The sequence below is a fragment of the Sturnus vulgaris genome, chromosome 1 (genome assembly GCF_052056855.1).
Source record: "Sturnus vulgaris isolate bStuVul1 chromosome 1, bStuVul1.hap1, whole genome shotgun sequence".
Lineage (NCBI taxonomy): Eukaryota > Metazoa > Chordata > Aves > Passeriformes > Sturnidae > Sturnus > Sturnus vulgaris.
In genome coordinates this window covers 125,900,890-126,045,068 of record NC_142243.1, presented here as the reverse complement: position 1 = coordinate 126,045,068, position 144,179 = coordinate 125,900,890, and the positions used below count along the sequence as shown (strand labels likewise).

The window sequence follows — 144,179 nt, the reverse complement described above, 5'->3', positions numbered from 1 at the left end:
ATGAATACTAGAAAACAGTCGTACATTTTGCATTTCTTGGGTTATAAAGAGAAAATAATGAAAGAAATTTTATCTTTCAATGGAAACTGATGAAGCAATTGTACAGTGTGTTCAACTGGACTGCCTGGATCTGATTTAGAGTAGGGGTTTTTGGAACTGAGTCATGGTTTTTACAGCACTAAGCACAATAACAGCCTACTATAAATAAGTCATCAAGTTTGATCAAACTCTGAAAATAAATGAGATGCTGAGAAGTCTCAAAGTAGAAAGGGAAAAGCTTTTGCTAATATTATAAAAAGCTTTTTGAAAGTAACATTTTTACATCTGAAAACAGGAAGAGGCAAATAAATCCAAAATTTAGATAATCCAATATATAATTATAAATTGACTTGGTAAATTTAAGTAACACTTAGTGTATATGTTGGAAATGAATGCAAATGTTATGCATTTGTAGGGATGAGATTAAAAATACCATTTTATATAAAACCTTATTAATTACATCTTTGTGGCATAGATCCCAGAATATGCTATCAAGGTCAATGGAAAAACATATTTGAAAATATAAATAAATAATCTATTTTTAAGTACTTTCATTATTAACTTCCTTAATATTAAAGTCTTTCCAAAAATTTGATGAATGTCTTTATTTGCTATGAATTTTCTATAATATATGAGAAATTTGTGGCTGAATGAAAAGAGTACCCCATTGCCCTTAAGGAGACTGCATTGACAAGGGCACTGAATGAAGAAGTCTACTCACCAACAGTGATTAAGACTAAACAACAAACATCTGCTTCATTCAGCTGAGGAATTCAACTTTTCTTTTCCATCTGTTTTCTGAAACAGCATGGAAAAACGATTTTGTATGACCAGAGAACCAGAAATAGCAATGATCTTGTCTGGGTACCTTTGACAAAGCAATAAATTCCTTTAGAAGGGATTTTACACCAGAAAGTAGTCCCAAGTAATTGGTGGGATGCTAAAACACAAATATCAATGTAGAACCGTGAATATTTCTGATATTTTGTATGATATTTATACTGCCTTTGTTTCTCACAGAATCCACAGAATTGCAAAACACCTAAAAGTAAATTGTTTGTTTCCTGTTTCTAATACCTAAAGACCAGGAATACAGACTTAAATAAATCATCCTGAAAATATGAACTGACACAAACTCATCACAGAGGTTGCTAATTTTTTTTTGCTTCAATATATCTAATGTTATCTGAAAACAAAAGAATCCTTATGCAATTTATGAAGATTGCAATATATCACTTCTTAATTTCTAATTACTTCATATTCTACTGACTACACACTTCCTAACTGTTCCTAAATTCTTATATTCCAGTTCTTCTGAATCAACAGGGACACAGTCACCAAAAGTATACAGCAGAAAAAAGTTAGAAAAGCTAAATATTTATAGAATTGACTAGGCCTTGGAATTTTTTATTTTTATTTTAGAAACCCTAAGCAATCTTAATTTTGTTCCAGTGAGCTGACTCTTGCAGACTTACCCATGTATATCAAGAAATTATGACATCCTTGTGCCTTTTCTACACCGGTGATTTTGAACTTTTGTAATTCTTCCTCTTTCAACTCTCTATTCCCCTCCACCGATCCTTTACACCTTAAGGGCCACTCTGACCTCTCCTAACCACTGGGTCTTATTTGCTTCTCCTAAGTATTTATAATGGTGGTGCATCTCACAAAAAAGAAATGAAGCAATGCTTTAGAACACAGTGGTTTGAATTTTATGTATATTTTTTTCCAGCTGATCTAACCAAGAATAGTTCGTTCTGGAAAAATAATTTGGCTTTTTCAGAAAAAGTTAAACTGTTGTGTTACCAATTTCAAACACCCTTAAATACCAAATGTAATTACTGCATTATAAGATGAAAATAGCAAAAAGAAACAATCTGCCTGAACATCTGTAGTTTATAGTTACAACTGACCTATATATTGAATGAATATATATTAGGAATTATATATGTATATATAGGAGAAGCCTCTCCACCGAAAAATATTTAGGTCATATATGTTCAGTGTTGTGGTAGGGTTGTATATGCAGGTTTGACAGCTGGATGAAGGCAGAAGTGGAAAAACTATCAACATCTACTGTTTCTGATCTTTGCCCCACTTTCTTCAATTTTCCATTTCTTTCACCTGCTAGCAATTTGGCCACATAGTAATAACAAACTGTGCTTTACATATTATGGACTCCAGTACTTTTGTTTCCTCATATGCTTTTTATTCTCCTTCTTTCAATAATGTGAAGACACCTTCCCCTGTTCATAAAAAAAATCAGTCAAGACAATAAAACTTACCCTCACTGGAATTCAGAATTTGTTTAAAATATATTTTAACATATCTCACTCAAATGTGTTATAAAATTGCTTTTTAGGGTTAACATTCACATGAGGTAGGCTTCAATTCCACATTAACTTTGGTGATGTAATTAATTTTAACTTAACAGGGCTGTTTAGTACTTAGGGTATTCCTGCTGGCTTTTAGCTGCCACTCCAAAACCCTCACATTTCCCACAGAAGAAATTAAAAATCTGTCAGCTGTGTGTAGGTGTCCCGCTGCAGAGCAGTGTGATGGTGCAAGGCACTCCAGCACAGGATTCAGCTGGAGTTCAGCACGCTCCCACTGCAGGCTTTACCAGCTATCCGGAGTCCACTGCCTGCTTGGACTGTAACGCCGGCACCTGGAGTGGGAAGGCTCACCTTCACACTGAGTCCCACCTGCAGACCATTTAGATTTTCCATTTGGAAAGGGACGTGAATGCTTGATTGCTTTCATGAGATAGTTTCCTAAAAGGAGAAGTTGTTCACAGAAAAGAATACTCATATTCCTGGCATCAATCCAGAAATGAAAATGTCGAGTGTGTTGGAGTCTAAAGAACAATGTTTTCAGGAGACTCGAAAAGCAAAACTATTCTTTTTTTACCAGGACACCTTGCTCCATACCTACTGAAATCAAAGTTATGTTATTCTTTTATCATATTTAATACATGGACAGGTCATCCATGATGTATAAAGTAGACACTTATTTTAATTTTTGAGCAGTGGGAATGACTTGCAGGATGTAACAGACGATTTGCAACAATACATCGAAGATTGTAAAAGGGTGCAAGTGTTTATTTTAACACCATTGTGTTATCTGATTTTGTATAATGATTCAAAGACATTTTGCAACCTAAGACACATCCAGATTTCTTTATTTAGGGTTTCAAGAAGACACGAAATCTTTTCTAAGCAGTGAGGCAGGTCCTCCCTTTCCATGTTTAGTATTCTTCTCATACACTTGACCTTTTTGCTCAATTTCTTTGGTCATCTGACTTTTCATCTATTCAATGATTATTTCTAATATGTTGGCATTTGTTATACGTATATATGGTCACTGCATTTCATATATCATCACAGCTTTATTTACATTCACAGAAATCATTATTAAAATTAATAGTAGGAAATATATTTATATGTACGTATGTGACTATTTACATTATTGCAAAGATATGTGTAACACCCAAATATTTTGGATAAGATACGTTGGGAAAGGTGTGAAAAAGATTCATAGACATATGATTTTCTTTTTCCTTCTGTTTGTGTTTGGTAAAAAACTATGAGAAAAGGAAAAAGTGACTGGTCAGCGATACTGAATACTTTTTGGAAGTCAGAAATTATAGACTAAAAGTGAGATCCACCAAAGGATGCGTTAAAATTTCCAAAGGAAATTAAAACAGAAAGTAAAAAAATTAGCTGCCGTATTCATAACAAAGAGAATAAAAAAAACCCCAAACAAACAAAGGGGATTGCTCTGTCAGGAGAAGGGAATAGACATTAATGATAATCTGGGTAGAGTCCTGAACTAAATGAACACTTTACTCTGTTTCCAATCTGGGTGATAATGTAGAACAGGTGGACATAAGGAATAAGAAAAGATGCAGATAATGAATATGTCCTTCTATCTGAGTAGGAAAATCTTGACACACACATGTATCTGGAAGTGGATCATTTCCATTGAAGAATACTGAAAGACTTAGCACATGAAATTGCAACTTAAGAAGCAAGGAAGTTTAATAAATCTATCACATTCAGTACCTGTGACCAGAAATAGGAAATGGGATGCTTATTGGGAGGAGGAAGCAAAGGCATCTTGGATCTATAAAACCTGGAAAAGAACTAAAATTGTACATGGAACCAGGGAACACATGGAAGAATAGAATTAGAATCATACAGGTAAAAGATAAATGTGAATGAAATGAAAAATAGTGCGCCCAAGGTAAACTATGTCACATTAACTGGATTGTTTTCTTTGATAAACTGATTCTGGAAAGTGTGGAAGATACAATCTGTCATATAAACACAGAATGGTTTGGGTTGGAGGGGACCTTAAAGATCATTTTGTGCCATAGGGAGAAGCATCTTCTACTATAGACCAGGTTGCTCCAAGCCCCATCCAACCAGGTCTTGAATACTTCCAGGGATGGGGCATCCACAATTTCTCTGGGCAACTTGTTCCAGTGCCTCATCATCCTCACAGTAAAGAATTTAATTCTAATATCTCATCTAAACCTATCCTCTTTCAGTGGAAGGTTACAAATAGGTCACCCTGAAACCTTCTCTTCTCCAGGCTGAGCAATCCCATCTCTCTCAGCCTGATGTCACAGGAGAGGTGTGCCAGCCCTCTGATCATCTCTGTGGCCTCCTCTGGACTTGCTCCAGCAGGTCAATGTCCTTGTAGACTTCAGCAAAATAGTTTATATGGTGCAGTCCTCAGTCAAATATATTCAAAGAAAGCATGGCACATGAATGGCAGCAGAGAAGAATAGTTAGAATTACTATCAGACTAAAAAGTCTTGGCTTTTTCAGTCAAACAGTTTTATTGTGACAGTCAAATATAAATCTAGGTATACAAGTAGGGTAGATATTAGAGAAATAAAAAATAATATTAAGTCAAGAGCAAATCTGATGCATTTATACAAACAGTTTAATACATAATCCATATGGCAGAAAGAAAATAGATTGAATAACAGAGGTCTTAGTCACTATGTAAAATTATTTTTTTAAAACATTTTGTTCCCTAATTGTTGCAACTTCAAAGATATCACAAATAAAATAACTGAAGATAAAAACAAATTAATGTATAACATAATAATTTTTTATCAAAAAGCAGTCTTCTGGCTGAATATTCCCGTTAAAATTTTTAAAACATATCATTAATTAAAGGTAAAATATCTGTGAAAAGTTCATCTGGTATTTTCCAGGTTTGGATTTGGGAAAAAGAAAGAAAATTATAGAAAATTAAAAGGAAAAAAACCTAAGAGTTAATCAGAAGGCAGGCTTTGTTTATCAGACTAATGATCTTATATCAGGTTACTGCATGCATTTTTATTACACAAAATTACATCTTCTGAAATTAAAATTAATTAAATCTGATTAATTAAATTAAAATAATTCTTTAATAATAAATAGGGCTTCTATTGTTAATGTGACATTGCTTTTCTTCAGCATTATGACCAAGGCATTATCAGACCAAGTATTTGTTTCTTTAACTATTATATATTTTCCAATTTAGATGCAGTCACCTTTTCAGTGATAGAAAAAAAGAAAAAAAGAAGAGTTCATAAAATCTCTGGCAGAACACCACATTTGTATCATAACTGATACAGCAGGGTTTGCATGTACAGGCATACAAAAGGAAAGAGGTGAGGGGTACAACTGAAAGAGGTGCTGGTCTAATGGGGAGGCCAAGAGAGCTGGCTGATACAGGGCACTTGAAAAGTCACTTAATAGGAGTGGCTCTGTGTATGCAGAGCAACAGGGGTGTGTAACACTGCACTTGGCTGAAATATGTGACACCAAACTTGTCCCTGGAAGAGACTCTCAACTGTGCTGTTCTTCCAGCTCTTACAGGCAGCCAAGTCCCATAATAACAACACTCCTTGGTTATTTGATTTCAGTCATTCCAACACAAACCACTTCCAGAATCTAGTTCAGAAGTGGTCTTTACATTTATAAAGGAAATTTTTATCATAAAATTAAGTCATAATCTGCTAACAGATCTGCCTTTAAGATAGGACAAGACTCAATGTTACTGGCTGGTAACATTGCTTAGGATTGCTTTTGCCAGGCTTTTAAGTCCTTGATTGCCCCAGGATTTGGGATATCAGTGGGAATGAAAAGTATCAAGCAAGCATAAAGGTTGATCCCTGTTTTATCCAAGTTGCACAGATGAAGTTGAAGGAGCTCTCCAGGAGCAAACAAACTCCAGAAGACAGATAAGAAACATATCAGCCTATCTCTGAAGGAATTTATATAACAGAAATCTGTACAAGAGGCCAAGCAAACCCCATACTTCATTACAATTTTACTTTAAAATACGGAATAATATTTGGCTTATTTAGGCTGAAATTTGTACCTTCACAAGAACATGGTTCTAACACTTTTTACCCCAGATTAGTTCTCAGCTGAAAATCCACATCTGTAAACTTTGCCTCCAATGATCATCTGAGACATCCAGAATAGAAACGTGTCACTAAGATTTTCTAACTGAGTCAAACTTTGGATTGAATTTCTAGTTTGGTTACTCCTAGGGCAGAGGAAGATCTACAAAGGTGTATATTTGTTTCAGGGTTTTTTGTTTGTTTGTTTTTTCATTTATATTTATACGTTTTGATTTATCAGATATTATATACAGATTTTATTTTAGTAGAATTTTGGGAAAAACCCATTAAGAGAATCAATTTCCACTTAACAGTCCTGTCTGGTACCAAAAAAAAAGGAAGGAGAAAATAAAATTTCCCTACATTCACCTCAGTGTTTATTCATTCACAGCAGATCACAAAAAGAATATAACATTCAATATCACTAATATAAATTAATGCTGAAATGAAAAAGGTTTGTGCTCTTATAATTAAAGCAGGATAAAATAAAACTGTTAAGGCATTTACGATATCAGAGCAATGTCAGTACTATGATTTATCACTAGACAAAGCAGAGAAACAAGTTACAGGTATAAGCACTTCAGATATCCAGTACCACACCCAATATCCCCTCAGAAAAACTAAATCAGAGAAGTAAGAAAAGGCCCTGTTAAAATATCGTGGTTGGGTTTTATTAACATTCTGGAAAAAAACCTTAAATTTACTATGTTTGTAATATTTTTGGATAAGACATAGAGCAATGAGTAAAGCAATTAGAAGAAGTATTCAAGGAACAGAAAGAGAAATATCCACCAAAATTAAGAACAAATTAGTACTCTCATCAATTCCACCAATAAAGAAATTGAATAGAAGCCAGATATTTGAAGGAACCCTTCAGTAAGAATAAATTCACTGCCACATTCAACTGAAATTGCTTCAATGAAAGTTCCCAAACTGAAAAAATGGAAAAAGAATTGTGATTACCAGCCCAAGCTCTGTTTTTTGATGAGGTAATTATGAAAGAGGCGGAATCTATACTAGTCTATTTTTTGCAATAAAATTCTAAAAAATCAAGTTCAAATGTTAAGCTATTACTATTCAGCTTAGTCTTTACAGTATAAAAAACCCCTACTGACAAGAAGAGCAATAAGAACAGCAAATACTTTACATTCTCTTAAGTATTTGGAAGATTGAGCTCTTGATCAAAAATATCTAATTATTAGAGCAAGAGCACATAGTCAGAGAGATCAACACTGTTTACATTTAAATAAAGCAACAAAATGCCCCAAATAAATCTCCATTTAAATATAAGAAAATGTTCTTCCTAGCTGTTGGATTATAAACAGTATGAGTTCAGAGCATTCATCCTAAAAAGAGATGGTTTAATGGCATTAACACTTTTGTAAAGACAAGCAGCAATTTCATAATGGCTGAAATATTACATGCTGTTTTTCAACTAGAGTGAATCATTCCCCATGTATTTTAAGTTACAATAGACTCAACTTGATGAAGTATGTAATTTGAAATTCTTAAGTTTGTAATTTGAATGATTACTTTGTCTCACTGTAAGCTGCTTAGGCTTTTTCATTTATAAAGCTGAAACATTTGGCTACACAAACATGGCATCAACATAACTTGTCATACAATCCTTTGTTTTTTAATCATCTTCTACTGATAATCTAAATGATGATTAGTCTTGTCTCAGTGATTTCTTTGCTCTTCTAATACACATTTGTATTAATCCCTACTACATATTTTGATTTATTCTTAATTTTTTTTAGAACTAGACCATATTAAAATCCTTTTTAAAAACAAAATGATTAGAGAATAACATTTTAAATGTACATGAAATTGTGAAAAAGATTTTGGGAATGCCAGATGTTACACTTAGTGCAGAAAGGCACATTTAAAAATGAAGTGTGGCTTAATGCCATTAGTTGGAAGGACTGAAATTAAAATCTTTGAAGGCTGTAGAAGATTAATACAGAGAGAGAGTAAAGATTACTTTCTTACTGTACTGCACTATATATACTATATACATATATAATCCTCTTGTCTCAGCATGTACAGAAATTTGGCAATATTTTCTCACCATTCTGCTATCATAAAGTTCTCAGACTTTCTGGAAATTACTTAGGGATTTTTTTCTATCATTTGACATTATGAGGAGGGCCTGGCAAGGTTTTTCAGTGGCACTGTTTAATTGGCAGTAATGTATATCAGAAAATCTAACAGAGTGAGAGGTCCTGAGTCTCAAACAAATTTGAATATACAAGCTTGGTGAGAAGACAGTCAAATTGTGTCAAAGCTTGATGAAGAGCAGTCAGTGTGCAGCAGATAGTAGCACAGAGTATTCTATGTCACCCTAAAAAGACATTGAATATCCAGTACTTTAAATTAGGTCATTGTGCATGTGCTGGATACAAAACCTGCCACAAAATAGAGTTGAATCTTGCCTAATTTGGCCAGCACATCTTTGCTGCAATGGTCATCATGTGAATTGTATGGGGAAACACTTTTGACCAGACAAAAAGCTGTAGACCAGCTGACCCAAGGCACTCAGTCTCTATACAGATTTCTTTAGGGGCCATCTATCTGTAAAAGTGGCTTTAAACACTGAAGTTACACTCAGTACACTCAAGTTACAGTAATAATGACAATATTTAGGAGAATTCAAAGGGTGTGCAGGAGGACAGATGCATATGCAGAAAGCAGAGGTACACGGCAATAGTGAATGCAATACTTACAGTTCAGCAGTAGTCCTCTAGAAAATTAGCCTCCTTGGATTCTGGATTCAGCCAGGAATCAGCAGGTCAGCTCATCTTTAAGCTTTCAAATAATCTGGTAAAGATATGTACATAGCCACCTCCATGAAGTAATATTAGCAATCATCAGCAAAGGATGAAAAAACCCCAGCAAACTAACCCAAACCCAAATTAGTCTAAAATTGGTACAGCTGCAAAAGCAGAGAAAAAAATTATTTTGCTTTCTCATAAAACCGAGATAAGACTAAGCTTGAACTGTGGGCAAGAGAATGCAGAAAGTGAGCAATTTTACACTGGAACTGCACGGGATGATGCCAAGCCAGCAAGCTTTAAAGATGCTTTCAAAGAGCAGGACTGAAGTCAGTTCGTCTGTGACAGAAACAGATTTATACAGTCAATGACAGAAAAGATAAGATTACGAGCAAAGGTGGTGAGGAGACTGTTGTGGTCATTAGACAGTAGAAAGAGAAGGTCAGAGGATTTATTTTGAAAAGGAGGGTTCCAGAATAGACAGCAAAACACAAAAGTGAGGAGCACAGATATACTGCCAACTGAATGACCAGGAAATGAAGGATTAGAAGCAGTAGTTAAAAAGTGAAAGCAAGGAGTATTTAATTTCTGAATGGCTTTCCAAAAAAGCCGAGGCTTATTTAGGAAAGAAGACTGCAGCAAATCAGTGGGAAAACATGCAAAGAGGTCGAATAAGGGATTTTAAAGGACCTTCTTAAAAGTTGCTTTTCCTAAAAATTGACCAACCTTGACGGTACTTTCATTTTCAAGTCTTTTTTTGGTCTGATAATCCTTCACATTTTTCCCCACAGAAGTAATTGGATTGAAATTTGATTCTTATGCATACAAGCACAGGCACATACTGATATGGAGGTTCTTGGTAGTGGTTCCACCAGTGGACTGTGTTCTCAGATGGGTTTAAAATAAACATACATTCCTATATTTTCTCTACAAAATAAACAGTTGATTGGTGTGAAATTTCAAAAAGGGGACAGCTTTCATGTCTTTAACTTTCCCTACATATACTTTTTCTGTGTTTCCTCTACTTTCTGTTTTTCTTTAAATAAATAACATATTTTTGAATGTGTGTTCAGGCTGAGGTCTATATCTTTTAGTCATATCTGTCAGGTGTAGCTTTCTTTAAGACAAGCGTCTCCTACACAAATGAAGAATCTCGATAAGAAGTATAATTGGTGGGTTTTTTATTATTAGAAACTTAGAGGAATTTTCCAATCATTAATAACATTTTAAATGTAAATGCAGACCCACTAATTGTCTTTGATGTCACCAGAAGAGAGGTGAAAATGCCCTTGCAGCTGGTACAAAACCAGACTCACTGAGTGATATGGTGAGGAGGAATGGAATGAAGGAATGTTGGTGTAAGCAGTGTTGAGTAAGCAACCTTAGCAGAGCCAATGGCAGAAGAGCCAAAAAGCACCCAAAGACTTTACTCAAAAAGACAGAGACTTTGCAGAAGGTTCCTGTAAGGAGTTCTGTTCTGGAACATTATACCCTGTGCCAGATGCAAATTTACATATATGTGACAAGGGTTGCCATGGTTTTCATGGTACCTTTTACCCATACAAATCCACCTTCAATTCTGTCTTCCAATTAAGTGTAAGAAAACTGCTAGAACAAAAAAACAGGTGAGAAAGTGAAATAGAGGAACTTCCTCTTTCTCTGTGAAAATTTAAGGCATATTATATGCTTTTTAGCAAGGTGCCTCTTTGCTCCCCTGTCCTTCAAACAAGTCCATTCCTTAGATATTTTCCTGGTGGCTTTCTCCTCAAGCACCCTGTCCCAGTTCCAGCCAGGAGGACAGGGTTAATTATTGCAGTGTCCAGGAGGGGCATGACTAGGATCTGGAGCAATTCTATAACATCTCATGTCATTGCCAGGAGGGCAAGGAGGTGACAGGATCCCTTCAGTCTCGAGTAGACTGATGGAGGGAGCAGTCAGGTATTGTCAGGGGTGAGCACTCTTGTGCAAACTGTTCACTCCATGCACCCTCTGTCATTAATATTTCCATTCCCAAACCATGACACATGCTTCAATAGAGCATCAAGCTTTTCAGCCCGTTCCTTCTGCAAACCATGGCAGAACAATGCTATGATCTTTTCCAAGATTCAACTTTTTCAAGTTTCAAAGATCTTTACTTAGCAAGTGACTGACAACCTCTATTTAGTATCATGTCCTCTGAAGTATACTGGTCTAGAGAGCCTTCAGAATTTATGAGTCAAACCTGGAAATCATGAGACTTGAGATAATCTCCCAATAAATATATCATTAGTAGGGCGGTTACAGTCACTTTTGAAAAGGAAGAAAATAAATCAATCTATGCAGTTTCCTGCTATTTTTTCCACCACACTCTTAGCATTTAAATTACAGCCAACTAGCATAAAAGTCTAAATTTAAATTAGACTGTAGCACAGACACTGCTTTCATAAAATACAGAAACTAGCACAACAGCCCTCCTCCCCAAAACCAAAAACAAACCAAAAATATTCCATAAACAGAGATCAAATTAAAAATCAGAAGAACATAATCCAATGAGCTAACATAAATATGTATAACATACGTTTGAGGAATGCTATGGCCTTAAACTTTACATGATCGAATAATCATGTGGAATCTGGTGTCCACACTTACTAATGCACTGGCAATGCAGACAGTTCTTAAAGCAAGAATAAAGAATAGTTGCACATCTCTTAAATTCTAAGGAAGTCCAAAAATGGCCCTAGGATCTGTTCTAGGATACATGAGCAGAGATACTTGTATTTGAGGGTTTTGCACAGATGAATCTACTATTCCATAGACACTGGGCCAGGATTAACTTCGTGAGGCTGCCAATTGAAGCATTTTTCCCCCACGGAATCCTCCCAGGGCAATGACCTTAATATAACAAAACATGTAGGTAGACACTTAATTGTAATGTCAACAGAGCTACTCATGTACTTAAAGTTAACCATATGCTTAAGGGTTCTGCTGACCAAGCACAGTATCAGCTTACTACTATTACTCTTTAAAAGCAATGGCCAGAATCTCTGGTTATACCTACCCATGTACTGAGATTTTCTGGCTCCTGATCATTCAAATGGAAAGCTCAGGAAAGCCTGTATGACTAACCAAGTGCAGGTGATCTCCTGCAGTATAATAATTTTAATCATTCCATTCCATTAAGTTCTTCATAAAATCCTCTTCTTCCAGTTCAGTCATTGACACTTTGCATGTATAGGTAACACCTGAGGTCCTCTGAGAAGGCAAGAAAACTCAGCTGAATGAAACCTAAGTGGATACTAATTCATAGTTCATACTATTCTGAAGAAATTAAAATAATAAAGACAAAAATATTTACAAAATTTTTGTATCTCTTCTGCTATATTTCTTTGGGGATTTTTTATTATTGTAAAGAGGATGTTTTTGAAGTAGATACTTGTCCTCCAGATGTCCTAAAGCAGATGTCCTTCTGCTTTAACAGAAATTAAAAATTATTAGCAGACATGGCTGCAGTGGATGGACCAATCAATACAAATGCAAGTGACTGGAGTCATAGGAAAGACCATTGTATAAGACTACAAAGAAAGACTGCAACTTGAAATATCACAGGAAGACAAAAAATGAAACAAGTAAAAGAGAAAGATATATGCTGTCACAGAAACCGATCCTTTCACCTACCAGAGGTCCATTACATGTTTTGGACTATGTGACTTCATTGTCTATAGAAGACAAAGAAGTCATCTTACAAACATAAAGAATTTATAGAAACTAATCCAAGTGTGACATTTAAACATATCCCTTCACAAGACTTAGTGCCATTATCAATTACAAGAAGAAATTGAAGTGCTTCCAAAACTACTGCAAACAGGAACATACATTTGCCATGTTTTAGGAATATTACCAAGAAAATATTTACACACTGAATACCAATAACCCACAAGTTTGCAATATGTCTATCTAGTATAGCAGCATATAGAAGAAAACAGAGAGAAAATATAAGCAATAATTCCAGGATACATAAACAGTCTTCCTAACACAGGCACTACTGTCTTTGATGTAAGATTTTAAGGATTTAATTCTGTATAATAACAGATAAAGCAGAACACAGTAGGATTCTAAAAAGTCTATGCTAGTCTTATTCTGACTACTGGAACTGGAAGAAGAGAAAAAAATCTTAACATAGAACAAAGCACAATATTGAAGTGTGGAGATATTAATATACTGTTTATAACTGTTACTAAATGCATTTGTTCAACATGTTTTATTTGGTTTCTGCTTAAATTATATTGATTGTAATAAATATCATATTGTGCAATTCTTTTCTCTGTATCAGCACTAAATAATGTAAGAGATGCCATGAAATAGTCTAATCTTACATTATCTTTTTTTTATTTTCTAACTAAAAAAATAAGAGCAGACATAATTTCCTTTCAATATGCATATTTTATGCATTCATAGCAGGTATAATGGGGATTTTTTTTTAAACAAATGTTATTTCTTAAGGTGCATCAGGCAACTACATAAAAATACACTGCAGCACAAGAAGAACATTCACTTGTTCTTGGTATAAACTTTAGTAAAAGAAAACAATTTTCCATAGACAATATACCATCTGTCTCTAAACCATGTGAAAAGAAAAGCTTTTAAAATCCAGCCGCTGCTAATGTGACATGTTGAAACATTAATCACCCCCTAAGGCCAGTATAATTGTAGCTCCATGTTAATTACCTAACAATTAACAGCAGTAATTTCCAAGGGGCAATCAATGAATTAGCTTGTGATTTTCCCACAGACTTCAGTCCCATACTGCCAGCCTGAATGCATTTCAAACTCTGAACCGTGGTTCATCAATGACACTTCTGGTGTATGAAATAAAAATTCATTTGCACCCTCACTAATTAGGCTCGATTATATCCCTATGTGTATTACAAACTCTATTCACTTGCACAAAATCTCTGCCACAGGCATTTTTCTCCATTTAAAAATTCGTTTTCTATTAAATTAGAAGGTCACCTAGCAGGAAAATGTACTAATCAAGATTTTATCACTAACGAATTAAAGGGTTTTAATAAGCAAGTTTAATTAAGTTATCCTAAAAAGTGATAATGGCTATCTCTAACCTATCTGAATGTTTATGCAACTCTTGGTATCGTATATGCAAGGTATGTATGCACTCATGAACATTGGATAACATACCACATATGCACACAGAAATAATTACAAATGAAAATAGTGTCTTAAAATGTTCCCATGATCCTTTTACTTTATTTTTTATTACATTTCTGCAAAAAACTTTGTCTAAACTAGTATTTCTGTCTGGTCTTTCCTTTTCAATAATTTGACTCAGTGACATAATCCTGAGGTAAGCTCAAAGACATCTTGGTTGAATAGGATGTTATCACCTCCTACTGTCCATGCATAAACCTGCTCTTGGTATTCATCAGTGTTAATCTGCTGATTAATAACCGTTAATGTAAATAGACTGAGATGTCATTTTCATAATTTGCTATTGATATTAACTTTTATTCTTTATTTATTCTTTAAAGATTTAAATATTAAGCACTGGGTTTACATCAGGCAGTATTATGGCTTCCTTTTTACTATGTTTATGTTTTGTTAGCATGAAGAAGCGCAAATTTTGTAGCTAATCTGTTCAAGAAGACAGATTGGAAGGAATGAATACATGTATACTTTAGTTCATTAGACTTAATCAGAATTGCAGTAGTATCACCTTTGTTTGTGCAGAGAACAAAAATGTGAATACAATGCATTGAATTTGCATCTTTGGTTTCAGGAAAGATATTACAAATGTGACCTGTATTCCACAGGAGACAATGTGCTCATGCACAAAGTACTACCCCATTTTCTCTCCCAATTATCTTGCCTTTCACAGCCCTTCAGGAGAGGATGGTTTGCTAAACCAAAGGGAAACCACTCATCCTTGTGCTCCTTAAGTGGTACATTAAAGTATTGCAGTTCTGAACCAGTAGAAATTCAACATCTGGTCTATAACAAATATGAAATGGGTAGATAACACTTTCCATCCCAGCAGACATATTTTAGGCTGTGGACAGTCCTTCCTGGATTATCACCTTTTTTGGTAGTTGCGGCATGAGGCACCTGCAGGTCAGCAGAGATGAATGTGATGGGCAGCTCCGTGTTCCAGCTTGACAGTCTGACAGTTCTTCAGCTGCTTTCTCTTTCCCTCTTTTCCTGAGACACCATCGTTGTTAAGCTATTCCCAAAGGGGTAAGGGAAGCCCTCCTCCTGCTAAGCCTGGTAAGCAGGTTAACTCAAACTAAAATTTGGTTGAAAGTGATATTCCTCTAAATTCAAAGCAACTGAAAAAAAAATTGAGGATACCTGTCAAAAGTTTTTGTAAGTAGACTCACTCACAGTTTGCATCCATGTCTGTCAGAGCCTGTGGGAATCATTTTCACTGAGGAAGGGGAGGCACCTTTCATGCCTGTGGTGAAGACCCGGACTAGGAAAGATCTCACCTCCGTTACATCTTGCTCTCTGTTTGTGAGGGAGAAACTCAATACTGGGGACCACCAGGATGACTTGATTGCTCTTGTCCTCTGGCAGTGTGCAAAACTGTTTGGCCTGAGTCCTGGACTGGGCTCAACAGATCTGTGCAGAGGAGCTAGGTCAGAGTGTGTGCATGGGGGTCAGGCAGTATCAGCACAGTGGCAGCTGGAAGGCAGTGGGCACATACCCAGTGCAAGGCACATACCCTGCTACCCTGCAGTAAAATGAGGGATTTGCAGACATCTCTGCAAGAATCACAGAATGGCCTGGGTTGGAAGGGACCTTAGAGATCAGCTTGTTCCAACCCCCCTGCTTTGGGCAGGGACACCTTCCACCAAAACAGGCTGCTCCAAGCCCCATCCAACCTGGCCTTGACCTCTGCCAGAAATGGGGCATCCACAGTTTCTTTGGGCAACCAAAGTTCCAGTGCCTCATCACCCACACAGGAAATAATTTCTTCCTAAAATCTAATCTTAACCTAGCCACTTTCAGTTTTAAGCCATTGCCCCTGGTCCTATTTTATAAGACGTCCTTGTAAGACATCCCTCTACAAGAAAATCAGTCTGGGGCTGATCTTTCTCCATCCTCTCAGTCAGAGCATGCCCATCACAATGTTCAACACAATGTTGTTGGGGTTGTAACCCACAGTCCACTGTTTTAGTCTCCTTTATTGTTTTAGATGTCTGACAACTCTCACTTTGTTGTTTGGAGTGCTGACTGAAAAGACCATGGAGGTTTGTCATTCTCTCAGAGCCACTCCTTAAAAAAGCTGCTCTTCAGAAGTGAAATTGAGTGCCTGCTCTTCAGAAGGGAAATTGAAAAAAAAAACGAAAAAAACCTCATAAGTCAATAATCCTACCATGTACATCAAGGCTTCATCTGAAACATTCCTGATAGATGTTTTTCTAATATTCCTTCCTTTGGAAACAACAATGGAGATGGTGAAATTTTTCTCACCAGTCTACTCTAACATTCAGTTGTAACATTCACTAGAAAAAGTATTAAATTACCTTTTCTTTTCAGAAAAACACCCTTGATGTTTATATATGGCCCACTTCACTGGAAGATCCCTCAAATCCTCTCAATCTGCCTAAATAATTTCATGAAGAAATAGATGGATTCGCAGAGGACAATATGTTTCTAATCTACATCTTCTTCCTGGAAATATGAAACTGTTTTAATATTTAAATAGTAATTTTCTTGCTGCTACATTTGTAGTCATGTTTCCAAATTAAAAATCCTCATATTTTAGTGATGTGAAAGGTAAGACACATATTAAGGACTTACAACCTATAATTTTTAAAATACAATATTTACACCCATCCCTTTTTTGTGTCTGTAAGTATATGTGAATACTCATTTGCTTTAAGGCTTAAAATGAAAAAAAATATTTTCAAAGCTTTTTTTTTCCTTGTCACAAAATATAACAGACTGCCTTAGGCTGTATATATATTTGACTTTGTTGCTCATCTTTGAGCTGAAGTTCATCTGGCTGAGTAATGAAGCCCATTGAATCCATATTTCCATATTTCCAAGCAAGTCTTCTCACTGGCAGAGAGACTTCCCCAAAGTAACACACCTCAACAGGCAGTTGGGAACACTCTCCAGTTAACCTGACTACATATTGGTCACCTTCTCTCATTCTACAGTCTTCCTGAAGAGATATATAAGATTTTATTCCTGATTCTGAAAAAACTCCATGAAGTTCCAAGGAACCATACAAGGCTTACTTGATCATCTAATCCAGAGTTATGCTGTACAGAGTAGAAAGCAAGACTAAGCTTTTTTGGACAATGTACATACCAGTTTTAGATGTCCTAGGCTGCAGGCTTCTAATTTTTCCCTTTAGAAACTATTCTTTAATATAAAAGATTACTTTCATGTTCTTAACATATTGCCTTGCCTTAGTTTCACCATTTAGCATGTGAAAAAGCAGTTAATATATCACACCTCATATTCATAGATGTAAGTATGAGCTCTTCTCCAGATGATGCATGTGAGAGGCTGTCTAGAACAGAGGCTAGATAGTGTTAAAGGAATAAAGTAGGTATTTATTAAAAGGCCTTCAAAGGATACACCTTGGGCAGTACAAGAGCCTGGTCGAGGCTACACTCAAGGTGGACAATGGGTCAGGAGTTTTCACTCTTTTATAAGTTTTGGTCCATTTCCATATTGGGGTTAATTGTCCAATTACAGCTTCAGGTTATGAAGTCCCAGCCTCCCAGTTTGCTCTCCTCAATTCAGTGTTGTTCATACTTTTTGGGCCCGAAGCTGCAATGTTGTCCTTGTTTCTCAGGCTGGAAAAGGATTGTTTTGTCTAACTAAACTGTGAAGAGAACTTACTAACACTTTATATGAAGTTCAAAGTTACATACGAATGCAGTACAGAATCTGGAAAATATGAAAACTAAAACTTAAGGCATCACAGACAAGATGAGGCTGCAACTTTAAATCAGTTTCTAGTCATCATGTCAAAGAAATCAAAGGAAGCACACTATAAAAATGTCTTAATCTCTTCCTGGTGTGGTGTTGAGCTTTAAAAATAATATGCCTAAGACACACTTTTCCATTGAATTATCTAACAAATTTAGGTGACTCCTAAAACAAGGCGGCCAAGAAAATCCAATTAAATTAAACAAACCAGAATAAAAATTGCAATCACGTATTATAGCCATGAATTCTCTGAAGAGATAGAAGGCATATCACTTCTCCATCTCATGCCAGCAGAATGTTACCAAACAATTTTCTTCCACATAACACATTTTAAGTTTTGAGCTTTTAGAAAAAAATCCATCCCAAAGTAGGAAGGAATTATAAAACTAATTCCATTATCTTTATCACAATATAACATTTCCATTTTTACCATTCACCCTATAGTGCCACATTTAGGTGTTCACAACCATGAAAACTGACACTTGAAAGGTAAGGAGGTATATGAGCCAGCACAAAGTTCTAATATTTTTCCTCCCAGTTTATGAGAATTACGTGATGATTCTCAGTTCATTGGGAAACACGAGAATGTAGCAGAGACAGGTGAAGCCATATCCAGCTATCACACTCAGTATGAAAAAGGTAGGGGCTCTGGGGAAAGACAATCCTCTTTTGAGAGGCACTTGCTGGAAAAAACAGAACTGGAGTAGAGGACCAGTGGAGAATCCAAAAGTGATGCTAGCAGGCACTCAGATTGGAAGAGTGGTACTTTATGAGGGAAATTCTCTTAATTAACAGGAGATGGAAAACTGTTTATGCCTGCTGAGCATATACACCCACTTGCCTTGTGATCAATAAAATCAATATTTCCCAATCTGGGAACCAAGAGAGGCAAGAAGAGAGGCAGGAAAGAGGGGCGTGGGCTGAGAAAGAACCCCAAGAAGAGTGAACATAACCCTGCTTATGGCATATGAAGGTATAGTTGGGAAGAAAAGAGATGTAAGTGGTGCTGTAGAGAAAGAGCAAGAGTCAACAGTATTGAAAAACACAATTTCTGGCATTTTTCCTGCATAACAGTTGATTGATCTGTAGTAATAACAAAGGAAAGTAGATTAGGAAAGTACCCTTCCAGTTAAAAAAGACGAAACAGAAAGACAAAAATATAAAGCATTTCAAGGATGAACAAGCAGCAATGGTAAACAGAAAAATATCCAAATATTCTGAGATTTAAGCAAAAACAAAATTCAAACCCAGTTCTCTTCTTTTCATAGAAAAGATAAAAATTAAACAGTAGTAGGGAACTGACAAACAGGTATTGAGTTTCATGTAATTATTTCTAGAAAATATTTGATATTTTCTTGTCTGTTTCTAAGTTTGATTCAAGACAATAATTTAGCATTTCTGTCTTTAACCACGTCTTTATCAGTCACAACCATGAGACAAAATCATTCCTTTCATGTATTTGCCCCAGTAGAAACATTGATTAAACAATAAGGAAAACTTGGAGGGAACAAAGAAAATAAAAACAAAATTCCTTTATGAATTTCACACACCACTGAATTCCATAAACTGAAAACATATTTTCTGTCTTCTCGGTCATCTCTCTCCTCCCTCCTTGTTTGAAAGCAGTGAAATAAAAAAAAGATATTGTCTTTAAACTTCAAAAGATTTCTTTCTTCTGTTATCCTTAGAAACATTTTTCAGGTCACCAAAGAGTATTTAGCACTCAATGATTTCTCAATGAAAAAGTCAATTCTTCGTAAAGGAACACTTGTTTCCTATCAGTTTACTTACCTAGGTGAAAAAATAAAAGCGAGGAAAATCAGAACTTATGCAATAAAAATACTGTGCAGAGTCCAACAGGCATGAACCTACTGTATTTATCATTCGTGAATAGTGTACACTTTTTCAGAAGAAAATAAATCGCAAGAAATTTTTTTTCTCTTTCCCTGTTTTCCTTATCACAATTTGTAATTACATTCTATTTCAATTCATACAAAAATATCACTATTTCTAGTGCAAAATCGATTACTGATATTAATTTTAGTATCGATTTGTGTTCGTCTTCTTTGGTGACCTCATCAAAGAATGGTGATTTAATCAGCTCAGCAATCTGTTTCAGGTGGTTTAAATTCTTTATTTCTCTCTTTATTTTACACTTCTAAGAATTTATTTTGTTTCTGCTATTTTTACACAATTTCTGTGAAATTCAGAGACATTTCATTGAAGTCTAAGTCTAAAAGACTCAATTTATTAAAAGCATATCCAATGTTTTTCCTGAAATTTCACTTAGCATAGTTCTGTTATCAACAAGTCTTATTAACTTAAGCTTTATTGACTTCCTTAACCCTCAAATATATTTTCACTGTATGTGTACTGAAAATCACCCCTTCAAAGCTTCATGTTAATATCTCAACATCAGTAGATATATTTTCCAACTAATTCACATTTCCAGCAGTGATACATAAACTTACCTTGACTATGCTATTTTCATGTACAGCACACTAAAATATGGAGACATTGTCCACAATTACATTCCACAAATCAACATTTTACTGCCAAAGATTTTGTTGTTTGTTGATACAATTTCGAGTGGCCTTTGGACAGTTCTGTTTCTGTGCTTCTGGAGAGGCCTCAAGGCAAAAATCAAATTTAAAAAAAATCAGTGATTTCCAGTGTGCACATGTGCATTTTGAGCATAGATCCATGTGTGTCAAAAATTCTTCAATTCTCCTAGAGTAAAGGTGTGCAGGATCTGATTCTCCTACACTGAAACATTTTGGGATATTTAATATTTTTTTTCTCATTTCGTCTTGGGTCATAAGCCAGATTCTCCAAGTGTTTCATATGGAAAGCAAGTTCTGCAGCATAACATAAAAGAGATTTTAATGAGGCCACTTCCCAGGACTGTGGCAGACCTATATACAATTCTACATTATGTTTTTTGTGCAATATTCCAGCAACTGTTCCACATTACTTGGCTACTAGTTCTTGTTTATGTTTCCATCCATCTCCTATATCACAGAAAAAAAAAAGTATTAGGCATTATTTCAGTCTAAATTTTAGGTCTTCTCCCTGGGTGTTGATGATTGATGTTCTAGTCTTCACTTTAAATCAAGTAAAGGAAGGACTTGAATACTTTAGGTTTCAACTTCTGTCACACAGTCATTCTTTCTTCTTTCACCTTCCTGAAACCAATAAGTGGGAGGTTTTTGGTTCGTGTTTGTATTTAAATCCATAAGTATACACATATGAAAAAGTAAATATGCATGCATATGTTCCAGTTGAAAACTGGAACATTCCATTAAAATAGAAATGCAGTTAAGAGTTCTGATGAATCAAAAAAAAAAACAAACAAACAAACAAACAAAAAAAAAAAAAAACAACAAAAAAACCCCAAAAAACCACAACTGGAAACCCTTTATTTAATTTAAGTGGAAACACTGTTAATGAAAATTCTGGCAAAATTAAAGCTCTACAGGAGAGTGGCAGGTAGTGAGTATCTGCTATGGACAAGTGAGAAACAACCTTTAGGAGGAAGAAAGGTTGTTCAAAGAAAAAAAATCAGAAGGCTCAACTCAAACTCACAGTAGGTTTAATAAAATCTCAGCATTGTCAAATGGCCAGAAGGAATTCCAGCAAGGTAGGTTAAAGTTTCTTCTTGGATTATTGAAGCCATCCTGTACCAAGCAAAGTATAATCTCTCAAGCAGTTACTGCTTTTTATCCCTTTAGACTCCTCCTTAAAAACCTGCCTTTTTCCTGTATCCCTACAAATCACCACCCTCTGGGAGTGGTTATTCTGGTGGCCACCTGTAAATATATAGCCCGCAGTGGATAACCTGTGTACACCTGTAGTCACTGTTATTGCATCTTTCTCCTCTTCATAGTCTTTGCTCCGGGTTCGGTGAAGTCCTAGATTATGAAGTGTGTGGGAGGTAGATGTCTCTGTAATTTTCTGCCTCTGCAACAGAATAAAGCACCAATGCTTTTGTGGAGTTATAGGGGTTACCTGAATATACTTGCAATATGCAATTTGCAGTATCCAATTCGGCAGGCATCAATAGCTTGGCATATCTGCTGTGAAAACAAAGAGAAAATAAATCGGTCAGGCATGCATGTGCATTCCTGGGAAACTGAAGAGACATGCAGGAAAGAGTCACTGTTACTACCCCAGCTTCTACTGGGCTGGGACGAATGGTTTGAGCACTCCAGCATTCCCCATGTGCATTTCTCCTTCAACAGAGAAAAACTATATTGTTTATTTATTTGAAGCTCTGCACTCATCTTAGGTTTTCCCTCCTACTTATTTCCGATCTCTCTGACTACTAAATTCACTTCGCCTATTCTCACCTTTATCTTTGGATATACGTTTTCACACCTGGTACTCATTTTCATATGCTATTTTGAGGCTTCCCTGGTTATATAAACTGCTGAAGTCTCATCCACGTTGAGGTGTAAACACCTGCTACAAGTTCCTGAAGCCCATTCTGATGGAGACTTTTGGCTCACAGTCTCTCAGCTGTGCTCCCCCACACTTTTTAAGAGCGCCTTTGTTGTTACAAATCAAATCTATTTTTAAGTTAAGTTTACATTCCCACCACCTCCTCTATCACTGTTCATTTCTGTTACAGACACATCACAAACTGCTGGCTACTACGGTAAATGCAGATGATGGCTTGCCTGTAAATTAGATTTGTGTGTGTAAAACCGATGCTTGTTTACACACTGGAATGATGCCAAATACTAGCTCAGATGAAACAAAATATTTATGAATTGGATAAACTGGAAACTTACATCTTTATAAGGTGTTCAGAGTGGATTCAGGTATAATTTCCCTTGCTCTGCCCCGTTCTTCCTAAGGACTATTAGAAATACTGTATTTTTAAGAGATGCAACTCTTTAATTTATACTTAGTAATATTAAAGCAAAACTTTAAAACAATCCTTTTTGAAACAAGTGATCTTAACTAATGTAATTCACATAAATTTAATTACACCAATGTTTAAAACTAATTTAAATATTGCTTTAAGAGAAGTTGGTTTTTTGCTACCATAATAAAATAACTTGTTTTATACAAGATACAGAAGAATATAATTTGATCATTTCTTCTGTTAGCCTTTGTTACATAGATTTTTACATAATCATTACTCATAATGTTCTGACAGATAATGCTATTACTAGCGTTACAATCTTTGCTATTATTATAAAAAATCTGGCTTTGTGAAAATTTTAATTTATTAAAATGTAATGAAAGCACATCTAACATGAACCATAATTTATGAAAATTTTAGATGTGCTGCTTGACATTCATGTCATCAGGCTTCAAAAGTTTCACATCTGAAATGTGAAATTACACAGATTTATAAAGATCCCTTTTCAGCATGTTAGCTGGCACTATCTTCTGTAAAATGTATATATTTGGCTTTAAAGAGACAGGCGCATGTAATTTTAATGTCAGCACCAGCATCACCAAAAAGTGCCCTGGCAATCAGTGGAAAGGTTTAATAGGTTTCCTGTCTTGTTCTTAATTTGCTGAAATTACAAAATCAATACTTTCAGTTGTAGCTGCAGCTACCCGTTTTACTGCTTTAAGATAAAGTCTACAATAAAGTAACCTTCACTTTCAATTTGTAGCGCAGAACATCAGGGTGTTCTTGGCCACTAACTAGTCTTTCTTTTCTCAGCCCATATGAGACAGTCTAGGTGTGTGATGGTGCCCTTCAAAGGGGAAAGGTGCATTTTGTATTAAGTGTAGCTCTCATCAGTGACTTGATTTGGTTATTTTTTAACATCTCAGTCTAGTCTCTCAGAAAGTCACCTTTGCACAGGTTGTTCATTATTTCCCTGTTTCTCTGTGTTGATATTCTATACTACATAAATAAGTGATTGGTGTTGAAACGGCCTAATCTTTATTTTACTCCATAGTTTCCCTTTATGACAAAGGAGAGTATTTTTCTGCTGCGGCTAAAACAGGAACTTCTCCCTAGTTTGTCACATTTTTAATAGTGAACATGATCACTGCATATGCAAAAGGTCTCTGAAAGGACCAGATCAACACCACTGGAAAGGTCAAGCTCTTGCACAGAGCAAGAAGGAGAAAACCAATAAATAAATACCCTTCCATGGGCTTCCCTGCCATGCCTCCTGGCTCTTTAATGACAGAAGTGAAAAAACATACTTTTACATAATCATTCAGCCTTCCAACTCATTTCCAACATTTCCAGTGAGCATTCTGCACTCAAAAATTAAAATTTTAAGGTGACATTTTGACCCTCTTTTCCCTGTTACACAAGTAATTAAAAATGTTTTCAAATTTGGGATTTTTTTTTGTTTCTGTTTTTCTCTGATAAATCTTTTCCTGAAATACTTTCAGCATATAAGCTCTCTCCATCTGAGCAATATTCTGGAACTATGAGCACTAGAGAAGGGCCTTGGCTTGGTCCTCTTCTAGCGAAGCAATAAAAAGAATCTTAAGCTGCTGCTCACAAAAGAATGCAGCATAAGATGTCTCAGTGCTTTCCACTGATGCAAAATGTATTCATATCAAGGAAAAGGAGCTCTCAACACCTGCTACCCCAAATGTTAATGAATACACACACACACGCACACACACACACACACACACGTGCACATTATGCTTCTTTCTTCTCAGCCACAGCAATTTCAAGTTGGGAATTTTACTCATAAAACACATGATGGAGTAAGGATACTGTAAAATAGAAAGCACAGTTGATCACAGATGGAATATAGCTCATCACTTGAGGAAAACAGAGCCTCCAAATGCCACAGCTCCCTTGCTTCATGTTTTACATTTTTAACTAGCTGCTCAAGGTAAGAGCATGCTATTTATCTTGTGATGCACTCTCTGCAAATGAAAATTCAGAGTAGATCTAGAAACAATATTGCACCAAAGGAAACAAAAACATTTGTCTCTAAACAAGTCAAGAGAAATGCCAAATGATTCAATGAAGATCACTTGTGTCACTTATGTTTGTTTTGATTGGTCCTCCAGTGTTTACAGCACTCAACTCAGCAGGCTCAGAACCCCAAATCTATATTTAATTTAAAGCATTGCACCATCACTCAAATCTTTCAGCAGCCTCACTACAGTCTAAAGAACAAGGGCAGAGGGACCTGTTTACATGGAGCACTATTACATGCTCCAAAGGGATTGCAGAACAGTTTTAAACAAATTATATCAAGATATATAGGAAATTAAGATTTATTTTGTGTAACAATTTTCCAGTTCTTGTAGGATTTTTGCCTACATTAAATTCTGTCAATTTTCAGATGTTCTCAGCAAGAGATCATATTGCAGGACAAGATAAAATATTCCAAATGCAGATTTAAACTGCAAAATAAGATGAATCTTAGAAAACTTAATTGTTTATCAGACTTAATGCAATTATCAGAAAGCATAAAGTATTAAAGATAGCCACTGCTAGAACACTGAATGCTCTGTAAAAACTCACAGCAGTTTAGAAAATTAAGTAGAAATAAATTAATAATCAATGCATATTTGAGGGCCCAGTCCTTTCAGATGCAGAAACCGAAGTTTTACGAAGATAACTACCTGAAGGGGAAAAAAAAATCCAGGTCCCCATTTAAGCATACACAGGTAGTCTCAAAACATGACATATGTAGTCTTGAAACACGTCTGGCTTGTCAAAGGGAATGAGCCCTCAGCTTCTATTAACAGCAGGCAGGGTGGGATCCACTTTTGCTGTTTTGCAAGCCCAGCCCTGATGCAAATGGAGAGTTACTGATGCCGTATGCACAGTGTCAGAGCAGCAAACCTTCCCGCTGTAACCATGCTGGTAGCATGCATCGGCGCTGCATTACTGCAGGGGCTCTCAATCCTTGTCAGCCTGCTCGTGTAAAAGGCTCTAAATTTGGGGGTCTCTCCAGGGAAAGGAAGCAGAGATAGAAGAGAGTTTAGAAAACTAGGCATGTTTTATCTAGGTTCGCTGTCCAAATTTTCCCAACACGCTACGAGGTTTGCTGGGGAACTTGTTACCTTGTTTGAAAACATAGGAGTTTTTTTGCATTCACTCTACCTTATCATCTCCCTCTGCAGTGGCTGCCAGCCTAGAATTGCTGCCCCTGTCCCTAGCTGGGCCATTCCAGGTATGAAGTTTGATCAAAGCCTGTCATAAAAGTTGTCTGCAGATGCTACTCACTGTGAAGCATGTTTCCTCCTCAATGGCTCAGTCATTTGTAGGACCCTGGGCATGAGGACGTGCTGCTTTGCAGGCACATGCAGTTAATGAGCCCGTCCTGCTCTTCTCCAGCTAGGATCAGCAAGGCCAAATTTGCAGCAGCAAGCCCCAGTTGCCTCAGAGAGGAGGAGAAGGCAGTGTTTTGGGAGAGGGTATCCAGAGGTTTCAGCACTAGGCAGTCTCCAAGCTTCAGGAAAATGCAGAGAGGGAAGGAGAGCAGACTGAAATTAGCTTCAACCCTGGAAAAAGGAGACAGGCTCGTAATAGTTTTCTTCCTCTTACCAGAAACATTTGTCCTGCATCTGTGTTTCTTTCAACCCTGTTGTGCTTCTCAGCAGACAGGGTAATTTGACCCAGAGGATTTTGGCTATCTAAGCTATGCTTAATCATTTGGCCCCATTACATCACTACAAAACAGTTCAAGATAGAGGGCTCCTTTTAATAGATTTCTTGCTTCAGTTAACAAAAATTATTCAAACTTCAGTTTTAGCTGAGCTTATTAAAGCAGGACTGTGTTTAAGTTATAGTAATTGTCAATAAAGTCCTTTATAGCAGATTTAACTCAGCATATTTTAGACCTTGCCAATTTGAGACAGTTTCCATAAAAAAAGGAGAACAGCAATGTTACAGAGTGATAACTCAAAAATGGAAAAAAGGAATTATTTAGCATAAAAGGAATTATTTAGCATAGTAAAAGGAGGTATAACTAGGAGTAATGGGAGGAAATTAATAAAGGGAATATATCAGTAGGGGAAAAAGAAAAACCTGACTGTGAGTTAACCAATAGAAAAATCTCCCTGGAGAGCAAAGAGTAGCCCACTGCTAGCCAATTTTAAAATAACTGGCCAAAACACTACCAAGTAAATAAACAGGCTGGAAATAATTTTGCAACCATACAGACAGAAGACTACGTTACCATTCTGTTCCCTGCTTCTAAATTTTATGAAAGTGAGCAAGTAAATTGAGGTTTCTGATTGACAAATCTAATGAAATTCAGCATTCTGGCTGCTGAGATGTAATTGCACAGCTTTTATCTTTGCCAGCATCAGAAATTGAGGAAAAAAAAAAAACGAAAGGAAAAATGTTTGGTTTGTGTTTTGTGTCGTTTTTTTTTTCCTTTTAATTGAAATTTATTTTGTTGGTCTGAGTTGAGCTATCTAGTAAAAAATTGCTCCTTGACTGACAACAAAAATTATACTAGAAATGCTTCATAAGAAGAACTTAAATTGTAATTTTTTTTAATAAGTAATTTGTAACAGTAAAAAAAAGCAGAAAAGCCAAAATGCTCTTACAGAGATACCTCAAAATTATACCAAAATACGATAATTTCTAAAAAAATTCAAAATCAAAATTAACATCCTTCTGAACTCCTTGTTTTGGAAGACATTATATAATGCATTGTGATTATTGAAGATAAAGAATTGAGGCAACAGAAATATGTTTGTGGGGTTTAATATCATTTTATATATTTTTTAAAATACTGAAATATAAACTAACAGTTAAGACTAATAGCAAGGCATGAAACAAGATATCCCATGCCGATTAGACAGCAATACCTGTTCAATAAAAAAGATTAGACTGTTCCCTTGGTGTTGGGCTTTTTTGAATAGGATTAAACTTCTGAGTTATTCAATGTCCACAGTAAAATTTAGAAAATGTGTTAATTGAATGTGTGATTGAAATTAGAAAATATAAATCCTCTGAATAGTTTCTGTATATTTATGACTATCATATGTTTTGACAAAAAGAAATAAAATAATCAAAAGATTTGGTTTTAGCATCATTACATGTGAAAATATTAGAAAATTTAAAAAAATATTGTTAAAATGTGTGAACAGTTTATTTACTTCATTGAAATTTTAAAATATATTTTCTTTAAAGTGCTACATTTACTCACAAATTTATAGCAACATGTCATAAACCCTAGCATCTAATTATTTTTTAATCACATCTTCTGACACAGATGATTTCAGTTTTATTTACAGTGAAAACAGAAATCACATCAGCAACTCTGACAGACTTGGACCAAACCAATGTTAATCTGCACAGCTGTGGTTTTGTAGGATTATACATCTTTCAGTTTACTTTTGCTGTTGTTTGGACCTGCCACGAGCACATCATTAAATTAGTGGGGTTGGAATATATTTTTTCTTATTCCTATTATGTAAATTCAAGTGCTTATACTAAAACTTGTGCTCATCATATATTTGCCCTTTATTTTTAAGAATCAAAAGATGTATTTCTATATAAGGCAGAGAACTTCAAAAACAAATAACTACAGAACTCTTCTATAAACCAGAAATATGTATAATACATTGTATAAATGTGAATGTTATTATTTAGCAGTTTTAAATAGAATATTTAGCATGTAAAATTCTGTTTTACAGTGTGATTCATAATGCTGAAAGATTAAGACATTGATATAAGTGGGGCTTGGTTTATGATTTTTTAAATTAAAATCAAAGTATGGTGCCCATCAGTTCTGTTTAAACATGTAAAATAAAGAAATGGACTTTTAGGTCTTTCTGGGTGTTATTTCATTTAGTGTAGAACTTCAAAGTATTCTAATGTTAGCATGTAAATACACAGCTAAAATAAATAAATTGCAAAGGAAAAAAATCAACTTTAAGTAAGTTCATGCAATTTGAGATCAGTGGTTTTTTTTTGTTAGGCATAAAATAGAATTATTTCCTAACCTGATCCTCCCTAGCAATGTTGCCAATTTTCAAGTTATAAATAAGAAACTGGAGTAACAACAAATAGTTGTGATGCAACTAAAAGCTTATGACTGTATCATAAAAATATTTGTATCCTTGCCATTTTTATTTCTAAAATCTCTATTCAAATATGTTTGAGCATTTCAGGGCAAAATAATTAAAAATAGAAATAATATTGGGGTTTAAATTTAAGCACTCCTCAGAAAGTTGAAGGTACAATGGGAGCATAGCACCTTTTCTGTCTCCAGCTGCCAGGACATGCTAACAGGGGTAGTGTGTTCGTGCACATCCAAATAAACTTCAATAACCATTCACCCCCTCTGTTTATAGGTAACCAGTATTTTTGGAGATAGGGTATATTTTCATATAGACATACATGTACACAGCTATCACAACACCAAATTCAATTAGTTGCAAAAAAATTCGAAGGAAGAAAGGTTGCTGTATAAGCAGAACAACCTTTCCTTAAAAATAGGTAGTATTAGTGCATGTACTCTCTTAAGACATGCTTTAAATTAAATACTTTATTACTTCACTCATATCCACCTGGTAAACAGTGCAACAAGTCTCTGGAAGCTGATTTTTAAAAATATTTGATTATTTTTCTAGTATTTAAAATCTCTTCAGAACTGAGTTAGCTTACAACAAGAGCATAATAAAATTTGGCAAGGAAACTTTAGATAATATTGTATACATTTAATTTTAAATATCTATCTGGAGAGAGATAAAATTGTATCTTACAAATGTCCCATATTTTAATAATGTGCTTTAATTATGACAGAGTAATTTCAGAAAGTATTCTATAAGTTATCTTTCCTTCTGAATTTAAGGAAAAGCCAGTATTGTAATAGTACTCCATAACTCTTCCTTTCACTTCATTTTCTTAATTTTATTCTGCTCGCTTTCCTTTGCTTCTTCTTTCCCTGAAGTCTTTGTATTTTAACACACGTAGATAACAAGAAAATAATGTTTAGAGCCATGTTTTCTAATTCTTTTAATTTCCACTAATTAGATACTTGGGAAAAATCGTATTTTCACAAGTAACATCCCTCTGGAAAGTGACAAAACCTCAAAGCTCTTTCAGTAAGGTACTGTTTCAGCACCTTACCCCTGCCCAAGACGGTAGATAAGGGGATCTTTTACAAGACAGTTTAGTCACTCCATGCCATGTCAACTATTTGGAACAGAAAAACACTGAGGCTAAAAAGCAAAGCCTTAGGACTTTATCTCTTTTCTCCTTCTTAAGATCTGCTACTTATTAGCATTCTTTGATAGTATAGACTAAGTTTTACCCCAAAAACCAAAAAGGAATCACAAATGTTTGCCTCAGCTACAGTAGCTCTGTGCTGTGCAAAACAAGAATACACTCCAAATCTTATTTACCTATGACCATTTAGTTTCCTATCTGTACTTGTAAAAAACCATGATTTTCCCATTTGATTATGCTCTGGTTTAATCATATATGGGTGAAGTCTTTATTGCCGATGCAGAATTTTACAACTGAGCTTTTCCTTTTCTGTAGTGCTATAAGATTCAGAAGGCAAACCACGCGTTCTTTCTAACAAAACAGCATAATAGGGATGGAGGGGAGAAGCAATTTGGAGTCTATAGGAAGGTTACCATAAAATTTACATTTTCCATAAAATATAAGTAGCCACCATTTTGCTGTAATCCCAGAGCAGCAACGAAATGGTGGTACAGAAGAAAACTACCCTATCAGACACATTTCATCATTGCTTCTATCCATCACTATCTTCTTTCTCTAGCATGATTATCATTTATTCTCCTTCTAAGCAACATCCTACTTTTAAACTAAAAATTGATAAATATACCATAGTAAATAGAAAAGGTGTAATTATCAAACTAAGACTACATACTGTACAAGTCCTCTCCCCCTCACCCCACTTCAAACTGCAAAAAAGTACTGCATAGTGTTTCTATCACACACTGATGAACACATTCCTTGGAACTGCTACTGTATGAAAGCTGTATCCTAGAGGTAGAACACATGGTATGGAATATGGCTGCTGCATTGGTCAGTATGTATTTTAATTATTATATGATGAGATATACATAAGTAACACTCAGAAGACCAAAATGGCTTAAACGAACTGGTTTTGAATGTACAATGCTGCATTTTGTGAAACATTTTATATTTGAGTGAATATATGTATATTGGCATACCCGGTTTAGAAATTTATATTAAGGCATCAATTTTGATAAGCAATGCCATCTTTGCTTTTTTTGTTGGTTTTTTTTTGTTGGGTTGTTTTTTTTTTTCGGTTGTTTGTTTTGTTTTGTTATTGCATGCTTTTCAGGTGTGGAAAGGATTGCCTACTTGTACACAAATAGGGAAACAGTATTGTATATTGTTGCAGGTCTATTCTGTGATACTGTGCTATACATATGAAAAGAATTCATAAAGTTTATCCTGTAATCTCTAAAGAAGGACTATGTGTTATAAGCTTTATTAACTAGGTCCTAAATTTATAAATTTGTAATAAACCAGAAAAGAATATTCTGTAATATATTTTCTAAAAGTGTGCTTGGTGTTTATTACTATAAATATGTAATGAAGTTAAGATGGATCACATTTTCAAATACAGCATATAGTAGGACAATATTCTTGTTTTTCAGAGACAAGTTGAATATTTTAGATTTCAACATCATGTTATAACTAATAAATCAGAAAACATAAAAATGTGGGTCTTTTAGGTGATAGTGGATATTGAATTTAATTTTTTAGGAGAAATTTTCGAAAACAACCTTAATGATGTGAAATTTGTTTGTATAAATCTGCAATTACGTATAAGTGAAATAAATGTCCTGTTCCTTCCTAAGTACTCCCATTCTTTTCCAATACAAAGCAAAGAGTATTTAGGTAACACTGCCACCTATTGCTTGAAGGTCATAGCGACTAAAATCTGGTCCAGTGTTTTATCACTCATCATTGCTCGTTTTGACTACTATGCTTTCATTATTTCTAACGAGTGAGACTTTCATGTTCTTTCTTATAACAAATAATAAGCATCTTCCTTCAGTACTTGACTATAATTTATCTGGAATCAATGAAAACTTAAAAGACTTTCAATATCGATAAAATTAAGCTTCAAAAAAATACTAAAAAAAATCAATTTCAAATACAAAATCCATCCACAAAAGGAACAAAAAGAAGATTCTTCAGATTATAGCATGGTGAATATTGCAAAATCCAATTTATTCGTTAAATATAAGTTTTCTGATAGAATCCAAAATAGCAAAATACTTGTTAACATTTTGCAAGTGGATAAGCAAATACTCAAATTGTAAACATACATCTGCAGGTCTTTTAAGGACACAGGTTTAGAAGCATGAAAATAAGTCAGTATAAGATCAGACCTAATTCTTTTCAGTAAATAAGTCTGTTTTCAGGACAATGATAAAAAAAACCACTAATTCCACATCTAAACAAGAATCATGCCATAAGAATAACCTTTATCAGCTTGGGAAAAAATGAGAGAGGGCAAGAAAATTATTTCCACTTCTTTAAAAGAAAAAGTGAGAAAAATATATTTGATCATGCTAAAGAAAATCATATGAATCAATCAGAAAGATAACAACATCGGTTATATAAACTATATAATATAAGTACTGTCTAGGTTAATTTACAGCAATATAGAAAGATTACTTAGTTTGGAAGAAAATTTATTGTTGAAAGGCTCTTTTTTATCCTCAGTGTATTACTCAGTCTGCATGTATAAAATAAGTTGACTTTAATTCTTCACTACAGAGTAGTAGCCATAAATTGTATAAAATCCCTTATATTCCCTTCTATTATTAGAAGAAAATGTACAAATCCATTGTTCTTGTGCCCAAAAATGTTCAGTTACTATGCAGAATGTTGACATTTGTCCTACATTAAAATATCTCACTAAGAGTCCAGTTCGATTTCTAGGATTTGTGAAATTTTAAGATAGATAGATGCACTCAGGAAGAGCAAGAACAGAACATATTTTTTAAAAATAAAGTGATTTTGTTTTAGTTTTGCTTAGTTAATTAGTTAGTTAGTTTGCTCGTTTGTTTGTTTGTTTTGAGGCAGGGAGGCTCTGCTTGTTTTTGTAGTTTGGTTGGTTGTTTTTTTTTCACCTATATGCAGGTATTTTAAATCTCAAATATTTTAAATGTCCATGGTAGCAGAGAAAGTATTTATACAAACAGAAGGAATCTATATGAAGGTTAAACTCCTTATAGCCAATTTTTTTTTCCTGTAACAATAATTACATCCTTTCAGAACTCAGAAACAACATAAAACAAAACTTGCTCTTGCAGTTAGGGATTCCTAATCTTTTCCTCTGTCTTATGGTTTTACCCCATGACATTTTTAACCATTTCACTCCTTCTAGAAGGCTGCCTCTCAAAACAGTCGGCTCTCACAGCCAAGCAGAGTCCAGAGCTAATGTCAGAAAGGGGATAACTGAAGACAAATAGATCTCTACATACCTATTTTTATCTTTCCTCTTCTTTTTCTTATTTCTACACTTTCAACTCAAATGACAATACATGATTCTCGCACTGGTGAAAAAAAACCCTAAACTCTGTTTTCTCTTTTTCACTTCTTTAAATAAAATGAATATTCAAGACCTAGAAATGCTAAGCATAAAAGGAAAAATTTGGATATTTTTCAGATGTCATTAAATGTTTATGTACCTAAAACAATTTGATACCAGAGTATTCAACCTTAAATTCACTCAGCTTAATACAGTAGAATGAATTATTAATGACCTAATTGCTAAACATTGATTTGTAATGTAATTACTTGTTTAATGCACCATTTTATGTAAATATCAGACCAAAACCTAAAAGTGTGGTGCTTTTAATAAATTTTCTTCGATGAAATGCATCACTTGTATATATTCACATACAAAAATATGTCCTCGTTTTCTCCTTTAACAAACTTTCTTTTGAAAACTGTTATATGTTTCCTAAACGAATGTTTTTGTGGCGTCAAAAGTTTGCAGGTGTATTTTTTCTCCACCTCTTTTTACCTAAATTCTGATATGACTAGACATAAATTTTATATCAGAAAAAAATTAATTAACTTAAAAGAATATTCAAAATGTGTAGAGAGAACAAAAAAAGGAATACATTAAATTAAGTGCATGAAACCTAGAACAGGTACGGAATAAAATGCAAAGTCTAAGATCCAAAGCTACAGAAGACATCTATGAATAATTTGTTAATTTTATCTCCAAAATAAAATTCACACTTGCACTAAATCAATTATTTTTATAGATAGCCTAAAAATCAGTATAATTTTTTGTCTATCCTATATAGAAGGATTAACAGTCAGGCACGTGCATACTGAAGAGCTTGTGAAAATGCTTGTATGCTTTGCCTTTTAACATTTGTGTGCTAAAATACACTTAGTTCAGACAAAGATGCAACTTAATGTAAGGAATAAATAGAGCTTAGGTGAAAAAAGGTATTTTCCTTAGTTATCTGCTCTAATCAACTATACACCTCATGTCAGAATGCACACAAAAATGCAGAGATGCTTATACTTCCACTGCTAACATTATAATTACTTTTATACTTTGGCTTTACTAGATCATTGCTTTAAATGAGCATCACAGAACCAATGGAGCTTTAGTCTCAATGTTACATTTTCTTCATCATCATTTTCAATTTATTTTTTTCTTGCATGTCATCATTTTAATGTAAATCTTTCTTTTTCTTTTCAATAAAATGAAATGATTAAGTAATCCTGCTTTTTGCATGATTAAAGATGACGGATAAGCTTGGGTGGATAAAAATCAAGGCTCCTAACAGAATCTGTGCACCTCGCATGTCAGAATCCTTCCTGCTTGTTCAGTGCTAATGACAGAAAAAATTAGCATGTCTGTGAGTTGCCTAAAAAGGATAACAAGCCACCTTTAAGGACCTAACCATATCTCTACACTAAATTTTAAACAGTTGTTTTCCATAATTTTCTGTAATAAGCCCTGATGAATTGTTTTGAAACAGATTAATAGAGAAATCTTTATTTAGAGCAATAATAAATGTTCATTAAATCTATCAGCGACTACTACTGGGCTGTTTAATCATCACCTTTGTATCACCAGATAGAACACATTTAGGAAACAAAATGCAAGGGATACAATATGCTGAATATAGTACAAATCTGATAAAAAACAATGGCACATTTAAATTAGCCAGTCAGACATGACTCAGTTTTAAAGAACAGGAAAAAACCTGTTCCCAACTACTGATTTTTACCAGTGTCTCTTTCCTTTCAAGAGCCCTATTCAATATGTGTTCAGCCTTTTCTGACTGAGAAGAGAAAACTAGGAAGGGGATATTACAATACAGCACATACATACTGCCATCGCCTCTAGACATATGACCCAAAATGATGCTAAGAAGTCTTTCTCTGACCTCCTGCTAACCAGCCTCTTGTGATTAATTCAGCATGTCCTTGAAAGTATCTGCTAGAGACCCTTTTTTTTTTAATTTAAGAGTTTCTGAAGCCCACCTATAGTTTCACTGATGGATTTTTATTTATTTACTTTTTTGCTTGTTTTGTTTTGTTTTATCAGAGGTAAAGCATTAATCTATGAACAGAGGTCTGCAGTAACAGAAAAACACCACCTGCCTAAGAATTCGCCAAATAGGACCATAAATACCACAACATTTCCTGACCTAAGTTTCGTAGACATCTGTATCATGGTAACACTGCATTTCCCTTCTTTGACAGATGAAATTACTATTCTTTGATTTCCACACCCCACACCCCCCCTCTTTTTTCTGATTATGTTCTGGATGGCAAAATTTGGGCCACAAAATGCTAATTTCTAACCTAACACCATGACAGCAATCACAGCCATCACAAGGATGGAATAAAGAGAGCAATCTAACATCCAGGGATATGAATTTCTGATCAGTGGCTGGCAGACTGCCGTGAAAGCTTACAGTAATCCCATTGGACAGCCAGGGTTGATGAAGCCTGGGAACAGGCAGCCACAATGTAGGTAGTTCACAATTGCAAGCATTTGTCCATAATTTAAAGCTATATGAGAAGTGGAGAGTATTCATCTGAACAACAAGCTGTAATTTAACTAGAGTAACATTTACACAGTTTTTAACCCATTAAGTCCACCTCTTCTTGCACTGACATTCCCTCTGTTTAATGCCCATTGTAAACAAAACTCCTGCACACTAAATGAACGTGTATTTTTAGCATTTCCAAAGCTCAGAATAATTTACTAAGACTAACTCTTATTGTATATTTGGCAGAAAATAGAGCATTTATTCTTAAATCCAACGTCCAGACCACGTAAAACCTTACTTGAAGTGAGTGGTTCCCCTGAAGCCAAGGGGGCCAGGCCCGGCACCCCAGCTTGCACCGAGCAAAATCTGGTTTATAGACCGATCACACGATTAAGGTTCTTTTCAAAGTGATAATGCCTCAATCACCCAGTGATGTTCCCACCAGAAGAAAATTAGCCCCTGACGAAGCAGGGAGGCTCTGCAAATGGCAGATACTAATGCAGGCTTTGAGCTCGGCAGGACGAAGGGGTTTCTCTATCAGGCTTTAAAACTGTAGCCTGAAATGTAAAGTGCTGTCTCGTGCTTGAAAGCCCCTAAATGCCCCTTCCTACCAACCACGCGACCAGAGCGTGTTCCTCCCGCGTCTCCCGAACCCAGCCATCATTAATTGTCATTTTTCTATTTTGTCACGAAGCCTGTGCAGCGTGCGGAGCGCGGCTGCCGGGATTTACAAGGCCCAGACACGATGCCGGAGCTGCTCTGGGTGAAGACTTGTCTGCACAGTCACGGCAGCACGGTGACAACTAATGACACATAAAAGTGGGCAGGTGAAACTGCCGCCGCCATACACAACACGCAGCGCAACCACCAGCAAAGATTATCAGAGAAGTGATAGAAATATGCGAGAGGTGCGCTTGCAAACGCTTTCTGATTTCCTTCGGAACCTCCACAGCAAAAAAAAAAAAAAAAAAAGGAAATATATTCACAGCCCCAAGGCCCCCAGCAGACAGAGAAGGAGGAAAGTTGGACCACCCTGTGGGCACAGAATTGTGAGAATGGCTGAAATGGGGCAAGGTCCCAGAAACATTTTACATTTGTATGTTACTGTTAGTATGCACAAAATAATAGTAAATGCACAAATGCTAAAAAAAGGCCAAGCGCAGCTGAGAACATTAACACACAAACAGCAACAAGCTCAGGATCTGCAAATAAACTTTAAAAAACCCCAAACTTGTATCCTTTGTTTGTTTGTAAAAGAGAAAGGCTGCTCCAAGTTTAGTGTAATATGAGGACGGGTCAGTTCCATGTGTTTCCCAGCACTGAGAAAGAGGAAAACATCATTACAGTGATGTGGATGTTGTGGAGGGACTGCTGTGCTTTTAGACACAGAACTCACTTTTTTTCAATTTCATCTGTTTTGGATATTTTACTGATTTGTGAGCTGGTTCTGAAAGGAAAAAGGGGAGGAGAAGTGGGGAAATAACTACTGTAACCACCTGCAAATATTTATCGCCAAAATACAATAACTGCAGCGTAAGATACGTTTTGTTCTTTTCTTTGTTCTTTCTTTTGTTCTTCCCTCAGTCATTTCTCCTGCTCACCCCCTCCTTCCTCCTTTCCTACTAGTTTTCTTTCCATAGCTCCTTTGGCATAATTCCTTCCAAATTAATTTTTCAGTCACATTTGTAAATATTGAATCTACCCCCATCAGTTCCTTTTTCTTGAAATCTTTAAGTACATTCCCACCTTTATTATTCTGATTTTTTTCTTTTCTTTTTTTCTTTTTTAAGCACTTCACAATGTTCTTTGTGACCTTTTTCTTTCACCTTTCTCTCGTGATCTTCTCCATTTCATGTGTCTGGGAGACAGTTTATCCAGTTCTGGGGTTTTTTTCAGCACAACTCAATAAAATATATTTATAATGGCTTCCTGGTCTGAAGTTGAATCTTCTTGGCTTGTTAACAGGAGAACTTAACTGTAGCGTAGGTATATTAGTCATGATAGTGCAGAGTGAGAGGAAGCAGGAGATGGATGCCAGTAGCAGCTCATGCCAGAGAGCAGAGGGTTTACATCACACCTTTCCCTGTTTAGGAGAAGGGAGAGACTTAAAGGATGCCATTTGGGTGTACATAGAGCTAGGAAACCTGCTATGGTCCTTACTGACCCCCTCAAGCTACATTCAGTATAATAATACATCAGTTGACATTGGAAACATCCACATCTGTTTGTGCAAATCCCTCACTATGCATGTAATTATTACTAGCTGGTCCTGAACAACTTCACAATTTAGAGATCCTTACCAGAAACCCCTTAGCCAGAGCAGGTAGACTCTAAAGAGGGCAGCAAGACTCTACCTCTGTTCAGCTATCCTATTTTATCATTCTTATACTGAACAGATCTCTGGGAACTAATGAGAGGAAGTCTTGACATATAGCAGTAAATTGTATTTATAACTATTTTCCTATATTCCTCATTACATCTAAAAACAATTTTTGCATGTGATTGTCAAACAGGCTTAACCATGCTCTTTCAGGAATGTGCATCAGAAAGCATGAGCCATCAAAAGGAAATGATTGAAGTTGTGCTGGACAAATACCTCAATCAGAACAACAGCACCCATTTCAGAGAGTCTGGCAATGACTGCGTTGTCCTGCAGAACATGGCTGAAGATTAGAAAACTACCATCAGCAGATTTGTACACAGCCTCACGTTTGCTTCTTCCCCTCTAATGCACAACATAGCAAGAGTCAAGTTTTGGAGAGGCAGTGCAGGCAGGAGGGAAAGGGGTCACTATAGATAATAGGTCCAAGACTGGACTAGGTGTGGATACCAAGTATGGTTCAGAGGTTTCTTTTTATTTTATCCAAGCTCCTTAGCAATGTCTGAAAAACATTTCCATTTCATGTTATCTGGATCTCCCTTGGTGCAGTTTGCCTGCCTTGGTGCATGGCTTCACAAGTCCTGTGCCAATCCAATTTGACTGGAGGATGTATCTATGAGCTGTTTATTTTTTTTTAAATAGCTTCCACTTCCACAGTGTAACTACAACTAGATCCTGAAGTAGCTTGGCTATCACCAAATAGTACGCAATTTATCACAAAAAATGTCTGTATATGAATATGTGATGACAGTGAATATTTATTGATTCCAAGAATAACAAATATGCACATACACATATGCCTAAAAATCTGAATGCCATCATACAAGAAAAACCTGCTATAATAAAAGTTAGCAATCCCAAAGCTGTTTCCAAGAACTAGCATATCATCCCTGGTAGCAATCCAAAGGAGCCACTGGCACAGAAAACTCAGGCATGTTTCTGCATGGACACGAGAAAAAAGAGAAAAGCAGATAAAACTCAGACACTTCAGCAGCAGTATGCAGCAGTGATCCCTGTTTTCTTTGAAACTTTCTGTAAGTCTTAAAATCTTAGTTCACTCTTTGTTAAATGGGGAAGATAATATCCCTTCCATTCCTTACTGCTAAGTTGTCAGCCAAGGTTCATTCACACTTGTGTAATGTGGTGATGGAATAAATATAAATGTTTGGATAAATACATGCAGAAGAGACAACTAGACACACATGTAAAATGTCATCCCCCAAAACAATCTGCATGGCTGGCTTTAGGAATTACTGAGTGGGGACAAGTGGGGTTGAATGGCTGTTTGAACCCAACCCAAATCACAGAGGTTGCCATTGGCAACCACTGTAACATATGTCTGCTATTAACCTTCCAAATGCCTACAAATCTGAAGAAAGTGTACACTTCCAAGTCCACACTTGTCCATCAATTACACAAAGTCCTAACATGAAAAGCAAGTTTTGATGCAATACGTTTCCATTTTTCACCAGAGATTTTATTTCTATTGTTTCCAACCCCAAAGGATTCTGCAAAAGTGCATTTCCAGTATTAGAAATTAATAAAGTCATTTCAGAGACAACTGTCTTTTGCCATATTTTCGGTTCTGTTACTCCACTAAAGGCAAATTTTCTACATGTTAACAGTCAGCTTCTTCTTCAAAACATTCCCGTGGAAGAGAGAAGATAAAAATTAAAGAAAGGTAGCGTGCCTCAGATTACACAGCCTTTTTGCTGGCTTGATGACAGATCAATTGATTGGGAAAAGAAAAAAATATAAAGGAAAAAAATCAATTTAATAGCATTCCTTTTAATCAGGGTTTCAGATTATCATGCAATGTCCAAGCACATAATGAAATGTCCATTTTGCTTATTTTACTGGAGGAGCCACTACCCCAATCTTTTCTGTCTTTTACAACTTCCATTTTCAGCTGATTTTGTACTTTGCTTCCAAGTATTTTAAGCCTGACAAGATTTCAAGCAAGCCTTACTAAAAGGCAAAAATGCAGGAACTTAAGAATTGCAAGCCCTCTTGACGCAATTCCCAGGCAGTTTCAGTGGATGCAGTTAACTGAAATCAACAATATACACTAAGTCATGCCCACAGTGACTGCCAACACATATTTTTAAGTCTAAAATGATCAATTTCCCTAAATACACATTTTTAGTCTCTTTCCCATATAGGAAACTTAATTCTTTTGCATGGTTGTTTGGTCTGCAATTCAAATGTCACAGCTGCAGATTTTTTTGTCAAAGGTATAATTCTTTAATAAACACAGAATTAAAGGCAAATTTGAATTCTTAAATAAATGCATACAAGGATACACGACTGTATGTGCTCTTATGATGTATGTATGCATAAGGTATATTAAAACATAAAAAAATAATGTCTATACCAAATTTTTATGATTTCCCCACTGCTTTTAAATGCTTCTTATTATGTGAGGGCTTTTGAAGAGCAATATATATTTATATACTTTTTTTAGAAGTTTGTTAAATCAATAGTATCCTTTGCATTACTTGTATTTCTTTTAAAATGATACCTGACTTATGAATTCACATAATAATTCAATATGAATTCAGCTACCCAAAAGTAACACCCCCACATGTTCGAAAAGCCCTGCAAACCAAAAACCTTTCTAGGAGAAAGAGACAGAGAGAGATCAGGAAAAAAGAGATTTAAACTCATCTTAGGAACTGAACATTTCACGGCACAGCACAACATTTGCTGAAGCCCCTGCTACACCCAAAATGCGAAATCCTTGTGCAGCAGGTTTGTGTTACAGTCCTTCAAACCGCGGTCACCAAATCTACATAGAAAATTCTGTTATGAACTGTGCTAATATGCAACATCCAACAAACTTGCCACCTGTTTTCTCCTTCTGTGCCATTTCTCTGACATCTGGGAAAGTAACATAAGGCTAATAATATTAGCAGAATCAGTTGCATAATTATGCAGTTATCACCCACGTTAGGAAAACACATTTTGTTCCTATTCTAGGTCAAGTCATTATGAAAATTTGTACGCTTGACTAGCAGAATAATTTGTAGAATGTTGTTTGCCCTGACATTTTGCTATCATAGTACCTCTAAAAGCCTGTTAAACTTCACAATTACGTTTCAGCTCCTGGGTGCCATTGGACAGGTCACGAGAAGCAGACGAGTGAGTGGTGAGTCTGTATTTCAACCCTCGCAAAGGAAGCATTCCCAAAGCTGTTGTCTCCTTGGTAGGTGTTCAAATGACCTTTCAACAGTGGATTGGCACAAAGTAATGGTCAATAACAGTGGTTTGCTGTAGGGAAGCTTTTCACTCTGTCACCATGGTTTCTGGAGCTAAGAGACCCTTAAAAGTAATTTTCAGGAAGTGGGACAAAATCAAGAATTGGATGTAAATATCCCTTGTCCAGTATGTTAAATCTGTGTGGGAGATTCCACAGCTCTATTTTACAGCTGAGACCAACATGGATACCCTGTTTTGTACTTTAAATAAGCACCCTGAAAATGCACGTGGTTTTACACTATTAAGTGGTATCTAGAATGTTATTGTACATTATTATAAACAAAATACAGGAATGTCACAGCTGACTAAATTCCTATCAATTATGAACTTAATTTTTACACACATTTAATACTTATCTCATTTCAGACTTTTCTATACTGAGAAATTTTCTTTTAAAGAAAAATGGTTTATACAGTTCACTTCCTGCCATAATCAAGGTCTTTCTAACCTGATATCTGAAGGTTATGCTTCAGTGAATAATTCAGTAGGTTAGTGAAACTGTGGCAGCAAAGAAAGTGCTAATCTTAGATGGAAGCTGTGCGGGATATTAAGAAACAATTGCAAAAAGTGACATATTTAATAGAGAAAGATTACTCTGTGCTACATCTATTTAATTTGAATTGAATAAATTTTGCCAGTATTTTATGAGATGCAGTCTGCAAATTATGTGAAACTTCATAGTGTCACTGAAGTCTAGAGGAAAGAATAAAGGATTTTTTCTCCCTCAACCATTTTATGAGTATTGTGATTTTTGAGGACTTCTCACTCTTTCAAAAGAAATTTCAAAGGAACTGAAGAATCATTCACTGCAGGACTTTATTAATTTGAATTAAGGAAGAAGAAAGAGTAGTAAAAGGTGATAGTACAGAAAGATAAATAACAGGAGGCAATAGAAGGATCTGGTGTAATGAGACTTCTTGAAATAACTGAATTCCTTCTGGACTGTGACTGAGTGAGGCTGTATATGTTCTCAATCTTTCAGGGAAAATTTAGTTGATCCAGCTGAGACAAGTCTGAAAGTATGAGTAAATGCAAGTGTGAAAAATGACAGGGGGCAGTTTTTTACCCTTAATCACTTAACAGATCCTTAATGCAAAAGCAGTCCTGACAAAAATAATTTAAGTATATGTTCATATGATTCCTTGTATGGGTCAGTGGAATAGGAATATGATGCTACTACTAAAAATATTAAACTCATCCTATGTCATTTTCGAGATAAAAATACAAAAAAAAAGCCCTGTTCTTTTTCTTTCACACAAACATATATACTTTTTTCTTTTATATTACTGGTTTCGTTCAATAATTTACGAGACTATTAACAAATTATACAAAGTGTGAAATATTCTTTGAAAAAAAATAAGTAATATTATTTAATTTGCCTCATCTGGTGAAAAATAAACAAAGCCTTAATTTCATAGCAAACCTTTTGAAAAGAGGGGAATACATTCTGCATACTAAGAAACAATTTGAGAGAGCAAAAAGAGTTAATGTGATGTTAAAAAAAATGGAAAAAGAGACCTTGACAAAAGAGACCTTGCCCAAACTTTTCACTAGAAATCTGCTTTCCAGGAATTTTGAACTTTGTGCCTGAACCACCAGCACATCATCCCAAGTTATTGTGCTGCTCAATGCAAATTGCATTGAAGTTATAGGTTTATAATGTGTGGGGTTTTTATTTGGGGATTGCAACTTTTTTTTTTCAAACTTGCACTATTTCATTTTTAAGTAGATGATAGACAAACATTAAATATCTCTTCGGAAAATACATTGGGAAAATGCCAACTTCAGAAGCTAACTATAAATTTTGAAGTTAAGTTTTGCAAGCTGTTGGCTCTGAATGTGGATGGCTTCATATTTTCTGTTTCACTATAAAATTGCATTATTTAAAACTGAGATGAGACAATAACTCCTTCACCTACACTCTTCTTCCCTCTAAGTGCAAGAATGGTAAAATCATTGGAAGCCCATACTGCAGGCAAAATTATTCTCTCTGATCTGTATGGTGGATCCAGTATTCTCAATGGGAATTCTGTGCTTTGTGAATAAAGACACAAATTTCTTAAATGCAATTTCTACTTTGCCCGTTCATAATCCCTTCTCTTTTACAAACAGATTGAAAAGACAAAAACACAGATCTACTGTGCACTTCAGAGAAAAAAAATTCTTATATATGCATGATTAAGCTTATAGTGAACAATTCATATATGAGCAGGAGTGGAAATAGGATATGGAGCATTTCACCTGTGCTATAGGTTACCAGATCAACTCTAGTGCGGGTCACTAGTAACCTTAAGATATTACAGACTAATGGACAGTCTGTGACCCACATTAAATGAGCTGGAATTACTTAAATTCATGGAAATACATTTCTGTATGACAAAAAACCCCACAAAACTCACTCAGGGCAAGCAACCTTCCTGGTAATATTAGCAGCAAGCAGTAGCTGCAGAGATCTTTACACTTCAAATGGTGGTCATGTGAGAAAGCTGCAGCGAGAAAGCGGCAGTGGAGTGTAGGAAAGACAGAGGAGGAGGCAGAGAGGGGCTGCTGTGTTTGTCTATGTATCGTCTGATATGTGTACAAAGAGAAGACTTCAGTCTCAAGGCCTGTCAGTTCAGCACCTTTCACGAGTACAAAATGTCATGTACTACATACTGATGAAATAAAAGACAAAGGTGTCAAAGGAACCATTACACTATATTCTAGCAATGATCAGAGGATCAACAGCCTCCCTTCTAGATTGACACTGTGTTAAACTATGCCAGCGTATTTGGCCTAAACCTCTCCTTCCCTGCCCCAGTTTTACACCATTGCTGGAACTTAATTTACCCCAACAGCCCCACACTTTGTCAAGCAGAAAAGCAATTAAATATACATATGTTTCCCTTCTAGATAATACTTTTTGTTATTTTTCAATCGACAATATGGCTGCATACATTCACGTACATTAGGAAGCTTACTGCTTCTTCTATTAACAAAAATAACGGGTGTATGTTCACTCACCATGTGGATGCAGTGAGTAATCACAGTAGGCAGAATAACATCTTGCACCAAGTGGGTTGCTCATAGTTGGGAAAGCAATGTGTGAAAATACCACTTTTTCAAGTTCACCTCATCCTGCATATTTGGCTGCAAATGTATTTCTTTCATAAAAATACTCTTCTGTAAGTACAGATAATTATGTAACGGTTCTAAATCTCAGCTAGTGTGGATTATGATGGTCTCATGATATCAGAATGCATTATCCTCTGCTCTATCTCACCCACACCAGATGATACATGCTGAGAATTCTCTGAGAAACCAAACATATGAAAGATGTTCCTATGAGTGCTTGTGACCCGAAATGTCAGAAGTGACTTGACATGACTTTCCCAACTGATATGCCAATTAAAACTTCTGGTTTGGTTACTTAACTCGGATAATCAACCTGAAAGAGAGGACCTCTCTATTGTTAGCCTTTATAACCATAACTGCTGCAGCAGAAGTGTCCAATTGTTGATTTAGGTTACCAGACCCAGTCAAAATTAGATTAAATAGCTCTAAAATGTTAAGATAGTTGCTTTCCTCACAAATGTTTTACTAGTTTGCAAGCCTTCAACAGCTTTGATTATACAATGAATGTGGGCTAATTGCCTACAGGTCTCCCTGTATTATACCACTTACATAAATACAGGTACTGGTCTTCAAAGAACAGAGAGTTAGCTTTTACAGGACCTAAAGTGAAATAATATGTAGCTTACTCTTTCCCAGACGCACCTTTTTCCTGGCAGGAGATTTCCCCAATCCATTCCAGAAGCATGGCTATAATGTACAGCTATAATGATGGTCGACTGCTGTGTGGAGCCTCCTGCTGCTGAGCAGCACGTGTTCCTGGTGGAATGGCATCTTCCCACCATCACAAGGAGTTTCTACATTGGCCTATGTGCTAAGAAAGGCAGTCTAAAAGATTGTTCCATTTTAATTATATTAGGTAATGCAAGCCTTGTAACAACCACTTGGACAAATGTTGTTCCTAGGGCTTTATAGCTCAAACAGCAGCAAAAAAAAAAAAAAAAAAAACAATAAAAAGAAGGGAGGGAAGGAAGGAAGGAAGGAAGGAAGGAAGGAAGGAAGGAAGGAAGGAAGGAAGGAAGGAAGGAAGGAAGGAAGGAAGGAAGGAAGGAAGGAAGGAAGGAAGGAAGGAAGAAAGAAAGAAAGAAAGAAAGAAAGAAAGAAAGAAAGAAAGAAAGAAAGAAAGAAAGAAAGAAAGAAAGAAAGAAAGAAAGAAAGAAAGAAAGAAAGAAAGAAAGAAAGAAAGAAAAAGAGAAACTATGTTACAGCTAGTCTCTTACTACTATGTTCCTCACCATTGCACACAGTAGGAACATTCTGTCATTCTTACTCCATTGCCTCACCATAAGGTAAGCCTCATACAAAATTTTCCAAACTTTATTATGTTTGCATGAAGAAACACATCTACTTCTTTATCTAAAATTAATATTCAAAATCAACATGGATTGGGAATAAGTGCACAGTACCAGGGACTGTCACGTCTGAACTGCTCACATAGCCTACCTTAGTTTTGTTAGTAATTTACTTAGTTACACTGTATGAGTCTCAGTTTCACAGATTTCTTCATGACTGGTCATTTTTGTTGAGACTCAGAAAAATTTTCCCGAAATTTTTCTCCCATTTTCTGCAGTTCTTTCATCCATTATACTGCAGGCAAAAGCCTCTAAAACCCTCTTACCTTTTCTTAACCTTACATGATAGTTTAAAATAAAAGAAGAAAAGGAGACAGGCACTCTCCTGTTGATAGAATGTCATTTCAGAAGTCCTTCTCTGCTTCCTACTTTAGTCTGACTGCAGCAGTTCAGCAACTTTGCCTGGAAAAAAAAAAGAAGCTAGAAAGAAACATGGAGGTTGGAAAGGATCACACTGCATTCTTTGAGCACAAAAATTGGTGTTAAATTCCAGCTCTTGTTTTGTCATACAAGGAGAGATGCAGTCACAGTAAAAATTCAAAGAGAAAAATTCAAAGAGAAACATAAGCCTATGTTTTCAGGCTAAAGCTGTTCAGGTATGTTTATATGCTGACCTACGAATTAAGAAATCAATGTTCAAGGTTTGCCACTCAGACAGTATACAAAGAATCTCTTGCATGCTCAAGCAATGCTGAGCAATGCTGGAGGGATGGCACATCCCTCAGATGGACACATTTTAGGCATATATTTCTATATAATCTCATTGGTTTTACCAATCACATGCAGGCAGGAAGAAATTTGATTAAGAAGTGCATTAATTTCATCATAAAATCCACCTGTGTAAAGAGGTGGCAGCCACTTCATGAGCCAAAGAGAATTTTTTTCCCAGTGTCCTTCCGGATCTCTGCATTTGTAAGACATAGCAAGGTCTAAAGTTAGCAAAACGACTTATGCAATGGAAATCAGACTAACTACCTCAGACTGAGACCATGCTGGTCCCATGAAGTCTGGAGACACTCACCCATACCCCCTCACCATGCTTGCACATTATCATTCCTATCATATAAAAGGTGCTGCTGGATCATCACCCCTTGGTTCTTGATGTTACACTGTAAAGTATAAAAGAACTTCTGATACCTGACCAGGACTCTTAAAACAGGTCACAATACTTTCTCCAATGACATCTCAAAAATCACCCAGACTCATGTTGGGAATGTCAGGTAACAGTCTTGTTGAAGATCCAGCATCAAAAGAAGAATAAACAAATTTGCACAAGGTCTAAACTACAGAGGATTTCATTAGTCAGAAATACATCTCACAACAAAAAGGAAGGCAGTGCAAATTCTGGAGACTGAATTTCAACATTCCAATGATCATGCACATTCTGAACTTCAACAAATTTGCCCATGAGCCAGCAATACGCCCTTGTGGCAAAGGGGGCCAGTGATAACCTCAGGTGCATTAGGAACAGCATGGAGTGAGGTGGTCCTGGCCCTCTGCTGAGACCTGATGAGGCCACAGCTGGAGTGCTGTGTGCAGTTCTGGGCTCCTCAGAGCAAGAGAGACATGGAGCCTCCTGAGTGAGTCCAACAGAGGGTTACAAAGATGAGAATTGGGCCTGTTCAGCCTTGAGAATAAACAACTGAGAGGGAACCTCATCAATGTGTATAAGTATCTGAAGGGAGGGTGTCAAGGGCATGGAGAACAAGAGGCAATGGGCAGAAACTGATGCACAGGAAGTTTTACCTGAATATGACAAAGAACCTTACTGTGTGGGTAACTGTGCAGTGGAACCGGTTGCCCACAGAAGTTGTGGAGTCTTCCTCACTGGAGTTATTCAAGAGCTGTCTGGACACAATTCTATACAATGTGTACCACAATGACCCTGCTGGAGCAGGACTATTGGACAAGATAACCCACTGTTGTCCCTTCCAATCTTAAACATGTTCTGTGATTTCGTGATTCTGTGAATACTGTTTGCTGAACCCTGAGATCCCTACAGGTGCTGACTGCAGCCAAGCAAGCCAGAGGTAGCAACTGTTTAGATAGTGCCAGATGATCTTGCATCTGAATTAAAATTTTGCAATCCTTTTCCTAGGAGGAAAGGGAAAGGACATGCTTGCCCAGTTCAAGTATCCTGCCCTCCACAGATGACCAAGATCTAAAACGAGATGTATGGTCACGAACCTGAGTAACAAATTACAAGCAGTTCCATTCAAATAACAGTAGCTCTGAATCTGCTGTCAGCCCTAAGGGCAAGCACACTTGCACATCCACCACATCTGAATTTTCCTTAATTTTTTTAGCCTTTAATTGCTTTGAGATATCCACCATAGAGGATCTAGACCCTTTAGAAAGAGGATGTGATAACTAGACGCCAAAAACTGGCATGAGGGGGTTGAGCTCCCACTTTAATAAAATGTCCAAGAGGAACACACAGAGGAAAAAAAAAAAAAAAAGAGGGCTTCTGAACTCTAAGCCCTGTCCTGTCCCAATTTTGGGTTCTGAGCACTAGACCAACTGATCTGTACATAGAAGATAGTCAAATCCTTAATCCCCACCTGGCTCTGAATAATGTATTTGCATTGTGTACAGACCAGGCATCGTTCTGTGCTTTGCCACTTCATTCATGAGTATTGCAACGGTGAAGACACGGGTTGTTCTTCCTGCCTTTCATATACCCACCCTGCAAATGCAGACACACACACACAGACGCACATGTATAAACAAATACGCACAGGTACACAGCCACATAAAAATTCACAGTAAGGCTCACAATCAAACAGAAAATTTGCAAACGCTCCGAGTGTAACACGCAGGCTAACTAGACACACAACAAAAGACTCCTGAACCTTTATCAAATACAAATTAACAGGAATACATTTGAATTGTTAAGCCGAACGTCGCCGCTCAGCGCGGAAATGGGGAAACCTATTGCTGCAGCTCCACCTAGTGGGGAGCGGCGGGCAGCGCAGCGCGGGGGGCTCCGAGAGCGCGGGGGGCGCGGCCTGGGGGCGGCGGGCGCGGGGAGCGCGGCCCAGGCGGGGAGCGCGGCCCAGCCCGGGGGCGGTGGGCGCAGGGAGAGCGGGGAGCGCGGCCCGGGGGCGGTGGGCGCAGGGAGAACGGGGGGCCCGGCCCGGAGGCGGCCCCGGGGGCGGCAGCTCCGACCCCGCCGCCTCCCGCTGCTCCCAGCAGGAGCCGGCCCTGCCGCCGCCCCTTGCAACCGCAACACGTGCTCTGTTCTCGGGATCAAAGCTGAGGGGCTGGCTGGCTCTGTTCGCCTCGTCAGGTGAGGCGGCTGGCTCAGAGAGCAGCACCCTCCAATACTGGCAGGATCATCCATCTAAACGAGAGATAAAGCTGCCAAAATTATAGATGTTTATAATCAAAAGGAGTCTGGGTGTTCATATTCATTCAGAGTTTTCACAGAATCACAGAATGGGTAAGATTGAAAGAGACCACAGTGGCTCCTTTGGTCCAACCTCCCTGCTTCAAGGGCGTCATCCCAGAGCACATGGCACAGAATTGGTATCCAGGTCATTCTTGAATATCTGCAGTAAAGGACATTCTACAAGCTCTCTGGGCAACCTGTTCCAATGCTTGGTCACCTTAACAGTAAAGAAGTTCTTTCTCATATTCAGGTGGAACTTTCTGTGCATCAGTTTCTGCCCATTGCCTCTTGTCATATTGCTCAGTGCCACCAAGAAGAGCCTGGATCCACCCTCTTTACTCCCACCCTTTGGATACTTTGACACATTGATCAAATGATGAGGTCCTATGACCTCCACCAGATTAAAGATATGGGAGCTTACTGTGTCCACACTTTATTCCAGTATTAGTTTGAGATTGTGTAATATATTTTATTGCTTTAAAGTTCTTTCCAGATACTAACATGTTGGTATTGTTCATGCAGATAGACATGAGTGATTCAAGGGCATGGTTACCAGAATCCCTCTGTGCCTCAGTTCTTTGCCTTACATTCCCAACCTGATGAAATAATGATAATTATGCTGTCATAGAAGTACATCACCTCTTCCCAGCAGACACAGAAGGTAAGAACTTTGGAAGAGCTGTAGGCAGGAAAAAACAGAACAAATCCAGACCAAACCCCCAACCCTTTCAATGCATAGAGTTGTCACACCTTTCCTGAAGGACAGTGAATGTGATGGCAAGTTCACAGCTGAACCCCTTGATTTTTATTTTGTATTATTCAATTTTAATAATTTTCTTGCAGCTTCTTTACAAGCAGTCCATGTTTCGTTGTGGCCCATTAAAAGCATCAATCTTTTCCAAAAGTCAGCACACTCTGATGCCCACTGTGCAAGCAGCATCATTTGCTTCTGTATTTTTACCAAGTTGCTCCACTACTCAGTTTCCCTGCTCTGCATGTGACATCTAGAACTCACATTTGAAGGACTCTAAACCACTGGCAGTAAGGCCCAGGTTTTGACTAGCAAACACTCCAGCCCTGCTGCCAGAGAGACAACCTGACACTCTTTCCTTCTAGTAGAGAAGGTGAAAGAAAAGCAGGATCTAAAAACAAAAGACATATTAATGGAGAACAGTCTGCAGATGGGCTGGGCTATACTGTTTCTGCTTAATTATAGCATTCTCAAAGATAAATCTTAAAGCAGCAGTATAAAAACATTTCATCATACAAAGAATTCATTCAAAAATATATGTAGTATATGCTCTGCATGGTAGAGAGAATAATTGTGATTTTGTGCACATTTTTGCAAAAATGCTTGTTACCATATGGAGTTAAAAGAAAAAAACAGTGGTGAAAGTATTTAGTTGAAATGGAAGCTTGCAAGTTTTCCTGTGGCAGCTAATGGGACAGTTTACAAATCTTAATTCAGTGTATCAAAATATATTTGCAGAAGTGTGACTCTACATAAGCAGCAGAGGGAAGGCATCCATCTACCAAAATGATTTGCTTCAATATTTGTATCTATTCTAGTTTGTTTCTCCTGAAGATATAAGTACTTTTTTTCAAAGAAGAAACCCAAAAGGTGCATAATGATTTCACTAAATTCACGTTAACTATACAGGGTAAATTAAGCAGAAAGCATAAAGGCCAAACACTGTACACAGTAATTAAGCTCAATATTACAGGGCTGTACTGTAATAATTACAGCCAGCATTGCATGCACACTCTGATAATTCACTTAAATTGCCTTCAGAAGATGCCAAGAAAGTCTCCTTTACCCAGAGAGTAAAAAAAGATTTTTAAAAAAAAGTCAAAGAGAAAGAAAATTTGTACTTTTTATTTGGAAAACTATGATTTTTTCCTTTTCCTATCTTATTTCATCTAGGAAAAAGAAAACCAACAAACAAACAAACAAACAAACAACAACAACAAAAAAACCCACAAAACCTCACCTATAAATAGAGCATTTGCTGTTGTCTTTCTACTAAAGCTTTTAAATTTAAGGAATAATAGATGCCTGTCTAGACAACCCTAAAATTGTTTTAGTTACTGATGTATGGATGACTGATAAATGTCATCTTTTCTGCCTGCAGTGCATTTTCCATCCAGTCTAGTGACATTTGTCTATAGCTGACCTGAGTCTGCATTTTTCATTTGCATTAAGCATTTAAATTTTACAACTCTGGAGCTTCAGGATTCACTGTTTACCAGAAAATACAATACCATTCCCTCCTCCCCCCTCTACCCCAAAGGAGAGATGCTTTCTTTGCTTGTCACATGGCCATTTTTAATTAAACCAGCAGGGAAGATTCTAATCAGACAAAGGCAATGGAATTTGCTTCATACCTTTCCAAGTGAAATAATTATTAATTCCCTAGTTTCACATTTCTCATACAGATAAAATGAAACATGCAGCATGGGCAATGAAAGGAGGTTTCTATTTAAATATGGACACGTCTTTTGAAACAATGCAAAAGACAGTTAAGTATTTCATGGTAAATGACAAAAACATGGAGATGTGGAAATTAATAGGTTTACCAATTACTTTTAAAATATGCTTTATGCTATTAATGTCTTCAGGCATGTAATTGCAAGATGGTAGAATTACCTCATAGACACTTATCCATTACAAGACAGATCCCTGCATTTTTACACACTTCTACTGAAATGTTTGTTGCTGCCTACTTTGCAATACAGATTCTGATATTTTACTCTGTGAACTGTATTCTTCAAGCCACCATTGCTCAAACAAGGCATGATTTTTGACATGCATTACCTCAAAGGACTGAACTCAATGGAAAATCTTTGCAATCTATAAGTAGTCTCCTGATTTTGACCATAGCTTGTTTTTCAATGGCCATGCAAATCCCAGTTTGCAACAAGCTTTTGCTGTTCACAGTTACTGCAGGCTTTTTTGAGGTTTAAGCTTCTTAAAAAGTCACCAAAATAAAATTTTCAGGAAATTACTATTTTCTATGAATATGCAATATTATTTTTGCATTTCAGATTTTTCCTACCAATATTTTAGCAACTGTAGCAAAGGTAAGAGCTGGGGCAAATGCTTTGCTATTTTGTTGAACTGACAACAAAATGGCTTGGCTGGGAGGCCTAAAGCAGGGTGTCCACCTTTGCATACATGAATAGTGCCATTAAGCCCAATGGATTTGCATACATCCTATTAAGGGTGCACATAAGTAATCCGCAATAGACTTTTTTGTTCTACTGATTAAACTACATCGGGGAATCTGCCCTACAACAAAACCCTTGGGCAAATATTTTCCCCTGCTGACTGGTACCAGCGCATTTCCTCACAGCTTTGGGAAAGTCTCACTCCTATATACCATTTTTTAGAACAGCTTTCTGAAGAGGTTTCTCTATAGTGTAAACCCGTCAGGACTTTTCAGGTGATACAGAGAAAGGCGACTATTTTTTATATTCCTACCCTACCTGTGGCAGAAAGGCATCAATGCAAGACAGAAGTAAGGGTTTGTACCTGCCCCTGTGTTAGCTAAATCTCACCCTGCCTGGTACAAGACTCCCTGTAGCTCCCTTGCTCTCAGCAAATTTTCTCTTGGCATTTTTCTATCAGGCTATACCTCATTTGCTCCCATTCTGCAGAGCTGGCTTTAATATTTTCACCTCTCTAGCACAAAACAGCACAGAAAAGCATCACCTATCAAGCACCCTCAGCAGTCACAGCTACAGTGGGAACAGGAGTTCAGGGCATGTACATTAGTTAGTTTTTTTGGGGCTGGAGATATTTGCCTAGACCGGGCAAAAAGCCCCATTTTAAAATTGTATCTTCTATGCTAGTTAAAAAGGTCTGCAACCATTTTTGCCCAGATCTGTTTTCTAGCATCTAGCTGTATTTTTAGCCAGACCTTGGAAAATATCTCCGGCCCCAAAAAAACTAACCCAAGGGTTCTTTTTAAATACTATCAAGAAAGCATATGCTCTGAGTGCAGAGGAAGTTGTAGCAAAAGGAAAACAGAAAACAGTTAACCTCCACCTTGTCTATAAATCAGAGCAACAGATGTAAAAGTAAGTGTACATTTGGAACCTACTGACCCAGAACACCAGTGCTGAACTTCTGTTTTCTCTCCTCTCCAATATGACTCCATCCTGTGATTTTTGCTCACAAGGCAGAGAAGACAGAGTAGTTTTGTTTTGCAGAATTCATTGAGAAACGTTTCTGCCTTGTCTTCTAAAGCATCTTTTTTCCTCAAGAGAGTTGAGGAAACGTGTCATCACAGGACAACATCTAGTATTCAGACAATTTAAGCCACATGGTGTTCTTAAATGCAGGAATCAGGTATTGCCAGATCTGAAGGAATAAAAGTCCACAATAATGCAAAATCACTCTAGGATTGGCCTAAGTACTGTCTCATCAACATTCAGCAGCAGTTCAAAAGCAAAGAGGAGAAAGAAAACACCCCACAGACACATGAGACAGAAAAAAGATAAAAGGTGTCCTGAATGAAGAAAAATGTGTTATTTCTTAACTGAGCTGTGGATTAAGCAGAGGAAAGGGGCTCTGACATGGCCTGCAGCTCTTTGTTTATACGAGCATTCTTCCAGTGATCTGAACTAACATCGGGTAGGAGCACATCCTCCTGCTCAAACTTAGAGAGGTACTCAGTACAAATTTGTGTGAAAAGGCTACCAAAAAAATTATTTCAATGCTTTCGTGCAGAATCTTCAAATTCAGTGCTAGGAAACACACTAGAGTTCTGCAGGCTCACATCAAGGTTCCAGTCCTGCAGTTAAGCCTCTGTCTGCAGCTATTTGTGGTCCATCCCAACTTTAGGAACACAGAGACCTATGGAAAGCAAAAGGGTAGCAAGAAGAGTTCAGACACTAATTTGGTAGCTAAAGGGGGAGGTTTACAAAAAAAAACCCAAACCAAACTATAATTAATATTATATCATCATTATATAATTATAATTATAGTTCTGTAATTATATAATATAAATATATATACAAATGTATAAAAACATATAGAAATATATTAAAATATTTATAACATATATAAACATATTATTATATATAAATATGTAACATAATTACATAATATATTTATTAATATATAATTAATACTATAATACAGAAATAATTCCATGCTATGCGGGAGGTTACATCCACTGAATATTTACCTGGGAGAGATAGGAAGCTAGACAGATGGATATTTGGAAATGACATTAAAGGAAGGACAAGGTTGCAAATTGCTTGATCAATACAATACAGCAATGGAGAGAAGAACTGAAAAAGTCTATATCCTTTAGGGATAAAGATAAATATGGGTCAGTGATGAGAATTCAATTGCCATAATAAAAGAGGTGTATATGAGAAAGCATAACTTTCACGCACGGGCAATAATTGACTTTACATCCAATGGCTAGTGCTTGAAATAAAAAGTAAAGCTATAAAACCAGAAAAATATCATGAAAATAATAATGAACAGTTGGGCCCCACTGTGTGCAACTGCTGTGTGTCCCCATTTTGTATCTGCAAATTCCTGCCTGTGCCCAAACCCATCTCTGGAGCTGGTCTGCACAGATTTTATAGCCTAATATTTAGTAGACATGTGCACTCAACTATTGCTTATTTTCAGATGTCTTCAAGGGCTATGGAAGTCACATGGCATAAATGTTCTCTGTTTTGCAGATAGGGAAACTGAGACCTGTAGAGAGCATAATTTGCATGTGGTCCCCTGGGGACTCAGGAAAGGCCACTACATGAGCCTCCTTAAGAGTGGGCAATATTCAAGCCCTCTCTCTTGAGAAAAACCTAGTCCCTATCCCCACGTGGGAAGATCATAGAAGAGTTTTCTGCCATGAAATAGAAAATAGCTCAAAACAGTTCTTGCCAGGCAAGGAGGCACAATGCCTCTTGGTTATGGGGGGTGGAGGGCTGCCCCTGCAAGCTGTGAGGTTTCTCACAACGTTTGTCCATGGCTGGATGTCCTCATCCTTCCCTGGGTGACCCCTGCTTCCACATCTAACCCCAGCATTAGCTGTGACTTTTAACAAAATCCTTCACACCACATGGTCTCTACCTGAGAGTCTCAACTAGAGAAATGACTTCCTCTACATCTTTTAACTCCTCACTCCAGACATTGTTCTTTTCTCTCAGAGAAATTTCTTTGCATCGCTCTTGCTCAACTGCATGACTGTAAAACATCTGTGTCTTCAAGACTGTGTCTTTCTTGCCATCGTATGAATCAGATGTATAAAACATGAGTCTTCCTTCTCAGCATGGGAGACTGTTGGTACAGACTCCGTTACAATACAGCATCAATAACAACCCTTTTCATGTTCATCGTATCAAATTCAGACCTTTATAACTTCTTGACATATCTATTTTGCAGTCTGAATTTACCTGAGTGTTGATTCTTCCTAAAATAAAATTATTTAAGCTGTAAATTTTTTCCAGATATTTCCAAAAGTTAGCTGAAGGAAACATTAAAAAAATAAAACAAACCCCTAAATTTTAATTTTGAAGAGATCAAGAAACAAATAGATCTTGAAAACAACAGAATTTTGGCCTAAGTGAGGAGCTGTGCATAAATTAGTCTCCTTACTGGAGATTAAAAGAATAAAAGTAAAAATATTAGTTAGCTTTAGAAACTGGTTATATCTGCAGGGGAGGGGAGTACATGCATTAAAAAAAAAGCTTGTAATGTATAAAATTTTCACATTAGCAAGCCTTCTATGTTACTTTATAAAAGACAATACAGGATTCCATATTGAATGAGGTTCACCAATCTCATGTGAGATCATGATAATAATTTTTACCTTACTATGGATTTCCTTCTTTCCAAATGGTGTAGGTAAGTCCTCCACAGAGTTCTAAGATGTAATTTTTATGTGAAACTGTTTGAAGTTCCTAATTTCAAAAATATTGACGAGATGAAGGACATTAAAGAAATTAAAGGTTGTAAAGGTTGTTTGGAGGTTTTGTATAAGTCAGTTGGGAAAAAGTTATTGAACTGCTATTTTGAGCTAATTCTCAGTTGTCAGTACATTGTACTATTGCACACGCTTCATGATAAAAAGCAAGAGGCATGTAAGTGCCATCAAGTTGAGTTCAAAAATATTTGCAATTATTTTGCAGTGAGTATACAGCTAAAGGAAATTCAGTACAACTGGAAACAAGTCCCTTATCTCTATCTGCAAGAGCCCTTAGCAAGGTGTGTATTACGTGAGACCTTTGTTTATTTGAGACACACCGTAAAATGCAAGGACAAAAGTCAAGTGGTTCTAGTCAGCCGGAAAATGGGATTACCTGTTAAAACTAGACTTTTTTTGGTTATTGCTTTCACAGTCCTTTGTTTCCTATTTGAAACAAGGAGGCAGCAGTTGCTCATGGCTTTAGTTTTTGCTTGCACTGTTTCTGCCTGCTAGTAGCATATTGCAGCTTGTAGCAGTCCAGAAAACCTGAAAGTCTAGGTGTGGGGGAGGTAACTCCCCAATCTTTCATGTATTGTTTTCATCAGCAATACATGCTCAGTTCTGTTGTGTTGGGGGACTTTCCTTCTGATGTTGTTTGTTTGTTTGTTTTATATGGGATAATATCAGTCTTGTTTCTCCTTCTCAGTTTAACATGACTGCCAGAGAGCTCTACTTTCACCTCCCAGAATAGTAGAAAATGAAGTCTCTTGCACCTGGCAGAGGATGTGTCACTGCCTTGGCATCAAAGTCAGCAAGAAATTTTATGCTGGCTACAAGGTCTAGATCCCACATCTTAACCAATCTGCATTTTACCTCTCTCTAGGTCCTTAAATATCCTCGACAGCATTGCATGGTAGAGAGCAAAGCCCTCGAGTAGCATTTAAAAGTAGTAAGATTTGATTATATTTTGTTCTGTGAAAACTATGCACCCTTCTTACATCTCAAATACGGGTTAATGTCACTTCACGGAAAAAGAAGGAAACCAGATCATTCGAATTACATGATTGTTGATGGATTAATTTGTGACAGAAGAAAGTGAAAGTAAGGTGGTGACAAGGGGATTAGTTAACAAGATGCAGTAAGAATGCTAGGAGAGCTGCACTTGCTTTACAAATACACCAGACTTTTTGAAGATATTGCTAGCATGACAGATAAAGGGAATGTAGCTGCATTATATATTTAAATTTTCCAAAGGCATTGGAAAAGATACTGCACAAATGGCTTATTTTGAAAATAAAAGCCCATGTGATGAAGAGAAAGCTGCAAAATGAATTAAAATGTAAGAAGAAAGGAGGGGGAGGAAAGGAATAATGAATATAATGCACTTAAAATGGAAGGTATTCTCCTGAGAAGTATCACAGAGCTCTGCAGGCTTAAACCAGGGTATCTGAACCTTGTTATTTAATCTATATAATGCTTTGCTTATAGACTCTTATTTGACTGAGCTGATAAAAATACTTTATGGGAAGCAGATGTATTTTTTTTACCTTATTTATAGTATTTATACTATATTCGAAGTATGAAGCTTCTTCTTTGATATCACAGAGATGGAAGAAGAGGTTAGCAATAGCCTTTTCATTACAAAGCCCACAGGCTTAATTGTTACAGAAATCCTTTCCCACTTCTCTCATGGAAATTATTTTTCTGTAGTACCTCTGCTATGGCTCTTCTTACACTGAACACCTGAAACCTCTAGAAAAGGAGTACTCAGTGGAGTCAGTAACCCAGAGGTGTTTCTTTTGAAATAGTTTCTCTTTTAGCCTTTTAAAATCATTGGCTCTCTACCTTCATGAGCTATTCTATATCCAGGCACAGATTTTACATTTACCTGCAATTTTGTGATTACACTCATAGAATGTGTGAAGCACCAATATCCCATTCTTTATGGATAAGGGAAAAAAAGAGAGAAACTTAAACATTTGTCCTCTTAAAAGTAACAACATGAGGTATTGCAAAATTTAAGACATCACATATTCAAATCACCAGTCATTAACCCATCATGAGAGTCATGAACCTAAACTTGGTTTGTCCTTTTGCAAAGAAAATGACAGAAAGAGCATACAGTAAATTGAAGTCTAAAGCATTCACACAGAGGCAGGCCTGCATTCAAGTTCTGCTGCTGCTGGAACTAGACCAAGAATTTTTCTCATAGCTCATAGTTCCAATGTGAATACCTTAATTGCAAAATACTCGAAGTGTAAATTTATCTTATTGGTGTTACTCTGTGATTTATAAATGATTTGTAGTAAGAAAAAAGGGAGTGTCTCTTTCTTCCAGCACTATTCATCTATCACATGGATGGACTTGTGTTAGATCACTGCCTTGACAAAGGCAGAACAGGGATCTGAATTTAATTTTTCCCACCCCACGGAAAGGGATATTTGCACTTACTCAGCCTTGTGTTGACACAAATTTTAAAAAATTGTTTGCAAGAGATCTGTGTTTCAGATACATGCTTCATTAACCCCAATTCTAAGCAACATGCCTCTTCTGGGCAAGTGTCCATCTGTCTGTACCCTCCTACATGGCTGTGGACAGTGATACAGAGGATCATATATAGAATCATCTCAAGCCTGTTTTGAGGAACACAAGATCCATTGGGCACAAAAGATTCATGTTGAAAAAATGGGGAAACTAAAGCCACCAGTCCTATGTTCAGAGTCTGTGTAGAAAACACTCTTTTGCTCACATAAAGAGCATGCTATGATACTTCTTGTCATTACCCACAATGCAATTTGGCTCCTGCCACTTCAAAATTTTGGTATTTTATCATCCTTTCACATATTTTAGGTAATTTTGTCTCCTTTGTATCTATAGTTTTGAAGAAAATACTGATATTTGCTGAAGAATATAGTAAAGTTTTTTGGTTTTGTGGTGGCACTTGCAGAGAAGTAACATTTGCAGAGAATAACATTTCAGAGGACATTGAATCAGGTTAAGTGTGGTTTCCTAAGAGGGGTGGAACTTTCAATCTGAGTGCAATCTTCTGCTTCAAAGCCATGTTTCTTTAAGTGAGATCAGCAGAGGTGATTAAATTCTCTGGGCCCTGATCCAAAACTCTATTGAGTTGAACAAAGCTGTGGCAGACATTACATAAATAAGATGAACAGCCACTGTGTCAAGGATGTTCTTGCCAGCCTAGTTCAAGACAAAATATTCAGCATATCTCAAATTTAAACAGCTTAATTCTTCTCAAATCAAATACAACATGCAGATACTAAGAAATTTCTTGGAAAACAAATGGTACCTAAAGTAAATTTCTAATATGTCCAATATCAAGATTTACTGCTAGCTTAGGGAATGTGGACTTCAGTTCTTTTCCAACATGAGTCATAATAGCCTCTTTTTTGATATACAGGCATCTGCAAAATCCTTCGAAGGACAAGAAATTATGGAAGTATTTTGGCTCATAAATTATGAAGAAATAATTTGATATATGAAAGATTGAAACTTACAATATCTTTTGGATGTATTTTTAAATTTTACAATTGGGACAGGATATGCTGTTACTTTGGGTTCTTAAAAATTCCTGATATTTAGCTTTAAAATTCATTAATTGAAGCACGTAGGCCACATAAAGGCATTCTTAAATTTGTACTCCATCTCCAAATAAATGTGCTTGTAGTTGAGAGAAAATGTACACATGTACATATGTATATATGGTCCATAGCACGCTTCTAACATGTCTTCAAAGAGTTATTTACTGTGACCATTAGTGGTTGGAAGATATGGTTCTACTCTGCTATTCACAACTGTATTAAAAACCAATAATACTAATTTGGCCCTGAATTAAAGAGAAAAATAAACTGTGCAAAAACTCAACAACGATTGGAAGGGAAAATATTCAGAAATTCATAGAAGTGAATTTTAGAGACAATAGGATAATTCAGATGTTTCTGATGTGATCTGCTCTCCTTGAATTTCCTGATCTGTCTTCAAGGTTCTTTGTGCATGATGTCAATGGATTGTGCTTGCTTTAATGAAGACTATCATTCTCAATGGCATGATTTGAGGAACAGCCACATCAAACTGCAAACTAAATAAGGAAAATGTTGTTGACCATGTTATCTGCCTAGAAATTCAGACGGAACAGAAATTTCAACAAGACTCAGAATCCAACCAGCAGAAAAAAACAAACCTACAGCTGCATGTCTACTGGATGGCACACAGTGTATTTTGATTCTTTTGTTGTTTCTCTCTCCTTTCCAGCTCCAGAAGGCCTCAAAGTGCCATGATTTCTGTGAGCCTGTTCTACTGTGCACTGAGGATAGGTTCAGGGGTAATACAGTATAGACTTTGCATGGATCATCAGAAAGCTACTGAGGAAAAATTGAAAACTTAAATGAAAGCAGGGTAAACCCTCAGAGGAAGAACTATCAGGAAACTATCCTCCCAAAGGCTTTTCCATTAAAGACTCGATGGTGGAAGAATTTTTAAAATAGCTAGTGTTGGCTGTGGAATGTTTTTCCTATTCTGGGTTACTGGCTCTGTATTTGACACTCCTGGCCTTGACATATATTTTAATTGCCTTGTTATAGTACACTGGCATTTTAGGATTGAGAACCCAAACATCAGGTCAGTCAAGGCTCTTTGGTAACAAGCTGCAAATGTGCACCACACAGAAGAGGGTATATAGGTGTAGCAGTTTCATCAGGTTTCTTTTTTTTGGAATGTGGGAAGCATATTAGGTATGGAATGACTTTACTGTTCAGGAAAACATTAAGTACTGAATAGCAAAGGAAATAGGATTGGCTAATTTTAACATTGGTATAGATGCAAAATTGTTGATGCTGGCTTATTGCTACAGGGAGGTGTTAGCTGTCTGATCCTATTGATTTCAGCTTAGATGTCTTAATTAGTCAATCCTATTGATTTCGATGAGGATGCCATGAAAAGGAATTACTCTACATTCAGCATAGTCACTTTTCTATTTTAGCATATTTTCTCCTTCAAAAATCACTTTTAAAATTGCTAATAGCACTAATGCCATGAAGGCAGCCAGATTATTTGGTATAAGAATCAAAACTAGACTCCCAAGACCACTTATCATCATTTTGACAGTTTTTGAAACAGACCACCAGAGCTACACTCAAAACTGTCAAACAAAGTTGTGTTTCAATACTGCTTCTTCCCCAAGGTCTGATTACAGTTTGGTATTCTTAACTTATTGAATTTTCCCTCAAGTAGTCCTTGTGCCTGAAAATTGTTGAGCTGTTCCATCGTATTAGCAAGAAGTGCTTGTTCTAGTAGTGTACAGCAGGGACAACAAAGCTCAAACAGTGCTATGTCACCTCGTTCATTTTTCCACACTTCTCACTTATTTATTTCATGTCTGACATCTTCTCTATGTCTTTCTATGATCAAAGTCAGGAAAGCTAGTTTTTGGTGCACTGATTGTGGATCAAAGGGTATTTTTATCAAAAAAAAGATTGCATTTGGCTAAAATCAATATACATATTTTATAACACATTTCAGTTTAGTCTCAAGTGTTGCTTGGGTCATGCTTTAATTTAAAATTAATCACATTTTACAGACAAAAGACCGCAAGTAAAATACTTAATTCGTAGACTGATACTAACCACACTAGAATGTGAATATATTTATTAAAACTGCAAGAGAAGCTCTTCAAAACTAGGAAAACAGGAAAAATGGCTTCTGCTGCTTTTATTTAAATAATAAAGAAATACCTACATACATAGATAAATAAATATTAAAGCCAGCAATCTTCATGAAAAGTATCAAAGATCTTCAGGAAGTATTTTTAATGTACCTAAGTAGAGCACAAAAGTTTGACAACACAATGACCCTATCTATCCGCGTGATTCTGACTGTCTTCCCAAGAAACACAAAGTTAAAACCAACTTTTAGTTTTTCTCTTTTACTGAGCCTGTCCCAAAACATTCTAACTAAAGCTGTTTGTCCACCAGTAATTTTCCAATGTGATTGCCAAAAGCAGGTCCTGAGTTTTAAGAGCTGAGAAGATTATTTCAGGGCCTAGGAGTACTACTTTTGGAAGAAGAACTGCACAGAGATATGAACATATTTATGAACTAAAAGAGGAAATCTGGTGTAATGACATTTGACAAAAAATGGAGTCCAGAGTTCAACGATTTCTTGCCTGTTCCTAAACAGATTTTTTCCCCTCATAATGTTGACACTGGGGAAAGTAACAGAATATAAAATGGGCAGAGAAAAACAGAGGAAATGGTTTTTTTTCAGTGAGCCTGAGACAGACAGGCTCATTGCAAAGACTATTCTCTGCATAGATATGAAGTTTCTTGGTTGTTGTCTCACCAGTTCTTGGAGCAGCATTAAATAAAAACTCCTCACCTGCTATTAATCCAGATGTAGGTAGCACTGGTGAGCTGCAAGGCTACTTCACATACTCTTCTTGCAGTGTTACCTGTCTGTTTTGAGAAATAAAGGAAGAAACAGACTAAAGAGATCCCTTGTAGCTTATATCAAGGACATTGTAATCTTATTCACATCCTGCTTTCACAGAAAAATAGTATCATTTTCCAAGTAATTTATACAACAGAATGAGTTGAAGGCAGTTCATGGACTAATTTCCAACACAAGAACGGAAAACACTATATTAAAACCTTCTTCATTTATATTGGATCCTGGTAGTTTAAGAGGATAATATTTGGTTCACATAATGGTACTGAATGCATATCAAAGATTCTGAGAATCATCTAGTTTACAATATCTGCAAAGACAATTAACATACTGTAAAGCCTGTTGGTTTGTTTTTATATCAGGAGTAATTGACTATATAAACCTGTGCCACATCTTCTATCATAAATAGTTGTCTATCACATAGAACTGAGATTGCTTTCTTAAAGTACACATTTTTATAAAGTCACTGTTAAAGCATCATTTGTTTCAATGTTTTAATGTGATGTTATGTAATTGTAATACTATTTTATTATAAATTATAAATTTCCTGGCATGGCATATTCTACTTGCTTCAATGTGTATAATTCCCTCTTGAAATCTGGTGGCTTTTGTTTTTCAGTCCTTCTGAGCACCTGCTGCCTGCTGAAATGGAAGCATCATTTCCTCAGAACTTCAGAAATTCAGGGAATAAAAAACCCAAGGAAACAAATAAATATAAAACAACTCCAAGAATATCTATGAGAATTCTGTTCTGAGAGAAACTTAAAGGAACTAGTGTTTTGTCTAGGATTTCACAATATAATAATCTATACATTTATTTTGTGATAGTTTCTCTGAAGGTCATTTTTGAATCTTGCTATATTTGTACACTATTGCTGTATCAGCTTTTTCTTCGGTGAGGTATCAAATCTGCCCCTTTCTCTTTGTGCCTTAAATGTTCAGATTTGACCCCAAAGTCTAAGTTGTGGAAACTGGCCAGGAAGTTCAATGATACAATAAAGAAATCCTTGGTGAACTTTTTGATTTTAATTTTTAAAAAAAATTATATCTATTTTTTATTCAGGTGTACAAGTGAAGGGTAAAGTGGTCACTTAGATCTTCACAGACACTGTGACCGCTGTATTTGTAGTGTGCAAGATCTAATAACCAAGAGGGGATTTTTTACATTTCAATATATCCTGCTGAATACCAAGAGTATTGTTTTATATCTTTGCCTGCAAAGAACAGTGTTATAGGAATGAAAGATCTCATACTGCAAAATGACTAGCCAGGAGGAGGTTTCTTTGCATTATCTCCTGTGTTCCTTCCAGATGATCCTCACAAATTTGAGTTTAGTTCAGTGTGTAAATTAAGATAATAGTCTATAGTGTCCTAAACTTTTACGATTTTGAGGGGGAAGAAATAGTGTCTTCAGGTGGCATACTAAGCTGGAGTTTCTGTGGAAGAAAGAAGACACATTTATCTTACTTTGGATGTCTAAGTTAATGTATATGTAAGATGTAAAATGGTACTGTAAGAGGCAGTTTCTTCCTAAAACTGATGAAACAGCTGGAATAATTCAATGTTTATTATATAATTGACAGAGAACCAAGAAATTGAATCTACTGAGATTCCTAAGACATTGTGCCAGTTTTTATGTGCATACAGCAGTTGATCAATGTGATATAAAAATATATACGTACATAACTCATATGTGTATGTACCATAATCTCATGCTTTATTTAAGCTTACAGATATAAACATTTTAAATAAATAAATATCTAAAAATTTTGCAACAGAACCTTTCCCGTCAAAAATATAATTCTGAAGGATCTGAATACTAATATACATCACAGCTCAATTTTTTCTAGCAATCTCAAATTTTTACTTCTCTTTTACTTTTGTCACACTAAAGTGAATTGGAGCTGTGGGTTATTTTGTGCACTGATGTGTGTGAGCATTATGTGTTAGAAATATGGCATCTCAATTTCTTTTATGTCTTCTCTACAAATCTCTAGCCTGTGGAGTTTTTATGATACTTTTGGGTTGCAACAGAAAAAAAATAGATTATCCATCTGACATTTTAACATGAATAAGTCAAAGATCAAAAGCAGAAAATTTAAAAATCTCCATATTATCTTTGGTCAGGAAGATATTATGAAAAATGGAGACTGTCAGAGGTGGCTTTGGGTTAATGAGAAAAGTTAGAGAAAATTAATGTAGAACTGTTGGTAGGGGCTGTATGCATCCCACAGGCCCTGGACTTCCCTAATTGTTACAGTTCCATCAGTTTCAAAAAAATTTTAGGAATGTCCTACAAAGTTTGAAGTAAGAACGACTGTGCCTTGCATAAGGTCTCTTCTGGGTGCTGGGCTGCAGCAGGGGCTGACTCTGCATGGGCACTGCACTGCACAGCCCTCCCCACCTGTGGGACCCCCAGAGATGCTGGCCAGCCAGGATGGCACCCACAAGCATGCTGAGTCCAGGGCATGAAAAGAAAAGTGGCCATCACACAGAGGGAGATGGCATGGGAGAAAAATGTATTTACAGAAAAAATGTCCTGCTGTCATGAGGAATTCCTCTTTTTTCCTCAAGCAAAACTTGTTTTAGTTTTACTACCATAGGTTATAAAGACAATAAATACAGATTTCTTCCTCTCCTCTGTTCCCATTTTCATATCACCAAGAAACATGAGAACTGTTTTCTTACTCATCCTTTCAGCTGTGCTAAAATTCACTTGTTCATTTCCATTTATCTTTTTTTGCCTTTTAATGAAAGAAAAAAGAAACAAAAACTGTATATTACCTTCTCCTTTATAACTTTTGACTTTCTTAGTAGACTTAAAAAGTTTTTTTGGATGACCATATATGTCTCTACTTTCCTTTTGCAGTGTTTTGTTAGCATGCTCAGGAGTGCTATGGCATATAAAGCTTTGATTCATCAGATCACTCAATCCCAGGTTTAAATCTTTTTGAAACACACAATTAGGTGGGTGTTCTACTGAGGCACTTCTTCAAGATGTGATTTTCTTTTATGAAAGCGATGTGAGTTATAATAAAATGAAGGGATCATTGAACTGGTTCAAAATTGCTTATTTAATTTCTGTGGGTTTTTTTTTCCTTTACTGTGCCTGGTAAGATTAATACACCTGTAAGTCTCAATATAATTTTATAAAGTTTATTCAGAAGAAAAACATATATTTGTCTCTTTGTCAGTTGTGTAAGACCTGATACAAAGAACAACAGATTCTAATGATTATAGTTCAAGTGCCCTAATATCCATGTGCTAAGCTGATTGACTTCAATGGGTCTGTTTTATGGTTAATGTAATCTTTATTTTGCCTTCATCACTTCTCTGAGCAACACATGCAAACTAGGGTTGTTCAGTCATTTAGCATGCATGGCCAGATGATTTCCTGACCTCTGTCCTCTAGAGGAGGAATAAACAATCCAGCCTGTGCTGTTCCCCAAGGCACGTGCAGCTCCTATAAACCCCTGGAGGGTCAGATGAACTTCCTCTGGAGCTCCACAGGCTCACGCTGAAGCTCCCACTGAAGCTGGCAGAACTCATGAGGCCAAATACAATAATCCACACATCTAGCTCTATTTCATTATACTTTGAAGGTGTGGCTGGAAATAAAAAAATTTCCCACTCACAGAAGACATTATAAGTCTGTAAGACTTAGGAGATCACAGTAAGTTGTTGGTACTGAGGTGATCTTGGTTTGCCAGTGTATCAACCCTGGAGACAAACTGGCTGCAGACAATACCCTCTCCTGATGCATTTGTAATTGCAACAAGTGAATCAACAAGAATCACATCAGTGCTCTCCTTCTGCTAAGCATTTGCTCCTTCAGTTTTTTCACAGACAATTTAGCCTCATATATGTCATATGAGTGCCCTGACTCCTCTTATAGGAATAATGAAATGTGGGAAAAAACCCCAAAACCCAAACAAGCAAAAGAACCCCAGAGACAGCCTCATCTATACGAAGCTAAATCCAAAATTTCTCTGTGCTCATAAATCTTCAAGTCATATTTTGAATAGGGTTTCATATATCCAATAAGTTTTTCCTCTCAAGGATAAAAATTGGCCTTCCTTTCTGAAGAAAGAATAGGGAAAGATGTCAGGAAATTAGGAAAATGATTTTCTAGTTGGTCCCTTCTGTCTAATTATTTCAACAACTACCCCCAACTTCTGGACAATCACTAGATGACATCTGCCATCTCCCTGCAATCTGAGGTTTTAAAGGCTAGTTTAGTTGTACTACATTTTGTTATCATTTGGGAAACAATATAAACCTACACTCTGGGAAAAAAAAAATAAGTACTGGAAGAAAAAGGATCTGTGCCAAACATCTTGTTTGGAGGGAAAAAAGGTGTCCTTTCAGTCAGTATATACTCACTGAAAATACAGCCCCACCAGTCAACTGAATATGTGTTGGAGTGATTCTGGCAGGGATCCTTTAAATCACATCCCTGTTCCTTTGTTACCTCATCTTTCAAGTATTCTGGTATTTAGCAGATAGTTATTAAGAAGATCATACACAGTTGTCTGCTTTTTTTTTTTTCTATTACTAGCATGAACCAGGACATTTGAGCAATGTGCTAGGTTCTGGTTTCTGCCCATTTGTTTCTGTGCCTTGAAGCGTTTTGTAGTTTTGTTTCTTGAAAAAATAAGGTGCAGCATGATATTTATCCAAGCACATCTGCCTAGCAAATTCAGTCAGCACAATTCACTCTGCAGGCACTTGTTTGTTTCTTAGTGGTGGTGGTGAATTACACAGGGACAATTGTCAGGACACTGGAACAAGACCGAGCTCCCTAACAGGCAGGTCAAATGATATTTTCAGCTCGGAAGTAGTAGAAGCTCAATTAGTACATGAATCATTTAAAACCAAATTGAACAGAACAGTCAATAACATTCTTTTGGGAGTAATCTTGTACTTGCAGAGGGACCTGTCTACTTAGCAAAGCAGCCTCAGGGCTGCTCTAACCTTTGCCTGAGGGCTGGTCCCCACTCAGCAGCCCAGAACAAGAGGTGGGCTTAGGTAGCAATTCTTCTTGTTGTGCATTCCCACCCTCCATTCTCAAATTGAACTATGGACTTAATCATCACCTGGCACTATCAGCACGTTGCTCCTTAGACACTTCTTCACCATCCAGCCACCTTAAATCAAAACCCATGGGAATATGAAGCCAATATAATTTGTTTTACTATAATTGCAAACCATTATTTTCTTTTCTATTATTTTCTATTATTTTATCATTTTTATTGCAACTTTTGAACTTGCAAAACTTGCAATTGGGATGTTAACAGCAAGCTGAGAACATTCACAGCCATTAGACTTAGGCATGTAATTTCTGCTTCTAAGCATGATGAAACCCTATACATCCTCAAGTCTCACTAATTTTACCACACTATTTCCGGGTGAAATTATTGCTATCATCACTTTTCATTCTATATCAGCTTGACATTAGTCATGTAGCAGTTACATCATACTCAGTTATATTTACTTTTAGAATTTACTTCCTCCACCCTATCTGCATGCATAGGAAAATTAAGAAATCAGACTCGAGAAAGTGGCAAAAAATCCTCTTAAGATAGCACTGAAAACTAGGTCTACAAAGGAATCCAACACAAGTACGTGCCTGTGCTGCACAGTGCAGCATAGGTGAAGAATACCAAATTAACACAGACATACCTGAAAATGTAAACATGCTCCTAAAAGCAGTTTAGCCATATCAGTGCATTATATCTTTGAGATAATGTTGTGCTGATACAGGTATGATGCCTGCAGTATGACAGTTGGCATGACAGTGAAAGCCCAGAGGTGGTTGAGAGGCCACAGCATCATCCTTACGGCATGTAGACATTGCTAAGCAGTGATTGTTCAGCATCATCAAGTTTTGGAGTGGGGTTTCCATAGGCTGTTTTTGTCTGTTCTCCAACATCAGACTATGTACAAAGAAAATATTTTTAGAACGAGGATGGTGAGACGCTGGAAAAAGTTATTCAGAGAGGCTGTAGATGACTCATACAAGGAAATAATCAAAGTCATGTTGGATGGGGCTCTGAGCAACCTGATTTACTGGAAGTTGTCCCTGCTCATTACTGGACCAGATGACCTTCAAAGGTCCCTTCCAAACCAAAACATTATATGATTCTATGACCAAAGGGGAGCTGAGGTGCTAACTGCCATCCTCAAAATTCTGTCTAACACCATAGTCCTATGAAAAAGCTCCTAAAATTTTACTTGTATGCACAGCCAGGAGCACCTTAGTCTCAATGGCTCTGAATTCAATCAGATTTCCTCAAGGAGATCCAAAAAACTGAATAGGGATGAAGAAGAAGGAAAACACCTGTTCTTCGTTTTAGTAGCCAGCTCAGTGGTTAGCACACATGTGAATTCCCACATGAGAGATCTCTGCACTAAGAACGTTTAACTTCCTAGCTCACTGGCCACCCATCAAATTCTCATTCTTGATTTAGGTTCTCTGTCCTACCATACTTGAAGACATACTTTAAATGACAACCATTTCAGTCTAGTAAACTAAATTATGAGATCTCTGAATTACCCAGTAGTACAGGAAGGTTTCATGTTTGTTCCTCAATAGGTGTTTGTTCAAAGAGACTGAGTGTCTTCATTCAGGATGCATCCTTCCCCAGCACTGAGTGTTTGAGATATGTCAGTCCATTGTGTTAGAGAGAGATTCTGTAGATACGAAATTGGGCTAAGGCTTCCACAAGGGAAAATATATCACTGCTACTATAAAGATCTCAACTTACTCTTTTCAGTGATTTATATACCGCTAGTACATAAACCTTTTCGTCCCTATATGAACTGTAAATGGTAGCCACATTTTTTTCAGATATGACAGACTCATGTAATAGGTTATTTTTTTCCATTAGAACACATGCCATTAAATCCATTATCCTTTCTAGTTTCTCTGTCAGGGCAATCAGTCTCTTTGCTTTGCTACAGTTATAATGCCACTATTAATTAATCTTATCCTTAATTCATAACTCATATATTTTTTAAAGTAAATGTACAGCTTGTAATGAGGTGGACTGACATATTTTGAGATCAAAGGCACAGATATTCAGAGATACATGCACACTTAATTACTATTTAGGTAGCCAGCTTCCATTGATTTCTGTAGTAAGTAGGTGACAAAATATCTTTGAAGATTTGTGCCAAAGTTTAGATTCATGTGTTAGTTATAGCCCAAGGTTCCCATCACTATATCCATTTTGAGGGGGGACTATGTCAAAAAGTGTTAGAACACAGCACAGGGTTACTTACTCCGTCTCCTTTACTGCAAGGATGGGAGTGCAACTATTTGTGGGCATAGCTTTGGATTGGACAAAAGTTTCTACTCAGCTGGTGGCCAAACATTCAGTTCTAACAGTACATCTCACATAGATCATAGATTAAGGTGGAAAAAACTCATTAAAGTGGAAAAAGACCTCCAAGACCATTAAGTCCAGCCTTTGACCAAACACCACAATGCTCACTAAATCATACAGCAAAGTGCCATTTCTACTCATACTTTGAACACTCCCAGGAATGGTGACTCTACCACTTCCCTGGGGAGCCTGTTTCAGTATTTAACAGTATTTAATACTGTTTCAGTATCTATTTATTCTTCTTTCAGTGAAGAAATTTTTCTTGATGTCCAACCTGAACCTCACCTTGAGCACCTTGAGGCCATTCCCATTGTCCTATCACTAGTTGCCTGGTGAAGAGGCCAGTCCCCACCTCACCACACCTTCCTTCTCTTGTCCAGGCTTAACAATCCCAGCTCCTTCATCCACTCCTCGTAAGACTTATGTTCCAGACCCCTCACCAGCCCTGCTGCCTTTCTCTGGACACACTCCAGCACTTTTGAGGGGCCCAAAACTAAACACAGGACTTGAGGTGTAGTCTCACCAGTGCCAAGAACAAGGGGGATAATCACTGCCTTAGTCCTGGTGCCCACAGTATTTCTGATCCAGGCCAGGATGCCACTGGCCATCTTGGCCACTTGGGCACGCTGCTGGCTCATGTTCATCCAGCTGTTGACCAGCATCCCTAGGTGTGGATGGAAAGAGTTACATGTTTCCTTCAAAAACAAAGACCAAGGATTAAAATCACAACTTTCCAACTGTTATTGATTTTATATTCAAAATTATGAAGATTTGGGAGAGCCTTTGTGATTTATAGAGGACACTTAGCTGAGACTAAACCTGTCTTCTTATGTTATTTCCTGTGGATGAGAGAAAACATCCATTCTGCTGAAAGTGGGTGGAGTATTTTTTACAACTGTAGCTGAAGCAGCAATAATTTTTATGATGGGCTGAAGCACTGCATTGTTTGCTGTTCCATAGGGTGGCACTCAGTGCACACTGCCTGTCTCTACCTGGTGCAGCATGTCACAATGTGCTTGACTTTCAGCCTACCAGCAGCTCCAATGAAGTCAGCCATGACTCTGAATTTAAGCAGTTCTCTGTTAAACTCAAGTTAAGCTCAAGTGCTCTGTTGGATCAGGTCAGAGTGCTAAGTAGTTTTTTTAGATTCTGTCTCAAATGTCTTAGCCTGAAGAGCTCTACCTTATGTTCTGAAGGGAGGTGCTTTTATACACAAGGTTATAAGAGTAAATGATACCTAAATATTCTTAATTTCTAGGACTCCTGTTATCTTTCCTCAAGTTGGCTTATTCATACAACAAAGTGTGGCCAGACTGTAAGGTAGTCTGGCTATGGCCTTTAGTAAAATTTTCTTTTCAATAATACTATAATGCTTTGTATTGTGTCATAATATTGCACTGTAATGTTTTTCATATAAAGAAACAAAATACCCAGTGCATGGATAATAATCATTCCCATGTAGCAGCAGCTTTAGAAGAGGCCGAGCTACCTTTATGCCAGATCAAAAGAAGCAGAAGCTAACTTCCTTCCTGTTACAGGGTGGTGTAGCCCTACAGACACGCTGGAGCAGGCACTCAGCTGCTCCCTAACATGAGGGGTCACCTGTGCCACTCAGCCTCATTACAGGGAGGACACGAGTGACGTGGGACTGACCAGGCACTCTCAGTGGTATTCCTCATCATCTGAAATGAAAGAATATTAAAGGAGCTCGACATTTTACTTCAAAGGTCAACAAATAACTCTCGGTGTCTCCATATATAAAGCAAATGACAGTAGACAACAGGCTCAGCTTTGGCCTTGCAGTGGTTGCAGTTTAAAACAAAGTGACAGGAAATAATGAGGTTTAAATTGGTGAATTGGTTTGTGTGTACTGGGGATTAGCCTCTAATACACAGTGCACCCAAATTACAGAACTTCAGAGATGAGCCACTTTAAAGCATTGTAACACACACTCTGACTGCCATGATGCCTCATTTACAGAAGTACTTGTATAATTCTTTTTTCTCCCATAGTCACATCATAAACTAAAACCTTTAACTACCTTGCAATAAAATCCAGTTGTATTAGAAGATAAACATAGTCAAAAGCTATTTCAATAAGGTGTGTGATAGAGAAAGATGCATCAGCTAAGGTGAGGTTTAAGTGTTATATTTTTACTAATATGCCAACATCAATATTTATGAATGAAATGAAGTGCAAAGAGCCAAAGGATGACTCATACATTTGTGCTTTTTAAATAAAAGAATTGGATGAAACTAACTGTGCTGTTTATATATTTCTGAACACTCCCCATAACAATCCAGATGTGGATTTTGCAGAGAAAATGAGTGGCAGCACGCAGACCTTTGTGTCACCATATGTCTCCCTGTGACGTGAGGAACTACCGTGCAATCACTAACATGTTCAGAGGTCACATACAGCAGGTAGTGAATTCAGCAGCAGTGAGTAACAGAAATGACAGGATGCTCTGCATCCTTCTAAACTTGCTGCTGTTTTCTCTTGCCTTTTCTAGATATTCTAGTAGGCAGAGAGGGTTGCTCCAGGGAAACTCAGCCTGAATTCACATGAAATGGAGCTGGCAGTGTGACAACACAAGTGCTGTAAGCTTGATGGGTTCAAGGATTCTCAGGCACAGGATTCAATATAAATTAAGCTGTAAATAAATAAGGACTCTTACTCAGAGAAAGATAAGATTCAGGTGAGAGAGAGGACAGGGCAAGGCAATTAATAGTTATTACACTAAAGAACCTTTTATCACCAGCAAATTATATTAGGGTTGAAGACAGTAATTTGAGAAAATTATTCTATTCATATGCTTTAGTTGAAGTAGGTTCCATGAGTTTATTTATTGTGTTGGAGAAGGTATATTCTTTGGATCTGATAGTTTCCATGCTTTGGCTTTTTTTTTGACCTTTTTATGTCCTCATTCAAAGGCCCCACCCCCCCTTAGCAAGCAGAGCACAAAGATGACACTGACATATCACAGTCAATTCCAAGCATTTAAAATCTGAAAGGCTCATTCGGAATACCAGAAAGATTGGCTTGTATAAAAAATCAATAAGCTGAATTATTTCTAAATCAAAATAATAATTATTATTATTTTTATGCGTGTAAGTTTCATTGTTTCAGGAGGTTCTCTGTTAACCATGGTACCTTCAAGCTTGCTCTGACCATGACAAAAAAAAAAGATTCCCTTGCACATATTGATATACCTCCAGAAGCTGAGGCATTGCAAAAGGCACTGTGTTAGTTTCTGGACTAACTGCCCTTCTGTGCTCATCAAGCTTTGTTGAATTTATCTTCCCTGTCTGGGTACCCTTGAGACTTACAGAACTATATTTTTTAAGGGATTTTTCCCCACTATTACCCCTAGCTTCAAAGTGCAAATTTCTCCTTAAATAGGTGTCTCCTTCTATAAGTCAAAAGCTGAAAGCTCCAACGGTGCCTTCCTCATGAACAGGGAGATGGGGATTCCTCTCCTGCCCTCCAGAAGGACCCCATCCCTCTTTTCATTTTCAAATTATTTGTTGGTTAATGAGCAGCACCTCAGGCTGTCAATCTCTGAAGAGGCACAATGTCACAAGGACAGAATATCTGCCTCGATGTATTTAATCACACAATGCAATTTTAATCAACCTGCAAAAAAGCCCACATTAAAATAGAGGACAGATCGTGCTACAGTTAAATTGTGATTTTGGTGTTGAGATAAAAAATCGATATTAATGTTCATGTTGCAAAAGAAAAGTGTACTTCACAGTACTTAAATTAAATATATAAAGTTTGTTATTTTATAGTACATCTGTCTGCATATTTTAGAGTATTGTTCCATTTTATTACATTTCTGATCAAGACTAATGCTCATTAAAAATCTAATATGACAATGAAAAATTTTATATGGAAAATTCTTGTCCTCTATTACAATTGCTATCTGCTCCACTTTTTGGAAACCACAGTAAATTAGACTTGGGCCATGGTAATCTTAATTATATCTTGAAATAGATGATGTTGGAAATATATTGAATAAACTCTTTTGGTGAGATTGCTTTTGCCTCTTAATTCAAACTCTATGTTCATATGCTGACATTATTTAAATTACAAAAGGCAGGCATCTGAAAAACTGGATGCTTTGTTGGGCAGTCATATTCATGAAAATTCATTCAGTTGTGAGGAGGTCAAAAAAAACAGGGGAGAAAAAAACTGCATGCTGATCAAAACGTAACATAAGATGCACCATTTCATTTGAGCTGCAAAATGCATAGACTTAAAAAAGACAGTTCAATAGGATCTCAAAACTGTGTTCTATGAATTCATCCTACTTTTAGCTAGAGAGCAGTTGTAACCCAACCTATTGACTTGCTTTATTTGAACAAGACAGGAAGTAGGGGCCATTCTAATAGGTTCACAAGCACTGGATATTGGGTGGCCGATGTGAAAGTTATAGATGAGAACATCATCCAACACTCTGGTTTTTTGTTCTAAAGTGGTATCAAAGTGAAATGTTGACTCTGCATGCAACTAAAAACCTAACCAAAGTTTTATCTTGTCTCAGTTGGCCTTGTGAGAAGCATGAAACAGAGCATGACACAGCAGGTGATACAACTGGCAAGTTCAGCTGTGTCACGTGAAGCAAGGAGTGATGATAAAAGGGGATTGGTGACAGTAAGAACTGCCATGGGCTACATGAAGGACATTGTTTCACTCCTGTGGCATTATTGCCCATTGATAAGGAATGTATTTAAGTAATACTTAGAGGAAGGATCCCAGAGCTGTCGTGCAGAATGTGGCCAGACCTCCCTGTAGAGCAGCCCTGTGAAGGCCCAACAAGCTGCCAGTGGGCACCTGAGGGCACGTTAAGCTGCTGGGATATGTTTCATGAACTGCTTAATAGAAATTGTAAATAAATCAGCTGCTCCGAGTATGAAGTTTGTAATCTATAGGTGATACACTGAACCACAAACCAAGCTACATTGAATATATTGAGCAAAGCTGTCTAATCTTATACTTCCAAGGAAGAGGTTTTCTTAATCTCTTCGTGGAATCAACAGTGTTAGCCAATTTTTGCATTTCTTCTTTCCTTCCTCCTTTCACTGCATTCCCTTGAAAGAGCAAAGAGCACCTTATTATGTACTCTATTTTTTCATAACCAGTCATTAACTCCTTTAGCTTGTTCAGGTAATTTCAGTCCCAGAGTCACATCTCCGTGTGCAATCTTTATGATTATGCTTCCTTCAGTATTCTCAAATTGAAACAGAAACTGTTGTCTGTTTGGTCAGCCCACCAACAAACTGGCAAAGGAGTTTAGGTGGGAGGCCAGACCCTAAAATGTCACTGAGCCTAGTCAGACATGAGACACTCAACTGTTCAATTCTTGCTACATTAACACTCAAAGAGACCAGCCAGTGCTATTCAGATCAAAACCAAAGACATTTTAAAACAGTGCATTTCTAGGCTTTCTGCTCTATTCTCAGAGGAGAGTGCTAAGCTTTAGATGAAACTACCCCTTGATCAGACTGGCTAAAGGAAAATCTTCAACACTTGCTGCTGTTCACCTCAGCATGTTGGACATTGATGACATTCACCCTTGCAAATGGAAGAAGTGGTGTCAGGCCCCAAATCATTGGGTAATTAAGAGTTCTGTGCTGATGCAAGGGTGTCCTGCCACGATGTGACTTGGAGAAGTTGTCACATCAGGCCTTGCTTGTGAGGAGGTGGCAACCCTCAGCAGCATCAGTAAATCAAATATTGCTGTGGCATCTTTGACACTTGATTCTGGTGAACTACCAGATAATGTTGGTAGCAATCACAGATCCACCGCAATATTAAGGACTAGAGATCATTGTCATAAGAACATTTTAAGGCATATGTCTTGATGAGATTTTGCCCATCCTGTTTAGATGATATTCAAAAGGAAATTACCATAGTTGGTGATACAAAATGGAAATTCTCTTTCACTGTCATTATATAAAAATCTTTACATTGGATTGTCTTCAAGTTTCTTAGCCTTTTATAGAAATACTTATGATTTTGTTTAGAAATCAGACATGCATTTTAATTTTTATTAAATAAATTTTTGAAAATATGTTCCTGCAATTGAGCACCTTTAATCCCCTCTGCAATCAAATTTAGCTTTTTGCTTTATAGAGGGCTTATTATTTACACATAGACTATTCAAATAATGAAAATACTTGGATTTGCCACAAGAAAATACAGAACAAAAAGAAAGCAGTGATTGATGTCAACCTTGATGACAACAATCTCCTCTATCTCCATATTAGAAAAACAACAGAAGAAAGAGAAGCCCAATTGCATTGTTTAACATCATAACACTAACTTTGGAGAGAAATAATTTTTTTCCACTTTTTGTTTATTCCTTGGGAGAATAAAGGGAAAGAAGAAAGCTAATGCATCTGTGTCAAGCCCAATAGAAAAATGTAAAAAATAATTGCAAACCAATACATAAGATTTTTGATAGACTTATTAAAATGTGGATCCAAGTATTTCTTTACTATACACTTTAGCATAAGTATCACAAATGGTGGTGCACAACTAGAAATAGTCTATAGAAAGACATAAAAAAAGTTAGGCCATCACAGACTGACAGAGACCCTTGAGGTAAAACTAGAACTTCCAAGTATATGTATAAAACAAAGAATTATAATAAATTATCTTACATTTTGTGAATGTTAAATTTTCTGTCACAGAAGATTCCTGGAGCTTAGTAAATATCTTTGCTCACTTTCATAATTCTTTAGTTGGGAGAAATTCTGGATTATGATTAGAACTGAAAGCTAGTTCATCCATCTCTCTCTGTAAAACACACAATCCGATTCACCTATTGGAGCTACTTGTAAAGCTGATAGAAATCCTTGAAAAATAGTCTGTCAGTATGTCACAGCATTGAAGTTGTAAGAGGGTTTCCATTTTCCCTGAGATGAAAAACTTCTTCAGTTGCCTAAAATCATAAACCTCCTACACCCCAGTCAGTATTCACAAGTAGAGCTTTCCTGCATGTAGAATAATCAGACATTGACTCAGGTTTGTCAGAGGGATCAGAAGATCTCCAGCATCCAAAGGGGAGTCTCCCTCCCATGACAGCTTTTCCCTGTAGTTCTGCACTCCAGAGTAGAACCCATTTGAGCAAAAGTAAGCAGCCCAAATCACTGCATTATTCCTACTAACAAAGAACCAACAACAAAACAAAAATACTCAAAACCAACCAATTGAACAACTAACCCCATTTCCATTAAAAATCTAGTAAAGAGACATGCAACTGAACATAATTTCCAAGGCAGAGGAGATACTGGTTATCTAAAATAATATATTGTAAAGAGTCTTTCTAAATTTTACAATGTCTTTATCAAGTTGCATCTAAATTTTTTAAATAACAGTGCACTGGAGCAAAGGCAGTGAATTCATAAGTTATCTCTGTGCAGAAAACAACAGGCTGTTGAACTTATGGTTAATTTTAAACACAGATGGAATTACGCATGTGCTTCAGTTCTTTTCTGAGTCAGAAGTAAAAACTGAAGACTATAGCTATGTAATACTTTGCATTGTTACAGCAAAATCAACTAAAATGTTGCCATCTCATATGATTTCAATATCCTGCTTGAGCAAAGGGGGTTGGATTAGATGACCTCCAGAAGTCCCTTCCAACCTCAGCCATTCTGTGATGCTGTGAACACTGTAGAGATGAAAGCATGTTAGTTAAATACTTATTCATTGTGTAAGGAAAATAAACCATTCTCATTCTTTATGTAAATAGCAAAAAAAAAAAAAATACTAAAAGGCAAATGTGTCATTTGGATCATTCATTTTTCTTTATTGAGCTTTGATGAAAAACAGTCCATTTAAAATATTTCCAGCAACCATTTCAATTCCAAATGCTCAATACAAAAACTTGGTGTCAAACATATAAAGTTACATCTCATTATAATTTAATATTTAACAGCACTAATCATTTCTGATTTTTCATAATTAAGTTTACAAAAATAATGTTACATTTATAAAATAAATCAGCTTTTCCCAATAAATTACAGTGGTGTTCTTATTCAAAAATGTAATATATCGTACAAAATAGACAACAGCATTTTAGAAGATAAAACACTAAAGTATCTTTTCCTCCAGTACATTTTGGCAGTGTGTGAAAACATTTTATTGTACACTTGATATCTAAAGTTCACTATGAAAAATAAAGTAAGCTATTATGCACATCTCTTATATAAGGCAAGGGTGGCCAGCTTGGGGATTGAACTTTATTCCCAATTAAACATTTTCAGTCAGACCAATACTGCCGTGTTTATGCAACTGACATAATTTATCTGACTCAGTAAATTCATGCAGATCCACCTAGAGTCCAACACTCTTTCTATGACAAGTACAAAAAAGTGAGCCCAATCAGTAAACTTTTGGGCTGCTCAGTATCTCTCACATTTATTTTACCTTTGCATATCACTGTAAAGCATTGGTGGCCAATTTATAAAAATAGCACAGTCTGGATACCCTTAAAGTTAATGGCAAAACTTCAGTACCTTATTTTGTCATAAAAACTCATACCAAAATGAGCTTGTAAGAGCAATGCATTAATAAAAAACAAACAGTAAACAGCAAAAAGAAAAAGGATCTGAAAAGCAAAAGGCAAACATCAATAGCTACTGTATACAGACTTTACAAAAGCAACTACTTTAAAATAACAAAGAAGCACAATGTCTACCTGGTGGTAGGTGCATTCTTATTAAAGACTTTTGAATGTTCAGGTCAGCTCAGCATTTACTGTGTTGCATTTCCTGCCTACAAAAATGTATATGAAGAATCATTCCAGATTTTTTGAGCAACTTTTACAAGCCAAGGGAGTAACTTCACCATCTCTGGATGCTGTGATTAATGAAGGTGTCAGGTTCCGGATGATCAACATCTCACCTTGAAGAATTTCTGACTCCAGTATGTTTTCTCTTTGCAATAGTTTAGCAAACTGCAATATATTATTATCTCTTTTTTGTCTGTTTGTCTCTTACATATCTTCTGGTAGAAACTTTGCTTTAAAGTACTAAATCACTGCTGTCTGGAATAAATAAAATGTGCCAAGTGGTGATTTTCTTATGATATTATGAACAACATATCACTTCATATATCATGAAAGTTTACTTTCACAAATTGTAACTGAGTAGTATAAATGCCCCAAGTGTGCATATGTCCACAAGGTCCACTTTGTGCAAATTCACAGAGGATCCAAATACAGATGAGTTGTTATGGACTCCAGACACAAAGCCTAGTCAATGTTGGATCCCCAGACTAGAAGGGAAGGAAGAGGCAGAGAAAGGGGCTCATCACAGAAAACCAAGTTATCTTAAAAAAACTCTTAAAAATTGAGAGGATGAGTATGTGAATTGAGAAGGTGTGCTGTCTTCTGTCTGCCTTCTGGCTTGAAATATCGTGGCTCAAACCAGGAACACCTGGAGCTGAACTCAGGCACATTTGTCACTGCACTTAGTAAGTCATACTTCTTCAAATACAGAGCTACTACATTATTTACAACTTTTCTGTAAGTGAATTTTAGTGATTGCTAAAACATGCATTTACCACTCAGTTAGACAAATAAACACAATGGCTACTCTTACACTAGTAAACCAAAGTATACTCCAGCCCTGAGGTCAAATGACATGGTCCTAGTTAGACCTCATTGCAGTCTACAACTTCCTTGTGAGGACAAGAGGAGGGGCAGGCACTGATCTCTTGTCTATGGTGACCAGGGGCACGACCCAAGGGAATGGCCTGAAGCTGTGTTGGGAGGTTTAGGTTCAATATTAGAAAAGGGTTCTTCACCAAAGGGTGGTTGGGCACTGGAAGAGGCTCCCCCAGAGAAGTGGTCACAGAAAAGCCCGAAAGAGTTAGAGAAACATTTGGACAACCCTTTCAGGCACATGGTGTGACTCTTGGGGATGGTGCTGTGCAAAACCAGGAGTCGGACTTGATGATCTTTGTGGGTCCCTTCCAACTCAGCTTATTTTGGGGTTCTGTGATACTTTCTGTACCCTTAAAGAGAAGGGCTGTGTCCAAAGGGCTGTTAAAAGTGTCCCTAGACTGGCCTAATTCCCAAAGTGTGCCCATAAACTCTTCAGGAAAGTACTAGGTAGTCCAGACCAAAAAGCCTACCAGTCCTTGTTCGAAGTATTTATCCATATAAATGCTTCAGCACCGGCCTATTGACTATGTATAGACAAAATATCTATATGTGTTTTACATAGATTTTAAGAAGTCCTCAAGCATAGGCACCCAGGCAGGCTGCCTGCTTCACACAAACTGTTAAGCAGGGAGGATTCAATGTTTTTGCTGAAATTTTACTTGAAAGAGATATTCCTTTCAAATCAGGATTTTTTAAAAAATAGTTAGGTTTTTCTGCCCATTAAGTATGTTTTCTTTTTTTTTTTTTTTTTATTCATGTACTTTTTTGGCATCCTAATGTTCTACTATTAGTGGAATCTTGGCTTTTGCCTGAATAACCCACTTTTTCATGTCTACAATTCACAGCTAAACAAGCACTAACCAGTTCCATTATAATGAAAAAATTATATACACATCTAAAACAATAATATTAAGACAACAACTAAAACAGGAAATAAAACATGAATCTGTGCATTTATAAGATGTAAAAACAATATCTACCTCTATACAGATTTGTCAGACTGCAGCATCCACAGTTACAGCAGTATGCAGTAGTCAGAACAGCATTACTTTCCAAATCATGAGGTGTTTTAAGGAACACCCACTTAGTAGTGGCTGCTGAGGAAATAATTTCCTTTATCAACCTGAGATTTTACATGTGCAAGTGTTATACCGATCTATCTAGTGCATGAAAAGGATGGGAAGGAAGGGAAGGAAGGCTGAGACAGAGATAAAAATATTATCACAATGGTTTTTGTTTCAAAATAGATTGCTGTGCAATGACTGAAGCTTGATTTGCCGACATTTTGTATTCTTGCCCAGAGCCTTGTGGAGGGGAAGGTAATGGAGTTTCTGGAGTTGCTGAAAAAAAAAACCATAAAAATAATTACATATTCTTATAGCCTGGTCTACTCTACATGTACATACTGCTGCACTGAAAAGGAGTCCTGTTGTATGCCTGGGAAAGGGAGTGCCTTGGCATGCTAGGGAAACAGGATATTTTAATGATCAGAATTTTTAGTTTATTAAAGATTGTGCATGTAAAAACAATGATATATCAGAATGGTGCTGAATTTTTAAAATTAAATTAAATTCAGGTCAAAGTCTATTACTTAACACCATTTATATACATACATTTTTAATGCACAATTATTTTAATTTAAGAATGATGATGAAACAGCTCTGTGCACACTGACAGGCCACCATTTTAATTAATATTTTAAAATGAAACAGTGACATGTTATGACAGAAGGCTAACTTGCAATTACTTACGTATCTGTTCTGTATGTACAGGAGCAGACATTGAACTTATGAGGACAGTTTGGCCAGTTAATGGATCTTGGGCTAAGTGAGGATGCATTGGATGATGCAGATGAGTGGCATCATTAGAAGTACCTGCAAAAATAACATAAGCATGTATCAATGCAAAAGAGCATGTTGTTGCCAGTGACTTATACTTCAGTAATTACATTTCCACAGAGTAAATATTTTGATTGGCAATTTGAATAATTGCCTCTGGGTATTCATTAAACAATTTAAGCAGACTTCAAGCATATTAAGCACTGTGTTTATTTTCACTGCTTTGACTGCAATAACAGTGTGTTTCATGAAATTTTTCTAGGGATTCTTTCATCTGCCTAGGGAACTGTAGGACAACCCAGGAGTTACTGAGAAGTACATAGCAAAATCTCTACTTGTAGGACTAAGTTAACAAGATGAACTGCCAAGACAAGAAGGCTTTAGCTACAATTACACAACACAAAGCTCAGACAGTGAGTCAGAGTGGTAGCTTAGATCAGGATTCCCTACACATCCCAACATGCTAAATTCAACATGACACAAGATGGTAAATTTAACAAATTGTTAGCTTACCTCCCAGTAACATTTCCTGAAGCAAACTGTCAATTTTAACAATCCCAAACAATTTAACCAATTGTATCTGCTCAATCATTTGCCAAGTGATGCTTTGGAGTGTAGGCAGTAGAAGAAGTAGTTCTCCAAATCTTCCTCTGGAGTCGTACTGACGGTCATTAATATAATCCTCTAAACTGATTTGGACTTGGAATCGCATATTCTTAATCTTCATTGGATTACTCAAGCCCTTTGCATCTTAAAAAATGACAAAAACTTAAAGTCAAGGCATATTACAATTTGGGAGGAGCATCTTACTTTCATTTTATTCTTTTCCATTCAGCTAGATAGCATGAACTAGATAGATGCTACGTTAACAAAAATTACTTTCAATACAATCACATGTAAAACAATTGAGAGATATTTTTGTAAAAATACCTGGATCAAAAAACACGATTGCTTTCAAGCAAGCATATTCATTGTCATCTATTTGAATTTCCTGGAAGGGACGAACTAATTCATCCAGAATCCGATTTGCTACTCGGCAGATCTCTATTTCAGTGCTGTTGCGATGAATTATGTAATTGTTGCCTTAGAGAGAAAGAATACCAACATAGGAATTAAGAGAAACATTTTGATGTAACTTAATAGATGAAGCCAATTTTCAAAAATACATTTCATATTGCTTGATCAAGTTAATAATTTTTTTAAGTAATAACTCTCCCTTGTATCACATACAACTTTTCTTTGCAAACAGAGTATATGTGCAAATTATAGCAGTCACTCAGTAAATAATCTATATGTGTAAGTATCCCAACATGTAGTTACTGATTAGTAGACAGGACCAAGGTTGGTATATGAATGTAGAAGTATGAAGCAAGTAGATATTTATGTTTAAATAACAGATAAATATACTAACAAATATAATATATCCCAAAGGATTTGTCAATAGAATAGAGGAGACACTGGAAATGCTTCTTTTTCTAATGGATATTACTGCTGTTCCTAATAAAATTCAGGAGCATTGTAAAATTTTCAGTTAAGAATTAATTTTACCTAGAGCTTTTTGGATTTTTGGAGTTTTTTAAAATATCCATTTTGGAGATCTCCACTATGGTATCTTAATTCACCTTCTGGAGAGCACTAGGAATATCATGGAGCTTTCAGAAGCCACCATACAGTTTTTGAAAGAAAAACTGATAGTTATATCACAAGAGATCCATGTCAAAATGACTCATAAAACAGACACTTGCCTCTAAGTATCAAAAATAAACCTTGAAGCCTCAAGGTTTTTCTTCATTTTGTATATCTGCTGTTGCTTGTGATATATAATTTTCTTAGTATTATTTTATCATTGTTTTCCTTATTACCTTATTACTAATCAAAATAAAATTGCAACTTTTTTTGTTTCTGTTAATTTTGTTCGTGAAACTGTATCTAGGGAAATAACTACCTTAAGAAAGCCATTTGTACATCCTTTATCTTGAAAGGATTGCTGGTGAGAGAAATACCTTCAGACCAAGCCCTTCTTGTCCTTTTAATGTTTTAATATATGTAAAAATAAATTCAAGCTAATTTAGACCTATGAAAAGGCAGGCCCAAAGAGGAAGGAGAACAAGTAGTAGAAAAGGTCCTTGTCCCACACCACCAGTGAAGAGACAAGTCTGAGTCCATATGCCATATAGTCTTGCCTCACATCAAAAGTCCTGTCCAAGACAACCAAGAGACTTTCTCAGGAAACAGCACCAATGCTGACCATGTCTAATGAGACCATTTTTGGTAGAGTACACTTCAGAGTGGCAGAGCACTGTGTCAAACAAGGCTGACAAATGCCTCATGACATCACTCTCCATACAGGCACACATCTCATCTTGCAACTGACCTCTCAGCTGCATGAACCAGAAGTCATGCTTCCATCAGTGACAACATCCTCGTCCCTCACAGCCATGCTCCCTTTATACAGCCCAGGGTAGCAGACATTTCAGCTAACCAAGAGTACACTCCTGCAGGAGCGCCTCGGCGCTGTGCTGTGCTGTGCATGCAGACGGGGGGTCTGCCATGGGCAGGGACAGCAGGAATGGTGTTTATGTGGTGGCCACGTGGGGACTGTTGAGGAAGCAGGGAGAGGGTTCTTGGGAAAGTGAGTTGCAGGGAACAGGATGTCTAATATTTTAGCCAGTAGAGTCTTCTCTGAGTCTGAAGGACTCCTGGGAAAGCTCCAGATAAATGGTTTTCATGAAGACTGAAAGCAGTACATGTTCAACAGGCTGGCTGCTCCTTTACTAATGTTTTTTTATGCTGTTTTTGTGGTGGTGTTGTTTTGTTCTATTTTTTTTTATGGGAAAAGGTGCAGAAAGGATGAAAATGTAAGGAAGCAATTGCCAGGAGCTCCCTTAAATTACGGTTTCACCTTTCCAATAGACCTTTAACTGTATTAACCCACATGAAACCATCCACCTGCTTTTGCTAGAACAGGCACGTGACATTATGTCATTAATAGCTATTTAGCATTTACAGAATGCATTGCTTTGATTGTGCCAGAACAGTTGTCCCACTTAAGTGACTACATCGTTGCTAATGTACTATAACATCATCATCTGCAAGTAAAACAAAACCAATATTTACCTAAAAGTAAAATGTCCTTATATGCCATGGACCGTTTTGCTGCTCCAAGCAACAGGTGCTCCCCAGCATGTGCTCTTAGCAGGGCAACCTCACAAAAAAACCAGCAGACTCATTAGATGATAAAGTAGTAAGTTTCAATAAGAGAAAAAAAAAAAAAGAGGATACATATTACTGTTACATATATGTTTAAGACTGTTACGATTCCAATGTAAAATGTAAAGTGAATGTACAAATCTTAACACCATAAAAACAGCACTTTCTAATTAAACTGTCATCCTCTGGCACTTCTAGCATTCTGTCTAGATTTTAAACATCAGGATCTGCAAAATACTTCTCAATAAATACACCACCTGCATTTATTTCCTAGTGTGAATTCCCTTGACAAAGCTTTCTCTGGCATTTTAAGTTGACACTAAAGACTCCAGTGGGCTGGAATGAACTGTTACAGTAAATTTGGTTCTATCAGTGTCTCATTTTTCTCTTGAACCAAAAATTTATGTGGCACTTAAAACAGCTTTTTCCCAACAAAGCCAGATATGCTAATAGAACCACTACTGTCCACAAAGAGGAATCCCAATTTGCATTGGGAAGGAGCTTGTGCTTATTAGTTTATTCTTTGTTACCTAATTGTTTTCCTCTGGTTTTAATGTCTGCTTGAAATTTCAGCAATGGCCTTTATTTCCTCAAGGAACTAATTTCTCAACAAATAATTCTAATCCAAGTCAATCACTTTAGGAGGGATATAAAGGTACACAGCACCTGGGTAATACTTATCTGTAAGATTTTTCAGTTTCTCAGTAGAGTTACCTTAGCTGCTCTGGCCTCCTCTGTGGTTTGTAAATCAGGCTGACTCCCAGATCAGGAATCATTTTTTCAAAACCAGATGGCTTATTTTATAACTGAATGCACAATGCCCCTTAGAAACTGGTTATCACAAATGAAAAAGTGTCATTTGTTTTATCTCTCAACATTTTGTCCCTACTTTTCTATGGTACTTAAGGTTTCAGAGTATTTCCCAACATGTACTCTTCAAGCACAGCAGGGGTGTTTTCAGCCTATCATTCTAAACTGTTATTTTATTTCTTTAAATGCAGACAGGAATATTTTAAGGATATTTGATACATTCTCTTTTCCTCCACGCTATCTTAACAATAAAAGCAGCAATATTTTTTGCTTTCTTTTGTTGCTCTTGTGTAGCAACAGCATTTGAAATTCTCTTTCACATGAACAGAGTTTTAACTTATTCGAGTATGTTGAGCTTGTGCACATATGTGCTCTGTGGGTCTGCAAAGAACCCATTTAACTCCTTTTTTGGGGAGTCTCCTGTGGCCTGAAACACATCCATATTCCTGAGGAATGATATAAGAGGGAATGATTCAGTTCAAAACCAAGGATGACCTAACACTTGCAGGATTTTGTTAAAAAACTGAGAGACTGGAGAAGGATTTACACAATTCCAGTTCACAGAGTGATTTTCAAGATAAATCAGATTTTGGTGTGGAATCAAGACATCCCAAGCAATGACTTAATCTTCTGAGGCTGCTTGTCAGAGAATTGATCACCATAATGTGGTGATACTGGTTCTGGGTTTGCCAGCACAACCTACTTTGAAAGCCATTGATGTATTAGGATATACTACAGATGTGATGATAGATCAGACCTCTGTCATAAAAACACGTATGAATTTTCAAGATTTGGTGCTTTTTTCCCTTACATTTATTATATACAATATAATTTTAGTACATTGTATTGTATGAAAGATTACTTGCTATAGATTGATATCAGTATGTTTGGAATTTGTTTGAGATTCTAATCGCTTTTGGTTTTTTCAAGTAGAGAGAACTTGCATCAAATTAAATAATATGCTGTCTTATACCATATTATAATGAAAGATGAAAATGAAATAAATACGTTTTAAGGTCAGAAAAAAGTTCTGTTTCCAAAACACTACAGAAAGAACAAAACACTGAAAGACATGCTGCTTTGCTGCTTCTTTTTGGTCATGTCTTTTCTGTTGTGGTGGTGTTATTTCAAAACTTAAAAAAAAAAATTAAAAGTGTGGGTCTAGTACTCAGCTCTGTCTGTTCAGACAGAAAAGAATGACATTTAAATATCACAAGAATAACAGAGCAGTAATTAGAGTTTTCTCTTTGGTCTCTTCTTATACCTGGTCATCGAGTGGTAGTTCACAGAAGCCTGGAATATATTTAGCCCATTCCACAAGGACTAAAAGTTGCTGCTTCATAGATTCACAGACATCACTAACACCAGCAATTTTCTTAACATTTATATCAGTGCTAGCACCAGGACTGGAGATCGAAATCTGGCCGTAAGGAGAGAAAAAATGAATGATGTTAAATTTCATATAATTTTATTTTCACTGTCTAACAGCATATTTTAAAAAAATCACAGCAGTAGATGCTCTTGAGAAATTCCTTGACCATATGGACCATGACCCTGCACATACATTATAAGCTTTTCTTTCTCATTATTACCAGTATGCATTGCAATATTCTAAAACTTTAATTAATCATATAATAATGCAATATCTTGTCATTCCAAAATAATATTTTTAAACACACTAGAGCTCTTTTTATTTGTAGAAGGGAGGTGGTTGATTGGTTTTTTTTCTTTAAAATGGCTGACATTTACCTCATTTCAGAAAAAAAGAAGAGTTCATAGTGGCATGCAGTAATATTAAGGGACAGAGATATTAAGAGAAAGAGAATGATAAAAGGGGTAGCATGTTCTTCTAGTGTAAAGATAAGTATCATTAACTTAAGAAGGTAAAACAAGGGGGTTTTAGTGCCTGGAGGAGAATGGTTTGTAATGATGAAGCAGTGGTATAGGCAGAGGCCTGGGATGTTTCAGAGAAAATGTAAAGGATATGAGTGTGCATTAGACCACCTGCAGGGAACAGTGTTCTGTGAAATGGCAAGAGAGCAATATCTTTCTGGGCCTGAAGCTGGGGCACTTCTACTGAGCCAAATCCTGAAATTCTTAATGATGTTTCAAGGAAAGGAACGAAACTAGGCTTTCTTTTAAGGCAGGCGGGAAAGCCAATATAAGATAAAGCCAAACCTGGGAAGGTATGGTCAGTTTATAGTTGCTGTCATACTAGGGAAGCAAAAAGAGAAAGGAAACCGAAAAGGAAAAAAAAAAGGGGGAAAAAGGAAGCAAAATTGAAAAGAAGAAGAAGAGAAAAAGAAGAAAAAGTGAAAAAGAAAAAAATAAGAAAAATGAAAAGAGAAAAAGAAGAAAAAGAACAAGAAAAAAGAAAAAGAGGAAAAGGAAAATAAAATAAAAAGGAAAAAAGAAAAGAAAAAGAAAAGAAAAAGAAAAAGAAAAAGAAAAAGAAAAAGAAAAAGAAAAAGAAAAAGAAAAAGAAAAAGAAAAAGAAAAAGAGAAAAAGAAAAAATAAAAATAAAAATAAAAAGAAAAAGAAAAAGAAAAAGAAAAAGAAAAAGAAAAAGAAAAAGAAAAAGAAAAAGAAAAAGAAAAAGAAAAAGAGAAAGAAAAAGAAAAAGAGAAAATCACTGTACAAGGCCTATGAAAGTGACTTTCCCTTTATGTTTTATTACCAAAAGCATACTCAAGAAATTATGCAGCATGATTATCTTCCTCAGGAAAGAAGTTCATTGTTTGGTCTTCCAATACCACTTTCCTACACTTTTCAGGATGGGGGAATGAATTTAGGTTGGCTCCTACCAGTTCCCCTTCATTCGTGCCATTTTAAACCCTACAGTGGGATTTGTGGTGAAGTCCTTTATCCTTGGGTAGTCAAAATGAGTTGTACTTCTGAAGTAAAGCTCTGTGCTTCCTACATAATTCAGTAGTGTAAAACACTGAAAACAGCTTAGATATTTATGTCAGTTAGCCAGCTGAGCATTAGTTCTCAGGAAAATACAGCAGCTAGGCTGTAGGCTGGTGAAAAATTCCTCAGACACATAATTCAAAGGCTATCCTGTAGAAAAAAGGTTAGAGGTATTGCCACTTTGTAGACAGAGAATGTGTGAAATAGGTGTTATAATCATGAATCCATTTCTGGCATCTCCTTTACAAAAAGGAGGTTGAAAATACTGATATTCATTCAGGTGAGAGCTACCAGAGTGAGTCAGTCTAGAAAACCTTCAGTACAGAAAGACAGTAAAGAAATTCAATACATTTCATTTTTTTCCAGAAGAGTAAAAGGGGTCTTGATCATGATTCAAAGGAACAAAGAAGAGATTTCTGATAGCAGGTCACACTCTGTTCTACCTGAAAATGATACTAACCATGCACTAACTACAAGATAATACAAGAAGGTAAAGAAGAGGTAGATTGTTTAACTGTTAGACATACTGACTCATGAAGTTAATACACTGTCCTTCCCATAATGTATTTTAATCAGAGCTGTTTATTTTTATAAATTACATTTTACATTACAAACTACAGTCTCCATGCTGAAATTACTTGGTGAACTTCTGCTGGGGATTTGTGGGATGACTCCCATAGAGTTCGTTATGAACACCTAAGATTGCATGTCTTGACAAGGATATGAAGCTTTCAATTTCTATTTCTATATTGCTTTAACCTGGCTCTCATTTATGGGGTACAACACAGGACTCACTGATTTGATATAATCATTGACTAGCACAGGTTAGGAGAGACCTTGAAAGATCACCTGATCCAACCTTATATAGGAAAGGAATCCTAGAGATTATCTAACACCCTGTCCAATTGCATCTTGAAAATTTTCAGTGATGAAGACTCCACCACATCCCTGGAAAGGTTGCTCCAGTAATTGTTTGTTCTCACTGTAAAAAATTTCTTTCTTATATTGAGGTGAAATCTTTCCCAGTGTAACATGTACCATTAATGAGTTGATGAACGTGGCAATGTAACACCATATCCCAGTTGTTCTGAAACCCTTCAGGGACAGATGCCTTTACTCATATGAGAGTCCAGCATGCCCTTTTCGTATTTACATAACCCTGGAAGCCTCTCCCAGGTCCGTACAAGAAAAAATGTACTTAGACAATTGCCCTCTGTAAGGGATCTTAAGGAACAAAATAACTAATTTTCCCTATTTAATATGAGCACTTCAAAAGAGATGAAAATATCTAATTTTCCTTATTTGATATGAACATTTCAAAAGAGTTGAATCCCACCCTCTTCTTCATTTCACAGCTGAAGTACTTGGATAATGATTTGGGACACTACTACCTCCTCTAAGTCTCTTCTCAAGACTGAACTCATCTTACTGACCTATTCAATTGAGGGAAGAACAAGTACTTTTAAGACCTCTTTGCTCTTCCATCATGTTAAGGGAGTCTCTTGGACTTTGAGGCCAAGATTGTATCTTCCTGTATGTTTGACAGAGTGGAAGCAATTCTGTTCTACTAAAACATACTAAATAATAAGTACAATAAATTTGTACTTAAATACTTAAACTTGTATACACAAGGAGTTTTAGGCCAAGAACCTACTGTTTGAAAAGAACTTTGTGCTATAAACAGCTGAGGATGTAATTCTGTTCAAGGCAGTTCTTATTCCCGAATTGCATATACCAGTTGGAAATGATTAGGGAGTATTATAAAAAAGCACAATAAGCAAGTTCAAAAAATTACTAAGGAGATAAATATAGCTATATTTTTCATACTGTATAGGTATGAAAGGTAGGAAGGTACATTATGTTCTAGTCTGCCTGGACATGCAATATGTGCCAAAGACTATCACCCAGTAATTCCTGCATCAATTCTTTACAGACAGTTCCAGCCTAAGAGAGATGCTGATAAAGGATGAGATTACAAAACATTTGGGGATGTATAAATCAGTCAGCATGGAATCATAAAGGTGGCAGTTAAATTCTAAGCAAGTTAGTAAGAGGTGCAAGAATGCAGAATCAATGACCATGATTTATCTGAGGTGCAGAAAAGGACTGGAGACTGTTCCATTCAGCAATTGATTGGATAGGGAAAAAAAAAAGAAAATGAGAAAATGAAGTTCAGATGAGACAAAGAAAATTTAAAAGTGAGATGTGAATTGACTCTGCAGTTGGAACACTTCTGTTTGCCTTACTTATAATGTCTAAGGATATTAAAAATGGGATTTTCAAAAGAATGTAAGGAAACGAGTGTCCACACCCCTTTGAATGTAATGGCTTTGGACAAATTTTTCCCTATCTTTCATGGGAAAGCCTGCTTCAAGGATAGATAGATGCCACCAGCTGCCTATGACAGCAACTGATTTAAAAGCAGTAAGAACCATAAACCTTTATTAAGAAAGGTGCCTAAGACATATTGTCCTGGACAAAGTAGAATTTTTTTATTGACTATGCTTCAAGAAAGTATTCTATTACTGCTTCTTTCATTGAGAAGAGGAAGCTGCATGCATTTTGGAAATAGAAAAAACTAATCTCAATAATTATTTTCGATACAATAAGAAATTGAAAAGTATTTAATTTTAGTAAAAGTGGTCTTAGCATCACTAAATAATTTTGTGATAGATCCCAGTACCTGGCGGGAGAGTGTCTCAGCTTGTGACAATGTGCTAATAGAGGGACTGTTGCAGCCATCAAAAGTGTTTCTTCTCGTACTTATCCTGTCCCGTTCATTTTGTACAGCTGAAAAAGAATAATTATATCATTTATTGACTTGTAAACACTGACACAAAGAATAATTTCAGAACTTTACTAGATTTCAGAAGGTAACTCTAAGAACTGAAAGGTATGACATTCAAAGAAGATGATCTGCTTTTAGCTCTGAGTGATGAGGAAGGATGATAATAGATGTTTATAGTCTCTATCAGTCAATTACATGCCTATAAAAAGTATGTATAACTAATTGCAGATAGATCTGAATCATCAGCACTTCTGTCACTGGCTTAATTACAGTCCAGCCTCTTTCTTCCTTTGAACTTGAACACATGGTCTCAATTTCAACCAATTTAATAAGTCAGGCTTTATGATAACAGCAGAAATGGACATTTCCAGACTGCCAAACGGGTCAAGTGGCACAACATCACCACTGAAAAAATATCTCTCAGAGGAAGTATGAAACCTCTACTCATGCTCTGCTGTGGGAAACAATGAAACAGGAATGAATCATGATTAATCCAATAGTAAGATCATTTTGAAACTTAAATCTCCTGCTCCTCCTCAGTGACACTGCATTCCTAGCCTATTTATGGCACATTAACTAAGTTAAAGGGGAAAAAAAACAAAACACCCCAATCTAAAAAACAGTGCACCAAAGAAGTTTTAGGACAGTAAATTCACTAAGTTTTGTCTCATGGGATCCAAAAACAGGCATTTAAAATAGCTTTGGATAAGGAATCTGTAATCAGCACACTCAAGGCTTATGAAGCAAGAAGGTATACTTTTGAACTAATGGAAGAAGAAAAGAATGAAAACTAACAGTCAGATCCTTCTAAAACCTAGATCATGTCCAAGATTAGGCCAAGGAAAATAAAAGAGGGGAAAAAAAAGAATTGTGCTGATGGAAATCTTTGTATTGCATGAGGAATTTTATTGTCTTTTAAGAGCAGCAGCTTTATTTCCAAATATAGATTTGCTATTTTGTGGGAAACAATCTGCATTACAGAATTTAGAAGTAGTACAATAGGTTTCAATTGGAAAAAAACCCAAAAGCTCTGTGTACTGAGTAGGTTCAGGGTTTATTTGAACAATGCACATCGTTTATTCCAGAAGTGTATTAACTTTTTTGCAGGGACAATCATTGGCTTTTATTAAGGTCACAGGAAGAAATCTTGTGTGGTGATAAAAACACAGTATGTTGTAGACGGGAAAGAGAAAACATAACCTTTTGCAAAAGAATGCTGAAACAAACATAGATAATTAAAATAAGTTCAGCACTGATGAGTTTTGCAAAAATAGTAAGGTATTCTGGCAATACACCACTAGTGAAAATCAGTGGTGGAGCACACTTAAAACCACAGGTGGATGCTTTAATTTTCTTCTACATACACATAATTTTAGATTATTAGACTAGACTATGTGCCTAAAGCTTTTTTGTCAATTCAGGCTAAAATTGCCTTAACAGAGACTCTATGAGGAGAATGGTACATTTGCTCAAAGAGGACTTGTAAAGCTTTTAATAACTGAAGCCTTTCTTTGTCCTGAAGAAAATAAAGAGATCTGCTAGAAACTTGAGAAACTATCATAGACTCTATGCTACACTCTTACTATGAGACATGCCCTGATCATGTAGAGAGGTTATAACAAGACAAAAGCAGTGGGATCAGAGTAGGGCAGAGTAGCATTAAGTGGGCTAAAAGTTTTGTGCCGTGCACCAGTCTGTATTAGCATCTTGAGGGAAATGAGCTTTTCTCTGTTTTGGGCTCCTCAGCACATGAAAGATGCTGGAAATCTAGGTAGTGCCAGCAGGGGGCTATGGAGATGTAATCCACAAGATGCACAAGGTGAAGTAGAGACAGGCATCTTTGCTTATGTGGAAAAAAGAGGACCAATATGGATGTGAGGGTCATCATTTCTGTAGCATACAGAAAATGGAGCCAGATTCTTCTCAGATGCATAATGAAAGACAAAACCCAATGGATACCATCCTAACTGCTGTAAGAGATATTCTAACGAGTTGTTGGGCCCAATGAGGGTGGTCAAGTACTGGAAGAGCTTGCAGAGCAAGAGATTGTTGAATCTTCCCTCTCAAGGACTGTGTAAATCTGTCTGTACGGATCCCAAGCAACCTGACTGAACCTAGATGTCAGCCTTGGTTTATGTGGGAGCTGAACTAGATGAACTCCAGATGTCCCTTCTGAGACAAACTACTCTTTATTCCAGGTTTTGAAAGTCTGTAAGCTCTGCTATTTGCAAAACTTCTAGGGCTGCTATCTATACACAGATCTTCCCTTTTCTTCACATCAATTTGATAACATATATATAACATGTTACTGACTTAATGGCTCATATTCCAAAAGGCCAAAGTGTCTTAAAGGAGATCCACAATAGCAGGCAAACCTACTTCATATCCTGTGTAACGCTGTTTAGAATATCTCTATCCAGCTTCAAGGAGAAAAATCAATTTTGTCTCATACCAATACCATGATCACTAGCAAAGTACTGCTACAGGACAGATACTTAAGAGCATAAAGAAAAAGTTACCTTTGTACAGATGAAAAGAATGATAACCACGTTACAAGAGAACTAAGCATTCACATTTCAGACTGGCCTGCAAGCAGATGCACCATGCTTCAGACAAAAAAGACAGCAAAGTTTGTGACAAACCACTTTTGAGTGTGTATTTGAAATGGACATGGACATCTTTTGCCTCTACATCATAATTGTCCTTGAAACAACAACCCAAACAACAAAAAACCCCAAAATCTCTAATAATAGCACTGTTCTTCATTCTCTACTGTTCTGTTCCTGTGGTGATCTGGTTCTTCCACTTTGACAGAATCACTGTGACACATGTTTCTCATATCTGTCAGTGAGATGCATATGTAGCAATTTTCCTATATTAAGCCCTAGGGAAATTAGATTTTTTGTTAATTAACATGGACATTCCACTGACAGCTACCACTACTCTACTCACTACTTTTTCACTCAACTTCACAGTCCTTTGTCTGGCTTGAATGCTTCATATGTTAAAATTTAAGGAAAGAACCAGTAAATTGGCCCTGTTATTACTTAGGGCAGGGGGAAAAAAAAGCCAGACAGAGATTTCATTTCTCAGATTTGGTAAACATTTTAAGTAAAATCTCATGGTTTGAAATATTACAGCATATAGCTCAATATGTAGAAATAAATGAATTTGGTGCCAGAATTCATGAATTAAACAGTTGCAAATTCACTATAAATCCATGAATTTGCTGATGTTCCAAGTGCTAGAGCTGCTTACCCACTTGAGAGTTAGAAGATGTATATTTCACCTCAGTACAAAAGCACTTGCCCATTACAAACGTATTGTAGCAGACTTTCCATTGGTTTATTCTGCTGGAGTTTTTTAGAATTTTCATTATATTTCAAAGCATATTCAGATTTTTTCTCTTTGTATATCAAATAATAAATGACTGCATTACCTTCCTTTTTCATTCCTGCTCGAAAACACTTTTTTAAACGACAATATCTGCATTGATTCCTTTTGTCCTTGTCAACAATACATTGTCGGTTGAATCTATCAGAGACAAGAAAAGGTAAATGTATATTAATAAAGTAGCACCCTGATTACAAAGAAGAAAACCAACTAATCTTTCCTGCCAGAATAATGTCTATAACCACAGACCCTCATCTTCAGTTGCACTGCTTATTCTTTATTAACCAGTTTTGAGAGGTGTTTTATACCTGCTAATTTTCCAGGAATATATGTGTGTGCATAAACACATATATGCATTGGGATAGGCAAGTGTGGAAAATTTTGTAGTTATGTACATCATTTACACCTCAACTGATTTGTGAGGTACGTCAGTAACTGGCTCCATCAAATGACAGTGGAAGAAAAAAAAAAAAAAAAGAAAGAAAACTGCAAAAAGAAAAAGGAAAGGACAATCAAGGAAAAAGCCAAATGTTGCTGGCATGGAGAAGCCCCTTAGCTGAAAAACCATTACCCTTGTCTGGCAGTGTTTACTCCTTCTGGGAGATAACAATGAACAAGCTGCATGTTTTATCCCTACAGGTGGCAACCTAAACAGGAAATGAGAGGAACCAGCACAATGAAATAAAGACTTGAGGAAATACATGGAGCATGACACTGCATGGCAGCTCACCCAGGCTATTATGCACATCTACAGGTGTGTCTAAAGGGAATGCATATGAGCCATTTGCCCCTCTCTCTGTCTAGGTCTGCCTTTTTTCTTTGCGTGTGTTTTTTAGATAAACAGACACTGCAAAAGCAGAGCTCTTCCTGAAGTCACGTATGCCAGCTCTTGACACACCATTTTAGGGGAATGTCTATCTATATCATTGTGCCACGTCTATAAGGGAGAGGTTTTCTTATAAGAATATTACACAACCAAAGACGAGTGTAGGAAACAACATTTCCAGTAACAAGCATTTGTATAAAAGTTTTATCATTTCCCATGCAATGGCACAGGGGGAGAGAGCATGGGGGCTACAGTCAGTTCACCACATGTGGTCTCTGCTGCTGCTTCCTCCTCAGGAAGGGGAGGACTCCTCTCAGTCTTCACCCGTTCCATTGTTAGGTTCCTCTGAACAGAGACAGTTTTCCACAAACTTCTCCCATGTTAGTCCTTCCCATGGGCTTTGTTCTTCATTAATTGCTCCAGTATGGGTACTTTCCACAGCATGCAGTCCTTTAGGATTGTGCTGCTCCAGCAATGGGTCCCTTGCAGGGTCAACAGTCCTGCCAGAAAACCTTCTTCAGTGTGGACTCCTCCTTCCATGGGACCACAGGTCCAGCCAGGAGCCTGCTGCTGCACAGTCTTCCCACAGGGTCCCATCCTTCTTTCAGGCATTTGTCTTCTTCAGCAGGGGGTCTTCCATGGGCTGCAGGTAGATATCTGCTCCCTTGTTGATTTCCATGGTTTTCACAGGGACATCTGTCTCATCACGGTCTGTAACATGGGCTGCAGGAGAATCTTTCCTCCAGCACTTAGAGCACTCCCCCACCTCCTTTTCCATTGAACTTGGTGTCTGCAGAGCTCTTCCTCTCTCATGTTCTCATGCCTCTCTTCTCTGGCTACAATTTTTTTCTGCACAATAATAATTTTTCTTCTTAAATACATTATCCCCAGAGGCACTACCACCATTGCTGATAGGATCAGCTTTGGCCATCTTGGAGCTGGCTGGCATTGGCTTCACCAGACACCAGGGACATTTCTGATAGGTTCTCACAAGAATTCACTTTTGTAGCCCCATTGCTACCAAAATCTTGGCATGAAAACCCAATATACCCCTTGAGTGATTTGTACAAGCTCATTGAGTTTTCACTATATTCTGCTCATGATTCAAAATGGACAGTTTATGGCCCTGAGCGTACACAGATAATTTCATCAAATATGGTGCAGTGTGATATTTTGGGCACCATTCGGAAATTAACAGATTGCCATTCAGACAGGGGGAAATGCCTGCTCAAGAGACCTGTGTGTCACACCAAGTGGGAATATGTGCAGATGTGTTTGTACAGCTCTTAAAACAAGACTCATAAATCTTAGACTTTCTATTCAGAAACTACCTTCATAAGGAAAGAATTTTAGAAAACAGTTAAGAATTACAGTTTTTACATTGCAGAGAAAATATGAGCATTTTTCTTTTTGTTTTTCTTTTTTTTCAGAAGATGACCTCTGTAATCATAAATAAAAGAGTGAAACAGCTTCTGAGTGACATAATGATATCAACCATATCATCAAGCATCTGGAACATAGTTTCTGAAATGTGTAATATCAAGTAGCATTCCTTAAGAAAAAGCTGAAAATCCCCTGACATAGTCCAAAAATTCTGATAAGGTCTGAATATAATTTTGCTTAAATTCATTAATTTACTGCCTCTAGGCAAATTTTTGGAATACCTGCATGAATAGACGTGGTTTTTCCTTATGCTACGTCTAAAAAATCCCTTGCATCCATCGCAGCTGGAAGCACCATAATGTTTTCCGGTTGCTCGGTCTCCACATATTGCACAGAGACTACTGACCCCGTTGTCAGCAGCATTCATGTTGACAGCTTCTCCTGAACTGTCTGACGAGACAAGAACATACATAGTTATGGATAAGACTCCCAAAAAACACCCCATGAGCAAGTTGTACTTGAAGAGAGGCTTTTTCTGGCCTTTTCTCGTTTAATTGCCACTTATGATTTACATAGCATGGCCCATCTGATGACGTCTGATTCTTACTGACATGAACACTTTCAAAATGAGAGAGATGTTAAAAGAATTTATGGAGTTCATAACAACAAATAATCGTGTTCTAAACTCTTTGCAGCTGAAGAGTTAAAAATTAAAGTGCACTTCTGCATTTATAATTACACATTCACTCCTAATAACATGAAGAGTAACTTTGTCACAAAACGGTCTTAACTGGTAAAGATCTCATGTATAAGTTCTCATACAAGATGGCAATAGCTGGCAACTCTCATACAAAGATTTAGGACATTGAAAAAAGAAACAAAAAAGAAGGGTTTTGTACAATTTAATTAAAAAAAATAAACCACAAAAACATGTGCTAAGAGCACTATCTGTTATTTCCTTGAAGATATTCTTTACAGGAGCACTGGTGCAGTCTGTCCTTACACAGAATATTATCTAAGTGATTAACAATTAGTCACTGAATATGGTAAACACTACTGAATAAGTTCACATGAAATCAAACCAGATATACTTATTCTTTGAGACAAAGTGTTAACAGACGTGTTCAAAGAAACAACTGCAAAATAGCTTTTTCTTTTTTGCTTCTGGTTTAAATAGACAGAAAACATACCCTAAGCATTTGTAGCTATTTTGTCCAGGAGAGGAAAGAGTGTCACATTAATTAGCTATGCAGATATGAATTCAGAAGTCAAGTACATGAGTTCATGAACAGTATACAGGATGAACAGCAAAACTGTTAATATTGATATATAATATTACTCATATTGTATAGATCCAACTGAAATGTATAACACAAATACATTATAGAATTTTCATTGTGTCCCACAGAACTTAAAAGTTACAAAATTTCTTTAGATACAGAGAGAAGCAACCCTTCTTGATTTTTTTTGTCCATTTAACAGAGCTGTTACATTAAAATTTATTATAAGAAAGAAATCTAAGAAGTAAAAATTCAGTTCTGTAAAGAACTTATTTTAAAATCAGGATTGTCATGGAAAATTGTAAACTGTTTTTAAATTAGGTTACAGAATTGTTTTAGAGAAATATAAGACATTTCCTTTGGACTTTTGTTACTTTGCATCATATAGCAGAATAATTAAAAATACAATATGTAAATGTTATGATGAAATATTTCACAGCAATGTAAGTTGTGCACACACACACACACACATATATATGTATATATATGCATATGGGCATACTTATTTTCTTTGTTATTATTCTGAACCAAAATGTCTAGAAAATTGACCTGATATTGAAAAATTCTTTGATTTCAACAGAATTGTGTAATCTGTCTCAATGTGCCTTGTTAGACTTCTCTAAATGTTCCTAATTAATTTAAACAACTAGAAAAGATACACAGGAAGGTTCACAGGCAGCTTTCAGTTCCGAACTGGCACTGTAACAAGACAATGTTTTTATAAATGTTGTAAGAAAATACTTAGGCTAAACACAAAACATACTCTAAACATAAAAAGGCTGCAGCTAATAATTAATAATTATCAAGCTAATCACTTACAGTGATAATTTAACCAGCTCTATTGCCAACACATAATGCAACCAAGCACAACCTCCCTAATCTGCCTTCTCATTTTATTTAACATTAACAGATCCAAAAGGGTGCTATTCAGCAAAAAAAAAAAGACTAATGAAATACCCATATTAGAACAAAAAGCAGAGAAATCATCTAAAGTTATATACATTGTTGACAGCTACAAATTTAGTTAGCACATAAAGTTCTGCTTTTTCTTCCTAAATCGATAACCAAATCTACCCTTCTGTTTACTAAGCTTGCTGTAATTTAACATCAGAAATCCAGATAAAACTTAAAGCCCAACAATAAAAACTTAATTAGGTTCTATATGGCAGGAATATGTGGAAATGCAGGTGCTAAATATTTTTCCTGCAAATCACTACATATTGGCTCTGCCATACTGCTACAGATCTATGAATTGTATTTTAAGACACAATAAACCAACATTTTTAGTGTATTAAAAGATTTGAAAGGCCATTTTTGAGTAGTTTAACTTGCCTGATACTTTTATTCACATTTCTTTTTTTTGTCAGTTCTCGATGGCATAATGAAATGGTATGCTTTGTATTTCAAGTATAAATTATTGACAACATTTCTTAAAACTTGCATATAAAAAAATCTGCCAAAAGTGTTACATTAGCCAAACGCAAAATCTTTTTCTCAACTAAACATTATCCTCTAGAAAGTCGATGTGATTCTTTTTAAATCACTCTTGCGCATATACACACGTAGCTAGAAAGGCTAGATTAACACTTAAATAAAAAAAAATATTGGTCCAACAATTAGAAACTAGGCATCAAGAAACAGTAGCTAATTTCTTCCACAAACCTCTGCATAACTTTGTCCTTTCCTTTTGAAAGTTATATACAAAATATACTTCCATGTCCAAACTGTCAATACTAGTTATTCATTCGTCTTACAGTAAATAAAACAACTGCTGAATAGACCTTTTTTTTCCCTTTGATTAACAGACTGGTGACAGTATAGCTACTTTATTATATATAACCTCTCTTTTATTTTCCTTAAAGAATTACAATGTTACTAACTCAGAGTCAGTGATGAAGTGTAAGAGAGCAGATTTGTAGTTTGAAAACAACCCCCAAATGCTCCATTAATAAAACATTTAAGTAATACCTTATAGCATTACTAAACTTCACTTCTGTTAACTGGCTTGAATTTGCCTCACAGGGCAGAACTCACCATTGCCATTATACAGAATCTGCATAGTTTCGAACTCCAGTGCTGTATATGTTGGATCTAAAACTTCACTGTAGTTTGCCATTTCCATGTCCAGAATGGGTTCTGAGAGCCGCATCATTGAATGCAAAAGCAGTGGAAAAGCTGTTCAAATGTACAACCTTCCCATTCTGTTTCACAGTGATTGATAATCCAAAGTTAACTATAACTGTGTCACTTACGTGAAGCAATGGGAGGAGCTGGAAAACTGCTTCTCCATGCTGAAATACCTGGGTATTTTTTTTCTTTTATGATACAGTGCAACCCTTCTGATAATCTTGGAATGCTTTTTGAAATAATCTTATCAGGAGTTGTATTGGTTCCAGTTCTTGCATGAACCCAAGGACGTGCAGGAAGCTTCCCATCCCTCATGCTTTGCTGTACATTTTGTTGTCAATGTATGGTACAAACAGTTCTAAACAAACTACTCTGGTTGTTCTATGTAGAGAATGTAAGTTTATATGCCATTTTGCTGTCTCACTTCAGAACAATAAGGAAATATGATATGATTATGGACTATCTCAAACTCTACCCAAATCACCCACTTACAAGTTTTAAAAGACAGCTGTAAAATCTCCCATTTTACAGCTTATAGTGCTCTTTCCCACCAGCAATGACCTAGCTCTGTAGGCATCCTTAAGCAAGGCTTCAAGTCACATAAGTCTGCAGCACGGCCAGTTCATAAATCCCCTCCATCACACACTGTGCTGCTGCAATGGCTCCAGGCACTGTACCCTGCAGACTCTCAGACAGTGGCTTCCTGCTCTACACCCTCTTCATACCAGATATGACGGCTGCATGGCATTTCCAAGCACCATTCAGATGTACAGGTGGAAAGGAAATATTAGTCATCTTCTCTATCTCTGGGTAGGTCCACAGCCCACCAGTTGTAGACATGGCGTGTACAAACCCAGTTAAAAACCCCTTGTAAAGCTGCTTGAATCTGTGCCAAATATATAGCTCAACGGCAGAATTTCACTTGCTAATCTGGTGCTTTCAAATGTTGGATAGCAGAATTTCAAATGTTATTATTCTCAATATATTCTTTACAAAAAACTACCCTTTACACTGCTGAAAAACAGTTACATAGAGGTTACATATGTAGGAAAACTACCCAGTTTTTGCCTAATTAATAAGAGCTAGTAACTGTATATACAGCATTGAAATGCATATTTGAATGGAAAAGTGTCTGCAGTTCCTACTCAGTAAAAGTAGCTGCACCATGAACCAATGACTTGATTAAATAAATAAATAAATATTTTAAAAAGCAATTTATGACAATTTACCAACGAAGGAGGAAATTTTACATAAAAAGACCTAGAAAAAAAATCCTTTAAAAATTCATCCTTCTAATATCCATGTCCCCAGGGTTACCTGAGAGTCACAAATCATCTTGTTTCCTTGTGGACATGTAGATGCAGTCTCAGGCCAGTTCTCCTCCTGACTCCAGCAGAGCCCAGTAACATAATTATGACAACAGGATTCTTGCATAATTCACAGACCCATCCCTAAACCAAAGCATATTTACAGTTGTGTTACTGCTTGCACAAATTCTCCTCAGATTTTGGAGGATCTTCACAGGGGCTGTCCTTTTCAACCTACTGCTATTCACTTTCCTTTAAACCATTCATCCATTATTATATTTAATGACATATCAAAAAACTGCAAAAGTCCCTTTTTAAAAAGAGCAACTGATATGACTACAAATACTTCCTATACATGACAGAAGAAAAATAATACAAAAAAATGGCAATTTTTAAAGATATTTGAGAATATGACTGAAAATTTAGAATATTTGCTGCCTACAGCCATGGAAAAACTCACTCAGCATCATTTCACAGTACTGGAAGTGTACAAGGTTTCACAATTTTTAAACACAGCTAATATTTCTTTCTTTTACTTAAAGAAGTATATTAAATTAAGATTGATGGAAAGCTTTTTGTTTACAGCCCACATCATTTAGGAAATCACTGCAATTTAATAATGAGATGAAATAATTTTATATTACCTGATGGCTCAGTTTGCAAAGTTTCTTCTGTAGCAGAATTTGTTGTATTTGCTACAATCATTTGTTGTATTTGTACAGTATTTGCTATTAAACTAGTTATTAGTTACATAACAAATGATTCATTGCCTTAATTTGCTAGTTAACATAATATAAAAAGGTTTACATGTTAACTAGAATTATCTATTGTTTGTCAGTGTACACTTTTTGATAATATGTTCTATAAATATTATCTGGCTTTTTAATACCAAAATCATATGCTTACAAACATATCCATTGAATATTTTTATTTCAAAAAGCCAGTCCCGAAAACATTCTGGCATATAAGTAAATTTAAAATAAGGGAATGAATGGAAGATGGAAGATATCATGTATGACATGATCAAATCCTGCTATTCCCTCTGCTATTAGCAGAACTTCTTCAATGCTGCCAAAACAGGTCCCTTAGTGACTGCTAAAGAGAGGGAATGAATTGACCCTTCATACTTCTGTCATATGAAAACTCATTTCAATTGATTTTTTAATATGGAAAAATGTATGCTATAGGAAAGACATTCTTTATACTATTTTTTCATGTTTTGCTAAGGAAACTTCTTACAGTCAAATCTTGCACTCATAAAAATGTGCTTTCTGGGGGATTTTTGGCATCATGAAGTACATCATGAACAATTAATGTATGCTAAATCACTATGGTAAAATATTAATATGTTTTCTTTCAGCCTTAGGTGGATTAGAATGCAGTCCTGGAATTAGAGCAGTTGACGAAAGAATCTAATGATGAACAGCTTTTGGTCTTATGTCAGTTCAAGCTTTATACTGTTCACTAGTATTCAGACTCCCACACAGCAGATTTCTTTTCACATTGGACACCTGCACTGCTTTACAGATTCTGAATGACACTGCAGCTTGTTGTATAAAATAGTCTAAACCAAGTCATCTACTACTGACAGCCAAGAAATATCAGCCTAAGGTAAGCAAAAGTCTTAAAACTGTGTAATTAGTCAAACTGTGAAGCAATTCTTTGAGATAAGTGAAAATGTAAATTTGAGTAAGAAATAATTTCTCAAAGTAAATTTTGCAGTAATTGTGAAGAGTAAGCCACACAATAATGGTTTTGTTCATGTGGTTTTCTTGCTTTTTTTTTTAAATCTGATGACCTCAGGATCACATACAGAAAGCATTCCTATCTTATCTTTAAGACTATTAACTCTGTTAATTGTTCAGCTCTCCATATTAAATGCAATCATTCTTTCTAACTGGGGTATAAAATACAGCACAGCCTTATAAAATCAAGGTTATTTCCATAAAGTCTTCCTGAAAATAAAAACAAATCTCAAACTACTATCACCACTGAAATAGTTTTGGGTTTTGTTGTTTTTGTTTTTTTTTAAATATGTCCTTTTACCTTTCCAGCTTAGTAAGAAATGTAGGTTGCCAGAAAAATGTGTTACTTTAAAGGTTTGGGATTTTTTCTTGTTTCCCATGTATTCTGGGCAAGAACACACCTTCACTCTATTTCCTGCTTTGCAAGTACAGTGAGCTGTGGTGGACGTACTTGGAAGGCATCCTGTTTTTGTCAATAACCTCTCATTTATCCAGAATACTGGCAAAACACACATTTTGATCTGTTTCTCCTCTTGATGGTTAGCACATGTAGAACAGGGTATGCATGGAGACCATACTAAAAAGCCCTAAAGAAACCATATGAGCTGAGCCAGAATGCCTCCTTACCACAGTAAACTCAAAGACCTCCAAGCCAAGAGCTTTGCCAAAATCTTGCTACCTAGGAAGCAGTGTGAAAATTTTCACACATCCATGGGCAATCTCATCTTTGTCTTACAAAAATACACGCCCATGTAATGCCACAGACTGAGCTTCCCTCTCCTGGAACACACCCTCAGTGCCAGGGAGAACGCTGCAGTCACCATCACATCAGCTCTACTGACACCCACCCCGGAGCTCATCGTACACGGTGCATGAGTAATGACTGGGAAATGTTTGCTTGTATTCTAAAACATAAAATTATGACATGTTTGACATGGAAAGCTTTGCAACACTGTGGCATTACTTTGTTTGATAGAGATTGGTGGCTTTTTGTTTTTTAAACAAATAAAAATGTTAGAGTTGGATTAGATCTAAAAAAACATGCATTACCAAGCTTCTTCAAAAAGAAATAGCCTTTTTGTTTAACACCTAGGTAACATGATGGAAATACGGCTACAGTCCTCTACAAATCTAAGATATTACAGCAAGGCTTGTAATGTTGTCATGCCCCCCCTCTCCCTCCCTAACGTTCCCCAAAAAATTCAGAGCCAAACAAGGACAAAGTTGCCTTTGAGCTGGTAAGTGTGAAAGGATTTTTCAGAACAATTTATGGATCATGAGAATAAATATATAACACAAAGACTTCCACTAAGGTGACCAAAGGCATCATCTCATACTACTCAAACCCAGAACCAACTATCACCTTCAACAAGTAAATTTATGGCACTTAGACTTTTCACTTTGTCCTAAAAAAAAAGTGGTTAAACAAAACACTAGAAAAGCAAAGTCAGTACCAGAATTGAGTAACAGGTTTTCATAGCACACTTATTAGGCAACGTGGTAAGATTAGCTGCAACAAATCATGCCAGGTGAAACTGAAGTACAGATCTCTGCAGGAAATCCAGGCTAAGCCTGTTTTCATTACTCACATTTTTAGACACTTAGACCACCCCAGGCATTCTATAGAAAGGAGATTCTTTCACATATTGAATTTGCCTCTTTTTTCAGTTAAATTGGTCATTCATTATGCTGAGTTCCACTCTAACATGCAGCATATATAGCTTTCTTTTACAAATTATGTTGAGGGTTGTGGGTTTTGGTTTTTTTATTTTAATGTAACAGGGAACAGATAATTATTGTGAAGTCTGATTGCCTTCATATTTATGTTTTTGGCTTAAAATATTATTTGTCTTTCAGAACAACCACCTACAACTTCAACGGTTATGCATGTGAACAATTATAAAAAACAAAGAATATGCCCGGTGTCCGACTTGTCAAATACTATAGACCCACCCTACAGCACTCTTTAGAGCTTGAAATAATCCCAAAATAGTTATTAAGATGTCAATGAGTAATCTACATCAGAGTTTCAAAGCTGAGTAAAAGACCTAGTACTCCAAATTCTTTAATGAGCAATTTACAATTTTCATCTTGTATCCACTTTGGTATTTGCCCTGTCAGTAGCTGAGGGTAAATATCAAAGGAATATGAAAGCTCTAAAATATTTTGAGCCTGAAGAATAGTTGCTGCAGGATAATTTTAAGGATAATTTACACTTGATGAGGACATAGCCTGCTTTCAGATTCTGCCTCTCTATTCCAAATATAATTCACTCCATCTTATTCTAAAAGGATAAATGATTTATTTATGCACTTTATATACCACAGTGTCATTGAGGGGATATGATGCTAGGACAGCAACAGCAATATAATGGTGTCATATGCAAAGAGATGTTACATCCACTCTTAAGGTGAAGGTAGACAAAGCCATCCGGTTTATCTGATTTTGTTTATCACTTACACATGCACACATATATCAATGAGTGACCTGGGTAGCATCTCACAAAGTATAAGACACATTGCAGTTCACAAACCCTTAGTTGTGTTCTCTCTTTAACAAAAAGGTGTTTTGAGGATGATTCTCACATTGTATTCACTCATAATTTTCACAGAGCAAAATTATTAAGACAGTATATTCTTCATTTTGCAGATGTCCCCTGCTACTGTTTGTTAATGGTTTAGTGAAACTCATGGTGTATCTGTGACAGCCTTTCAGCAAATAATACCACCAGCAGGAAATATTCAGGGAAAAGCCATCTCATAGCCAAGAGGTCAAACATGGACCATTGCATTACAGGCCATCACTAAATGTCAGCAGCTAGCTGCACAGCTGCACTGAGGGAGAGCACTGTGTCAGGGTGATGGAAGACTCAAGGCCATGATGATGCCAGCTGAAGTAGCACATTTCTATGGGAAGATTTAGAAGGATAAGTAATGGTGAAGTGGAAGCTTGAAGACTGTAATTCAAAAAGCAGGCTGAGGGGTGCCCCTACATTGCTCTCTGAAGACAGGAAGTGGAGAGGGATGGAGATGGTGATCTCTTCTGCCTTATATCCAGAGATAGGCTGAATGGGAATGGTTCAAAGGTGTGTCAGAAGAGGTTTAAAGCAGATATTGGGAAGAATTTTTTTTTACCAGAGGGTGGTTGAACATGGAAGATTTCCAAGAGAGGTGATCAGTGCCCCAAGCCTGACAGTGTCTAAGAGGCATTTGGACAATGCTCATCAAGGTTTTAATTTGATCAGCATTGATTTGGTCACGCAGTTGGACTAGATAGCTGTTGTAAGTCCTTTTCAACTGAAACATTCTATTCTATTCCAATCTCTTCTAGTCTAGTGTATCCTAATATTTTCTATTCAGTCAGAACACAGTATGCCAGATGCAAGGGTTAGGCAGTAAAGACTGAGGACAAAGAATAGTTATGCTCCTTTATCTAGCCATTCAGGAGATGTCCATGGTAGTCTGCAAGCCATGTAGATATCAAATGTTATGCAGATTTAAAATCTCGTTTAAACATGTGTTTATACATAAGTATGTACACACAGGAATCTATTGTTAGTGTTTCGGTGACAGCTGAATTTGCCTCTTGAATTATCCCTGAGTATAAGTATACCTACAAAAATTAATCTGACAGGGGGAAGCTCTCCCTTCTACATATAGATTCTTGGTAATTCTTCATTGTATTGTCCATGTCCAGATTCTCTCCATTAACTAATAGCAAATTTGTATTTTGCCAGTTCAATCCATTTCTGTATTTGCTTTGTGCCCAGATTAACAGTAGATTTGTGTACCCTATCTGAGATAAGCAGGCACTATTAGAAAATTGTACATATTTATGGGGAGGAAGGATAAAAAACAGGATACTTTTGCTTTTTACATTGCAACAGATTAGGTTTACTCTTATGTGAATTACTATTAGCTAGACCTTGGTACTAATATTTCTGTTTTAACTTAATATTCTTTAGTTCATTTCATTCTTGAAAACTCACTATAGCCATGAAGTGTTGACTATTTAGAGGGCTTAAAGGATTTTTGTAGCATAAAATTTTGTGGTGAGATTTGCTGAGGTACAGTTAAATGACTGGATATGCTTGTTAATTATTTGCTTAAATCAGGTAACTTATTATTTTCTGCTACACACAGGAAAATTAATCAGAGAGTTGTCCTGGAGAGCAGAGTGAAATGAGAAGAAAAGAGGAAAGAGTTCAGGCATAAGATAAAACCAAACCATCATGCTACTGTTAAGCAAAACTAAGCACTCCTGTTCAGTCATCCTCAGGTGATTAGTAATTTCTTAATAAGCCTTCTTGGCAGGTTTTATACAAACCTGCTCATAAACAATGTTTTATATAGCTAATTAGATAAAATTAACTTACAATTTACTCACAGTTATCTTAGAAATACCATATAATAAGATTTTTTTTCCCACAGATAAACACCCTTGCCTTTGTCATACACAATAAAAGAGTTCAAAAAGAGGTTAACCAGTATCAAGGCAAGGTTTGTTTGGTACTCTTTTTTTTAGCCTTGCCTGGAATCTTCCTGTTCTTTGTGATCAATTAATCATAGCAAATCTTCTAATTTCTATATTCTATCCCCTGGTGAATGAGTTATGTATTCTACATAACATTTCAAAACAAACTCACTACACTTCTGCCCATACTAGTGACTATATAACTCTTGGTCCTACGTAAAAGGCTAATTAAATAACTGAATAATCAGACAAGTGCCATTCTTTTCAGTTACTCTGTCTAAAATTAAAATTTTTAACTAGAGCCTAAGCTGACTCATCACATTCCTGCAGAAAGAAAGTTGTGTCAATATACTCAGTTTAACTCTTCAAAGACACTACCATGGCTATGCTTAGTTTAAGAGTTCTCTAATTGCTATTGCTACAAAAATGAGTTAATGAGAAGTTCGCAGCATATTAAAGACTAACAGTTTAGAGTGAAACTATGACAATCGAAAAAAACTTCAAATACTCCCTGAACTAAAGAACAGTGAGAATGCATAAAGGCATAGTCTCTGTTTCAACCATATTTCATATCAGCTCTTTAAAGTATCAAAATACTCCATTTTATGCATCAAAATAAGTTTTTAGAACAATTCACAGCCTAGGAAGGCATGTATGTACAATACCTTGATTTCCATAAAACCATAGAATGATTAGGGTTGAAAAAGATCTCAGAGATCATCTAATTCCAACTCTTCTGCCATGGGCAGGGACACCTTCCCCTAGCCCAGGTTGCTCAAAGCTCTATCCAGCCTGACCTTAAACTCTTCCAGGGATGGGACATCCACAACTTCTCTGTGGATGCCTTCTCAACCACTTCCAGTGTCTCACCAACCTCACTGTAAAGAATTTCTTCCTAATATCCAGTCTAAACCCACTGTCTTTCCATTTCAATACTTTCATCCTTGTCCTATCACTGCATGTCCTTATGAAAAATCTCTCTCCAACCTCCTTGTAGGCTACCTTCAAGTACTGAAATCTGCTATAAGGTCTTACGGAAGCCTTCTCCCTAAAATTATTACATTCTATTTCTTAAGAGAACAAAGTAATTCTTGCTTTCACCAGACGTGAACTGACAACACTATCTCCTTGAAAAATCAAACAATGGGGCTGTCTCAAGAATCAGGGAGATGAAGGACACCTGATATCTTTATTGGCAGAGACATCTATACTTAAGGAAAAAAAATTCAGATCCCAGTGAGCACAAAGGTGAATCCTCTGGAGAAAGAGCTCAAGCATTTGCTTTGCTGTACACATACAGATGCTCTTCAGTTGTCCAGTGGTTATCTCTTTAAATTTAACAGGTTAGGTGTGTTCCCAGGTAGGAACAAAACATTAAATACTTGACTTCACAGAAGTACAGATATATCTGCTCCCAACAGATTTTAAACAGTGACTTTAACAAGCTCAAAATCAGTAGAAGTCCATTTTAAAGGCTGATGATAAAAATTAGAAAATAAGTTGGGCCACATTTCTTTTAAGTAATGAAGCCAGAACACTGATTGAGCTGAGCAGGAAAAAAATTCACTGGAATGGAAGATATGAGAGAAGTGGTCTAGTAAGGTTTTAATTAGTTTCTATCTTAAGAGGAGGTAAGAGGAAACTTTGAGAAATGGTCATAAGTGCAGTTATGCATAAAAACACAATGCAAGATAGAATATGAAAAAATACATGTAACTTCAGTAATGTAGGTTACACGATCAAGTTTACCTCCAATAGTATAGATAACAGTTGGGTCTGCATGGATTTTCTGGACCTGAACAATATTCATATGGCTGTATTCCTTGTTTCTAATGTGTTCATGTAGGAAGGTTCCATCATTTTATCTGAGAACTTTGCAATCAGTAAGATTATTTCCCCATCTGTGAGAGAGGGACAAACTATAGTCACCTTTCAATAAACAGAGAAATGAGGCAAAGGACAACTAAAGATAGTGTTTATGACACTTGAGTCCACGTGTCTACAATACAGTTGCCTGCACGCAAACCAAACATTCAATTCCCTTTGCATATAATGATCAGAAGCAGGCACATCTAAACAGATTCCTCAAACCTATCTTTAACAGGAGGTTAAAAGAACAGAATCATCTCCATTTCTTCCCACTAATTGTCTAACTAAAGTGCTCAAACAACTGCAACACCTAGAGTTAGGTGAGGTGAATCTACACAAATGTCTCCCCAAAATCTGAGAAGAGAGCTGAAGGTGGAGAGCCTGGATGGAGACCCACCTCCTACACTTTCCACTGGAGCATGTTCCCAAAACTGAAAATATATCATGTGGCACAACTGCTACAGCTTACTAATACTAGGAAAACATCCTTTATATCTTAAAAAAATATTCTTCATGCCCTAGTTCAATAATTAATGTTTTCACCAACTTAAAATACATTTCAGAGGGTGTGAGCTTCAAGAAAAGAGTAAGCCAACTTCACAAAAGTGGTAATATGTGAAATCATAAAATGATGCATTATACCAATTGAGGATTAACAGAATCAGACTTAAAAAACAAACTAAAAATAACCTAGATGAAGATCATTCCTCAGAAAGCAACAAAGAAAATATTAAGTTACTATCTCTAAATAGGGGACAGTTGTCCTGCATGGTCCTGCCTGCACTTCTGGTTTGTTAATGGGCACCCAAAATCCCCATGACCAAAGGATAGGACTATAATTTTCTTTAGAAAGTGCACAAAGCATACAGGTTCTTTTCAGGGCTGATACCTCTTCTGGCCTGGCAACCAGAAATACAAGGTCTGCAGAAGACATGGGTCACTTCCCCTCCTTGCTGGGACACTGTTCAGATGCATCTCCTGGGGCCAGGACTGTGACGCACATACACAGTCACAGGAACAGCTTGAAGTTAGGCTGCCTTCTCAAAGCTATACTCTATTTTAATAAAAAGGACAAATCACAACAGATTCATTAAATTTATCTCTGAAGACACATAAAAGTTGTTGCACTCCAAAGTTTTGGAGTCTTCTCTAAAACAATGCAGTAAAAATGCACATATTTTCATCTGATTAAGGAGAAAAAGCAGCTGTGAACTGTACTTGCTACTGATTAAATGCCCTGACAACACCTGAAGTTGATTAATGTTCTAGATAACATTGCTTTAACTAGACACGTGAGAAAATATCTAAGGTGACAGTCCACTTTTGATAAGTGCGTTTTGTTAATAAATTGGCATTTAAAACACATAAGTATTTAAATACTCCTATCTGATTTACGAGAATGGCAAAAGTAACTTCCTGTGAAAATGTAGTCCTTCAGCTTCAGAAAAGAAGCAGTAGAAAAGACTGTCCTAATTAAAAATAACTATTTGTTTAGGAATCTGGAAAGCTGAGTCAGTAGCAGTTGTATGCAAGGAAACAAAGATCACTTTAGGTGACAGAAATTTCACTACTCGTTGTATCCTATTTATGTTCAAGTAGATTACACATACAACGAAAAAGCTATTTGAAAACTTTCAGAATCTGCAGGTGAGTAGAAAATAGGACTAACATGATTTTCTTTTTAAAGTGATGCAAGGTCTACAGTCAGAGTCTAGCAGTTGTAGTGTATGACTGCTAAATCTATCAACAACATAACAGCTGAACCAAAAAGAATAGCAGTGTTGGCTGTTTGAAGTGAAAGTCCTGGCTGGCCTAATAAAGATGGCACTTCTTGCTAAAACTTGGGCTTGCCTGGGCTTTTGAGTAAGTTAAACTCTGAACAACACTGGAACTTCTTTGTTACACTTACTTTTTTTTTTTTTTCCTTACATATAATACATCTTAGGGATAGGAAACATCATATTTTCCAGTTGAAGACTGATGTGACTTGTCTCATTTGATCTACATAGTGTTCTTGGGAAAAAAAAACCAACTGAAACCACAGTACTGTTGTCTTTTGTTATCGTGAAAGGAACAGTTTAAAAATATCTGAAAACCAACCATTCCTGGGAAGTGTGGCCGAAGTAATTACTTTAGGAATCCAAAGTGTTCAGAATCATTGGATACTAAAAATACTAAATACTAAAAAAACACAAAGACACAATCTTTTCTGTAACCAGTTTGATCTTTCTTATAAGTCATATTTTTCATTATTTAGGAGAGAAATACAAATACTCAAAGGTGAAAGGATACTGGGCTCTTTGCTAATTTCCAAGACTGAAGGGAATTAAAATGACTAAAGTAATATTGTAGCAGACTGTGGTATTACATTGTTTTGAAGTGAAGGAAGAAAAAGAAAAGGAAAAAAAGAAGTAAAATTAAAATTAGAAAGAAAATATTACTTCAAGAGGTATTTTCTGAAAGGGATCTGAATATAAAACCCAGTCAAGAAAGAAGACATACAGGACAGAACTAAATGACTGGGTATTTGTGTAACATCCATTAGCAAGTTTTATGAGTCCAAAAGGAAGAACCCAATCAAATACTACTATTGACATAAGGAATCTTGAATACATGCTTAATCCTTTACTTCAAGGTTCTCAGGAGATCTTCAGGTTCAACTTTCTTCTCAATGCATGTCACATCAGGTTGCTAAGGGTTTAAAATAGTCATATCCAAAAATACTTTGAAGAATGGAGACTGCCTAACCTCTCTGGGTATTCCGTTTTCCTACTGGACCTGGTGTCCCCTGGTTCTCACAATGGGAATTCTTCTCCTTACATTCAGTCTGAAATACTTTTATTTCAACTTACTTCTATAGACTTCTAGTCCTCTTAGCCATCATAGCCCTCTTACCTGTACCACAGTGAAAGTCCATCTTTTCACAAACAGCCTTGAGGTAGCAGAGGCTGTTGTGAGGGTGTCTCCCACAAAGCCATCTCTAGGCTGAAACAACTCTGGTCTATTAGCTTCTCCTCAGCTGGTCAGGTGCATCAGCCCTTTACCATCTTGGTGGCCCTCCAGTGAACTTTCTTCAGTTAATCCATTTATTTCCTTTCAGAAAGAAGGCAGCAAGTGGGCAAAGATGCACCATTTTAGATGTAATTCAACAAGTGCTGAGTAAAAGGAAATAATAATTTCCCAGAGCCCTGCTAATACAGGCCAGGATTCTGTTGGCCCTCTTCTCCTGGGATTCACTGCTGGGTCATGCTCTGCTTGCTGTCTACCAAGACTCTTTGGTTCACAGCACAGTTTTTTCCTAGCTAGTCCTCTAATTCTCTTCTCAGTACAGGATTGTTCTCCAGTTGTTTACCAGTATTACAATTCACAATGAAAAATTTATTCCCTAAGAATCACAACAACTTTCTATCTTGCCCAGGCTAAATTACTAACATTAATAGCACTACGTATTTTTCAGGTGTATACATAAATAAAATTACCATGATGGGCTTGGTTTGAAAAAATTTACTTAGATGTCTCAAACAGTTGTAATTAAGACACTGCCATATCTGATAATTTAGCCAGAATAAGAAGCCAACCAATCACTTCTGGACTCATTTCCTACAGCCAGCGAAAGTCATCTACACCTCCTGCTATCTGTCATTCATCTGACAGTGAATGGCATTTCTGTTTCCATCTACACGAGAAGTGGAGTTAAAAGCTGCCATTACAGCTGGAATTAAGGAGCACTAATGGCTTGCCAGCCATGTTCAGGGCACAAGAATGTAGATCTTACTGAAGGAGGCTAAAAGGAGTTGGTTTGCCCATCTCAGGGAAGTGAAAAGTGAGAGGGAGTTTATTCTACAAATAAATCATGTGCTGTAAGCTACATAGGAGAAAAACTTATTTAGACAATAAAACAATTCTGCCATAAGAACAAAGGCATAAATTTGAGGCTGGCAAGTGGAAAGCTTCTAAACATGTCAGGGTTATGGCACTGCAACAAACCTCCATTTGGGCAGCAGAGGCGAGGAACCTAACTAGTTTAAAGACATGGAGAGAAATTTATGAAAGGAATTATATGGGTTGGTGATGTCAGCCAAATTGGTGACTCAGGAGATCTCTTCGAGTATTATCGTGCTGAACATTTACATCATGACTATTTTTTTATAAAGTGGCCAGTGAAAAATATCAAGTGTATCATTCTAATTAAAAATTAAATAAATATAAATGACAGAAAGTTAACCCCATTGTGATAAGCAATTAACAGAATTATGCTGTGATTAAGCTGATGCCTAATTAACAACTGCTGTAAATGATGTTATCCATCTAATTTGCCCAAATTGGAATAGCATTATTCTTAGGCATGTTTAGTAAGTTCTGTGGTAATATGCACTTGAATGAAGTGCTCTTTACTAATGTGTTCAAATTCACAAAGCTGCTGTTATTAGAATTGCAAATAAGATATACACTAGCATCATTTCCTCTGCCCATCATTTTCTCTTTTTTGGAACTATCCCTGACAGAAAATCAAATTGTAACAAGTCCAAAATATGTTTGCACAAATTGAGCAAAAGTAGCGTTATTAAGCATAAAAATTTGCAGAAAAGTCATGATGAACCAAGTGGGACTGAATTCAAAACACAAGCTGCTTCTGAGTAAAAAGGAGCAAGAATCGTGGAGCTTACTGGGGTACAGAGGAAAGCACTCAAGGTAGAATTCACTTAACAAATGGAAAGGAGAAGAATATTTTTTCAAGTGATGTATATTTAAGGCCCAGAACTGAAGAATCTCTGATCATTCAAAGTCTAATGAAATCAGTAGAAAAAATCATCAGCTTTCAAGTATAACGTCTTCATGGTCAATACATGTTGGACTTGTAAAGTCCTTAATTAGCTGACTAAAGCATACCAATTTGAAAAAAAGAAAGAAGTAACTAGTTACTCACAGGTCTTCCAACTTTTGCCCAAACGATATTGGAAAATCTGACCTGGAGAAAATAATAAGATATGATGAGGGAACAATTGCCTGATGAGGAGTACACACAGCCTTGGGTGGACAAAATAATGATACAATTCAGCAAAAATTTTTGGGGTGTGCATATCTTCTACCAACCTACCACCAGCTTCTCCAAATTCATAGGTATTTATATTGCTTTCAGAAGCACATGAGCTTTACAACTGATTCATCTCTAAATGGCTGTCAGTTTCTGAGTGAGAGGCATGTTCAGATAGGACAGACAATGATACTGTCTCTAGCAAGCAAGGAGGTTAGTGAAGCATGCAGCAAAACTTTACTTACACTCAGAAAAGAAAACAACAAAGCACAGACACTTCAGTTCTTCAGAAACAGATGAGGAAAGGCTGATTTCCTAGGCTGTGTTTCCATCCTCATTTCTAGGTAATACCTGCAGCCAATAAGAGTAAAATAAATGCTAAGCTACCTGCAATGCAAACCAACTATGCTCCTAAAAAAAATTCTTATTTGGATTATAAAAGTTGAGAATACAGTGCTTTCATTCAAGGTATAAAGGCATTTCTGAAGATTAAAGAAAATGCTTAAGTCATCAGACAACATTGATGCCAGATTTTCTTCCACTTGTACAGTAAAAAAGCATAGAATTTATAAAATGTCTTGAAATACTATCTGGAAGGATTACATGTAGGGAATAGAAGACAAAATGGTTTTTAAGGCTGTGGTTCTATTGACATAGAAGCATATGAATAAAAGATCCCCTGCTCTTTGGATGACTAATGTTTAGGTAAACTGGGTAAACTACATAGTAAAACAGGATTTGTAGTAGAAAGCCTGAAAGAAAACAATTTTAATTTGACTGTGTGCACAGCATTTCAAAAAGGATGAAGGCATCAAAGAAACAAAGGGACATTTTGTAGTAACCTTGAGAACTACTTTACAACTCTTGCAGCCTTGCTGACTTTTCTTGGGTGGGGTGAACTGCCCTTTTAAATGCTAAGCTTTATCTAGACAGGCACTACCAATTTATTGCTTTATATATATTTATTTCAATGTTGCCTATTAATTCTATGCATTCTTATGTATGTGTAGTCTATGCATTTATGAGCAAGTCTTAAATCCAAACAAAATATGCACTGGTCACTCATAAAGTTCTGAAAGACAATTTGCCTTCTGTACCCCAAATATAATTTCATGATCTTAAGATCCAAATAAAAGCATGCCATTTTTAGCTTTTTGTATTTCAAAAATATCCACCTGCTTCAGCAGCATTCTTTGCTTTGCCTTTTACATTACTCAAAATCTTATGGGTAATACATCGTACTTTCCCTTGAAAGAAAGTGACAACACAGAAAATCACTTCTAAACACCAAGGATGAAACTAACTCCCCTTATTTAGATACAACAGGACTTTAGTCAAGAACAGAGATTCTTACAGTCTAAATTGTAAGTCTGCTGAGGTACTACATTCTTTATTGATTTTGGAAACTGCAGTGCATGCAAAATAGAAAGCAGTAAAATTATTAGCCCATCAGTACTTTCTGTCCTCAGGAGTGATACTGTTACACCAGCATGCCAGATTGATTCTGGCATTATCATAAATTAGACTACTTTATTCAACAGTTAAACATATATTAAATAAATTCCTATCTGCGTATTTTCATGTATAGCCCCTGGATCAGGAATTTACCATTTGGCTAATAGCGGAGGAAAAAAAAAAACACTACTTGAGATGACACAGTCTCTCCCACTGGGATGACTATAAAGGCACATAGAAATCATCAGGGGTACTAAAGTGAGGGTGAAGCCCAGAAATGGATCTGTTCTTGAGGTCCCTCTCTGCCTCTCTCCCTACCCGCACTCATCTATGCAAGGTAAATTAGTCTCTCCATCATCCACGATGAGAAGCTGGAATCTCTACAGGACACACACACTTGTCTATGTACCTCTTTTAGCTCTACATTTTCAGACCTCCCTTACACACCTAATTCTATAGTCATTAGTGAGGCAATAAAATGACATAAAATGAGCAAAGAGCAATAAAGCAATCCTATTCTAGCATGTTTATTTAGTGTGGTCCTTAATGACAGAGACCTTCGCACCCACTGATACCTAGAGCTGCTACTAATTCTTCTCTGCCTCAGATCCATGGTTACTATTACTCTCAGACTTATGCCCAATGTTTTAAAGCCTGATTCACATGAACTGTGCAAAAAAGAAGAAAGAAAAACCCTCACAGAAAGAAAAATCAGTTTTAAGGGGGAAAAGAAAGCTTTGCAAATTCAGTCCAAATTACTTGCATGTGAGTTAGATACAATGAAAAATTTGCATGGGTTGTGCTAAAACATGTGAATATGTGCCTTAGCCTTTGAGTATACTGTCCAAATTAGCTGGAAACATCACGTGGTATATTTTATGGCTGTTGCTATGAGACTGTAGACATATGCTTAGTGGTAAGAAAGGCATTTAAAATCTAACTACATAGTTGTGAATCTGATGGCAAATCGGACTTCTCTCTCCGCCCAAAATACTTAATAATCAGTGGAATTAAAGTTATACTAACTATAATATACCACGATTAGTGATTAGTGATTAGTTCTATAACTTTTTCTATGTCAATCTAAAATCTGTTGCATTGCTTGTTCTTCTCTTGGTCTCTTCATCTTTAGACTTTTCTAGAGATATTCACTCTTTTGGTAAGCCTTTTATCAGATTGGTTTTACTGCAGATTTCAGCAGGGGGTTGTTTCTCTACATTGAGCCCTGTGTATCTATCATCTTTCAAACTGGAATGAGATACACAAAAGTGGAAGCTGGGCCATAAAGTAGCAACTACTCATCACTACACATAAGTGATGTGACCCAGATAACATGTGATATGCTGCATTAGCATTGTAAGCAAAACATACAACAGGTTGTGTTTGCACAAGCAAGTGCATCCAATATATAGAAAATGTATATAAATTGTCAAAATTCTACAAATAGCATGATTATTTAGAAAAGTTGGTAAAAAACTACTCAAGTAAAAGTTCTCCTTTTCATTTGAATTTTCAGGTGTCCAAACACTATCCCATTGTGCAAAAAGTCAGCTTGCTGAAATAAAAGCATAATAAAAAAGAGCTATGTGTTGAATTATTTCAGTGAGCTAGGATTCAAAGTAAAGCACTATGATAAATCACATAATTTTGCTTAAAAGCAGGGGGAAACAAAACATGGACACATAGAGGAGAAAGAAAAAAAAAGAAGAAGAAAAAATAATGGGAGTAAACCAAAACACAAAACAAAGCAGTGCCTTTCAGGATGATTGAATCTTGCTTAAACCATATTTTACTCTCTGCTACATAATTTTACACTCTTGACAAAGTCAGGCAGTTGGAAGAGGGTTGGAAAAACATATGTAGCTTTTTGTCAACTTTATGCCTCCCTAAATTTAGAAGACATTTATGAATAAAGAAGCTAAAAATAAATCACAAAACAGTGTCAATAATGTGGTCTGAATTATCCAGTCATAAAAAATATGAAAACGTTTTTAATATATTTTAATAGAATTTTCATAACATAAATAATATCAGCAAGACGACTGGCAACAAAAAAGTTATTTGTGGCTGAACTTACACAGATGACCTTTTAAAAAAACCCTACACTGCCTATATATACTGTGGCTTGTTTACCTACATGTTTAAACTATTCTAAAAACTCATAGTTAAAATATAGCCAACATGTACTTTACCTAATCTTAATAGCAATAGCTGGCACTGAGGTCTTGGATAAGCAAATATAGTCACATTAGTAGTTATAATTTTGGTTTCCAAAATGAAAATCAATACCAATTTTTCTGGATGCTGTAAATTAACAAAATATATAGAAAAATTAATGTCTATAAATTTACATTACAGTTTCATTTTCAAAAAATATATATCTAGAGAGAGAGAAAAAACTTTTGTTTATATAGGAAGTTAGGACGTTATGCAAATGCACATATCTAAATATGCACATATTTAGATAGGGTCCTGTTTCAATGCAATCCCATTATCTTTAAGGAAATGTGCTGATAAGTTAGAAGTTGCAACATATGCATTTTATAGCAGGAATTTCTAAAAGAAAACTTCCAGAATTTTGTAAACATTCTTTAGTCATTACAGAAACATCATCGAAAAGACCTGGCAAGAATAGTAACTATTAGGCTATGTCCAAAATTTGATTAATACATACACTTTCTGAAAAAGCATCTACAAAACAGTAAAAAATGAAAAACAAGGGATCAACTGGTTGTCAAAATGAAGAAAATGCTATTGAATTAAGAAAAAGTGTTAATTAAAGTTTAAAAGGTTCTTTAAAACTTTAGCAAATGAGAAATTTTCTATCTCTAACAATAGTTAGATGCAACACCAAAACCAGGTTCTCATTTACATCCATTTCTTCCATTGTCTCTTCTCCACCCAATAGCCTTTTAGGTCCAGAGCTGCAGTACAGTGCCTTCCACCTGTCCAACCAGACAACAAGATTAACCTTTTTTTTCTCTTTGGAGACTTGTGACCATCGAGGGGCAGAATGATTAAAAAGCTTTTTTACAATCTCTAGATGAGATTAATCATGTCTCACCTTACAAGTCACTCAAGTCCCTGAAACTTTTCATTCTGCTACTCTTTTATATCAATCCTCTTGTTCCTTACTCTTTACAGTCTTATTAAGCTTTTATTTTCCTGAGTTAATGAAAAGAGACTCTTACCTCTCACTCTGACAAATTCGTTGCTGAAACTATTGTTCATCATAAATATGTAAAAGAAAATGGTATTAATTCTATGAAAAATGTTAGTAGGTCAGAAAATCAAGCCACTGTTCTTGATTTTCCAACATATCTACATTAAGCTAAACAAATATGATCACACAATAAACTTGTAATATTTAATTGAATGTAGTCATAATGTATACAATTCAGTAACCAAATCCACACACAAAACGTGCAAATTATTACAAAACAGCACTACATCTCCAACAATAGCAATATTGCAATACTAAGGGACAAAGGACACAATGCTTTTAGTCTTTAAAAAGTATGTATCATTCAGGACAATTTTTTCAAACAAGCTGATGAAGAAAGCTATCTAGTACTCATAGTAAAAAGGAGAATTAGAAAAGACAAACTTCAACCCAGAAGTAAACATAAGTTTAGAAATAGGAGCTCATGAGTCTGAGGACAATCTTCAACATGGAATGAAAGTCTGATAAAAGATAATAAATTTTTTGTCAGACCAAGAAAATAATATTTTCAGCGTTTTTATGCCATAAAAAGGAAACTCTGCTATTGTTTTATGCCATAAAAATATTTACTAGTTTGTTTATAGGCTCCCAATAATTTTAGTGAAAACAGTCTTTTCATGATTGGAAGACATGGTAGAGAAAACACTAAGCAAAGCAGTATTTAGTCTTCAGAAAATTAACTGAGATGAGATGAAACAAACAGAGATTAGAAGAAACACTGAGATATATCACTCTGCCGATGTTCCTTTCACAGTGAACATTCTGCCTTCACCAGTTCTAAACACTAAAGGTGGTATACAAAGACTATGGAAGGTGGTACACATAGGACAGTTTACAACTCATCTTCTCAACAAAGTATCAATGGACAAACTGAAATAAGAAGTATCCACAAAACATAAATCAGCAGAAGATCAAATATCCCCACAAAAAGGAGCTGTGGAGATTTTTAAAATGTTCAGGCACCTTAAGATGCAAATATGCAGTTAGAGAATCCATGGTTCTTGATAATGGTTGGCCTCACTCTGCTGGGAACCAGCAAGCCGAAAAATATCCTCAATTGAAAGAATAAAAAAGGGAAGGAAGAACAGGATTGCTGCCATTCAGAAGAGGCTGAATAAGAGCAGGTATCTAGTGCAGCAAGTTCTCCAAACCAAAATTTCCTCCTACACACACACACACACACACACACACCCACACACACACAAACACACCGCAACAATGTTCATTCTCGAAAGGAAAGAGAACTAGCAACCACACCTATTTGTGATGGTTTTGATCACTCTTCTGTTCGCCGGCAGACAAGATGATCAGTTTACACATAGCACATAAAGTAGGTAGAATGTATTTTAATAAATATCTAATAGCAACTTTTGATGCATGAAAATCTGACCCTAGTCCTAAGTGTTCCCTAGACTAGTATGATGGTAAGAGTTTGTGTTTGCTAAAAAAAAAAAAAGCATTCTAAATTCTAATTTAAATATCTCTAAATTAACTGAAAAAACTTAAATAATTGTAAATATTACCAGGTATTTATTAAAACCATTCTTCCCCCAAAACTGGTTTCCATATATCTAAACTGCATGTGACTTTACTATCAACCATATTCTGCTATACTAAAGCAACATAGCCAGTAACAATTGAGAAAACACATTACACATAGCACTTACTTTGCCATGAAATTCTAGATGAGTTAATGATAGATAATGGCCTACAATTCATGTGTGATTTATTTTAGCAAATCTCACTGATACAGCAATTCAAGCACTGCATCAAGACTGCACTAAGTATAATCAAAGGAGCTTGCAGAAAAATCAGCAGAAATTACAAAACACCTAATTGAAAAGAAAGAAACATGCTTAGAAGTCCCACGAACACAGTGTTGTGTGACTGTTTTAACATATGTTTTATCAGGATTTCTAGTGCAGTCTGTGAAGAACTAAAGTGTCTGTTCTCATTAGTACCCTGCTCCGCACCCAAGGAGCTGAAATAGTTACAAAATCCTATCCAGTATCACTGTGATGGCTGCCATCTTGACTGACACTAAGGTGAGGGGTATCTTTGCAAGCTCTATTTCAACTTTTTAAGTGGTTTACCAAGTCCGCATGCAATACCTAAATTGTGGATGAACATTAGATATATTCTGCACCAGTGGTTCTGCAGTAATGACAAACTTTACAACCTCATTAATCAATTCCTTTCTGTAAGTCCTCATGGATATATTGAACAACAAAAGAATGAGAATATGTGTCTATCTGGACAAATCTACGTGTGACTTCATTGGTAATTTCCTTTCAGTACAAAAGCTAACTTTAAACCTAATCCTAGCCCTGCCCTTTGTTTTCTATTAAACAATCATTAATCCAGGAAAAATCTTCCATCTTAACTCATAGCTTTGTTTCCTTACATGCTTTTTTGTGGAAATTTGCCAAAGGCTTCTTGGAACATTAACTATACTGTGACAATGTCTAAAACCACAACCAGCAAGCACTGAAAGGTCCTAAGCCAGACATACCTCAGGCTTTGCTACATATTACATTGGGAAGATGTCTGGAAGGGCACCGGCAGCCTTGCTTCCCTCTCATTAACCCTGCTGGCAGGAGAAGAGCTATGGTATTTGCTTGTTCTTCCAAGGCCTTGCCAGGAGACCAGGACACAGGGAGCATACACCATGAGGACATTCATTTCAGTAACACACATCTATCCTTGCACCTAGCAATTCTTATGCAGTGTGCACTTTTGCTGCAAAAATTATTTTTATCAGACTTTCTTTTTCACTGAGCTCAGACTGTAGCTCCACAGATTTTACCTGCAACCGTTTTTAGAAATATATATATATTTTTTTTTTAATGTCATAATTTTTACCATTTCCCATGGTCCTTTGATATAGGGTGAAAGACAGACTAGTGATTAGTAAATAGAAACTGTAGCGAGATAGCTAAAAAAATACTATCTTCAAATACCTTCCTACTTGTGAACAGCATGGAAGCCAAATTCACCAGTACTATGTGCAAGAACTTAATGGGGAAAAGATGAACAGCTGAGATCAAAACCATTATAAATAGAGCAAGAAGAATCCTGTTCCCTGTCTCCTGCTGCCCTTCAGATGGCTGCCCTGGCACCACAGGAAATCACCTCACTGCTGGTCACCCCAAAAGACCCCCAGCCACCTTGGCCTCTCAATAGCAGCTCACTCGTTGCGGCCACTGCCACACAGACCAGTGATAACAGACTCACCTAAAATAAAAAAACAATCTGCTCTATGAACAAACAGCCATGGAAGCTCACAAGCAACAGATGCTGGAGCACATTCAGAAGAAATGTAACTGATCATTAAGAAATCTCAGCATACATTTGCTGTGAAAGATTCCTTTCTAAATGATGTATATTATTAAATTTTAGTATTTTGGTGTTTTGGTGTGGTTTGGAAAATAGTGAAGCAAAGTGAAGTAAAAATACACATAGAAAAGCCCAAACAGATCCTACAGAACTTGAAACATCTTTTCCTATTAAAAATATAAATAAAAATTCAGGTGGCACATAATCAGGAAGAAAATAAATTGGAGTAAGATTTTTCTTAAGAGATCTGGAAAAACTAGACTATTTCCACAACAAAATATAGCCATATAGCCTGAAGCATAAACATTACCATTACTTAGTTTTCTCAACTATCTTCATTCATTCACCTAATAGAAATATAAATCTGTGTAACTGGATAGATGCAGAGATCATCTGTGTCATCATATTGCCTGATTATATGTTTTTTTATTAATAAAGACCAGATAAAACAATTATCTAAAGCTGAATTGCCAGTTTTACTTGATATTACCTTTCCATCCTTTTCAACAAAAAATCCATAGGAACGAGATAAATGTCTTTGCCCTTCTGCTACTGTTTCAGTGTAAATCTAAGGATTCAGGACTGTTTAGAATCAGTTTTTTGTAAACCGCATGGAGTTTAAAACAATATAGTTAATTCACACACATGAAGATGGACCATCTTCAAAAATTTTATCTTTGGAAGCAATGGCCATTTCTCAATAGGAAAAATGTAGTTTAACTAGATAAAGACACTAAACCAGTTCAAACTACCTTATTAGCAAGAGCTCTCTTATGAAAAATGTGCATCCAAATCTAGCATCAAAATGCCATTTTTTGCAGGACCAGATATTATTTTCACCAGAAGAAAATGATCTGTAAGAATGCGTGTAACAGTGCCCTCTGGTGAGAATGTGCCTGATAATATGCTTGCCTTGTAAGGGTAAAGAGATTTTAGTGGCAAGGCTAATAAGCGATCGGATGATTTTGCAAACTGAATTATGGTACCGTTTTTCAAAACTAGCAATGAAGAAGTTAGGTGTTTTGAGATTGTAATTGCTTTATACTCATTTTAAATGAAAAACATTTATGCCCATTTTTGAAAACACAACCTTGTACAATGAGAGACAGTAGCCTTGACTAGGTGAAGATTTATGAGTGCTATAGGCAGCATAGCTACTTTTATGGCTGAGAATGCAATAGATCCTAAGCAAACATTGATAAGTCCTCTATTCTTCTGAGAAGTATCCACCCACCAAGTGTCCTGACATTGGAAAGCCCCACAGTTTTGATAAGAATAAAGACCAGCTAACTGTAGTAAACAACTTCATTTCTCAACTTAGTCAAAGACGTTCATCAAAAGTTTTGTGGGCAAGGGCTGCATCATCTTTCACTATTGAACAACAACCACCAAATTTTCAATCCTACTGAAATGTGACAATCCTTATGAGATATTCAATATAATATATATGTTAACTCCATAAAATACATGTATACACATGTATATACCCATACATATAATTATACCTATAAAATTAGGTTAGAATATTGGACAGGCTTGTCACTGAAGCAAGGAAGAACATTCTACTTTCAAAAGCTTTATTTGTGACACGTAACAAAAGATACTTCATTAAAAATAGTTGACACAGAGTTGTGGTAGTGGTCAATGCCTGAAAATACCATTCTGGTCTAACTTATTACATACTATTTGTGATTAAATCTAGAGTAGGTTTACCAGGACTGTCATAGTTCTTCACCAGTACCTCCCAATGATCCTATCTGCTATCTTTGAAACTACCACGGCAGTTGCTTTCAGCCTCCTCAGTGCAACCTGAACTGCAGCAGTGTTCTCCTTTGCTTCAAGTAAACCCAAACTACAGGCATGTACTATCGCTTCTTTTCTTACCAAATGAGAAAGTCTTAATAAAAACAAGACCTCCTTCCAGGCACATCAGAGTGTCAATGCTAATTGCTGATTTGGTTAAAATACACTTTCTGATCTTAAGTGATTTCCAGATGAAATACAAACAGCTGAAATTTTATCGTTCAAATAAATTACTGTTGCTAAACTATGATTACTGTAAATAGTAATTATTTGCTGTAATAGCAACACCTAGAAATCCTTTGTGCTCATCTGAGTTTTCTCTCAGCCATTTAACAGTTTAAATGACCAGGAATGCAAGAAGACTTAAAGAAGGTACTATAGCTGTTTGTAACTACGGTGTTTATATTGCATAAGAATGAGAATATGAAATTAATGAAAGTATTACTTTAGTCAAGTTCTCCATCTCTTAGGACAGTCCTTCTTCTCACTCATATCAAGTATGTCTCATCACCCTGTTGCTCTAACTTTGGTGACTAATTAACTTCATTGTTTTTAAGGAAGGAACTTGGCAGTCCTAGTTAGTTGTTTAACAAATAACCAGATGTCCCCAGAGGACTCAAAGGAGTCACTTACAGCCAAGTTCCATTGGGTCAGGTATAAACATCAAACAAAAACCCACCTCAGCAGGTGGCAGCAAATAGTGTGAGGAGAACAAGATTGGTAAAATGTCATCATCAAACAAAAAATCTCATTTTACATTATTTCAGTGTTTGGTCTATTTATTATAGAGAGACCAGATATTTCAAAGTTTTCAAAGCTAATTAGTTTTACACACACACATGCACATGCACACGCACACACACAAAGGTGTGGAATGTTGCAAAAACAACAACAAATTAAAATACTTTTAAAAAGTTAAAAGTTCTTCCTCATTTGCAAATTTGTCACCCCGACAAAAAAAAGAGGATGGAGTAAATTGTTTTTCAAAATCTAACATTACTTTGACAGAAATTTCCACTTGCAGAAAATGAAGCCAATTTATTTTGGCAAATAAAGAAGGGAGAGGGCTGTGTAAGTCAGGTTTTCAGTAGAAATATTAACTTTCTGATCATACTTTAGCAAGTGTTAAAGATCCTAGAGCAAAGGCTACCTTTTCACTGTGGTAGCAGATGGCATTTGGCCTTGTGAGGCCAACAAGCATCACAGTAATATATGAAAAAAACCCAGCAATGGTGGAGATCAGTTTGGGGTCTGCTCTGACCCTCAGATATAGGGTAAGTTAAAAGTCATAAAATTAAATTAATGGCTTTTAAACTGTCCCATGATATATTTTTGTATAGCTCTATAAATACTTCTCAATTAAGGCAACTAACAGTGTAAGACTATCCAGCAGCAAAACAGAAGAATAAACTACAGTGTAAATTGTCACCGTTTGCTAATGCAGGAGAAGTAAGAGCTCGATGCAGTTACATTACACAAGCTTTCCTCACTGGTGAAGTAATTGGTAGCTGGCAGTGCTTGGACGAGAACGTGACTATTTTGTGCCAGATTGATAATTTTGGTAGAGTGAAAATAATTATCCAGAGTAGCTGCAAGCAATACTCCATGGAAATCTAGTGGAAGTAACAGAAATTGAAGTGCAAACAAACAAATATGAGAGCTCACAATTCTGCAGAAAACCTCAGCAAACTGGCAAAACCTGACAAATATGTTCCAGTCTTCACACATTCAGAGTCAATGAGATTTGACTACAATGGATTTTTTTTTTCAGGTACTAAAATCAAGAACATAAAAAAGTCAGAAACACTGTCCCGCTTAGGGCTTAGCCCTGGCTTGTTCCTCTCACTACAAAGGTCCACATTCCTGGGGTGCAGCAAATTCCCGGGTGAACCACCAAGGCTAGTGATGGCTGCTTTCTCTTGCAGCCTTTGCAAAACAGTTAGTTTTCCGGAAATTAACTTATTAACCAAAAGCAAAATAATTAACTCTCTTACAGCCACATGAGAGAGGAGGGTATAGTTGTTTGGAAATTGGAGAGCCCTGTTAGCACTCCAGGCTTTTTTAACTCCAACCAGCACATCTTTGTCAGTACTGCAGAATGATGGCATCAAGCCGACTTTATTATTCTGTTCACAAAGGTGGATTTCCCATATCTTAGATCAGTCACAACTTGCCCTAGTGTTTCTAAAGGAAGTAAAATATATATACTATTATTCTAGCTTTTAAAACAAAATAGAAAAACAACTGGCAGAACACACAGATTTTCCCATGTATTTCAAAATCTCAGGGTGCTCTGACAGCAATGTTGCATAGTAAATAAAGTAAAAAGAAATCCACTCTAATCAAATCTATTTATTAGTCTTTTAGATGCATTTCACTGACAGAAGATGGACTCTAGTTTGCTTTCTTTGGGATCACACAGATAGTAAAACACAAAGTTACAAGAAAAAGCAGGATGAATTTTTTTGTTGTTGTTTCTATCAAGTTTTTATAGTGTCTAGGTTTTCCATCTCAACTGCTCTTGTTCAAAGTAAATCTAGTTCAGGGGAAAAAATCCCCACCTCATTTCCCTGAGAACCTAGTTATTTTTATCTACCTCAACAACCAAGCTACTCTACCTTGTCATTTCAATTTTCACATATTTTCTCTTTGTGTATTCGTTCTATGATTCAGTGAAATCTCATCTCTTCAGCCGACTGCCATAAACTACTGTCCGGAACAAAGCTCTCTCTCAAATTCAATCTCAAACAAAATGAAAAAGAAAAAAATCACAAATGAGAAAGTGGACCACAACCAATCCTATGGGCTACATTCTCACAAGGTCTGCCAGTTATTTTGCTTCATCAAGTAAACCCAAACTACGGGCAGGTGCTATCGCTTCTTTTGTTACCAAATGAGAAAGTGTTAATAAAAACAAGACCTCCTTCCAGGCACATCAGAGTGTCAATGCTAATTGCTGATTTGGCTAAAATACACTTCTTGATCTTAAGTGATTTCCAGATGAAATACAAACAGCTGAAATTTTATCGTTCAAATAAATGGGGACACAGACTGTTGCACATTTAGTGGAATTACTGCTGCTAAACTATGATTACTATAAATAGTAATTATTTGCTGCAATAGCAACACCTAGAAATCCTTTGTGCTCATCTGAGTTTTCTCTGAGCAATTTAACAGTTTGAATTACCAGGACGGCAAGAAAAACCTTTATGTTTACGTTATCTATACCTTAACACAAAGGACTGCAGAGGATCTCACAGATGAAAGAACTCTTGGAGACGAACAAATTTTTTTTTGTTTCAAAATTTATTGCATTTTTTCTATGACCTATTAAAAGCTTTGTAATTTCCAAGTATATGCATTATTTTTCTCCTGTTGATATGACTTTAACAGCTTTGTATAGAATATAGTATAGTAGCCTCCCCAAGTAAACTGTAATACCTGTAACTCAAAGGACAGGATTACAAAGCTTTTCTCTCAAACACATATCTAGACAACACCAGAAATTAAACACTTACGTGGCAGGCATTTATACATGCTGGAAGTAAGTCACTGTACGTGAACCTGTGAGTTAAAATGACTGAGCAAGAATCAAGTAAGGTTCTCCACTGCAGAAAATACTTGGTTGTATAATGGCGGCTGTAAGTTCTTTCTGCAGCCGAGAACAAGCAATTGTCTGTATCCATACTGTTCCATTGTTGAGGTACAAGCTAGGCAAGCCCATAAAATTGCTTTAATCAAGTAACACGCAAAGGGAGTTAACAATGAATTTAAAAATTAGTGTCACACAATGAAAACATGTTTAATGAAAATGATGGAATTCATTTTACCTTCTATCACAGTGATTTCTAAATTGGTGTAACTTAATTAACTTTAGTTTGGTCAGCAATCCACAGCAGATTGTGCAGAACTGATGCAAATATTCACACATGGCACATGACAGCAGTGACATAGTATATTGATGCCAATATTCTGGCATCTCTGTGACTATTAAAATAGTTTGATTTTGTTTAAAAGTTGTACTTAAAATTCTTTATTCAGCTGAAAATTGGAAATGTAATTAGTCAAGCTATTTTTTCACTTCTTCAGCTTGAGCTTTTCAAAAGTTAGGCTGCAGTGAAAAATTGCCAGCATTTCTTGGTGACTTTTCAAGGTAGTACCTTTTTCTTATCAGGTTTATGCCAAAGTGATTCCATAAGAGTGCATTTGGTGTAGAATGTCAAATTAAAGAATTTGACAAACTGCAATATATTAAAAATGAGCCTCTAACAGGTATACATATACATACCTTGTAATACATAAGCATTTCTCTAATTCTTCAACTTTCCTACTGTCTTTGTAACATAAATCTATTGCTACTATTTTTGCTCATTTTTCTTGTCTCAATATTTGTTTTTGTCTATGCAGAAAATCTTTCCCTTGTGGACTCCTACAAGGCTCAGTTCCAAGCCCTCTATCTTCTCTCCCAGGTCATCACTCTAATACTGCCAAAGCACTTAATGTGAGGTCATCAGTCACCTATAATCCTAAGCACCACACCAGCTCTAGTGATGCTTATTTTTAGATACTTTAACACCTATGAACAAACCTCCTTCTCCTTTGCCCCTGATTTTCAAGTACTGTGTTTCCGCTTGGCTCACAACATCACAGCCTGAAATGTGCCTTAGGCAAGCACCTCCTTCTTTACTCCTTCTCTATGTTCTTTTTCAACTGGTTCCATATTTCATAGTTTCAGCATCAATCTGGTTTTTCTCCTCTGCTTGCAAACTGTGTGCTGATTCTCAAAACATTCTCTGCATATAAAATTTCATTCACCACACAGCCAGTGTGCTCTTTTTCTCCAAAAACTTTGTAGACAACAGATTACTCAGAATCCCAGACCCAGCAATGGAAATTTTTGCAGACCTTGTCCCTTTTCAAAGATAGTTCCACCTGGAAGTCCAGCCATGTTCATTAGCTGCTATGATCTTCCTGGCCATAGTAACAGCAGGTGCTGGAGGTCAGTCACTTCATTTCATCCCTTACAAACCTGAGGTGGGAGAACAGAGCCTTACAACCCCCCTATACACATCTTCACCAAATTCTTCATCTTGACTTTCATCTGGTTTTAGTTCAGCTATGTGTCTTTCTGCCCTAAAGCCAAGCTTTCCAGTCCTAGAGATACAGACTGTAATATATGCTCTAACACACAGAATGATATTTCTGCTCCTCACTCAAGAGTAAGTTACAATAACAAGAATAAATTTCCTCCAAGATTAACCCCCTCTCTGTCCAAAGAATTGGAAATCTACAGTAATGCAATAAGAACATGGTATGCCACATTTTTTATGCTGTGACTGTCCATCAACAAACTAAATTTAATACCCTGGTAGCTGTTCTCCTTGCATCTTTAGCAAAAGCTGGTAGGCTACTTGAGAAACAAAGAAAAATAAAGAGAACACAAGCCAAACAAACTCCCAAATACATGCACAAGAGATATACAATCAGTCTTTGCATGGAAAAACATACCTCTACACATTGTTCTTACTTATTAATACTTGCATCTATAAATAACTTGCACACACTTTTTTTCATTCTGTTACAGTGAGGCAATTCTGATGGAACTGCACAGCTATACCAAAAATGGGAGAAAATATATATAGTGGAAAAATTCAAGATTTAACTTCATGGAGGTTAAAAAAATCAACATTTTTGCTCAACTAGAAATGTACATATTTGTGACACACATAGAAATTCTGGAATTAATTAATTTGACATAGGTAACAATATAAACAGAATAGGCATCAAGGCTCAATCAACAGGCATCAGTAGGCATGAAGAAATTTCTCAGGGAATTCAAAATGAGCAGGATTCTTTCCTTCATTACAACCAACAATGTTTCTTAACGTAGCTACTAAACCTTAATGTGTCATTTAAGTAACAGTCTCCAGTAAGGTACTCACATGTGCAATATCATTCCAAAGTGTTACAGGTAAAGTTCATATAAACTGAAAAATGTGCTGGTCAAGACTTAGACTACTCGAAAATTTTAAATTACTAAAATTTTATTTTAATTTTAAATAATAATTTAAGGATCTGTTAAAAAAGCCAAAACACACACACAATTAAAAACAAAAATTAAAACAAAAAAACAACAAAACCAAAAACCTACAAACTATAGAAATATTTATTGGTTTTGCCTTTATTTTGTCTATTCTTAAAAGATAAATTTAAATATGCAAAGAGTTTGCTTAATTCAAAATTGCTCAATACTGACTACATGTAGGAAATAAATACAAATATAAATATAAATATAAATATAAATATAAATATAAATATAAATATAAATATAAATATAAATATAAATATATTATATCCTATTATATTTATAAAGTGCATCTCCTTAATAAAAGGGAAGAATTGTTTAATAAAGCAGCTCTTAAATGCTTTGCTTTTTTTTTTCAACTACGTCTTTTACAGCTGCATCTGCTTTGGTGCTGTGGCACATTTTACCACGATAAAGTAGGTACTATACTAATAAATAATAAAGCATTTCTTATTTTTTCCCACATTCATTACATATGAGATTTAAATAACGCCTATCTTTGGATTTTTTTTCTGTAAATCATCATCAGCCCCATCCCATTTCTTTAATTAGGTGTAAATTCCCATGGGATTACAATAAGGAATATGCAGAAAAGCTAGTGACTCTTTCTCAAATCATGATCTTCTCAAGGCACTTCAAACACACTCTGAGTTTTACGTAAAAGTCAACAATATTTTTCTGTGTCGTATGGTGTCTTTCTTTTCAGGAACTTAATACCTTTTGCTTTAAATGTCGACTGTGCATTACGTATTGGGTCTGTCTTTAAAACAATTTCTGTATTTATTCACATTGACCATCCACTTTCTAATAGATGATTGCACAGAATACATAGGAATATATTTCATCTGGTACATTTAGTTTCCATGAAAGCAATGTAGCAGATGAAAGAAAAAAGAAAGGTAGCAGTGGCATAATACTACCTAGAGCACATTGTGTATTATCACTAAGTGGCTGATAGAGCGCCATTTGAGAATCACTGCTCTGTTCAACTCTAAACACAAGTATTTATAGACCAGCAGATATATTTAGTGTCATAAACATCCCCCCTGGTCGGAAAAATTAAATTACATACACTGTTTAATATTAGGTGGCTGGTTTGTTTTCTTTTTCTTTTATTCTTTCTTAAATTACAAGGCTAATGAGGCATACAAAACGATTCTAAATGAATTTAAGAAAGGATGTAAGACTTGCTTTATGGGAAGGTTATTGATTTTCAACAGGAATATAACTATGTCACATACTAATAAGAGAATTACATGTTTTGTATCAGAGCAAGAAGGCAAGCAACTTTCAGACTTGTATGATTCACAGATATAAAAAATATATGTATATCTCCAAATGCTATGTATCTATGTATCTATCTATCTATCTATCTATCTATCTATCTAAAAATGTAAAGACATACGCTATAAGTAACTCTCAGTACTCCTAGCACGAAGATATCCTTGTAGATACACAAGCTCCTCTTGCAGCTCTAATAAAACTACACCAACTCTGGGGCCAGTATCACCACAAAAACTCAACACTGGGTTCAAACACAAATGATGCAGAAATCTGAACTCAGTGATTTTAAGATCAGGAAACAGAGAAAGAAGGAAAGATGAGGATGTTTGTGATCTTTGGCAAACCAATTCCAAACTGCAAATGGGAAAGCACAGCAGCTGAAATAAAGGGAGTCCTGCAAATAGGAGCCATTAGAAAACCATAGATTTTTCTTCATATCTGAAAAAAAATCGTTTGACTTATCAAGGATTACAGGATATGTTGAATTCTTTACCTAGCTAAGAGCAATGTAGTATCTTTGATTTTCCAGGATTACAAGCTGCACTTGTGGCAAGCAGATGTATCGTTTGTGGAGAATGCATCACACAATCCATTTTCCAGATTTCTAAACCATGTTCCCCAAAGTTTCTGCTTCCAGATGTACTTGTCTGAGGAAGAGCAGAGCTCTTAAACTGAAAAATGCAAATCTATTACTTTAACCTCCTTAAATTATCAGAAAAGGCAGAAAAAGAAGCCGTTTTCATAGGAACTTCCATGCTACCTTTCTATGTTTGATAAGCAGTTAAGTTCTAAACAGCAGCTTCCCTACAACTATTATATGTCAAACTATAACTATGTCACTTTGTCCAGCTAATAAAATACTTATATACTAAGACAGTTTTCCTTCATGACCTTCACTATATGGCCAAGGTTTAACAAGGTTTGTTTGCCTGGACCACTCACAATGCTACTTTTCATCCTTTTAGAGAAAGCAAGAGCTCTGACCTACAAATTCAAAGCTACAAGATGCATAAGACCACTGACCATAAAGGGTTAAAACGTTTGCTGAAGTCTCATAGGTATTTTCTTCAGGCCATTCAAAACTGCTCATTTTCTACCTGCCAAGGTTTTTGCAATTCATACATGTACTTAATTTCAGGATAGTTCTTTATGCTCTCTGGAACCACAGAATCTTGGGAATTATCATTGAGAATGTCTTTCATTTTATGCCCTCTTTCAGCTTCAAATTCATCTTGGGAAATAAATTACTTGACCTACTAGATTAAAATAAGATAAAAATTCCCCTATTAAATTCTGCACTAACAAAACTCATGGTAAAATTTATGTTAACACTTGAATCCCTTTCTCATCCAGAGCAGGCAAACTACTCAACATTTCCTTACCCTTGAAATATAAGCCTATGGAATTGAAAGTTTCCAAGTTTTGCTCCATTATTTAGAAGATCTTTATAGACTTGATACCAGAAAGATTACATTTGTTTTTCTCTTTAGCTCTAATCAACAACATGTTAAACATGTGAAATGGATTGTCCTCCATAAATTTTTCACCAGGCAAATGGCCCTTCCATTATATATCTACCAGTCAGCCTACTCTTTTTAGCAAGAAAAAAAAAATATGGATTTTGTTGACTGACTCTTCTTTTCAGCAGTGCCAGCGCAGGCAGGCACGCACACACGCTCAGCTGTGCACGTTCAACATTCACTCGATCAACGCACGTCTGCCTGTATTTGGCCATTTAAGCAATGATCTCCACTGGGGCCAAGCATATATATTAATGCTGGCACCTTTGTTAGAGGGACGATCACCTTTAGGACAGGTGAGAGCTTAAGTGGAGAAGTAAGCGGTGCTAATGCCTTACATTGCTTTGGTTGTTTCGGCCAAGCCAGAAAATGGAAGCAAAATGCATCAGCCTGCTCCAGGGAACGTGTTACGCTTCATTCTCAGCTCTTACATACTGGCTAACAAAAGTGTCTGAATGAAACCTGAAAATTCTGGCCAAGATGGACCTTAAATTAACCCAAAAGCTCAAACCAGAATTGTGTTCCCTGAAGTATAGAATGCACTCGCATTTTTAAATGTAGTGCACATGGTAAAGTCCAGGGCACTGGGGCTTTGGTTCATACTGCTTTGGTTTTACTCTGAATGCTAAACGACTACAGTGAAAGAGATACAGATCCTGTAAAGTAGTTTTTATTTGAGGTAAGCTCTTTTCATCCTTATTCACTTTTAACTAAAAAAAACATAATAAACAAAGAAACAAAATCCACTCACGGCCCTAATAAATTACACCGGCAACTAGCTCAATGAATTTTGCATTTTTTCAACTTCAACTTCTTCCTGCTAGTCCTTTTCTTTTCACTCTTTTGGGGAAATTCCAAATGAAACTTATTTGATTTTTTTTATTTTTACTCTTATTTTTTAAGACAATGTTTTACCGTTGATATAATGATCTACTTTTCCATACAAGATTGGGGGTCAGAACCAAGCCCTTAAAGGGACTAGTTTATATTGTTGTAACTTTTCTAGAAGAGTCTGAAATTAGGCATAACAATATAAATTTCATAATAAATCTGACTGCCTTTCTTTGCATTCTTTCCCTCTTACTGTCATAACCAAACTAATTCATATTCTTATGATCAAATGTAAAATTTTACCTTAAACTTATGTGTGCCTAAGTTCTGGCACTTCAAAACTGAAGTGAATTAAAAAGCATTGTCCCTAAGTCTCCCTAAAACCCTAGTTAAAATTGCATGTTCAATATTAATATAGTTACTGAAGCTCAGATAGTCAGATAAAAAGACCAAAAAAAAGTTTAAAGCAATAATATAGGGTAAGACACTAAAACATCACCAGAGCCAAGAGGGTTGGAAGATATTACAGCCTCTTTAAAAATGTAAATCTTTTGGAAATGTTTTGGATTTGGAGATGAAAGTCAGAAATATCACTATATCACTGTTCTTCCAAAAGGCAAGAAATATTACATACAAATAATACATACTTATTATGTAGATAGTGCCTAGCACCAAAATCAGAACTCACAGTAAAAGCTCTGCATTGCTTTCTCCTTTGTAAGTAAAAAACTTACTTCCATTTTTGTGAGAAGAGGAAATATTAATCAAAGGATAACTGCGCAGAAACCATGGAAAACTGTCCCATGCAGCCAATGTATGGGATCTCTATCCCACCTAATAGGGCCACCACATGCCTACCAAACAGTTCAGCAGAAAATACTGTTTTTAAGTTATTTAGCAGTTGGGAGTAGGCAGTAGTAAGCCGGTGAAGTAATTAACAATTTGCTGTACAAAATCCTACCCATTTCCGAAATCATAATTTTATCCTTGTGACTGCAACAGCAGGTGTAATCTAACATGTTAGGGACTGAGAGAGGACAGGGATTGAGTATTAATGTGCAATCACAGCATGGTCACCATCTCACCATCTCTCTTCTGTCTAGCGTCTCTGAGTATTGTTTAGACCTTTACTGAGGCAATTTTGTCAGCTACCGTAATGTCAGTCTGGCATTTCCTTGCAAAAGAAATAAATATTATCATCCTGAAGGGCATAGAACACTTTTGGGTATGATTCTGAAACAGGTGGCATCAATAAGAATCATCTTTCTCATCACTGTCAGCAATTACAAAGAAAGAAACAAGCAAACAAACTGTAGCTGCAGAGGTGCAAAAAGTACTTAAGATATATGATCAACTGGGTAGTTGTAGTCAGAAATCTTCAAGCATCTGGACCAGCTTTGAGAGCATGAACTGGCCCCACTCGGTGTTGAGTGTTGATACACGATCAACAGTTAGTGAAAATATGTTTATTTAACAAAGAAAGAGGGAAATTCAACCACCTGCCAGCAAGGCCTATTTTGGTTAGCAAGTAACTGGCGACATTGCTACTGTCTCCACCAAGTCCAACCCAGGCTGGTGTCGCCTAACAATCTCAGACAAAAATTACCCTCAAAAAGAGGATTCTCACTGCAAGATTTCCACAGATGTGGAAATTACAAGATGAGTTCTATTTGTCATTTCATGGAGCCTCTATCCCCCTCTCCCGCCTGAGCCAAATTCTTTTATTTAGGCAAAAGCAGATACACATCAAGAAATCCTTTTCCATCAGAGGGCTAAATATAAATAAAACCCCCAGAAGTCTACAGACAAAGTATATGTTAGAAATACACAGTGGAAACAGTGCTGTTTGTATAGGTCTATTGCAGTCGGATTCCCAGAAAAACAGGAGGCAAGTAAAATTCTCACAGTACCTTGTATACTGCTGACTGTAATATATGTCCTTGTTGCCTGGATACCTCTAGTGAATTACAGAGCAAGGGTGTGAGTTTTTTTTCCTTGATCAGTATTAAATAAAAAAAAAAATCCCAACCTCTTGCTCTATAAGAGGCAGAAGATGCACATGGAAGCTTCCCTTGCCTGTGCCAGCTGAATGCCAGAAAGAGACAAATCGAGCCTTGAGAATTTTAAATCTTGTGGGTTGCCGTGCCACGTTATGAACTAGATCTCATACAATTCATCACCCAAGTTGCAGAAAAATAGTTCAAGAACTCAAAATAATGAATTCTGTCATTTCCAATAGAAGTGTGAAGGGAGAATTATGAATGAACCTTTTAAAAACACGTATGTGGAGGGAGATTGCCCTTCTACAAAATGAAAGCAGCAGGCTTCTATTTAAATGGCCCAATCCTGAAAGCGAGACCTTTCATTTTCAATTAACTTAAATTGACAATTGAGAAAGGTTTGAAAATGTTGTTGGAGCCTTTCAGTTTGATAGATCTCAGTTCTGACATTACACACACTATTCTGACCTGATTTTTAGGGTGTGCAGTTTTAAAATTGAGAATTTGAAATGAAAAGTATTTGATTCAATCAAAGCTGTTGCAAGACATTCAAACATCTTAACCTGTTAGATTATTTTCTCATCATGATATGTATATAATGCATCTTTCATTAGCATACATTAAAACCTAAAAGCTATGCTTTCCCTCAACCTTATATTATTTTATGTTGTAGCAATACTTTCATTGAGAAATTTAATTTTATTACAGAATATACTACCACGTATAACAGGTAACTATTTACCAGACAAATAAAACCTCTCTTTGTATTCTAAAGCACTCTACATCACAAATCTACTGTACCAGAGTAATGCAATTACCCAAGAAGACATAGCCCCTGTCCACCTGAAACAACACAGGTAAATCACACTGATTTTCATGCTTAATATTAATTCTCAAACATGAAAATGGAAGACTTCTGAAGAGCTAAGAAACTTCATTAAATGAAAAAAAAACAAAAAAACTAAGCTGAAACAAATAAATCAGAGAATATTCTGAAGCTTACAAGCAAGAGATGGGTCTTTGAAACCCCTGAGAAGTGAGGCAGAGAGATCCCTGAATTGAAAAAGTCCATTTATCAATTAAGACATGAAGTACGTTGCCTCTGCTATTTGACAGATGTAAAAGCACAATCTGCTCAGCTCAGAACACCCCTATACCAATGATGCAGTCTTAAATCAATCATGAATTATTGTTTGTTATAATAGACTAAATTCCCAAATGAACCAAAAACAAACAAAAAGCCAATGTTTTTTCCATCATATGGGCCGTCATATTGCTAGTTTTGCATTGCATTCTTTCAGGAAGTATCTTTTAATTAATGACCTGACAAGAATTAAATTGCTTATAGTAATGTTTTCTTTCTCATAACCAGTGGTAATTGATGTACATGATGCAGATCTGCAGATAACACTGATTACATCCTAGACCCCATTTTTCCACCACAGACTTAACAGACGGGCAATCTCTTGTAGTGCAGAGTCCATATGCCCATGACGTAAGGTCTGCCATGAAGTTTGAAACTGAAGCCATGTCGAGCTTAAGGACTGAGTTCTGGTTTTGCACTAGTGTAGGTTTCGGGAAACTCAGCAGAATCAAACAGGATTTGATTCAGAGATTCAAACCTGGGCAAGCAATACTGGGCCATTATCTTGAGTGAAGGGAGCAGCAAAGACGTGCTTATACAAGGACACTTCTGTTAGGGAATTGGCTTAGCGATAATTTAATCCTGTGCAATAATTAGAAGTAAACACCACTTGGCCATCCAAGGAACTGGCCCTTATAGCTGGGCCACAAGAAATCCATTTTCCTCATTATATCTCCCTGGTAGGAGGCAGGATGGAGGGCAGCAGTAGCTCCAAGCCACCTGAAGCTTTTCCCAATATGCTGCCTAGGAGTACTTACAATAGCCATCTTGGAAATGCAGACTGGACCTCCGCATTGCTCTAGTTTTAAATTTCTGCTACTAAGTACTAACATTTTTGGAAGACGTATTCCTCTTTTTACATGAGGCAAGTTGCAGAGAAAGTTTCGCTTTGTGTTAAGGAAACACAAAGTTTGCATTCCAGGAAAAGAGTCCAAATGTGTGAGTTGCAAAAATCAAAGGTAACACCATGGACAAGATAACAGCATCCCGATCCCATCCTACACTGTTTATTTAGGTATTTTTTTTAAATACATATATGAAGTGAGACTTAGGCGTCTTTCAGTAGGAGAGAAGGGTACAGGACACAGAGTACTGCACAATGAAAACAGTACTTTCAAAATTCTTTTTTACTCTGAATACTTCAGAAGCTGAAGGATAATGAGAAGTGTGAACTGAACTACCATTAAGCATTTTGTCCCTTTTCCCCTTACCATATGACTATGAAAAAGGAAAACAAGTGACAAAAATACTGTTCATTGTATTTGAAAAAAAAACAACCCTGCATATATATAAATGTTTAATATGCCTTCTATATAAGATGCAAGAACTTCTTAAGGAATATGGGAAATTACATAGCACTTTATAGTTTTCTTCAGCACACAAGAGACTCGGGATTTGAAAGCTGTGTAGCATAGTAAGTCTGGTTCACTAGCTCAGTTTTAATGAACTCAGCATCAATTAAAAGAGATGCTATATTAAATTACTCCACTTTCTTTGTAATATGGATAAGAAATCACAGTAAATCAAAGCATGTGCAGCACTTTACAAGGCCTACAAAAAGGAAGGTCCAATTTAACTTAGCCATAGTTTACTATGGAATAGGACTCACTATTAAAAATGTGTAATGTCGCTTTTTTAATACTGATACCATTGTAGCCTACTGTGTACTTTCCAAAATGCTTGACTATATTGCCCGTTTCAGGGTACAAGAACAGATGTTCAACTCACAAGTGTAACACCTGAAAGTTGGCTTTCATCAAAGATACCCTGTAAACAGCGCACCTGCAGCACTGTAAAAGATGGATCCACCTGCAAAACTCAGCCTTGGATTGCTTTGTTTGTTTCATGTTTGAATTTCTCTCTTTAAATTATTTTCTCTTTAAGTATTTTCGGATTCTCTAACTAGGCATCCAGCACTGGCCGAGTACTACTACTAGTAGTACATCTCTATAATAACAATTAATCTGTTGCACAGGTTACCACGAGGGCAGGTGCGGAGAAATCAATAAGGGAGGCAAAACCAAAAAAGCCTTTAGAAAATGTTCCTAAACCGGGTACAAAGCCGTGACTTCGGCCGCTGAATGCCAGCAAATGCCAGCACAGCTCCAGGCAGCCGTGCGGCCGAACGCGGGGCAGGGCCAGCGCGGCCGGGACATGGACACGCACACACGGACACGGACACACAGACACGGACACACGGACACGGACACACAGACACGCACTCCCGGGGACACGCACACACACCCCGCCCCGGGCCCCGGGCTGCGCCCAGTGCGGCGCCTTTCCCCGCAACGCCCCTGGAGCCGATAACAGGGACACGTGACCAGGCGACTTAGGAAAAAAAAATTAAAACAATAGTAATAATTTTAAAACTGTAACACAAAACCCCCCCAAACCGGCTGCTGTCCGTCTGGCCACCAGCTGTGCCGCCGGGCACGTCGGCCCCTCCGGCGCGGCGGGCGGCGCGGGGCTGTGTCACTGGGCGGCCGCCGGCCCCCGGGAACTTACCGGCGGGGCCGCCCCGTCCCTCGGCCTCCGACGGCGCGGTCGCAGCTCAGGCCGGCGGCATCCCCCGGGCCTCCTGCCTCCCCCGCACCCCCCGGCTCCCCGCGGACGTCCCGGCGCTGGGCTGCGCGACTTGTTTGGTGCGGTGACACCGTCCTCACCATATGCTGGAGCGAGAAAGGAGGAGAAAGGAGGAGGAGAGAGAGTATGTGTGAGAGTGAATTAACTTTGCTCAATGGCGACAGGGCAGCAGCCTCAGCCCCAGCATCAGATCGATTTACTAAACAAACTGAAACGTGGGTGGGGACGTTAAACAGTAACCAGCGGCCTCAATGAAAACTGAAAGCTGCTGCCGCCGCCGCCAGCCACTGGCCTGCGCAGCCCGCGCCCCGCCGGCGGGCGGGCCCGCCGCTCCCCTCACGGCCCGGGCGCGGCCGGCGGGAGCCACGGCGCTGCGGCGGGCCTTGGGCCCCAGCCCCGGTGCCCTCGGCAGGCTCCGCGGCAGCGCCCCTGGCCGCCAGGACGGGAAGCGGCCGGTGTCCCGCTCTCGCGGCTGTACCCCGCCGGTCGCCCTTGCTTCTGTGACGAGGGCGGGGAAATGTCTCTCGGGCCGCCCTGCTCTGCCCCGGTAGGCGAGCCCAGCGCTCCGCAGGGCCCGAGCGAACCGACCCGTGTCCGCGGGGCCGTTCCTGCAGCACCCGCCCGCGGCCCTCAGCTCCCCGCCGTGCTGGGTAGCCGCACGTTTGCGGGCGCCTCAGCCTCAAACGTTCCCGTCCCGGTGTCGCTCTCTGGTCTCCACTGAAGCTGTCACGGGAGGAAAGAAGCCCTCTGTTTTTAGCTCAATGCTTGGCTATGTAAAGAAATGGGATCAAGCACGGGGATCCACTGCAAACTCTGGGTTCCCTGCGCTAGAGACACTTCACCGGCCTCTTAAGGCTGGGAAGGTCGTGACACGAGGAAGTGTTTATAAAATAATAATTGCCGTTGTTTTCAGACATTGAACATTCACAGACTCGAAACAATAATTAACGGCTTGCTCATGATAGTACCCGCTCACACCCAGAGAGGCATCAGGAAGAAGGGAAATAATTCAAGGAAGGATGGTGTCTTGTCACTCCACATATCATCCAGGGGGGCCTCCTCGGCCGCGTGAAGGGTGGATATTTGGCACAGGTTCCCATGTAAGAGTGACAAAATCCCCGTAAGAAGGGGCTGCCTCGCCGTGGGTGTGTGAACACGCCTGACATCCGTACCCGCACACCCGTGTCAGTGATTTAACGACACTCTCACAGGAGAGGGACTGCACGGGCTCTACACAGGAAGGAGGCTGGAAAAAAAAAAATATGAAAAATGTTCTCTTCCTCCAGTCTCTGAAAGCGGCCGGTGATTGATTAGTTTCCCCAGCGAGCAGATCAGCGGGTTTCCTCTACTTTCTTACCGGCGGTACCTTGCCATGCTGTTGGATCTCGTTAAGATGGCCAATTCCTCATTTCCAGAATTTGCCCGTGAAAATTCTGGATCCAGTTTCTAGGGGCTTTCGATTGTCCCTTGAAGGGAACAAAGAGAATTTGGCTTGACAATTCCCCCCTATTACAAAACATTAATAATCACTGGAAATAATTGTCCAGATAGCCACAAGGAAGGTGTAAATACATCCAAAGCCCTCCGGTGTTATTTCAAAGGCGGTTTTTAAAAGGCCAATAAAAGTGGCCGAGGAAGACTTGTTTCTGAGGAGTTCTTGCCCATCTCCTGCCGCAGATAAAATACTGCAGGCAAGGGCAGCACTGACAGTGAAATAAACGTTACTGCTGCTGGCTCCAGCGCGCCTCGGAGCAATCCGCAGGCACAAATAGCCGGCTTAAAAAGTGACTGTCACTTACGTGAGGGTTGTTTTTTACCTCTCTTCATAGAATCTCGGGCATATGCCGTGGGCTAATAACCAGTTTTCTTAGATGAATAAAGAGGATGTGTCGGAGTTTCTTTGCTGTCTTAATTAGAATAAAGTTAACACGCTAAAGCCATGTGGTAATCTGAGGGAACTGTATTCCTACACTTGCATCCAGATGCGGGTAGATTTGATGGGGGGTGAGGGAGTGGAGGAGGGTGTCAAGACGTTTTGATTCCAGTCCCTTCAGCGTATACAAACGTTATTATTTTCTTTCTGCGGGAAAGGTACTGCTTTGTACCAAAAGCAAATAGCTTGCAGAAGAGTAAATGGAATTTCTTTCCTGTGAGAGAAATATTCGCGGGTATTTCTCATCACATAAGGCCACATTTGATTTAACCTTAATGTAACTAGTGGTTTTCATTTCGACTTCAGCGTTTCCTTAAATGGTTTTTATGAAGTGGTTGCCTCTTATAGTTACCAGCGTTTTAGAGGAAGAGTGGAGTGCGGCACAGAGTCCTTTGATGGTCACCTCGCTGCCAGTGCTACCCTCTGAAGCAGCATTTTCACGTGTCACGTCCACGGTGAAATCATGCGACCGCCCTAAGAGCCGCGGTAGCTGTAAATCAGCGCCCATGGCCGGGAGCCCTTCCTGCTTCCCTCTAGGGTGGGGGCTCCCGCCACCTCCAGTCCTCCCGCCCTCTATTGAGGATGAAGCACCAAGACACTAGGGTAGCTGCCAGATCCCTTTGCCCCGGATCTCCGAAAGCACCAGCTGGGCCATCGGAGGCAGGAGATGCCCCTTTTGCTCTCCACATTTCTCCCTAACTACACCCCGGGGAGCAGGGTTGGGAGATGGTGCCGAGGGGAGAAAACCCACGAAGCCTTTTACAGCGGAGATAACGAATATTTCCAGGCGTTGACCTCAAGGGAAAAGTCCCAGACAGTATGATATCTGTGCCATTTTGAAGAAGCCCTTCTAATCACTTGGCTGCCTCTGGCTGTGTCCGCAGACACCTGCTGGGCGGCTGCCCGCCGGGCTGCGGCCGCCGGCATAGCCCCCTCGTTCCGGCGGGGCCAGCCCGGGCCGGGCGAGTAGCCCGGCACGCTCCCGCAGGGCAACATCTGCGAGGGTTTGCCCTTCCCGACCTGCTCCCAGCAGGGTTTGTCAACCCCTCGCCAGGCAGTTTATTCGGGGAGAAAACAAGGGGAGCTGGCGAAGATGCCTCTGCGGGCGGCGGGGCAGGGGCTGGGGTCGGGAACAGGCGGCCGCCCATCGCGGCAACCCGCCCGGTCTCCTCTCGCTTCGTTCCGGTATCATTAACCTGCGGGTGAAGCAACTGTTTGTGTGCCCTCTCTCGCTCCCCTGGGCTGCTTTTTTCCCTGTTACTGATCCATCCTTCGTAAATCATTTATGGGGAACTAGGCACTTCTCTCCTCGCAGGAGCTTCCCTTGAAAAACTTTCCCATCTTAAGGCAAGCGCCTTTCCTTTGTTATCACGAATAATTGATAAAGGACCCCAACGTGCCTTCAAAAACCATCTAAACGGCTGCCGGGAACTATAGTCACTTGGGGTCACGGGGTTCTTCTGCCTTTAAAAGCGCAATACAGGAAACGATCAGGACCAAACCGGTTTAAAGAAACAGATAGTTTTATGTGGTTACCTGAAACCATAAATGGGAAACGCGGTCTAATTTTACAGGTTCTGGTATCGAGCGTTCAAGCTGACTTCTGCAGAGCCCTTTCCCCCTCCCTCTGATCAGAGAACACCTGGCATTCTGTACTAACTAAGGTTTCTGCGTTTTGTGGCTTCGAAAAACAGAGTGAAAGTGTATTGTTCAAAAGAAAAAGAAAAGCCGTAAACCTCTTAAAACTCTGAGTCGTCAGGTTACGCTGGCACCACGCGGCTGTGAACCGATTTCAAGGGCTGCATTAGAGACTGGTTTCTTTAGAGGTTCTCTGGCTAAACTATTAATTGCCAGGATTTCATGAAAGATTTGCAGACTTTACAATCATTTATGATTCGTGCAATAAAAACT

At 36.9% G+C, this 144,179-nt stretch overlaps 1 protein-coding gene and 2 long non-coding RNA genes across 8 annotated transcripts; 1 reads left to right on the top strand and 2 right to left on the bottom strand.

Annotated features, from left to right (window-relative positions):
* Window positions 1-19,963: 19,963 nt before the first annotated feature.
* On the bottom strand, window positions 19,964-26,606 carry LOC148225502 (uncharacterized). Of its 2 annotated transcripts, none has more exons than XR_015807758.1 (3): window positions 26,342-26,606; window positions 22,171-22,238; window positions 19,964-21,347 (listed from the first exon to the last, which is right to left on the bottom strand). It is a non-coding gene; the product is annotated as an uncharacterized LOC148225502 (long non-coding RNA). The 2 variants fall into 2 exon arrangements; XR_015807759.1 differs by having other exon boundaries at window positions 22,171-22,235.
* A 4,422-nt stretch (window positions 26,607-31,028) lies between these two features.
* Window positions 31,029-66,085, top strand: LOC148225501 (uncharacterized). The gene is made up of 3 exons (XR_015807756.1): window positions 31,029-31,132; window positions 41,606-41,708; window positions 63,623-66,085. It is a non-coding gene; the product is annotated as an uncharacterized LOC148225501 (long non-coding RNA).
* A 14,712-nt stretch (window positions 66,086-80,797) lies between these two features.
* On the bottom strand, window positions 80,798-140,289 carry HNF4G (hepatocyte nuclear factor 4 gamma). 5 transcript variants are annotated; one of them, XM_088176385.1, is made up of 11 exons: window positions 115,314-115,438; window positions 114,961-115,002; window positions 97,514-97,682; window positions 95,070-95,164; window positions 91,526-91,632; window positions 87,196-87,351; window positions 85,029-85,116; window positions 82,842-82,994; window positions 82,425-82,661; window positions 81,825-81,947; window positions 80,798-81,413 (listed from the first exon to the last, which is right to left on the bottom strand). In XM_088176385.1, exons 3-11 carry the CDS (start codon window positions 97,657-97,659, stop codon window positions 81,295-81,297), a joined length of 1,224 nt encoding a protein of 407 aa, XP_088032511.1. In that variant the 5' UTR covers window positions 97,660-97,682; window positions 114,961-115,002; window positions 115,314-115,438; the 3' UTR covers window positions 80,798-81,294. The 5 variants fall into 5 exon arrangements, with proteins under 5 accessions (XP_088032511.1, XP_088032518.1, XP_088032516.1 ...); XM_088176392.1 differs by lacking the exons at window positions 114,961-115,002; window positions 115,314-115,438 and adding an exon at window positions 140,258-140,289; XM_088176390.1 differs by lacking the exons at window positions 114,961-115,002; window positions 115,314-115,438 and adding an exon at window positions 101,957-102,143.
* Between the last annotated feature and the right edge of the window lie 3,890 nt (window positions 140,290-144,179).

What these genes read in the sequence shown, in the direction of transcription:
- HNF4G (XM_088176395.1), bottom strand. Translation starts at nt 100,664, where the DNA reads ATGATGCGGCTCTCAGAACCCATTCTGGACATGGAAATGGCAAACTAC. An exon ending in TCAGGAAATGTTACTGGGAG is followed by an intron (nt 81,948 to 82,424) that starts GTAAGCTAACAA and finishes TTATTTTTGCAG; the next exon opens with GTACTTCTAATGATGCCACT. An exon ending in TGTACATACAGAACAGATAC is followed by an intron (nt 81,414 to 81,824) that starts GTAAGTAATTGC and finishes TTTTTTTTTCAG; the next exon opens with CAACTCCAGAAACTCCATTA.